This window comes from Battus philenor, unplaced genomic scaffold (genome assembly GCF_028537555.1).
Source record: "Battus philenor isolate CCGP_79_NKW_IND1 unplaced genomic scaffold, ilBatPhil1.0.hap1 SCAF_6, whole genome shotgun sequence".
Taxonomy (NCBI): Eukaryota; Metazoa; Arthropoda; class Insecta; order Lepidoptera; family Papilionidae; genus Battus; species Battus philenor.
The window spans coordinates 16653265-16759359 of NW_027181726.1; the positions used below are offsets into that span (position 1 = coordinate 16653265).

Below are 106095 nucleotides of genomic sequence, written 5' to 3' on the forward strand. Positions count from 1 at the left end.
AATGCTAGTGCTGCCGGCGGTGTCGGGGAAGTTGAAAAAATGACTAGGCCATTGACCTGCCGGACAAGAGCGATGAGCGGGCGCAAAATCTGCAGAATGCAGGTTGCTGCAGGCGCCGCGTCCGCCCCGCGACCCGCGACCCCCGACCCCCGACCCGCGCAGACCCGTGCCGCCACGCGCCACTCGCGCCCCGACCGCCGCGCCGCTCGCACGCAGGGCATGGTCGCGCGCTGAACCCCGCCGACAGTCGACGTCTCCGCGGACCCTGCCCACGATGAGCCGGTAAGTGCTGCCCGTGAACACTGACCCTCATTAGTTTTACGACTAACCTCATTTAATAATTTTGGCGGGAATGTATCTGATAAACGAACTGCTTGCTCTGAATCACGCAATTTTTTGTTACTCGTGTTTTGATTCGGCGTAACATCGCCCGAGTATCCGGAAAATCGTTCGTTTCATATTTATTACTTTATGTTTATTATGTTGATTTCACAGATTGCACGTTTTTTATTACTCGTGTCATACGAACTGTCGGTTTATTTTCGCATGTTTTATGTAATTTGCGACATGGCGCGTTCGGTTACGGGTGTACAATGAAAACATAAATAAACGCTTCAGGTGTCATATTGACGTTTTTTTTTACTGGTTCGGCGTTTTGTTGACATTGCGTTGTTTGGTGCGGAGGGCGCGGAGGGCGCGGCGGTGAGGATGTATCCTAATTGCTTGGCTCTCGTGATCCCGACGAGGCGTCGCCGGCGAAGGCTGTACCGCGCCGCGAATACTAAGCGCTGACGCAATGACCTCCGTCGCGCTTTTTGCATTACAACTAAAAACGACTTCGGCAAATTGTATAATCGGCTGACGCGCTAATGGTCGCGGGGTCGTCCGCGCCGATCGCGCCGGCTGCATCACGTGTGCGGCGGGCGCAGAACCGCGTCACGTGCTGCGTCCGCAGGCGTTGCTGCGTCCAGTTATGCAATTAATATGGTATCATTTAGCGCTGGCGCCGCCGCTCGGGGAATACTAAGCGCGGAGAGCGCCGGCAGCAGCTTGCGCAACCTAATTGTTAGGGCGTGGAGAGAATCGCTGTACCGTCGAACCGCGAGCCGTCCGTTTCGTCGTACAGATGTGCGTCTCTCGTGTTCTATTACTGCGCATCAATCGCATAATGTCGCGAAGGACTCGTGGCGTCGTGCCGCGATGCATCTGTCGCGTCGTCTCGCAGCGCGTCCCGCGTGTCGTACCGCAGGGCATCCGTCGCGTCGTACCGCGGCTCGTCTAATATTTAATACTGTGGCAATAATGCCATACTTGTGTATATGGTTATTAATGAACTTCCTCCAGGGTTATCCAAATATACCAGAATAATAGATGGTATCATCAGTTGGAGTCCTAATAGTGTAATGTAACGACGACCTTTTCCAACTTGCACGCAATGATTCACTGAGAAAGCGAAATGAGCTTTTTATTGAATTGAGAATTTGATAGACTTTGATTTACGTAATAATTCAAAGCAGTAATGTAAGATTTAGTCCCAGCGTCGAACAGTACATTTAGTTGTTTTCTTAATTTTGTATGTCACAAAAAGTTAAAAGCACACGCGATCAGCTGATCCAATAAAATTTTTAAAACTTAAGAGCGCCAACCCTAATGGCGTTGGAGCCTCGTTCTCGGCGGGCGCTGTATGCAAATGGCGCGTACAATGTCCCTCTCGGCTGACGCATCCTAGCTCGCCGCGCATTCTGTTACATACCTTAACACAATGCAATAAATGTCAAATTGTATCGCAACTAGCTGTTGCACTATACAAGAAGCGGAAACGACCACTTTCAATGGACGATACAAGTCATTAAGTGCATAGATCTTGTGTACGTCCGTGTTTGTGTGCTTTGCTGTTTAATTAACCAGATTTCCGGACTCGTTCGCACCTCTGCCGGCGGCTGCAGTCGCCGTCTGCCTTTGTCTACTTTAAAAAAAAAACTGATAAACATAGCTTTAATAGCGTAACACTACAACAGTAATTATATTTATGTAAATAAGAATGGCTAATTTAGATATTTTTTATTATTTTAAAGTGAAAAAACGAGGTTCTTATATAGTGAAAAGTTAAAAATTTAACTAAGAAAAAAGTCAAACTAACGACTTGACATCCCCATACAAACCACAGAGTAAATTAAAACATCTGTCACTGTCAAACATTTGACGTCAATCGTAACAAAAAATATCGTTGAACAGACGCGTACAATTTAAATTTTATTATTAAATATATATCTTACTGTGTACAAACTAGATTATAAGTAATATTAATAAAAAATAAATAAAACGATCGCTTTTAAATACGGCTCATTGTCGGCCTTTTGATCATACGAAGAAAGTTAAAAAAATTAAGAAATCAAAATATCTTCATTAAATAGGCAATATATGCGCTTTTGAATCGTCAATTATTTAAACATTATAAGTAGTTATATACCACCGGCTTTCAATACTGATCTGCTGAGAAGAGTCAGCCAGAAACTCAACAGTAAGAAAAGTACTAATATTTAGCAACTTCCGCACATGCAGTGGCAGTCAGAGTGTCTATGTTTGGCACTAATAGGTATAACATAACTTCTGAAGATGCCCCGTGGAGGGGTGAAACCCGTGTTGAGTGGTTTAACGGTGGCAGTTGTGTAATTCGCATTGTTTGCAGCATACGCATTTATCAGCGGGCTGGCGGGCGGTGCACTTTGTTGCACGACAGCCACTGCATGTGCGGAAGTGGCTAAATATTGGTACTTTTCTTACTTAGGATGGACTTCCGCAAAATAACGCCTGATTCCATTAAATAGAAACTCAACAGTTGCTCTTTAAAATATAACTATTTTTCATGTGTTATGTATTAGAGCAATTAGTTTAATATTAAAAAATAAAAAATTGCATATTTGTTGTTATGTGTATGCTGAAGGTCTATGTATAGCAGTGTACGTTCTGCGGCTGGAATGATGATGACATATGTATATATACACTGATTTTTTTACTTTATAATTGTTAGTATAGACTATGTTAACAGCTAGGTCTATATCCTGTATAGGTAATAGTGGAGTAGGTCTATACAGGATGGAGCCGTAGCACACTTTCCATAGACCATTTGAATATCGAAACTGACCGCGGCGCATGCGCAGGCACGCGCCTACATGCGCGCGCGCACACGCTCGTCGCCGCCATTGTGCTGCAGTCTAGCTTATCTATTGCCATACATTTATTTAACTAATTACTTAAGTGTCTCTAAAGAAAGAGATACATATAGTAAGTACAATAAAGTAATACGATACGTGTTCTTTGATTATTAAAGACGCATGCAAATTTATACGAATATTTCTGATTAATATTTGAAACTAAATTAGTTTTTATTTCAATTATGGATTTAAAAACAGTTTTAGTTAGTAAAAAGAGTGTAATGGACTTAATTTTGCAAGTAATTTGTATGTCAATAAAGATAATACAATACAATAGCATCTTGTATGATAGATAACAAGTAGTGGTGAATATGGGTTATGTGTATAACTATAATTATCAGTTATTATGAGTAAACAGTTAATTACAGGACTTGTAGATTGTCTATGTCAAGTTATTATGCGACGTTCTCAATGTCTGTAATATTTATCTTTTATATTCTTTTTATTTTCTTCTTTTTTCAAACGTTCTCTGTTATATATTTTGTTACTCTTTCATATCTCTATTTTTTCCTGACTGTGGATCCAGTTTATGCCCCGCACCTTCGTGATTTCATCACTCAATCTTATTTATTGCCATTACAACGTGAGCACCATGACATGTGTGTGACATTATGGTAGTTCTCCACTTGTGGGTAATTCATACATTCATAAATAAAAAAGTGTCTTATAAATTACTATTGTTATATATTAAAATTAATTATCTGTATTTGGAAACTATGTAATGTCAGAAATTATGGGCCTGTAGCATTGCTGTAGAATAAATAAATTACCGTATCATGTTTTAGGATGATCGCTTTATACGGAGTGTACACTTATAAAGATTTTACACTTATAACCAAACACCCTGAGTAAAATATGCACATGATGATCATTGAATCAAATCTACGATTGCAATTCAATGTTTAAGACTACCACTGTTTATCACTAAACATCAATTAAAACACTTTCGTTAATTTGTAAAAGCAAATCAATTCAATTGTTTCCTCTGTTCCACAACACGCAATTTAAGGAAACATTTGATTCACTCGGAGGCATTGAACGTTGAGGCAGACCGCTCGGCGCCGTGTCCTCATTTCTACCTCAAAGGACTTTGCCTTATGTTTTATCACCGCTGTGTACTACATAATTAAGATAAAATCTTTATACAGGATGATTGAAAATAGGTGTAATAACATTAAATGGATGAAAGTATGGCAGACGATATCCAAATATCATTGTTGCCAGAAATAATAAACAACGTAATGATAATATAGTTAGAAAAGGCTATTTTAAAATACGTATTAATACATATTAAAATTAGCAAGGCAGTGGTAGCACAGCGGTAGAGGACTGAGACCTGCAGCCTCAGGTTGCGGATTCGATTCCCAGGATATCATTTTACATAATTCACACTTTGTGCATAGGATTGCCGCTGCTCACAAACAAGTTTCCAGGGGATGAGGAGCAGCGTCTTCTGCGTACCATATAACTACACTGCGATCGCCAACCTGCTTGCTAAGCGTGGCGATTATGGTTTATCCTCCCATAGATATCTTTGGAGGAGACAGAGACCAATGCCTTAAAGTGGGCACCTTTGGGCTGAAAAGACGACGACGACCATGCCAGTAGAGTATAAATAATCACTTTATACAGGATGTCAAGAAATAGGTGGTAAATAAAATAGGCGGTACAAAAAGAAACGTGTATTGACCTACATAACTATAGCTATTTTAATATAGGCGAGTATATAAAAATAGGACATAATAACCCATTGAACTATAACGGTGTAAATACTAAAATTACATTTAAGATTCACATGGAAAAAAAATAATATTTGCTATTATTTTTTTATAACAAACAACGCTCAATTGACAGTGCGCTTTGAACTTCGCGCATTTGACAGTTCGCTTTGAACTTCGCGCATTTGACAGTTCGCTTTGAACTTCGCGCATTTGACAGTTCGCTTTGAACTTCGCGCATTTGACAGTTCGCTTTGAACTTCGCGCATTTGACAGTTCGCTTTGAACTTCGTGCATTTGACAGTTCGCTTTGAACTTCGCGCATTTGACAGTTCGCTTTGAACTTCGCGCGTTTGATATTTCGCGTGCAGTAAAATAACGCTTAGTCGTCTAAAAGTTGCATCGGGCAGATTTCATCGATTACAATCATTTATTTATTTCACATTTAATGAATCAATTAATTTATTTATTCTCTTGAGATGCGACAGGATCCTCTGGTACAGTCCGTCGGGATACCTAGTTCTGAAATGAAAATCTATGATCCCTAAACTCTCACAAGGTCGCCCGTCCACTTTGTGGGTAGACGCTCTACTTCTGTGCTAACCGGTCCCTAATATCCAAAACTTTAAGGCTCCGTCGGTCCACTATGTGGTCTGCCCACTGCCACTTAGATATGTCAATCCGCAGGCCTATCGGTTACTTTGGTTCGTCGACGGATCTCTTGTATTTTGCTCGATTTCGTTAAGAAATCTCGAGTACAGTCGTTTTTAATAATAAAGACTATATATGTGTGCCGAGGAAGGTCAAAGGTCGAGCGGCGGCTTGTCTACGTGGAAAGTCAACAGAACACGTTACGGTGAGTCACGCGGCTGAGTCACAGCGCCGGGCCGATTGAACTAATATCCTATTTTTTTTAGTCACCCTAAACTTGTTTATAGCAGAAAATTAGCCAAAGTTATTTCACAAAGCCACTAATTATCACCAAAATACAAGTGGCTAGTTAAAAACCTTGAAGGCGAGAACCTATCTATTAATCCGACTAATTTTTATACCATATTTTCGTTAAGGCATGGTATGATTTGGTAAGATGGCTTTTGAATTTAAAAATAGAATTCTAGACATTTTAATTTAAAAAAAATATTGATTGACGTGACAAGCGGTTGTGACCAGCGCGTCAAGAAGACTACACATAAATCTCTTATTGAAGTTTAAAAAAACGGATTCCGTTATTAAGATATGCCTAAATGAAAATTTATTTCCAAATGTTGATAAGTGTAACTAGAGAACTGTTTGAGCACTTCGGATAATTTTTATTTTATATTTTCGTTAAAATGCGCCACAAGCAATTCACACAACACAATCCACAGAGTATAAAAACAACTGTCATTTCGCCTACCATAGAGTACAATGAAAATATAAAAAGAGTTACGTTTGTAAGCCGCTATTGTCTGTTATTGTTAATAAATCATTAAACGAAGTGTTTACTCTGATACATTTTTCTGTTGGGCTGGCTAATAACTTTCCACAAAGACTGTAGGATCAGCTAATCATTAAAAAAAGCAATCTTAATTTCAAAATTAACCCTACAATATTGCGTGTATGCTCTAATGGAATATCAAATTATTTTAAAAGTATGTGGCGTTTTTTTCTTAGGTCTTGTTCGCTCTGAAGCTTGTCAAGGTTTTTTTTTATCTTTTTATGGCAGTAGGTGCAAACAATGTGGCCAGTGGTCAGCATATGACATTGCCGGACTAATCACTGCGTTAGGAACGAGGCCGCCGCGAGCTAGCGGTACCCGGCCGAGTTCCGTAACGATATACTTTTTATTCGCAATTGTTCCAAACTCGTTCATTCACCGCGCGTTGCCGCGTGGAGATGGCAGACATACTTTCGCTTGGTTTTGCTCTCGGCCGCCAAAACGCTGGCACCGAGCCGCGGAACGAAATGTCTGAATTGTCGTGAAATTACAATTGTCGATTGTTCGGCCATGGCGTTGCATGTGACGCTTGCAGCGGTGCAGCGCTTTGTAGCGTTGCAATGCGGCAAGCGGCGGCGGAGTGCAGCGCTGCAGCGCTGTGAGAAGTTACATAAAGACGTCATGTTAGAGCGTCAAAAGCGCGGGAAACGCTGATAGGATTACGTCAATAGTTATTCAGGCCTCGTCTGCAAGTCCAAACAAGGCAGCACTTTGTAACTTTTCCTTTAATTAGATCTATACTTAGCAATTTGTACTTGCCTAGTTTTTTTAAGAGATTTATTCAGGTATTGTTGCATTGACCTTTTAATGCATCCAATGGAGGGAAAAATGGACACGGATCATCAAATATGCAAGCCAAATTACAATTGTTTGCTGGAATATGAAAGTTTCTTGTTTTACGTGGAGGAAGCGATTTTGAATACCAGCTCTTGCAGGCGCTTCTTGCGCCTAAAGAATGTTGGATTTTGACTGACTACAACCCTCACGCTATACATCCATCTTCGCTTTGAGGTACGGGCCAGATAACGCTTTCACATATTTACAATCTTGCCTATTCTATCTAATGTACTGGATCTAATGTACCTTATTTCTCAGCTTTACGAGTAATATACTCTTTTAAGTATATCACCCAAGCGACAAGGGTATCATGAGAATGAGTATTCACACGTATCTTGTCAGTGGTCCTGCTCAGCCCCTGGTAGCGGATTTAGACCTTGGCTTCATCGTCAACTATAATTCGGCCGTGAATGATGATTATCTTTATCCACCGTAACCGCATCCGTGGCGCGACCGTAGAAAGTGAAGCGCATCATAATATATACATTCCTCCTCATTCCGCTTCCACTTCGCCTCTCCTGTGATACCAGAATCAGTCAACCTATCTTTGGTTCCCAGTTTATCTTAGAAGTGTTCTCATTGAGCCTATGTTGCTATGCTTGACATGACTAAGTAATTTCGAGGTGGTCTAAGCAAACCGGTGGAAACACGATTTCCGAAGTATTATCACAGCGTATGCTAGTAACCCTCCACATGTCCCCACATGCCTCCGCGTGTATTCGCTTACCTTGGTCAGTGTTTACTTCGTAAGAAAAGGACCAATATTTAGCCACTTCCGCACATGCATTGGTAGTCGTGTGATAAAGTGCACCGCCCGCCAGCCCGCTGATAAATGCGCATGCGGAAAACAATGCGAATCACACAACCGCCACCGCCAAATTACTCAACACGTGTTTCACGGGGCATCTTCAGGAGTTATGTTACACCGATTAGTTCCAAACATAGAGACTCTGACTGCCACTGCAAGTGCGGAAGTGGCTAAATATTGGTCCTTATCTTACTTAGGATGGACTTCCGCGAGGTAACGCCTAATTCCATTAAGTGTTTACTACAGTAGAAAACTTTTGTAGTCAGCTGTCTGAACTTCACGACATCTTAACCTATTAGTGCTAATGATAAAAGTGTGCTTTACGGATTAAAGATCATCAGACCTCGTCACGAAAATGGAGCACCGTGACTTTAGGATACGCGTTCGATCGCGGCGACCGCAGTGCACGAGCGCTGGTATTTAAAAATCCTTGACGTCGCCGCATTGTTTGTTGCAGACGCCGCGTGCGCGCGCGTCACTCACTTTCCGCCGATTGTCCTGTACATGAAAATGTAAATAATAATAACTTCATAAATCGAATCTTGATAAACGAACTATAGTTATTATGTGAAAACTTACACGGTATAGTTTTTTATTTGTTATAGTTCTCACTGCATTTTCATTTTTTTATTTTATTACACTTTCTCTTTTCTTTCCTCTCGAATTCTTTCTCTCTTATCTCACATCTTTCACAAAATATTTAATTCTTCACGTTTTGCTTTCTGTTTTTCCTCGTCCACATTCCTAATTATATTGGTTCTTATTTCGCAGCGTTTATTTATGTGTTTTCTATATTTACAATGTCTGTATGTTTGTATACATGCATGCATTCTGTACACGTTAACTACTCGTTTTAATTCTCTCTACTCTCTACCGTTTCCATGATAGTATGAACATGAGAGACCATAATTATATGACAAACATAGGGTTGTCTGGAAGAAATCGCGGCGTGTGATAAGACCGCCCATCGTACATTTTTGTTTACTATTATGAAACTATGTATATATTTTCTAGCGTGTGCAATAAGGAATATTAAATTTAATAATAATTTTTGCTTACAGCTTTTATTTATTTATTCAATGACAAGCATAATTGACCTAACTCTTTTTATTTTTACACATGAGCTTTCACTAGAGTGTATAAGATCGTGTCGATGACTATATATTTGATGAGACCATCTCTTCTATTTATATAATCACTCAAGTGACGAATATCGGAGAAGTTTGATCTGATAATGGCGCTCTTCAGTTTCAAGCTACCAAATGTCCTGCGCATCCTAATCTTAGAAGAGCCAGTAACAAATCAGTCAAGTTTTTGTCTGATCAATTTCATAAATAACCTTAACACAATAATTAAATCAGTTCAATCCCAAGCCCCAATATCTTTTAATACTTTTCAATCTAGTAGGTTCTGTTGGATGAACTTTCAAAGTTAATTGGATAATATAATACTGAGTACAATGGAAGTTAAGGCTTTCAAAGTTGCATATAATGTTTTCTATAAATATTTTCTAATACGAACAACACCGACACAGTCATTTCGTGTTAAAACCTTGTATAGCATCAAAATACCAAAAGTAGTAAGCTTCGATAAATTTTATTACCGTGTATATCTAACAAAAATTGTTGTCGTCAAGGCCACGGGTGTTGCAGACCCGTGCGGGTCGCAGCTGTGACCCCGCGACCCAGTCGCCGCTTTCCGTCTAATCCGTCACGGCCTGTGCCAGCAGACAAACGCTGTTTTGAGTAAAACAATATTAAGAGATACGCTAATTACCTTTTTGCGGCCATAAAGTCCGTTTGCTTAAAGAATGCAGTGATTCATCACTGTCCGCTGGCCAATACGTTTAAAATTGTTCCTTCGACAGGTCATTGTGAATTTGACTTTCTAATTAGAAAGATATGATTAGTGCCTGCATATATATCTAGAACGGATTGTAGTTGTAGTCACAGTTTTATCAGAAATCCCTCTGCCTTGATTAGTCTGACGTTGAGCCCGTTTCAAGAGGGCACGGTTGGCAAGACATTCAAGGCATATTTGAGAACAGATGGCTTGGTGTTTGTCTACCTCATTCATCCTACCAAACATATGACATACTACTTTGGTTATAGTATATAAGTAAGTTGAAATTGCCATTCAAAACTCCCGGGCATTACGAAGGCAGGTATTTTTTTTCTAGGTTCGTAGTACTGTCTATAACATTTGCCAAGCGTCTGTCTGTCAAAAATTGGAACATCAACCGAACTAAAGTTCAGCCCAAAACATTTTGAACATCCTTTAAGTTAGTTAGTGTCTCATACAAGTCTAGATTGATGCCGAAATTGCTCAATTATGTAGAAACTAAACTACTTTGTTTTGGATTCTTCTAAGCTCAGGAAACTTTTAGAAACATTGTAGATATATTTTAAGAAGAAACATGTTGTAATAGTAGAGCTCGATTTGATTCTTTTTTCATCTGTAATTTACTTTTTTTTTTAGTAATTCTTGTGACGTATGTGATCATAAATCAATTATAATGACAGTAAATAAACACATTGACACAAGTGTAGCGTAACACAAAGTCATACAATATCACTTTGTGTTATAATTATACACAAACTATTTAAAGGAGTAAGTACACAACCTTCGTTTCTATTTACGCCTTTATTATTGGATCGCTGCAATAAATTATGTAAATATAACAGATAATTTGAACCGGTCGAATGAAGGTAGAAAAACGTAAATTTCGAAACGAGGAAATTGTACAGCCTACGTAAAGCTGCCGGATCGGGGCGAGCCTCTCTACGTAATGAGGGCGCGAGGGCGTGAGGGCGTGAGGGCGCGAGGGCGAGAGGGCTTCGGTGACAATCTACACGTCCCTCTCGCCCAGCCTCTCCACTCTGCCACCACTTGTTTCATATAATTTCAGCTAGTTGGCTTAGTTATGTCGTATTTCAAGCTTTGGTATAAAAATAATGTCTTTATATTATTTTCTTTTATTTATATGAATGTTATTTGAAAGAATATATTTTTCAATAACATTGAAACGTAATTTCAATAGAATTCATTGTTTCCTGTAGCGTTCACGATCCGTATTACTGGCAACTACGGGCACAATAATTTTATGTCAAATCATTCTATGTTTAAATTCAAATATCGAACGCCGATTTGTATTCGGTCACCATCAGTGATGTGGTCGCTGCCGTTGCGTTAGGTCGTGTAAATTGTAAATACTATTTACATATGTGAGTACACATTCATCGATTACTCTCGGCTATCATCTTCCCTGGTAATTGCGTATACTCCTAAAGACATGCTACTCAACCAAGGTGAACAAATATCACCGCCTAGTTATGGAAAAACTAAAAATAAATTTATAGTAACTTTATATGGTGGCCCAGCGGTAGAGGACTTAGACTTACGATCGCGGGTCGCGAGTTCAATTCTCGGAGCACCACCTTAAATAATCTTGCGTTAATTATAAAGGACTGCTACTGCTTACAAACAAGTTTTAAGAGGATGGGCAGCTGTGGTCCCTATGTACCATAATACTACACTGCGATCGCCAACTCTCCTACCAAGCGTAACGATTGTGGTATATCTCTACATAGATATCTTTGAAGGAGGTCTTTGACTTGCAGTGGGTTGAAACGACAACGACGTCGGCTTTCTATATAGTAGAGAAAGAACGTAGGCAAGAGGTACGACAGTAGAAATATCTCTATAATCTATTGAAGGATTTAGGCCTCGGAGTTTTAAGAGAATAATCGATAGGATAATTAAAAATAAGTTTGGTAGAGAGAAGAGTTTAATTGGTGACGATGAACGTGTATGCATTGTGAGAAGGACTCGTTCGGGGGACTCCGGTTCGACTTCGAGTGCCGGTCTGGTGTGAAAATCAGGGAGGAATCAATAGCCTCCCTGATTAGAAAAAACCAAAGAAGAGTTTCTTCTACTCTGTAGAAAAATAATAAGTATAGTAATAGATAGATATAAAAGCGTGTAAAAATGTAAACAACAAAAAAAACAAATGTAAAACCAAGTGATATTGTAATAATCGTATATAGAAATAAAATAATAAAAATGTAAAAGAGTAATGTATGAAAGGCGTTACAGAGCGAAAGGGAAAGACAGAAGAATTGTGGCAAGAATGAAAAGAACGAAAGATCACACGATGTATGAAAGATGATAATGAAAAAAAACATATGTGAAAAAATTAAATAATGTTGAATAGTCCCTGTCCCACGCAAGATAGGGGGTACGAGAGGCTCCCAATAGCGGGGACCATAATAAAAAAGAGGAGGACTCCTTGAACTCACTGAGCGCCGTGCCTCACGCGTCTATATAACGCGATGGACCCTACACCCGCTTGGAATTCTAAGTAACGTTCCTACAAGGTATCAATTTGTTACACTTAAAACGTATAGGCCTCCAAATGAATATTTTAATTTTTTAAAATCCTTTGATAAGGGTTGTATTTACAAGAGAAGAGCGCTTGTTTGACTTCTGTATATATTCAGATGCTCATAAAATCGACCGGATATACTTTGCGAAAGAACAAAAGGGTCTAAATTGACGAGGAACGTTGTCGCCGCTGGTGTTGAAGATCGTGTGATTATTTTTTGTGAGATATATTGAATTTAATCAAATTTTTAATGGAATCAGGCGTTACCTCGCGGAAGTCCATCCTAAGCAAGAAAAGGACCAATATTTAGTCACTTCCGCACATGCAGTGGTAGTCACTCAACACGTGTTTCACCTCTCCACGGGGCATCTTCAGGAGTTATGTTACACCGATTAGTGCCAAACACAGAGTCACGTGAAACACGTGTTGAGTAATTTGGCGGTGGCGGTTGTGTGATTCGCATTGTTTGCCGCATACGCATTTATCAGCGGGCTGGCGGGCAATGCATTTTATTGCATGACTACCACTACATGTGCGGAAGTGGCTAAATATTGGTCCTTTTCTTGCTTAATCAAATTTGTCCTTATGTACTTCGCTATATTTATTGCAATTGTTATAAAGTTATTCAAGTTTTTTGTATTTGGACTGCGTTGTCGTGGGGCGCAGTGCGGGCGTGAGGTCGCGCACGTGGCGCAGCCCGCGGCCCGTTAGCGCTGGTCGCCGGGATTAGGTCACCGTTAGCCGTCTGCCGGCCGGTCTGCGGCCGACGGTCACCGCCCGCCGGTGAAAGTCACCGCGCGCGCGCCCGGATCGTGCTTTGTACTTCCACAATCGACCTTGTCATTTGATTCGAAGACTTGAACTGAACTGTCGTGTGGTCAGTTGACCATTGCTGTAGGGATTTGGACTATAGGTGAAAGATCGCAAGACGATAAGCTAATTGAATAAATAATGCCTTATTTAGCTTGTGGATTCTTTACAGATCGTCCTAATCCGATAGATATAACATACATAATCTATATATAAACGTTGACTATGTGTGAAAAATCAAAAACTTGAAAAAAATCCTTCTGTAGTGGAGGTAAATTTTTTTTAAAGTGGTAATACTATTTGAAAATAAATTCAGCACCTCTCGTTCTCCATGTTTGGGGCAGGGACGTTACATATCCGGTAAATTAATTTTTCAGGTTTTTTAATTTTGATTTCCTTCTATCACAATATTCTTTCTTTTCTCGTTTAGCAAATCTTCTTCCAAAATCGCCTTCTTCCCTCCTCTACATTCACTTACCGTTATACATTACTTTAGAGCTTTCAGAAACAAAATCCTATTTCAAATCGTCTTGATAATGAATATGAAAATCAAAATCTCTTGTTGAATATTCTAGATGTCTAGTATTGCATATAGAATTTGTTTGTTCTCGTTTGCGGCCGCACGCGCTGGTGCCCATTAAGTTATTACCGGTAATGGATTGCGTTGTCCCGTTAGTGAAGCTGCGAAATATTTTCCAATGAACTCCGCGAGCGGCCCCGATACGCCGCGAGCGGGTCGGTGAGACGCCGCCCGCGTATTGTCCGCGGGTCTCGACGCGGGCTCGATGCGGATTGTGAGCTTTTTAATTAAGGTCACATGTGTTAATACGACGACACGTGCGGGTCCGTTGATGCGCATTGTGTCCCCCCGGGCTGCGCGGGTGCAGCGAGCGACAGAGGCCAAGGGTTTCGTATGTGATTCTACTGTAATGGTTCTTTTTGTTGAGATCATCTTTTATTTGTTTAAAAAAAGTTACATATTCTCAATGTTTAACGAGTTTTTTTTACATACAATAATATTTATTAAACACAATGAATAATTTTCATCTCAAATATGCACAATACATTTTTTTTGGCCCACGCTATTGGAAGCCTCTCGTACCCCTAATTAGTTGGGATCAGGGTCTTTGTTTACATATAAGTTTTTCAGATTTTTAATTTATATTCTTCACTCACTGTCATACTTCTTAATTTCTTTTATTCTTACCTTTTTCCATCACAATATCTTCATTTCTTCTTGCTTTCATCACCTTCCTTCCATCATCTTATTACTCTTAGGTGGCTAGGTACATTTTTTTTATTTCTTATTTTATTATTTACATATTTTATTTTTTATCACAGTTTTCTTTAGGTTGTGCTTTCTAACATTACTACACTTTTCTTATTCTATTTTTCCTATTATTAATTGACTAGTTATTTTATGTGCAGTTTATTAGATACCTACTTATCTATATTGTTTTGTTTCTATTAACAGTGTCACTCACCACCCTACGAGCAAATGTACATAATACATTAGACATAACACATTCCTTTTGCTAATTGCACATTAATGTTTAGCATGACCAGTAACACTTCCAACCCGTAACCACTACGGGTAACCGGAGGTTGTATAACACAAATTAAAACAATCGATCTCGTTTCCATTTAATTTACGAGAAAAGAAGTCACATATTATTAATAAATAGATGCACTAGTTTTTTCAAATTTTTAAAAACATATTATTTATGATCTATAATTTAAAATTATATATGAAAAATAGAGACATACACATCATAAATAAAAGAAATGAAAATAAGCTTTCAAAAAGTTAGTGAATCCTTCATGAGTGTACGTATTTATAATAAAATTTCACAATAAATCTTCGACTTACCGTTTCTTAGTTTTAAATATAAAATTAAAAATATACTATTAAATAAATCTTATTTCATGGGACAAGGTATACGTATGTACAATAAATTTCCACAATCGATTTCAGATCTGCTATTGGAGAGATTAAAAACCAACTGAAAAAGTATATTTTTCTATCCAAGGACACTATACTGATGTTAATGCGTGGAATTAAATGTTGATGCTCACTCAGGAAGCTAATTATTGTCGCGCGCTCTTTATAAATCTATATTTGTAAAGAGCAACTGTTGAGTTTCTCGCCGGCTCTCAGCAGAACTGCCTTCCGAGCCGGCGGTAGCTTCCTGTAGGGACAACAATGCCGACATTTTATGTTGATTGACGATTCGAAAGCGCCTGTAACTGTCTATTTTTTGAACAGCAAGCAACTGCCTATATTTTGATTGTTTTTATTTTGATAAAACCATTCTGTCAACTTTTCCCTGTAACCAGAGCGGTTTGTCGAAGTTATGTGTCTGCAGGCACTGTGGCCGTATTAAATTAGCTTGGTAGCACATTGCGGAGAGAACAAAGATAACTTGACGCAAAAGAAGTTCAAAGAAAAGTCTATCTTTGTGGGTTCCTCTAAAGTCCATATTTAAGTAAATCGTACCGTACGCAAGCGTTTACAAATTTCAGCAATTCTATTTACAGTAAGTATTTGATGTGATATTGTTACGTGAGAGTAGTCACATTGAAGCAAATAAATAATTGTTACCATTAGCATTGTTTAGAAGCGTACAAGGGTGTCTTGTAACAACCTTCTTGGGTCACATGCAGGGGTCACGTCTGCCGGGGTCATAGCTAAGCGAGTCATCATCGATTACATCGAGGACGCGTGTCCGTTTGACAGATCAATGTGCTAACAATATTAATACGTTGTTGCAGCGTCGATAAGATGCAGCGAATGACATGTTTTATGTAAGGAATGTTGTTATACTGCTGGTTTTGACTCGGAATGAAACACCGCTGTTTCACACGGAGTCCTTTATTCACAAATCAAATGGCCACCCTACTTTAACACAAAGTATACTTTCGCCTAGTCCAAACTTTGCTTCCAAATCCAAATAACTTACCAAATAGTAATACACTTTGTATCACTGATCGTAGATCTTAATCTTATAACTCAAAAAACAACACTGAATTGTCGAAATGGTGAGTACACCTTTTTATACTACGGAGAAGGTTCTAGTAAGTTCGAGATAGTACTCGGTTAGAATATCAGAGACCCGTACACAAAAATCTATAAATAACTTCAAGGTCACGCGTGTTTACGACACTTCTTGATCTTAAGGGTTCCGTGTTTATTGTTTAGAGGGTTCGGTAACTCGTGCTTTGTATCAATATTATTAGTGAGTTTTAATATTGTCCCTTGCATCGCTTTGTATTTTATATTTTTGTTGTAGAGAGACCTTAAGGGTAGAGAGGTTCTCTATCTTAATTGCTAATAAAATGCTGTTATAGGAAAGAGACAGCACGACTGTTCAATACGGAACGCCGTTTCGGAACATTTGTATTTATCAAAGGTACATGGCTATTTTTACATGTGGGTATAATTAAATGGAAAGTTTTCAAAGTGATCCGGCGCAAAAGTTACGGTTCTGGTGCAGAAGTCCGTCAACACAGGACACTTATATTTGCACCGATTGGGACTCGCGGTCTTGCAAGCGGCTAATAAAATATGAAGGTTTAAGTGGCAGCTACAACATTACTATGCATAGTATGGTGGATATCGAGCAGGCCTTTGAATTTAGTTCCAGGAGACGAGATTTAGGCTAAGCTATTCTAACGCCCTGTCGCATGCAATCCGTGGAAAATATTGTTGATAGCAAACTGATTTTTGCCCAAAAAATAAATGAAGTGTTTAATGGAATCAGGCGTTACCTCGCGAAAGTCCATCTTAAGTAAGAAAAGGACCAAGTCATTGACTCTGTGTTTGACACTAATCGGTGTAACATTCCTCCTGAGGATGCCCCGTGGAGGGATGAAACACGTGTTGAGTAATTTGGCGGTGGCGGTTGGATGATTCGCATTGTTTGCCGCATACGCATTTATCAGCGGGCTGGCGGGCGGTGCATTTTATTGCACGACTACCACTGCATGTGCGGAAGTGGCTAAATATTGGTCCTTTTTTCACTAATGAAATGTTTGTTTATTGCCAGGTAGGAATCGCAGTTGTATTGTTAACTGAGATCGTATTATTTAGATCAAAACGCGTTAGTACCCTCGTAGGTTTAACTAGAAGGATATATATATTATAAGGAATATTAATTATCACTGTTTTTGAAAGTAAATTGTGCTCTGCTGTAATTTTTCTCATTACGTATGAAAAATCATATTAAATGGTAAAACTTCAAAGATTACTAACTTATTATGATGTCACTGTATTAAAATGCATTAAATTTAAAAGTCTATTTAACGAAAACTCTTGAACAAATATTTATTAAATAAGTAACGTTGTTAATAAATTTATTTCCAATAACAGAAAATGCAAATAAATTCGTGAATTGAAATACATACATTAACGTTACCGCGGGCAAATAAATAGTAACCAACTGTGTTCATTGTGAGAATTAACAAAATAATGATCACTCGGATTGCTACACCGTCAATTTAGCAGGATGTCCACAGCTGGGCAAGGGCCTCTCCCAAGAGCCGGTCGGCAGCCCGCTTGCACCGTCTTCAAACGACCGTATTACTAAATGGATTAATAAATATATTTTGCTTGGAAACATTCGATACGTTGCGGTCCCTCCATTTATAGAATAACTCATTGTAGTTTTTTCGATTGATTCTAGATTTTTTTATTTTCCAGCGGCTCTGTGTTTTTAAACGGTTTTATTTAGTTCGACCCGTACGGAATTCGTTTATTTGGGTCAATATTAGAAATTGAAATTTAAGCACCTTCCCGTTGTCAGATTGATCTGAAATCTGGTACACACATTTAATTTAGATGACAATTCGATATAATAAAATCAATAACATTATAAATCTAAGATGGCCGCCGATACAAAATGGCGGATTACGTATTTTTCCTTAACCCCCTCAATATGGGTATCAAATGAAAGGACTACACTAGTAAAACACGATGATTATGTCAAAATTTAAAATTCAAGATGGACGCCGTTCCAATATGGCGGACTAGGTACATATTTTTCCACAACCACCACAATATGGGTATCAAATAAAACGGTTTAAAAAACCGTTTAACTTAGAAGTTTTTTCACCGATTTTATTCCTACGCACGGTTCAGTCTGTGTGATAAACGTTGAATATTCAATAATGGTTTGTTTTAGAGTATTTTAGTGTGAAGATGCCGTAAGGTCGGATGACTGTAAATGGTATGCCGTAGTCTGTTTATATGGAAACGCAATAAAACCCAAATGACAGAGCGTCGGACGAATGTGGCCCGTATGTCAACACGGCTGCGGCGACAATGGCTTCCGTGTTGTGCAGCGTTGGGAAAACCCGATTCCGTATTTTCGGACGATTTTAAATTCCTCGCTCGTGCGCTGAAGGTCGTCGCTCGTGCCTGACAGGTGCCTGTGACGGCTGCCATAGAAATCTATGTACAGTTTAACTTGAAAATAGCTGTCAGCATATTATTTTGTGATATTACATTATGTTTTAAGTAAGTCATACTGATCACCCGATGAAAAACACAATCAAATGACTTTCATTGTATCAACATCTTTCAACGCGCTGATACATGAAGAATTTACGACAAATTAAGTCTGATTTTAGTTTAAAGTAAACGAATCCGTTATGTATCCCGGACACTGTACGCATATACAATAAAGTTCCACAAGATATCTTAGACCTCGCGTTTCATACTTTTCTATCTAATATTAAATGTATATTACTTAGTAATTTTTTTATAGCATTAAATAGTTTATAGTTGATATATATGTTTGGAACTTGGTTTGTCGGCTCATGTACATGGTTGCACAAACATATTAAAATTTACGCATGAAACAAAATGTAAAATTTCATTTAAAAGAGTAACTGTTGAGATTCTGCTCAGCTCTTCTCAACAGATCAGCGTTAGCCGGCGGTTGCTTATTGCTTGTAATGTTAAAATAATAGAAGATTCAAAAGCGCATGTAAATGCCTACTTAAATAAACTTCTCTTGTAATAATATTGCTATATAAAAAAGCCGCCAGATGTGAAAGTTCCCGCGGACGTCGTCACAACGCTCAACCTTTTGTTTGTCTCGCCCACTCGTCTCGCTCACTCGCACGGCGTGCACGGTACGCGCTCTTGCTTGCTCTTGGCAGGTAGCCAAGACGCGCAGCACGTGCGCCTGCGGCCGTTGGAGTTCAGAGAGTCGGATTTGAGCCATGGTTCGATGCGCAACCGCGCGTAGGCGAATTATTCATTTTCCGCGCACAAATTGTTTTAATAATTAAATAAACGTGTTTCCACATCACACTGGCTCCCAACCCGTGGCCTACACGCTAATTATCGACGAAATCGCGTATTCAACCGTTCGCCATCTTAGCGTCGTAGAAGAATCCCATCGAAAATTTAACAATTGTGCGTTATCGGAGTGAATTTCGTCAGTGGTTTGCATCTGTTGTTTGCGATGCCGCGTCGCAAGGCTCCAGGCGTCCGTAACAACGTCGAGGATGAGGACTCGGACAGGTTCATGACCGAAGGGCAGCTATCGTCGTTCATGGCGGCGTTCGCCAAGGCTCAAGCGGAGTCAAACCGCCAGCTAATCGAGAGTCTTTTGCTGCGATCGCCGGCCTTCACCACAGGAGCGCCCTCGCCATCACCATCGCCATCGTCGTCTTCGGCTCATCCGTCTCCATCGGGAAACTTCGCCGGTTGCACGGCTCGTTTCAAATTAACACGAGAAAGTGTACAAAGCAATCAGCGAGCAGGGAGTGCGGGCTCGTGCGCGCGTGCGACGTGCAAGGCACGCGCCGCCGCCGCCGCCGCCGCCGCCGTCGTCGCTGTACCAGCTGTGGTAAGCGCAGCAAATGCGCCGAATCGAGGTAAACGGTTTTGTGTTTATTGCAAGAAGAGTGGACATAATCGCGATGAGTGCTCAAGGCTTAGATCTAAAAGTGATCCGCATACAGTTTCGTGTTACGGTTGTGGTATGAATGGTGTTATTCGTGCTAATTGTGTTAACTGTAATACAAAAAATACGGACACTAAGGATTCGTTCTTTGCATGCGACTTTATGTCAACAAATAGGCATTTATATTCCGAAACCGAGGCATCGAATTGTCAAGCCCATGTTTCTTTTGATTGTAATACTGTTTTTTTAAATTCTGTTTGTAATGTATATGATGTGCCTGATGCGCGGTCAGTGGATAACTCGCGTACCGAGCGCTTGCGTCCGGATGTTTGTACCAAAGGCCGTCCAATTTTGGACATAGAGATTTTTGGCTATCGCGGTACCGGTCTATTAGACACGGCGGCTAAACGTAGCGTTGCCGGATCCACGCTGTACTCCTTGTTGCTTAAGTTAGGGCAGCCGATGCGTAGTAGCGTCATGACTGTAAAACTTGCTGACGGTGTAGTGCGTGACGTGACAGTCAGACTGGTGGACGTTGTGGTGATGCTCGCGGGCGCATCAATACCTATCACATTTATTATTTTTCCAGATGCAGTTAACAATGAAACATTGCTAGGCATTGATTTTATACGTAAAGCTGGTTTGGTTATTGATATTTTTAATGAAACGTGGTTCACAGCTAATCAACCTCAGGTCATTCACCCCTTGCGTTGTGAGAAATCACGTAACTTCATCGGGTGCGCCTCTGCCGACATGTTGCGTTCGGACGAGGGTATGATGCTGTCACCACCTGAAAGAGCAAGCCTCGCGCAGACATTGCAGGAGTACGAGGACATTTTCCGAGAAGGGGGAGGACCGACGTCGTTCGCTGAACACCGCATTGACACCGGCACCCACCCGCCGATCGCCGTCCCGCCGTACCGCCTGACGCCTACGAAAAAAGAAGTTATGGAGGCTGAAATTAATAAGATGCTGACGGAGGGTGTCATCGAAGAGTGTGAGTCTCCGTGGGCAGCACCAGCGCTGTTGGTACCTAAAAAGGATGGGTCCTACAGATTTTGTGTGGATTATCGCAAATTGAATTCCATCACGAAGGTCGACTCCTATCCGCTTCCGGTGATCGACGATCTACTGCAGTATACTGGCAAAAGTTGTTTCATGAGCACCATCGACCTCAAGGCAGGTTACTGGCAGGTCGCTGTCAAGGAAGAGGATCGCGACAAGACCGCCTTCGTGTCACCATTTGGCGTTTTCAGATTCAAGCGTATGCCTTTTGGCTTGCGCAACGCTCCAGCGACGTTCCAGCGTCTGATTGACAGGTTTCGTTCAGGGTCTGCTTTAAAAGGCGTGACTATTTTAGGTTACATAGACGACCTCATCGTGATCTCTGAAAACTCTGCTCAGCATCTACAGGATCTTCGAGCTGTTTTCGATCGCCTTCGTGTCTTCAGCCTGTGCGCCAATCGAGCTAAATGCGTGTTTGCTAGAGAAAGTGTTAAGTATCTAGGTCACGTGATTTCGTCTCAAGGGCTATCGCCGGACCCTGACAAAATCAGCGCCATCGTCGATATGAACGAGCCAACGAATGTGAAGCACTTGAAATCCTTCTTACAGACGTGCTCGTGGTTCCGTAAGTTCGTGCCGAACTTCGCAAAGGTTGCGCAACCGTTGACTATGCTGACGAAGAAAGATCAGTCTTGGTTGTGGGGCGAAGCTCAAGTCGCTGCGTTCTTGGAACTTAAGAAATCACTTACCTCTCCTCCAATCCTCATCCAGCCAGATTATAGTCTTCCTTTTGTGCTTAGGACTGACTCGAGCAGCTATGCTTTAGGTGCAGCTCTCTTGCAGGGGGAGTCGCCGCGCGAGGAGCGTCCGATCGCGTACGCCAGCCGCCTTCTGACTTCGGCGGAACGAAACTACTCAACCACCGAGCGTGAAGCTCTTGCAGTTGTGTGGGCAGTCGAGAAGTTTCGCGGCTACATCGATGGTCATCCCGTGCGCGTCGCCAGCGACCACCAGCCCCTGAAGTGGTTACTAACCTTGAAGTCTCCTGCAGGTAGATTGGTCCGTTGGGCTATGAAGTTGCAGTCTTTCGATCTCCAAGTGGACTACACCCCAGGAAAGGCAAACGTCATCGCAGATTCGCTCAGTCGACCGCCATGCGTTGAGGAGGCTCGAGATGCTTGTGGCGTCTGTACGGTGGTGGTTGAAACGCCACGATGGGAGGCAACCGCTCTTCGTAAAGATCAGCTCGCAGATCCTGAAATCGCGAAGATTATCCTGGGCCTGGAGGGAAAGGAAGAAGTGGAGATTTGTAGGTGGACAGATAGAGGTTATCATATGTCAAAGGGGATACTTTACCGATATACGGAAGCAGAAACGGAAGAACCGCAGCTTGTTGTACCAGTCAACCGTCGGAAGCAAGTTATGGTTGAATGTCACGACGCTGCAACAGCTGGTCACGATGGTGTTGATAGGACTTTGCATCGTATTTCCCAGCGGTTCTATTTTCCTGGAATGCGTCGTTTTGTAGCGGAGTATCTCAAGTCTTGTACTGAATGTCAGCGTTACAAGCCTTCGAATGAGAAGCCTTCAGGCTTGTTGCAGACTCCAGTACCCGCACAGCGCTTCGAAGTTGTAGCAGTAGATTTGTTCGGTCCACTTCCTAAGGGCCCCAAGGGTGAACGTTGGGTCCTTATTGTCGAAGACACCGCCAGTAAGTGGGTAGAGCTGTTTGCGCTTACTGAAGCTACTGCTGAAGCTTGTGCTAAGATCTTGATAGAGGAGGTTTTCCTTCGTTTTGGTGTTCCTAGGCGATTAATTTCTGACAATGGTGTCCAATTCGTCGCCGATGTTATGCAGAAAGCTATGTTTGTTTTGGGTGTTAAGCAGAATCTGGTGCCCCTGTATCATCCAGAAGCGAATCCTGTGGAGAGGAAGAACAGGGACCTTAAGGTGCAAATGGCTATCCTCGTGGAAAATCACCATCAAAAATGGCCTGAAGCTCTGCCATTTATTCGTTTCGCTTTAAACACATCGTTGACAAAAGCAACCCAACAGACTCCTGCATACCTGACTTTTGCTCGCGAACTTCGCTCACCAATTGCAGCTCAGACGGACTTGCGTGCAGTTGTCGAAGCGGAGAACTACGTGCCGCAAATCACACCTTATCTGCTAAGACTCGCAGATACTCTCCAGTCCAGCAAAGAAAGTATTGAACACCAACAAGACCTCCGCAAAGCTGTTAAAGATAAAATTCGTAAAAGTGACAGTCTCGACGTCGGCGACCTCGTATTGATGAAAACGCACGTTCTCAGCAACTCTGCAAAAGGAGTCAGCGCTAAGTTCGTACCTAAACGAGACGGGCCTTACGTCGTTCAGAAGAAAGTTAGCCCAACTACGTACCTGTTAGCGTTTCCTGATAAGTCCGATATTACCATTGGGAAGTATCATGTCTCTGACTTAAGACGCTATCATTCGCGAGAGGGTGAATGCACTGAGATTCCTGAGCCTGTGGCTCCAAAACGTCCTCGCGGCCGACCGCGAAAGCTTGTGTCGGTTTGACCAGTTGTGAGGTCACTGGTCCTGGTCAAAAGGGGGAGTATGTAATAATATTGCTATATAAAAAAGCCGCCAGATGTGAAAGTTCCCGCGGACGTCGTCACAACGCTCAACCTTTTGTTTGTCTCGCCCACTCGTCTCGCTCACTCGCACGGCGTGCACGATACGCGCTCTTGCTTGCTCTTGGCAGGTAGCCAAGACGCGCAGCACGTGCGCCTGCGGCCGTTGGAGTTCAGAGAGTCGGATTTGAGCCATGGTTCGATGCGCAACCGCGCGTAGGCGAATTATTCATTTTCCGCGCACAAATTGTTTTAATAATTAAATAAACGTGTTTCCACATCACACTCTTCAATTTGAATGGGGATAAATAGTAAACATTTATAAAAATAACGAAATGCTGGCTTTAAATAATACATATTCCGTAAACGACAATCGAATTATTTTCAACCGCCTTTCGTTTTCTATGGTGTGTTCCGCAGTAGTTATCGGTTTTATCTATTTTTTGATGATGCGACGTTAAACTATTATCAAGAAACATTTTTATAGAGTATCATTTTTAATTTTTCTATCTATGCTCTGACATTTGACATGTTTTTTTTTTAATTTATTGAAAATGGCACAGTAGACATATGTAGTTGCGCAAATGATGCTAGTTAAGGTAAAAGGGATTATATATAAATTTGAACCGTAATATTAATAATATTAATATAATTACATATACGACAAAGCTAGCCCAGCGGTTGAGAACAGAGACTTATTCGCGGGTTCAATTCCTGGGATACAATCTTAAATAATCCCAGCCCATTTTGTTTATGGTCATCCAGAGCGTTATTGAAAGAAGTGATTTGCACAAATGTGGCGTCGATTCTCAAAGATGCAGTCTTATATATAATTAACACTTAGTGAATTAATTAAATAGGGTTACACTGTTCACAAGAAACTTTCCAGAGGATTTGCAGCAACGTTCTCTGCGTACCATAATACTACACTGGCATTTCCAATCCATCTGCCAAGCGTAGCCATTATGGTATATACCCCTAAAGATATCTTTGAAGGAGTAGCCGTCTATGGTCTGAAACGACGACAAAATCTTAAAAGTAAACATTTTATTTACAATATTCTTTGTGATTTTCACGAAAAACCCACCGCACCGAGGACGGTGCACTGACTTGTGCGATGTTTATATCATATAATCATGAAGGCACGACGGCGGTTGCTTTGTTTTCCGTTGTGTAATAACAAGCAGGCCGCGTTTGCGTTCTGAATCATTGCCGCCCGGACACCCAGGCTACGCTTCCCATTAAACATTTAGTCTGCACAGAAGCCACAAGCTTCACGTCAAATTAATTGATTTTATAAAAGTACACACTTGCCTAATTCTGTTAATAGATGTCGCTATAATTAATTATGTAATTATCGATATATAACTTCATATTATCTGTATTCGTACGTACTTTATTAATTTTTTTATTGTTAAGTTTAGATAAGCTCAATTGTTTTTAGTATAAGTAAATAAAATAACTATTCTTAAATTATGTAATTTTGGATAACATAGCACTTTTTAAGAATTTAAAAAACAAACTGTCAAACCTAATGTCAGTCAAATAGACAAGAAGTGATTGTATCTGTCAACAAATTATTCTTTGTCAGCACTAAGTCAACAAAATCTTATGACATGTTGTATTATATATTAGTTTGTAATATAAATATGTGAGTCTAAAGGTAAACAATTAAAGATGTTTACCTTTTTCTGCGAATAAAGATGGCGGGTGAACGCTTGTTCGGCAATTCTACAAAATAGGGCGTTTCTTATATCGTTACGGCGATGTTTACCATTACTGGTTCATGGCACAGATAGGTACCGCTCATGTATAATGGTGCCACGTGTTTATAGAGCATTCAATTATTACTTCTCTGTTTTGGTTCTGACATTTGATAGGTACTAAAAAATAATATTAGTTTAAATTTCGAAAAAGGTAAGAACACGAACAGTTTCGCACTGGACAATTTTTGAAATTTAAACGTCATTATTTTCCGTTTAAAATTTAGTTATTAGTAAAAAAAGATATTTCTAATTAATATTGAACTTTATTTTATACTAAAACACTCAAATTTACTTACGAGCGTAGTATATTTGTGTTACCTTAAATTAAATATTTCGTAGTAAAATTATTCATAATAATATTAAAACTAAATATTATTTGTTTGTCAATGTTAAAATGAAATTATAGAAAAAGAAACAAAAAGTTCGCTGAGGACAGGATTCGAACCTGCGCGGGTAGAACCCATTGGATTTCAAGTCCAACTCCTTAACCACTCGGACACCTCAGCTATGCGATGTTTGCCGAAATTGTGTGAGACAAGGTCGCGGGCCGCGGGCCGCTCAGTGTGCTCCGGCAGCGCTAGTGAGTGGTCGTGTGTTGTGTTCCGCTTAGTTTCTGCGTCGCCGCAGCGGCAAACGTCGAATCGCCTTCGGCACGTTCGGTTTGTGTCTCGCGTGTGACTCCGTGATCGCTTCAGAACGCCCTCTATCTACTGTCTTATTCCACCCTGCTGTCACATGTAAGTTTAAATTTTGCACTGCAACCGAGATTCAATAATTCATTTATGTTAATTACCTTTTTTTTGCGTTCATTTATGCGGTAAACTTTGACAGCTGAACCTCGAAAAAGTGACCTCATTACATTGAGTTATTGTTTACATTTTTTCTTTCTTATTTGTCAAATATTTTTTTTGACATTTTACGGCGTTTTTTGTTTAAATTATCGAAGACACAAAAGAAAAAAACAGATTTGTATTTTCCTTTTATCTGCTGCCACAAATGTCATTGGACTGTTAAAATAAATAAATTCAAATATTTTTATTTGAAATGATCACATACATTTTTAAAAATATATGTAAGTTATGTTATAATGGTATGCGATTAGGTGTCACTTTTTAACAATAATTTTGACTTCTATAGCTGGGATTTTTTTTATATAAAATTAGAGATTGACATACGATTCCGTAAGTGTCTTTGCCGGTAATAATTCTTCTCCATACGTACAAATAATTCAGTGGCTCATTTTGATACTATAGGTCCTGCAATCCCACGGAGTGCACTGCTGGGTTTATAGCACTAAATAACATAGTTTACAGTTACACACGTGTATAATAATTATTGTTCAGTTCAACACGAGTGAGCGCAAGTTTCGACAGTCATTGCTATGATGTGCAGTGCAATGGTGATACGTCATCTTTGCCAGGGGTCCAGAACAAATCTGTGTAATATTCTACTTACAAAGTTGTCTTTTCTGTGCATTCTGTGTATTTAATATACCCCTATAGAGTGATATATGGATATGCTTCTAAAATACAAAATTAATGCATACAAATATTAAATATATCCGGTTAAGATCCTTCGACATATTGTTCGTCGCCAATATGTCGCTTCGGCGATGTGTCTGTCCATTGAAATGTCGGCCAAATGTCTTTCGTTATTATTTCCAGACATTCGAAAGAACTGATCAGGATAGTTAATTCAAGTATATGAACAACATCGCACTGGTATAGGAAGTATCATTCATGATTTGAGTATGAGATACATTTCACCTATATAGGTATTAAAAATATGCTAGTAGAGTACTCAGAGGCAAGGCATACTGCGTGAACGGTGACAGACCAGCTCTGGTGGTGCAGTGGCAACGGAATACGGTTTAGAGTCTAAGGAATATTATTTGAGGAAATTTTTATCTCTATTCGTACAATTTTTCATTTCCTTTTATAAATAAAGGAAGATTTAAAATATGTTATCTCGCTGGATCCAAGACATGGTACTGTTGTTAAGGAAATAAATTGTCCTGAAGCAAACGATATAAGCAAATGATGACTTGCATATATTCTGGCCGCCTTTTCTCCACCATTATTAATTATATTTGATTAATGTTCTTTCCTATTTCTTGTTAATTGAATGAAGTACCTTCTTAAACTATAAATACAGACGTAGATATGATTTTGAACAGTTTACTACGTTCGAAGCACCAATAACACCATATATTTATGTATGGGCCTTATGTATTATTATACATTTAATAATGTACCTTATACCTTTAATAATGTACCTTCGCCTACATAGTTTTTTTTTCATAAGTTCATACACAACTTTAAATCATTTATAGCAATGATAGACGTACACATTAAAATGCAAGTAGAACACAATCTGATAGAAATTAGTATCAAGTAAGGTTCCCTTGTAATGACATCTAACGCTGGATACAAGTCGTTTTCAATTTATGTCCAACGGTGAACGTCTTACGGCTTCGACCATAAACTACTAGAATATTGGTATTCTCAGGCAAAACTAAATTGATCTGATAAGAGCCCACAATAGACGTTTTTTTTTTCTGTGATCAATATATCAAAGCTACAAAAATCATCCTGTATTTTGAAGCACTTAGCAGCAACGAAAGCTCTATAACATTACTGTAACTTTAGATCAATGGTCGTTTCGTATTAAACTGATATCACAAGCCAATTTCGTAGAAGTTTGAAGTGAAGACAACAACAGTTTGAAACTATACAAAGTTAACTGCAAAACGAATTGCGTGTAGTTGCATGGCTGTCAGTTTGTTTAAAGTAGTTTCGGCTTTGAACTGTAAATTTCAGTTTTTCATAAAGTACTGATGGTAAATATGAATGTAAAGAGGGTGAAGGTGAGACAACATCAGAGCATGTATTCGTTTGATGATAGCTGATGGCAAGGAAAATAGTATTGACTATTTACAAATTCGACTACAATGCAATAGCAGCAGCCGCATCTGTGATGATGTCCAAATTCAAATCTGCGTTGGAAATTGAATTGTGCGCAAGAATGATCCAACACAAAAGTCTCTTGGCCGAAGTAGTCAGCAACACGGAGCGCGCTCGCTGCAGATGTATGATTTACTGCGATCGACTCAGTCGAAATTACAGTCCGTCCGACTGATACTCCTTTGACTAATACAATTGTCTACTTTGGATAAATATGCGAAGAATTTTATAAGTTATATAAAGGAGTTAAATAGAAGCTACTTTAATAAGGAGATACAGAATTACTTTTTTTTATTAATTCTAATATCTATCGCTAGTGGTTTTTTTTACAATATTTATTTTTCGCTTAAACTAAACGCAGACAGTTGGGAGAGGGTTGCCGCTATTTGATACGGATCTTTCTTCTCCCAGCTGCGAGGCACGACAGCGTTTTATAATTTTTTACAATTTTTTACACAATACATACAGAACAATACGTTGAGAATTACTACTTAATAGTAAATCCTAATTTGGTATTGTGCTGGAACATTTCCCGCACACTTAGTATAAATAAACTTAGTTCTACAAGTAACTTAGTCAAGTTATCACCGAACAACAAATATATAATGATTTATTGATAGTCATGTAAACTTTTTGTATTTTATATATTATTTATTGACGGTAAGGAAAAGCATTACACTGGGGACAGCCTGTCTCGTAAAAAGAATTACATTGACGCACGTTAGGGAAAGTTTAGTTAGAACTTAAGAAATATATTAAAGGAAAATTAATAATAATAAGGTCGGTAGCGCTAGGGTTGTGCGCCTGACTGTACCTGCGGCCAGCGATGACGTCACGGATGACTCCTCCGGGTCGCGTAATGAATAATGCACGAGCGATGCGATGCGTGGCGACGGCGCATTAGCTTAAACATAAGTCGGCCAATTCGGAGATTTGTCTATATATAGACACACGCGGAAGTGTTGAACTGTTCTGGTAGGTTCTATGGAACTTTCCACTGAAGCGACGGACGAGGATCCTTGCTGCATTATTAATAGTTGGTAACATGTCCAGCTTTGTGATGGATGGATCCAAAGAAGGTCCTCACGAAATCTATGCGTGCGAATTGTCTCGGAGAGGTAAAGATGAAAACTGACAAGGGAGCGCCATGACCACCACTATCACGATACACATGCCAAGAGTGTGTGACTCAGAAGGGTATATCAGATTATCTAAAATGTAACTGTTTTGCAACATTGGTACTGTCGGCTATGTATCAATTTAGTTTATGTTATCTAATTATCAAAAAGTAATCTATTTCTATAATACGTGTGTTATATTATAACTTCAATCTTTGATAATTTCTTCATAAAATCAATTATATTTCGGTCAATACGTTTTCCTGATTCTGTAGCTCGTAGATAGATATTTCTATAGAATACCGTCGTTAGGTCTTCGGTTTCCGGTCTACGGTACCTAGACTATGTTTTTAAAACTCTGATCATAATTCTTTGGTTCCAGACATTTGTTCTAAATTTGGTTTCAGTTCTTTTAACTTCGTTTGCTACACGATTGTAATAATTTATAAATTTCAAGATGAAGGTAATGCATGTTGTATTGAAGTTAAAAACATTACGGCACTATCTTTCGGTACAAGGATTTAGACAGTGATGATGCGGGGACTATACTATATAAACAGTTACGGTGTAAATAGCACGGTCGCACGAACCTAAAAACTATATTTCAGTGTACGCGAAAATTATATTTTATATTTATGAATGTAATACTTTATCTATTACATTAAAAACAGTTATTGGAAAATTGACCACAGCGTGGCATGAAGCATAGTTCGGATTTGATCAGACCAGACCACGGGGCTACGGCCTCATGATCACTATCCACTTTTCAGGAGATCACAAGTTATTGTCTGTCATCATCTTTTGCGGGGAATTCCCAACCTCAATCAATGACCAGCACTGCTGCTCGAGCTGCAGTAGTCCCCAGAGCTGTGTGGCTGGCAGAACAGAGGGGCTATCGACTTCTGGCTAGTAATGTTTTACAGAATGTATTGCGGTATATTCTTTTCAGTATATTTCGAACAGATGACTTTGTTTAGACGTTGACAGTTCGTTACAAATAAGATATATGTTGTTTGGTTTTTACATTAAGGTAAATATTAATTAGTACAATAAATTTGTTGTCTGTATAACCATTTATACATATATATATATACACACACAAAAGGGAGTCCGTTCTTCATTTGTCATTTTTAAAAGTTTGCTAATGTTTTAGAGAAGATTCTTTTTTAAAATTCTATTAAATAATTTTTACATATATCTGTTGCAATTTCCATTATCAAAATGCTTATTACAAAAGCGTATATATCTGTAATAAAAAATCTACTCTCTTGATAGAGAAGGTAATAGTGTTTTTTTTAAACGTAGCGGTGTAGAAGGCGATGCCTCAGTACGTACGCGCTCGCGAAAAAACGACAAAAAGTGATGCGCTGATATGTGGCGTGAGAGGCTTGCGCGGGCGGGGGCGGCGGGGGGGGGGCGATAGGGCGTGAGAGGGAGGGATGAGACAGGCTCTATTAGCTCGCGGCTAGGCGAGGCGCTGCGTGTATTTTTAGACTGGAAGTTGACGCGCCACATCTACGGACGCTCATCTCCGCGGCGCAAGCGCAGAAATAACAAACGAGTATCTTAATTAACATTTACATTAAAAAAATTGTTCTCAAATAGCTCCTTTTTGGGCACAAATACTTTGTAGGCGGAGGACAGGATTATGTGGGATTTCAACTTACTAAAACCATAGTCGTACTCTTTAATGTTTAATGGAATCAGGCGTTACCTCGCGGAAGTCCATACTAAGCAAGAAAAGGACCAATATTTAGCTACTTCCGCATATGCAGTGGTAGTCATGCAATAAAGTGCACCGCCCGCCAGCCCGCTGATAAATGCGTATGCGGCAAACAATGCGAATCACCGCCACCGCCAAATTACTCAACACGTGTTTCACCCCTCCACGGGGCATCTTCAGGAGTTATGTTACATCGATTAGTGCCACTCTGTGTTTGGCACTTTGTTGCACGACTACCACTGCATGTGCGGAAGTGGCTAGATATTGGTACTTTTCTTACTTAGGATAGACTTCCGCAAAGTAACGTCTGATTCCATTAAATATTAAAGAGTAAAAGATTTGTAATGTAATAATGAAGTTTGGAAGCTTGCTTTAAATACTGCATTATGATTATTTGTTAAAGTTTCTTGTAGATTTTTCTAATACCAGGGCTCGTTAGGAACACTCCTAGCTAGATATTTTAGATTGAAGAATGAAATTATTATTTTCTCGGATCCTTTTCCTGTCGTACACAAGTGATCAATAAAATTGATTCAAAGTGAGCAATAATAATAATAAATAAATAAATCAATCAACAATGCAGTTTATTTTTAATTTAAAACATGATAATAATTTTTTAATACATACATTCCGTATATTTTTCGATTCGTTTGTTTCTATAGGAATTCTTAAAACCAGATTTTGATGTAATCAACTGACATGGATTACTTGCATTACGAAAGCAGAGCGATCTGTTGATTTATTACTTTTGTACTTTACTTAACCTAAATTTAAATTATTTTTTATTCATCAACCTGTAGGTTTTGTAAGACATGGTTCATTCTGATCAGGTCATGTAACCCATGCAGTATTGTGAATTATTAATAAACAACTGTTTTATTTAAATCCGATAGGAAATAGTAGTATTCTATGACAGTCCGCCGTCTACGTGGAGATAGTGCTTATTTTTCTTGAACAGGCACGGCTTCGTTGCAGTTGATTGTTTAAACACAAGTTTGCAAACAAAGGAGAGGCTATTCAGGGCCCCGTTGACACGAGGCAGTGTAATTCGCTCAGGCGTGAGGACTTCAAACGTAATAATTAAGTCATAATACATGGACTCTAGAAATTGTCGGCAGCAATGGATCAAATATTTGATGTGCGCATATACATCTATCTTGAAATCATTGTATAAAATTGTGTACGCATAATGGGCACAACACGTTTTTTTAATCTGGATCTTGGAGTAAAAACTCTCAAAATGCCAGATTTGAAATACTCTCTTTCCATCTAATGTTTTTATCACAGCACTTGTTCACTTTTTGTCACAAAGTGTATTACCTAAGTAAAGGCTTTCTGTATATCGCGAGTATTAAATTATCATCGAGCGTCTGCGCTTTGCTGCCGGAGCTGTCTCCGCTTGTTTATAAACACGGCGCAGACTACAACGGCGCGGAATACGAGCGCGAAGTTGTATATTCAAAACAACGGTCGCGTAGCGGCCGATACGTTTCAAACAAACAAACCGACTAACATTTCCGATACGTAACGACATTCGCGAAGTTGTGTACATATAAATAATTATCTACACAGCAACAGGCTGCCGTCTTGTGTTGCTGTAATACTAAGGGTCAAATTTTCACGGGGCACGAGGGACCTCCTCGAGTACCTACATAGGTTTGAACTCAAGGAAAATCCCTCGTGCACCTGTGACCCAGCAGTGGACCATATCGTGGTGCACGCTATAACGACTTGTCTCATAGTCGCGGAAGAAAGATGGGAATGCGAAATAAAGCACAAAGATAGGATGGAAAGTGACAGTGTCGCCCCCTGAACGCTATCCATATTTTCCTAAGACATTGGCACAAAGTTGTAAACGATTTAATCAATAAAAATAAAACGTAATTATATAGTCAGGTAAAGCGAAAAGATATACAATTTAAATAAGAAATAAAGATAAAACTAAAAAGAAATGAGTTTAGAAACAAAATTGTAAAAAAACAACTGTGATATCAAGGAATGTGACGGAGAAAGAGACGCGATGTGTGCCAGCATTGTGAATGAACGGAAAGAGAATGCGAGATAATGTAAAGACTGAAAGATGATACAGTAGTATATGGATTGTAAATGACGAGAGAAGAGAGTGCGAATAAAGAAGTGTGATACGAAAGTCATCAATATAAAAGTCATAAGGCTTTTACTACTGTATTGAAGATATTGTGAAGGTTCCAAGTTAGTAGTAGTTAGTAGTAGTAGCAAATACTAGAGAGAGTAGAAAAACTTGTGGAGGATGACAGAAGAGAACGCTGTAAAAATATACTGCAAAACTATTTGAAACAAAAGTCCCTGTCATAGCTTTAAGACAGGGGAACTAAAGACCTCCAAAAAATTTTATAAATGGGCACCTGATCTATAGAACATCCTATGTTATTAGCGTTTCTTCTAAGATCTGTGATCTGCAATGAAGGTATGCCTGCCTATTTTTCCTTTGTTCACCAGAGTATGATACTGATGACAGCCATGGTTGTTTTTAAAAACCAAATATTGACATTTCAAGATCACTGCAATAACTATAGTAGCTATAAATAATTTTCTTTAATTAACTCTGTAATTGTTTTTATTTTTATACTTAATTGTTTACTCTTTTTATAACTTTAATTTAATGACTAATAACCAGCCAATCTAAGAGCAGGAGTAGCGGTAAAGGGCTTGAAGGGGCTTGTTCAACTTGCAGGGCGCGGGCACAATTCCCGTTATACAATCTAATATAATTCACACTTATTGACCCTTGAAAATCCGTATATAACCTTGTAACATTATTTTGAGATACAAATTGTGTTTATAGGCAACTCAATTTGATTGTATTTAAAATTAATGAATGAATTTTTCTGATATGCGTGTATATCATGAGTAAAGAGATATTGAATACGTAGTAAGTTGGCACGTATCCATTGTTGGTTGGCAACGGACGTCACGTCACGTCACAGTGAGTCAACACGGCGGCCGAGTCAATGTTTGCGGCCGTCTGTTAGTCGGCGTCAATATTTGAGGCCCAACCGGGCGGTGACGTGCACAGGTTGCTGCATGTCTCGAAAAACTCGGTCCGGACTATGAATACAGGACATTCTAGGTGCAGTGATATCTCTTGCACAGGCTCATGATTAACAGTTCTTTTGTATAGCCCACCACTGACAGCGGTTCGGTGTCGTCGATTTAACCCATAGACCCCGCCCCCCCAAAGACATCTATGGGGGATATACCGTAATCGCCACGCATGACAGGTGGTTTAGCGATCGCAGTGTGGTATTATGGTACGGAGAGAATGCTGCTGCCCGTCATATTTAACTAATGCATAAATTATCAATTATATACAGTCTCTTATACTGGGAATCGAGCCAGTGTTTCCAAAAAACATAATTTCTTTCATCAACGCTAATGACGACAATACTTTTATTCAGGGTCATCTATGACTGGTATCCCACGTACCTTGTGCCACCCTTAATGAGGCAGATTGTCTTGTTAACATCACTCCCGATCAAAAAAGGAACGGTTAGGAAAGCTTTTTTTTCGTAAATAAAAATTTGTGTAACTTGTATTTAATTAAATATGATAATACGGGCATTACACAGTTTATAAAACGCTTGGAAACATCGTATCTTTATTTAAAGTTGAAAGATGTCATTGAACCATCATTCACAATTTGATACTACTTTCTACCAAATTGAGCTTTTTGGTTAAATAAAGGTACATACGTGATATAAAATAGACTAAAATATAAATAAATGAGTTTCGCAATGAAGAATGTACTATTTCCAAACCATAAAAACTATAAGTGTCTTTGTTACAATACATTCGGCCACCGATCAGAATCTATTTGTGGATCATATTATCCTTTTCGAGACATCTGCCTGTAACGCTACAGCGCCCGCTGGAGGCGCAAAAACGCCGCCGCACCGTAAACTAATCAGAGTTCGGTTATTGGAAAATTGTAAAAAACCTTCTGCGATCGGACGCGGCGGCGCCGGCACCGCTACCTTTATTCGTGAGCCGGGTCAACGAACCCCGCACGGATCCAAATATTCAGCCCACCCTCCGCGCAAATTATTAAGTGAATTTTTATCTAATCTCTGTAAGAATTTTTACCTTCATTAAGCGAATCTTGACGGGTCGGCAACAGGTAGCTAAAGCTTGGGAAGTATCTAAGTAAGGCTTGGTGCATTACATTGATAATCACCGGGTGTTTTCAGTTTAATCAAAAAGTACTAGGATCCAATAAGTCAGAGGAGTGGAAATCTATAAATCTTAGATAAAATTTATACACATAACGTTAGCATCCTTAGCAAAACACATGTGACTTACAAAGCACCATGCCCACTATTTTTTGACCACCAAATCGCCTATTAGAAAGTCTCGATGTGCTCGAAGATGAAGCACGATTCAGTAAGCACTTGTTCACTCTGACCTAGAAGAGATCCGGGATATATTTCCCAGTGAATAAGGAAGCCGGCAGATTGTTCTATACTCGGGTTGGAACGCAGATTCGGAAGGCTCAGTATGTTTACAAGGAAACTCCATCGCGTAAGGGTGGTAGTGGTGTAATTTTCCTAGCAAAAGAAACAAAGATAAGCTAGCTTGTTATACCTATCTCTGGCTCCATAAAATTAGTGACTTTTAAATGCGCAACTACTGCTCTGTAATTTCTCTTTAAAAATCTTAATTTAATAAAAATCCTATTGTGGTATAAAGAATTTTCTTAGTGATAAAAGCTTGGATAATATCTTGGAAGTGAACTGCGCTTCCGAAGTGGCAGCGGCCAGGGCCCATCTCGAAGACCTCGAGCTGGACGACATAGTTGAGGTTATAGGAAGGGATGTGCGGTGGGAATTCATCAGCTGAAAAGAACAGAAGTAGTAGAATTCCTCTGCCCACTAAGGACAAATTTGAAAATTACCAACAAAAATCCGTTTGAATTTGTTGTGATTTCATATAAGGGCGCGTTTAGAACCCATCTAGTCGACTCCACGTATGGTTTATGATACAAGGTGTGCTATTTGATTCTTGTTTCTATAAAATTAGGCTCTTCTGCTATTATTTTATGATTTACAAGAGCGAGTAATAATATAAGTAGACAAAAGCAGGGTAATTGCGTTCCAAATCGAAATTCCTTTTATCAGAAATTCTGTTTGATGTTTACGTATATTTTTGACCATCACCAACTTCGATTTATACTTTTTATTTTATTTTTCAGTACAATTAGAGCCTTAATAACGTTACAATTAGTGCGTCACATCCTTTAGCATTGGTGCCATAAGAAACATGATTTACGTCCGTCTAGACCGCGTGTGAGATTGAATGCACGTTCTATTTGGCCGCCGTAGTAAACAATGTCGGCCGATAACATTCAGCCGCGGCCTGACCACTTCCCACCATTCAACTGCCATTCCGTGCGAATTACAAATAAGTCTAGAAATAAAAAGAACCCGCGTGATATACTACTTTTAACGGTTCAGCGGTAAATTCATACCTACATACATTTACACATTAAAACATTAATATTATAATTTGGTTTTACCCAAAAATGGATGTTCAAAAATAATATTCCTTTATAATTAAGCAAATAATTATTTGACCTACAATTACAATTGAAATGAAAATAATAAATAATATTCAATCTATGATATTTAATATTACATTTGTTGTTTTATAGGAAAGGTAATCATTTCATTGCGATGTAATTTTCTTGTATATAATTATAATGAATGCTTTATTATTATTATTACATTCAAATGTACATTAATTTTTACATAAATATGCATAGAAAATCGTGTATAATGCATAACAATACTATATTAATATTGAACAGTGGAAAAAAATAATGAAAACTACAAAGTATGGATTTGCAATATAATAAATGCTGGCTGTGATATTAGAAATGTAAATTAAGTGCGGTATAGATGGTAAGATAATAAATAGGAATTAAAGATAAGTAAATTGTTAAACAAATGATAAAGATAATAAATGTCAAAATTGTGCAACTCTGGACGGAAGGCGAAGGTGTGAAAGGAATGAAAGATATTCAGAAAGAGTTCAAAATTATTTGAAAAATTATAAAGTGGATAAAGACCCTGTCCATCTATGATAGGAGTGTGTGTGATAGTGCGAGAGGCACCAAAAACGATGCAATAAAATCAAAGAAGGGACTCAAAGTTGCAGATTATACGTATACTACTATTAATACAGAATACGAAATGAAAGATAGCAGAATAATGTGTGGTATATTAAAAAAATATTATATTACAAATGCACCAGATTTAAACGAATTTCGCCAAAAGAAATACAAATTTATAATAATTTACATAAGTGTGTTGAAATCCGTATTATTGAGCGCGAGATCATAAGACACGAATTTTCAAAATGGCGGACGCGGTGACGTCAAGCGACGTTCTAATCATACCTTAAAAAATTGCAATGTTATTGTTTTGTACATTTCGTTATATATAAACTCTCTTACATTTATGGTTCAGAGACCCTTTATTGCAATTACCTTCCAATGTTTGAACTTCATTTCTGTCAATTTTGTTAAGTTTCCAATGTGAAACAGACACCTTTTCCACGTTGTCATATATTTCTGACATTGCGTTTTTGTTTGTTTAGTCCAAAAATCACAGTATTGTAATGGCGTTAAGGTTTTTCAAATTTCTGATCATGCGATAAATGGCCACATACATGTCTTGTGTCCACTGCTGGAACACACTATTTTGCGTGATATCATTGAGATATGCTGGCTTAATGCGTCCAGCTGCCCCGGTAGACTTCAAATTGTCAAATATTATTGTCGTCTTAGAGTCCTACAGAAAATAAATTAAATAAAACATCTTAGAAGAATGTTTTAATAATAAACGACAATCATTTACAAAAATAAATTTATTGTTTCGTACACTGCAAGATGTAAATAATATTTTAATTATGTATTACATGATGATATGTTTTGTTTGATTACATCTTAACATGCTTCTATTGACTTTGATCGCCGTCAAATATTTGACAGCTTGGAACAAGTGCTTTAAATTATTCTATGGTTTGCATATTTGAAAAAGAAAAATTTGGTTCTAATATTTTTGTTTTTCCTCTTCGCACGTACCTTAATGAAAATATGAAAATATAATTATTGAAATTGTTCTGAGCATTTAAACAGGGTGATTGGATATAGATATAAAATATTTAAATTGGTGAATGTAATAGTGATATGTCAGCAAAAAGCTTTAAAGACTTTAAATCTATATTCAATCACCCTGTACATAGTGACCATCCAATCTGAAATATAAAATATTTCTATTGTAATGCGACAAGCCAATAACTAGTACAAAATCTGCAGAGAGAGATGGTTGATATGTAGTAATACGAATTTTTAAAATGATTTTTATTACTACATTATTATTATGTTATTTATCATATCTGTTACTGAGATTTTTGTATAGGGTGCACCATAAAATAATTGATAGCAGATGAGATATATATTAATCCCTTTATAGCTTTAACACTCATGAATCACCCTGTAGGTAAGTTTGAGATCTACAAATTGTGGATTAGAAATGCGTATCAGGTAGAGGAAATAGATTGCTGCGAGATACTGCCCGAGTTAAAGGCAATAATCTTGTATTCAATTGTGTACGTGAAGCTTCAGTGATGGACAATTTAGTCCGACCCTCGTTACTGAAGGCTGTTCACCACTCGAACGGTAAATGAAGCGAGCGCACAAAAACCCCGGGTCCCGTTCGTTTCATTGATTTTTTCACGAATTCAAAGCACGCGAGAGCGCCGCCTCACACAAAACATTCTTTTATCCAATGAATCTTACAAGTAATGGATTAAGAAAAAAAAGCTTTTTATTTGTTACATAAATGCTCCTTCGCGAGCAGGTCGTTCACCCGCCGTATCTACCTAAAGATTATACAGCGCTCTTTCAACTTTATTTTTGTAATCAAGTGAAAGGGACAGATGATTGTAATTGGCGCCAATAAACGTAAAACTTTAAGATGCGTTTACACATACCTACTCTTTAGCAATTTAATTTATTTGCCGTTATCAGAAAAAGTCTAGATGAGTCCAATTTATAAAAAAAAAACTGAAATAAAATTGAACACCCTACCCTACGATGGCGTCTTAACTTTAAATTTATGGATACGAGCGTTCCAATCGCATCTTGGTTAGAGAAAAACAGATAGGACGTAGCTGTTTTTCTTGAGTTAATTATATGATTTTTTAATAATATCCATAATTTATATCTTGTTTTAATATAATAGTTACATTGCATTAGTTTAAGGTTCTATGAATACATGTTTCAATCAAAAATTAAATGTGAATCATTCCAAAAAATACTTCTTTGTATCCTAAACTTTACAATGCATTGATGTTTATAATTCTTATTTACTAACTGGTTTAATTTATTCGTTTAGTTTTTAACTATAACTGGAGGTTTTGATTTTTTATTCAATGGAATCAGGCGTTACCTCGCGGAAGTCCATCCTAAGTAAGAAAAGGACCAATATTTAGCCTCTTCCGCACATGCAGTGGTAGTCATGCAATAAAATGCACCGCCCGCCAGCCCGCTGATAAATGCGTATGCGGCAAACAATGCGATTCACACAACTGCCACCGTCAAATTACTCAACACGTGTTTCACTTCTCCACGGGGCATCTTCAGGAGTTATCTTACACCGATTAGTGCTAAACACAGAGTATAGCTGGAGATTTATTGATTGATCAGCGGTAGATGACTGAGGATTGTGATCATATGTATCGGGTTTGGTTCCCGGGATACTATCGGCTTTAGTTTCCAGAGGACGGGCAGCAGCGTCCTTTGTGTACCATTATACTACTGCGATCGCCAACTAGCCTGCCAAGCGTAGCGATTATGATATATCCTCCCATAGCTTATGCCTTACAGTGGCGTGGACTAAAAATTAAATTTTAAAACTTTTGTGGTTTGTGTGCATACGAGCACAAAAACAAAAATAGATTGTGTAACAAGGAACAAGTCGACGGTTGGAAAGACGGTGTTGATTTTGTAACGGTTTAATTAAGTTAATTGTGGTGCGGTTTCGCGAGTGATGCGGCGGAAGCGGGCGCAGCTTCTCGTGAGTTTTACAAGTTACGTGCGGGTTATATTTAGAAAGCGGTACATCGATGATTGAGGAAACAGCGCTCTGCGAGGTCTCCTTCGACGAAACGCTAAGGCCATTTGTCACTTGACTCGATACTTACATCGCGATATGAATCATACACTCGAACATTCTCTTGGTTATAAGTCGAGGGATATTTAATCAATGAACAGTAAGTGTGAACTGCGTTGTAACCAACTGTGTGGACTTTGCTAACGCTATCAAAAGTTATTATCCTGTTGCATTATATCGTCATCATAGCCATTTCAGCTGTCAACTGCTAACCATAGACCTCCTTCATAGATTTCCAAGAGGACCGGTTGAAAGCGGCCTGAATACATCATCTTCTCACCTTAACAAAATCGTCTGTTCTTAAGTCATATGGACCTTGTGGGTGGAAGTTCTATGCTGCGTTTGCCTGTTTGCAATTCCAAACCATAGCCTTGTCTTGCCTGGTCTCAGCGGCGTACCCATTGCATTTTTAAGTTGCTGCTAAGTTATATCTGTAACCTTATTTCGTTTACGGATCTCCTCATTCCTGATTCTTTCTCCACTGCACGACGTGTCGCTGTGACCTTCTTAACGAGGCACAGAGTGAGAGTCCGCGTTTCAATTTCATATGTCATTACTCGCAACACTTTTTTGTCTTCAGGCACTGACTAATATGTAAGAAAAGGACTAATATAGCTACTTCCGCTATGTAGCAGTAGTCTTGCAATAAAGTGCACCGCCCGCCAGCACGCTGATAAATGCGTATGCGGCAAACAATGCGAATCACACAACTGCCACCGTTAAACCACTCAACACGTGTTTCACCCCTCCACGGGGCATCCTCAGCAGTATTGTTATGCCGATAATATTGTACGCAAATTTTTCGTAGTCGGCCTCTTTCTCGAAGTTGTGCATAGTTATCACTTTAATTATTTTAACATCTCAATAATAATCTATTGTCTCAAAATTAATATAATAATGTCGGATATTGAAAACATATTTGTTTAGCAAAAAAGAGCCATTCGAGCTATTTACGGCTTGAGGCCGCGAATCTTTGTGAAATCGGTTCAAAGAGGTCAATATTCTTACAGTGGCTACATAATATATTTATGATAATATTTTTACATTTACAGTTATTATAAAAAATCAAAAAAGGAGATGTTCATAGTGTATTCACAAGGCACCATGAAAAACTGTTTGTACCAAAGTTTCGACTGTAAAAAGTCTCAAATTAATTTGTTATAAACGGAATCAGATTTTTTAGATAAAGTGCCGCAAAATATTGGGCTAACATTTACAAAATTTAAAACGCATATTAAAAGTAAATTAACGGAAAAAGCTTATTAATCAATTAACGAATATTTAAATGACGAGAATCCTTGGCAGTGATGTCGCTTGATTTTTTTGATTTCATTTAAGCTGTATCTGATAAAGTGTATATTTGTACAAAGCTGTGTTAAGTTTTATTAAAGGATATATAGTTGTTCAGTTACTTCCTGCTTCTTTTCAAAAACTATAGCACATTGCGAAGCAGAGTAGGGACAAAAATAAAATAACTGAAGAACATAAATAGATAATAGGTTGACGATCAATAAGAGTTCTGTTAAATCTTCTTAGTTTTTAAACATATTTTATCTGTAATCTTTAAAAAAATAATAAAAAACGTTTGCTATCTTCTAGTGTATCCCAGGTGTATAAAAAAATTTGCTATAACATCTCCAGTCTTATTAATTCATTCATACATATCTTACAGAAATTACAAATTGAATGAATTATACGACTCTTTATAAGCAGCTGCTACTGGTTCATTTTCTATATAAACGATGGTTTAAATATTCACAAAGAGCGCATTGTCTCCTCGCAGTATCTAGTTACTAACGGGAGTCTCGTATCGGACAATTAACAAGGTTATTTGAACTGAATGGTTTTTCTCATGAACTACGCAGTACGGCGAAGTGTCACTATGGGATTACTCCCTTTCTCTTTGTACTTCAACTGTACCTTTTATTGTAAAATTTCTAATCCATCCAAAGGAAGTAATGCCGTCAACTGTACTCCTATGTTATTATTATATTCTATCTATTATGTTTTTAATGTATTGCTTATAGTCTAAGCGTTAGATGTACAATAAAGTACGTATTTGTTATTACATAGGTCGAGTCTTGGGAAAACATAATATCTTGATATGTCGGAGATGTGACTTTATACTGTACAGATGAAGTCAAAAATGAATACTCCGTTGCGATATCAGAAATTTAAAACAAGTAGAATATATTGAATCAACTCATTAGGGGGATAAATAAAGGAAGTGCTAGTTGCAAAAAAAATTGCGTGTAATTTTCAGGAGTCGGGGGAAGTGACGCAGATTCGATATAGGCAGAACTTCTAGATTAAGAAGGGACTTAAGGACAAAAAAAAATGTATCAGGAACTCTAGGATTGGTACTTTCTCAATTTTGGACTTATTCTTACTAGTTTCAAACGTTTCATAGATTGCGACTGTTATCTACATATATGACGACTGATACAGCGGTGTCCAGTGGGGTAAGGTTTTGATTCGATCATAGCATCGAACTCCCTCCGTGTGCTCTTTTGCCCTCTACATTGATCAAGAGTTTCTCCATGTAGTCGGTCGTTCCTCTACCAACGTGTCTAAAATATATTCATTTGTTTGAAGTAGAAAATTACAAGGATCTCTGATTTTGGGTTGATGGATAATTATTCAGTTAATCTAGTACATAATATAAACCTATGGTATATAACCTTTACAAAAGGACAATGAGCACATCTTGGTGGCGATGTCACGGGCCACCTAAAAATAAAGGGTAAAAATTCAGAATTATGTTATAAAGCTTAAACTAAACCCAGTATTGGGATAAAATTCTCCTCCTTCAGTAAGGTCTTTGAATTACCAGCCGTGTGCAGAGCAGTTCAGTATTCCTGACGTGGTTCGATTTTAGTTCTTAAGATATGCCAGTTTCCTTTAGTAAAGAATACAGTGTACGGTTCGTTGAGTGATAATATAGCTTTGCTCTAACTATTGTATCAATAATGTTTGTGGAAGTGATCACCAAAAAAACTCGCTGAGTTTGTGATCATCTTTTCGGAGCAGGTCATGTATAGGACCCCGCAGTTTTACTTTAGAACGATATAACTATAGACGGACAAATTTTTGACACATGATCACTATATGTGAATGGTAGGAAGTAATAATATATATATATATATAAATAGTTGACTGATTGATAAATACATCCTGTATTTTTCTCTAGTGACCGATCGTTCAGAAAGAGACTTTGGGAAATTTCCGTGTGAAGGGTACACATCGAAATTGAGCCTATGTGAATCATTAGGATCTTGAGTTAGAACCTATAGGTTCGAGTTCAGATAGATATTTTTGATTAACAGCAGACAGCCATTACAGGACTTGCGTTGCCGATGTACCCAAGCTCGACTGCGAGCGCGAGCACGCGGCGTCGAGTGAGACTTGTCCCAGGAGACAGGCGACACTTTCACACGGAAGGCTCCACCGAGCCGGCCGAGGACGATCATCCAATTGAGTCCGCTATTGATAAATGACTGCCGGCCACCGTCCGCGCCAGCTGACCGGCTCCCCTCGCGGATATGGGGCGCGCGGGCAGGGGGCGCCCGGCCGGGGGGCGTCGCCTCCTGTCCGATCGCCAACTGATGGAACGGGGCTACGCGCCTAACTGTCAATTATCGGATATTGGAGCATCTGTACTTTCTAAAGCGTCAAGACCCGGGGCGCCGGTTGTTGACCTGCCCCAGATATCCCGAGCTCTCGTGTCCGCCTCATATTTTCGTTTATTGGGATTTCCTGTTCTTGTTTGTGTTTATTGTTTTTGTTATCGGAGATTGTTTGATGAGGTGCGCTTGTTGAGGTTCGTTTTGATCTCTGCTTCTGGGACTTATATGTCTTTTTCTCCGTTTATTCATTCACAATATCATCATTCACTTTAGATCATTCATGGTGATCACATGAGAATGTCATGAGAAGAATACCAGTCAAATTGAGTTTCTGTATTATGACATCCTTCAATTTAAAGCTACGAGGGTTCCAAGCACGGCCTGAATTAAAAAGTGCCTACAACAAACACGTATGATTTTTTTACTTTAACAAATATCTTTAATGCAGTACTTCAACGAATTTATTCTCAAATTTAATTATCACTTAAATTACCCTTTACTGATAAAAATTTAATTCGATGTGACATATTTCAGAGAGATCACTTTGTACAGGGTGATTGGAAATCGGTGTAAAAGCTTTAAAACTTTTTGTTAAAATGAGCTGTATATTCACCCCGTTAAAGTCATTATACCTATAGTTTATCATCCTGTATAATGCAATAGGCCAATGACTCTTACAGTACGAAATCTTTTACAGCAGTTAGTTTTTAGTAGCATGCTCATTGCTTATTCGTACAATATAATATAACAATTGTTTCCTATAATTAGTCTATGGTGCAGCAGTAGAATTTTATTCTTTACGATAGGTTTTGTTACGCACGTTCGTAAAGACAAAAATTTGGTATAATGTACAATTAAATGTATATTGTTACATATAATTGGTTCCAATTTTTCCAAAATACTACTGCCAGGTTCAAAAAGCCTGATATTTTCGAAAAAAAAAAACCTAGCAATACACTTAATAGTCATTCTTTTATCTTCTATTTCTCACGTGGAAATCAGCATGATATTAATCCCAGGCATGTTTACCTCCTAAACAATCTTTATGTTAAAGATTATGTCAAGGTGTCTTGTCACGTTGCATACGTACAGGTTATCGGCTTGCGCAGGCGACGCAGCCATACTACGATTTTATTCTCTTATTATAGTGTTCTCTGTAACTTTATGCAAGTAACATTTAATTCGATTAAAAAAAAGATAGAGTTGACTAACAGGCAAGCGGACGAATGGCGACTGAAAAAAAAAGGAGATAGAGTGAATATTGCGTCAGGTCGGGGCTGGACGGGGTTCTCCCAGATCAGGTCTCAGGATCCGTCCAGGGTCAGCGACCGCGGCCTATGCGCCTGCGCATTCCGTCCTCTTTTTTTTTTGCCATCAATGTACCTCTGCGGCAAAATGCGAGTGACACGTCAGAGATAAACATAGGTTCTGAGGATTTTAGAACAATGTTTACCGATCTTTTTTAGCTCCTGTTTTCACAATCAAACCTTATATACAAGTTGACTGGAAATATATGTAAATGCATTTGTTGACAAATGAGTAATATATTCAACAGTTTGATTCTTTTATTACCTATATCCTATAATGAGTACTGCTGCGCCAATAGCTCCGTATCTCTTAAACATGCGTCTCGTTTCTATCATCTACTATCTATTGTCAATATTAACTTTGAATGCACCTTTAGTTATCAATAATTTAATTTTAAGCCGCGTACTATTAAGAATACATTACGGTAATGTTTATAAACGAAGTTTCTTTTTTATGACTCCGTTTTTAAGGTCCCCTTGTTCTTCTCCTGTCATGGTTCACAGGGACTTTTTAGAATTTTTCATATAAAATTTTTATTTTTACTGTCATCTTGTATCCGTTTCAATGTCACACATTCTTTCTTCTTTTATCCGTTACAATGTCACACAATCTTTCTTCTTTTTTCCGTTTCAATGCCACACATTCTTTCTTCTTTTATCCGTTTCAATGCCACACTTTCTTTCTTCTTTTATCCGTTACAATGTCACACATTCATTCTTCTTTTATCCGTTACACTGTCACACATTCTTTCTTCTTTTATCCGTTACAATGTCACACATTCTTTCTTTTTTTATCCCTTACAATGTCACACATTCTTTATTCTTTTATCCATCACAAACTCTTTCGTTCTTTTTCATATTTTATCTCTTTCCAAATATCGCCTCGATTTCCTCGCTTTCTCTAAGAAATTCTTCATGACAATTTTATTATTATTTTTTATTTCTAATCTATTCTTCACTTTGAATTTTGTTTGGCTTTAAACAACAAAACTACGTACTTTTAATTTTACGCGTACCAAGGGTTGAAAACCGCCGTTTTGAAACCTTTTCTACTAAGAGTAAATTAAAATACGCGTCCTTACTTGTACCATATAGCATTACAATGAAGGTATAATCAAGTTATGTACTTAATCACTGTAATCAAATTCTTGCAGTGTGAAAATCTATTAAGAAATTAAATCTGTTATTAAATTTTTGTTCTTAAATACGTTTTATTTATTTATGTCTTCCGATAACTGCGACAGGCTAAGATTTGATAATACGAACTAGAAGCAGCCGGTGCGTGTAGAATTAACACTTTTAACACAACTGGTTACTATTTAAATATTATAATTTAATGACATTTGCTTGGGTGCGCGAGAAACAATCGCGGATGGACATGCTTAATTGAGATGTAGGCATTAACATTTGAAAACACTATGCAGATGTTATTCAGTCGTCACTAGATTTTATCTGTTTATGTTAAACGAGATGTCCTATTGCAGGTGCAGCGGCGACATGGCGTCGCCTAGGAGGTACCTGCTGCTGGTTGCAGTGCTATGCGTCACTTCTCTTTGTAACGCAGGTGAGTAACAGAACCATTCTATCCCAACAATATCCGCCTATTTGGTCAAGGTTGGATCCTTTTAGGTGCCTTCTAATTCTTATGTTAGACGCGTAGAGTAACAATCCGGTAAAAAACATGTAACAGCCTCTCCCCAGGCTCTTAAAAAAGTCCTCAAGTCTTAAAACGAGGTGTAATTTCCGTGCCTTCAGCAGTCCTCTGCAACCTTCGATCAAGGCAAATAACAGGAATCTTACGGACTAATAATAAATATTTTAATTTAAATGTACTACAAATAGGCTGGTAACAAAGTTTCTACATATTTTAAATAATATGATCCCCAAAAATAATAGATATTTAGAATATAAGGTGTAAGTAAGTCAAAGGATTGACAAACAGATAATGGAAAGATAAAAACATAAACGGACAGAGTACAGTTCTAGTTAAACACGTTGTAGTTGCTTGTCCAACGTCAATCAAAAAGTAATTTACACAACTTAAACAACTGAAATATTAGCGCGGAATAAATCAGGGTCACATGAATCCTCATTATCCTCATTATCTCTTCGCTAATAAAATAAAAGTCTTTCCGCTGGCTCCTGTGACTTAATTTTAAAGTAAGAAGTAATATAACAGAAGACCGCAGTTTTTACTTATCTTTTCACCTCTGTTATGTAGTAAATATAAACAATTTTAATGTTTGATAAGCGAATTTTATTTGCTTGAAATCTATTTAATTCGGTGTATAAGTGTCAACAAAGAATTTTATTACATATTGAACTTTCATAGACTTAGTTTTTTTTTTTTTTCGGAGAAATTCTATTCCTCTTTACCAGCGGAACGAGTCATAATATCTTTGTATTATATCAAATGAATATTTAAAAAGAAATTTCGAAAATAATTTTCACTAAAAATATTTCTTTCGCCGAGTAGACGTCTGTTAAGAAGTGATTTTATGAAATTCCATCCTCAAGGAGATTGAAGAGTTCGTTAAGTTCGTGACGTGGGCGAATTGATAGCTAATTTGTTGATATATAATATCATCCCATTTATGTAACTTTTTATTAGTAATTAGATAATAAGTACACAATAGTACTATTTTCTTATTATCTGCCTCAATATTTACACACCCACCTACAGGTGGTCTCTATTCCACTCTAGGTTAAATGATAGAGAATGAATCTGGTAGACAATAAGTCCGTCACTGCACATTGTGTGTAAAGAGTGTAAATATATAAATAGAAGAATAATTAATGAAGGAAAGATACTTAAAGTAAACGACGCAAGTCTAACTTTTATGTATCGCCGTTCAACTTTACAAGGAAAACAATTTGAACTCTATGTGCAAAGGTCCTTTGGAACTCCCATCACCTTCCATGTGGTGAGGATAATGGTCCAGTTCCCTCTATAATTTTAGATCTATCAGTCTATATATAATTAAAGGCTTTTTTTAAATGTATAAAGCTTTAAATTACGTAACAGATGTGTGTATACTTAATTGAGACATCTCCTTGTATCTATCTCCATGACTTCCGCGATACTCCTGCCGTCTGACATTCTAACACGTGTAGATTAAAAAATAAATGTTATCACCGAATTCCAATATTGGAGACATTTGTATAATTTAGTGGGCTTTAGATGTGTTGCCGTAGACACGTCGGATCTATGCGCTATGCATTATGCATGCGGGATCTGCGAAATATTTCGTTACACGAATTCTTTTCGGTGGATACGCAACATTTTACCGTTTGTTATGTAATATACTTTGAGCTGTATTCGTTTATTTAAAAAGTTTATTTACGAACGAAATAATACGAAAGTAAAACTACTAGAACACTATCGTGCAAAGGATTTTTAATAATAAGTTTTCATTGAATACATTTATGTTATAAAAAAAAAAAAACAAATTGTGTTTGTCGCGGGCACAAGTCAGGACACATTTGGAAAGATCGTCGCTAAGTACTTGTGATCACAGCGAGTCGAGCTTCATCACTACACTACTTTTTTATATCACAAACTATTTCACAATAAATAAGTTCGAAAAAAGAATCATACAAAAAATGAAGATTCCAAATTCAAAAATTATATTTTGATTATTTTTAATTTCAAATTTTTTTACTACTGATATATAATACATATGTCCAGTGATATAACCGTAGTGGACTGAGACTTGCGATCGTGGGTCGTGTGTTTGATTCCCTGGATACAATCTTATATAAATCACACTTTCCAGAGGATACGTAGTACGTCTTCTGCGTCCCATACGCTGGAATCGCCAACCCACCAGCCAAGCGTGGCGATTATGATGTATGTTCTCATAGATATCTTAAGACCAGGCCTATGTCCTGCAGTGGGTGTCTATGGTGGTCTACGATATCAAGTGTAAGGCTTTTTTACTGACACGGGGAATTTGTTCTGCAACCGTGCAAGCTGAACAGTAAGTAATGTGTCCTGTTTTATGCCGCAAACGATTAGACCCTGGTGTTGTGCCTTTGATGCGAGAGACTGCATATTGCGCAACACAACCCCGCTGTGTGGAAATATTTGAAATAGCGACGCCACGAGGCGCTTGGATGGTTTTCGCGTAGGTACGGGCTAGCGGTCACAGTGTATGCAATCGCAGTAGGAAACATTTTTAAAATTTTTATATTAATTTATTTATATTCTTCTATACTTTTGATCATTTACTAGATATTGCAAACCTTGATTTGTATTTATACATTACTATATAATAAAGCATTATTACCACTTGCATTATTAAAGTAATAAATGTGAACCGTAACGTACAACTATAATTCTCTAAATTACATATGAACATCACTCACAAACAAAATCTAAAAGGCAAGCGGTCTAACAATTCGTACATTATTAATTTATTCATAGCGTTGTTATTTCTGATTGATAATTTATTATGATCATCCATTCATGTCAAGGGAATCATGTAATAAGATTTAATTCTGGTAGAAAAAATAAAATAAAAGTTTATTCCCATAAAGACAACCTTCGATTTAAACCTACAAAAGTTTCAAACGAGTCATCATTTCCACAAAAGTAATATTTATCTTCTCCAACGCCTAATATACCTATAGGATATTTATTGCTTTAAGTTGGAAGATTTAAATAAAGCTGGTATTCTTACAGTTGCGTCGCATTATATCTATAATAATATTTAGTATGTACGCAAAAACATACAAAATTATTTAAAAAGAAGCTAGATATTGTTGTATTATTCTTCTAATTTTCGTCTACAAAATTAAATAAATCGTTTATGGCACAAGGTATATGTGCAATGAAATTCTACAATCAGTTTCGTGTCTGCCACTGAAGTAATTTGAAACCTATATTTAAAATAATACTATTGAAAAAAGAATATTATTCTACCTAAAAATACTATACAGATGTTAACGTATGGAATTAAATATTGTCGATGTTCACTCAAGAAGCTAATTATTAGCACTCTTTTTTAATTATATTTTTAAAGAGCAACTTTTGAGTTTCTCAGCAGAACTGCCTTTCGAGCCTCTGGTATCTTCTTGCGGGGACAACAATGTCGACATATTATGTTGATTGACGATTCAAAATTGCTTGTAATAAGTCTATTCCAACAAAGAAAATTTTGAATTTAATTTAAATTCCGTGACGTTGGATGTCTAAATGAGACGCCTAGTTATGGATAGGAGTGCGGTCAACGTCTTATATACTTACTTTAACAATGTATTTCTCATTAATGTAACACAAAGCTGCAATTCTTATGTAATAATTGTCGCAAACTGTAATAATTTACCAAAATATCGCACATCGCAAAACTGACACGTCTTTTTACGGAATGATTGACTGTACACATTGCTTTACTAATATTTTGTGTTTATTTTCATTGTAATTCTCTCAATAGTATACTATATTTTTAGTTTGATTACATCTTTTCATATCTCATGACTTTTCACCGTATTAATCATTTGACAGATAGGAGCAGGTATTTTAATTTACTCTGTGGCTTGTATGGGAAATAATATTGTAGTTTTTTATTTGTAATAAGTTATTTTCTTTTACTTTTATTAAGTTCATTTTATGTTACGAATGAAAGTATAGTGAAACTTTACATTTGCGAATTGGTGCTCTGCGTGTAACTGCTCTGTGGCGCGGCAATTAGCGGCGACTTCCGCGAAGAAGCGGCGAGCCCCACATATTTGTTGTGAGGTCAAGGCCCCGGCGGCCGCGCCCTCCGCCGGATTTTCCGTCGAACAAGACATCGCGTGCGCTCTGACTCACTCGGTGCACTTCGGGGCCAGCTTATGTAGCTTAGCTCATGTTTTTTTCAGCTTCTTCGAACTCGGTTATATCGCTTTAACTATGCAAGCTGTAGTCTGATCTATATGTCCGTATGTTCAGTTCGGAGTTATGTTTAGTTCGGAGGTTCTTTGTAAGTAAAAAATTGTGACAATGTATGTACGAAAACCTTATACATTTGTATGATATATACATACAAAAATGGCGACGTACATGATATACCGCTATCAAGGCTCCACAAATTTACTAACTCCTTTGTAGGCAAATGTGTATGATTTTACAATGAACTCCCTTGTATGCTTCTAAATTAATACAAACATCAAATAATGACTTGTAAAGATTCTACTGTAGTGTAAAGTATTCTCTTCATTCTTGACGTGAAAAAGCTGTGGTCACCGGGTACATCTCCCAAAGGCGGACTATGCTATCTACATGACAATGATAGACGTCGAATCCTTGCTGTCAAAACGGCGTAATGGTTTCGTTATTACAAAATATTGTCTTCATAAAGACAAAACTGTTTAGAGCTAAATATATTATTTTATATTATATATACATTAATAATGTTCGGTACGCTACATTGATGAGAATCGTAGATATTTTTTTTATAATCTATAACTTAAGTTTATGATTTTATCCTCGTTTGTACATATTAATCAACCTGAAAATCATTAGCCGCGTCTGACTTAGGTTCAGACAAAATAGATAACCATACGTGAAATACTGCTATATTTGAATATGAAAATCATTAGTGTCTTGTCGGTGATGATACATGGATCGTAGAAGTGGTGACTTACGAAGGACCTCATAAGAAGGCTCAAGGAGCTCAGAGAGCAATGGAGAGAGCTATACTCGGAGTTTCGCTGCGGGTTCGAGTCAGAAATGATGCTCGTACAATTGATGATAGCTGGGACAAAAGGTTCTCGAGTGGCGACCACTAGCCGGTAGACGAGGTGCGGGCAGGGCCCACATAAGGTAGGCCAACGATGTGGTTAAGGTAGCTAGGGGCGCAGGACCAGTCACCGAGGCTATTTTTGGCCTGTACCTATGCCTTTAAGTGGACGTCCATAGGCTGAAAAGAAGAAGACATAATAAATGAATTTTTTGGAAATTCGTAAAACTGGCCATAGGATGCTCGCATGGTAGAACTATATGAAATATCTGTACGTACCTATCTGAATGAGCTGTATGACCATGCAAATATGATTACATTGAGCATAATGTAAGATTGTATTAAAGAATAGGTAGATGTAGGTCTACAACTTTTAATCCTTAGCGGGTTCATTAAAGAATGATAAAATGAATTAGACGTGCCTTTTATAGCTCATTTATCAGAAAAAAAGCTTTACATTAATTATCAATAGTCCTGTATAAAAGAAGTTAAGTAAATGAATATTAATGATTTTAAGTAACAGTAACTGAGTTATAAAAATAACGTGTCTTTGATAAAAAAAAGATCGAGCAGCTTGCGGGCGCGCAGGCTATGAACAGATAGTCGCGGGCCGCGCCGGCGGCGCTGTGGTATGTAGCCGTCCGCGACGGGTCGCTTACAGATTTATTTTATATAACAAACATTGTGAATGATTATAAAATTGCAGTATTGACGTAAAGAAGCGTGTTAAATATTACATTCAAAGGTTAATGTAATTACGCTGGATATTTTAACAATAACAGATGAATTAATGAAAATATAAATAGATGAAAGCAAGAATGTAATGTAACCTTCAAAATAATCTATTATTGTCTTGTCTCAACGGGCTGGCACAACCAAGCGATTATTTCATTGCACTCATTTTGCGCCAAGGAAGTAGTAAATAAAATACACAGAAATAGTAAATATGACAAGGATCCTTTATTGTATATTTATGATGAAGTTTAACTTGAGATAAAAACATGTGGAAGACTCTAACGTAAGTCTGTATCGACGCACGGCCAAAAAACCTTTTTCTTTAACAAATTATATCTGTATTTTTTAGTTTAATTATTGGTATTATATTGTTACTTGGCTAGTTAAATCAGGCTTTTTATTCAAAATAAGATCTTTTTATTGTTTACAAGAAACTGAAAGGTTCTTCATTTATAAAAATTAGTTATACTTTCTGAAGCCTGACAATGTTGTAAAATCTGATAGGACGGCCACTGGCTGTAACGTCCAATATCAAACGAATATAATTTTGATTGAATAACAGTAAATACTATATCATTTCACAGATAGGTAGTTTTGCTAAATTCATTCGGTAATAGATCGGTGTGAACGTTGCTCATCTGTCGCCCAACTGTAATAGAAAACAAATGTAGTAATTATTGGTTAAAAGAAATTAACCAAATCATTTCTGTGTGCGTGAGAAGTCCCTCAGTGAGAGAGATAGATGTAGAGGGACGATAAAAAGGCCGTGCTATCCCTTCATTGCGTTTTCCTTAACTTATTAAGTTTAGGTAAAAATAAACATGTTTTGAAGAGGCAGCTACTTACGTCACGGCGTCCGCTGAGTCAGGCGCGGAATGCCGCCGGGCAGGCCGCCGCCCGCCCCCGCCCGCCCCCGCCGCAGCCCCGACATCTCATCTCATCGCGCGTCTCGTAATTGCCGACAGGATCACTGACGCAACGCCGCGCCGGACGGACCTCGCGGCGAATTGTTTTAGCTGAGACAACTTAATTCGCAACCTACTCTATACCTGCAATGTATGTGATAGTTTAGTGGAGATGGGAGCCGCTTTGAACTTACATTATTCTACACAAATAATTTAAAAGAGAAAAGTCGCTGGTATAAAATAATGGCAAAGGTTAAATTACATATAAATTTGAAGGCGTCAAATCATTTCAAATTATGAAACTATTTTACAAAAATTTAAACATAATTATATAGAGATGTTGAGTTTTCGTTATTACGATGATGTATTTTAACCATATCGTTGGTCTACCTGGTGGGAATCTACCCACGCTGCGTCTACCATCTCGTGGCCACTTCGGCTTCAACAGCCATCAATCACGCGTGCGATGCGCCTGCACTTCGGTGACCTTAGTTCATTTGCGGATCTTCTCAATTCTGATTCGCACGCTACATAAAACAGGTCAAAACAATTCTCTATTGGGGATGGCTATACTTTCGTAAATCTTAATATATATAAATCTCGTCTTTAATAAAAATTAATCCAAAATGAGCTCTAAGCCCATGAACGGTTCTACTTTTTTGTTTAATTTTTTTAGGAAACGTCTCATACAGAGAAGTAAATGAAAAATTACGCGGAAAATAGTAAAAACTACACTTTTCTTTAACCGTAGAAACTATAGAATACTATAAAATACCTGTTCCTGGCTGACAAATATTTGACGTCATTTAAAAACAAAAAAGTGAGGTGGAATGTAAAGAAATAAATATTACGTACGAATTACAAAGTAATAACGCATTACGTTGTTTTTGTAAATAATTGTTTTACAATCAATAAATTACGTAAAGTAATGACTCCGTTACATTGCACTGCAACTGGCCAATAACGTTGGACAGTACAAATTCATTCGAGACGGCTAATGGTTAGTATCTGTGGGGGACGCAGTTGTCCAACAGTGGACATTGATGTGTAGTTAATAATTTGTGATGATGTGTATAATGGAACCATGCATTATTCCTGTTCCGGTGCTCCACGTAAAGTGTGTTCATATGAGTTACTACCCGAGCACGTATCTGCTCCTTCTTCGATTAGCTGGTGGAGGTGAGTTACCTCACACGCACGAATACATTCCTCAAAGGCGAGGACTTCAATGAAGGTGTATATACGTATGACATCATTGACGGTGTCCGAATTCAAATCGCTGTTCGATATTTGAATTTGAACGCGCAAGAATAGTTTGATATGTGTGAATGTAACACACGTAACACGAGCCGCGTTGAGCTTGCCATTTAGCACGTCGGCTAGAGGGCGAGATAAGCCGCCGCGCCGGGATCACGTCCGTGCCATTACGGGCCGCGTGACACAGTTCGAGATCCCCTTCCCGTGCCCTCCTCCCTCTTGGCCCGGAACGAAATCGCTCCTACATCGAGGAAACGTCGCTCCACGAGATTGTTCTCAAGTTTCCGACCGCTCTAAATAGAGCACAGAAACATTACAGCTCCGTGAATGACCGGAGGTTAGAACGAAATTACCTCTCCGTCACATAAACCACCCAACGTTACATTGTTTTTTTTGTCAGGAGCCATTGGTGTTTCCGCTGTTAGGAAAAAACCAGAACTATCTATTTTCGAAAAAAAAATGAAATCAAATTGAGCTTCTGTATAAATGGATCTTTCGACTTAAACCTACGAGGGATCCAAACGCGACCTGATTTGAAATGAACCCAAAAAACTCATTTTTTTTATTTATTATCATTAAAAATCTTATATTGTTATAATTTTTTCGTGTTTTTCTTTTAACATATAGACCCTAGATAAAAAAAGTATTTATTAATTTTGCTAAATCGGTTTTCGGTATCGCATAGGCGACATTGAGTATATATATATATATTATATATATATATACATGTATAGGACATAGGGAAAATCTAGACTAGAAACGAGTTAGCGCTATGACTCGAACATGTTTAAGAGGGAAGAACTTTAGCTCAATCTATTGCTATTTATCTGACTATTGGTTAAACTTTTAAAGTGAACATTGACACAACTATTAGCGTTAGCTGGAGAAGAACTGAAGAAGGGTACGTGCGGACGCAGCGAGTGCGCAATGAGCGACGCAAGTGTTCATCATAAACCATACAAACCTGATAATATAATGTGTGAATTAATGAGTGATAATATTATGAGCGTTTATTCTCCTTGTCTGTGAGCGATCAAGGAAATTGTTAATGATTTTCCTCGATCACAAGGAAAATCTATTTAATTTTCCCTCCAAGAATTTTGTCACTGGTGATTAAATTTTTATTAGCTGTCATTGCGGTACTGTCGTTCCAATGAATTTAATTTATTGCCGTGACTGAATACTGATTTGAATTGAAACGAAAACTGTGAACGAATGATGATGTTTCCAGTTGTTGTTGACATAAGAATCTATGCAAATTGTAAATGCCCATGTCCGGCTCACAAAATTAAAATGAAAAGGAAAAAAAAAATAAACAATTTTTTTATTAAATTCCACGCGGACGAAGTCGCGGGGCTCAGCTAGTTCATATATATGCAATATTGTCTGACTAGACACATAGTTCTGCCAAAAGTTAATGGCATAACGATTTCTAATATAAATAATAAATAAACGAGCATATTTTTATTCTATTTAGTCTTAAATTAACAAATAATTACAAAAACCAACCTGCAAATGTTTAATAATGATTTGACTGTCACATTATGTGTCACGTACTCCGAAGTGAACACTTTATCTGTCGATTTAATATGAATAAAATAAATTTACTTTACGATCGTACTACTGATCGAAGCAGTTGTATTTCGAAGTTCGAAGCGAACTGTCAAATGCACGAAGCTTAAAGCGACAAGAGAGTAAATTTTCAATAAATTTTCTGAAATTATTCAAGTTTCTTTGCTTTTTTCATTTTTTTTTCATTAAAAACTTCGGTAAAGGAATTCTCTAGCTATGTGGCCAATGGAGATAGAGATTCATTTATACACGGGTAACATTTGCTGTCAATGTATGGTAGACAGTGCCCAAAAATGGTCACATACATAACAGATAACGTAATTATCATATAGTAAGAAAAAGCGTGATCAAAAATCTGATTTATATATATTAAAATTAAGTATTGTTTACTATCTGTCTACTTTGTACAGCTAGAAGTTACCGGTCTTCCATACTCTAATAGAAAATTAAAATTAAAATATCATATTTCACAGCGAACAATTGATACATGAATTTTTGAAATAGGTAATAAAACTTAAGGCTTTTTTGCTGACAAATGCGCTATACATTCACTTTTTAAAGCTTTTACAACTGTTACCAATCAACCTGTATATATGTATAAAAATGTTGGCGAGCGTGTGGACTACTAACAGATTAAATAAATGAAAAAGATGGTGGTGATTTATCTACAATTATACAAAACTAGGCAACACTGGAATAATACGTAACAATAGACTAACACAACAAAAGAAAAAGCCAAACTGCATCACGACAAAAAATGTCAATATAAAAAGTTTGAAATGAACATTAAAATATAAAGAGGTAAATCAGAGTTCCCCAACCTTTTTTGTGTCGTAGACCCCTTGCCATGTTTTCCCGTATTGGGTAGACCCCCTACTTACCTGATATTGGTTTCCTGTAAATTTCTAACTGTAGTGAAGTTTAGTGCATGTTCAAAATGTATTGCGACCACAAAGCGAATACCAACATCCTACAACTTACATAGTTTTATAAACATATGTAATAAATTTTTAACTTCATAGGTACTTTTATAAATAATGTAAATGTTTTTATATTATAAGATAGGATGATGTAAGTATATAGGTACTATCAGTGTATGTGTTGAGATCCACTATCGTGGGCCCCCATTTTCATTTCATGAACCCCCAATTTTTTTTCGCTGACGTAGACCCCTTGGAGGTTGTCATAGACCTCTAGGGGTCGATATAGACCACTTTGGGAATGAGTGTTCTAAATGCCAGTCAGTTGCCAACATTCCAGGCTCCTAGTGGAACACTAAACCCTGGCAGCAACTGGGGTTCGACTACCAGCGGAGCTTACGGACCACGCCATCAGGTCCCCAAAAGGTTGATTATTTTCATTAGATTCCTGGAGAGAAGCGAGGTTACTTTGCAATGATTACGGTTTGTTGGTAGACTGTGACGCAACGTTGCAGCATTACATTCTCTATCGTTATTACCAATTGTGTACGAAGTGTAAACGCGAAGTAGATTTTTCTCTTTTATATTTCACACGTTATGCTATTATGTAGCGGCGGTGGTATTCATTTGCGAATGTAATTATCGATCACATGTCGCTTCGATTCTCTAAAGTTCGATTCTCGATCGACCACAAGGATTATGCGTCTTATGACATGACCTAATATGGGAATAGCTCGCACAGAATAACAAGTATCAAGATTACTCCGTGTATAGATGATCACGGCTCCCAGCGGTGAAGACTACCATGGGTGGAGGATTGAAATCACAACTACTGGTAGATCATCAAGTGGAACACCGTGCACTGATAGAAGCTAGTCCTCCTATGACTATGTCGTCTGTCTACCTAATGGGGGGTACATATAGTTTACTACAAATGATTAAATTGAAATTACTTGGCGATACAGATAAATTAACACGTGGTAAATATAACCACGCCGCACATTCGGCGTGGGCAGCGAGGAACTGTTACGTGCGAATTAGCTTTCTGGTTTCTGCGGCAACGCACTGTCTGCTTGCGTAATGGAGCCGCGATACGCCGACGTGCCTTATCGCGGTGCATCGCGTCGAGCGCGGCCGGGCGCTGCGGCTAGTCGAGATAAATGTAGTTTAGATAAACAAGCGCAACTCTTATTATAGTTTCTCTTCAACAACACGTTTAGAAAAAAGAGCTTAATATTTCATTTATTCATATTATTATTTATTAACGACACAGACAAATAATTCATTATTATTTATGTAGATATATAAATACGTAATTTAAAATGTTTATAAAAGTCGAATAAAACGGCTTACCATTATTATATTAATTTTAATATCAAATTTCAGAGCCGTATTAAATTCCTTCACTGTTACTATACTGTGGTTATTTAAAATGCATTTCATTTGCTATAAAATACTATTACAAATGAATGTCTGCAAGCGCGTCCGCGTGGCCACCAAAAACCCGACTTTGCTATCACTACGACGGGAAAATCGATCGACCCGCATCCAGAACCTTCGCGATCGTTCACAGCCATGTTGACGCCCAAATACATCGACGCTTCTGTTACCCGAACTGTGGCACGCGGTGAAGGTCGCACGGCGATGTGCAAGGTTACGATCAAGGCGCTCAATTTCGAATACTGCGACACGGTTTATGGTACGGGAAGTTTACAATGGCGTTCGTTCTGTCTTGTTTTGAGTGAATTTACGCGGAATTCTCCCCCTTGTTTGTCGTAAACGAGGCTCTGCAAATAACGTCGCAGATTTTCTGGAAATTTGCTTGCTTTGCGACTTCTTTAACTAGAATATCTAATGCGTTCTTTTGTTGCAATACATGGATATACTGTAGTATATTTGTGTTAATTTAACTTGTCATTGACATCCACCTTAGCAACGCCCTTGACCAAATATGTCATGGTAAATTTTAGATTATACACGCTCTTTAAAAAAATATCTTATATATTTTTACAAAGCAATAGAGGAGCTTGAACATAGCTTTTTGAAATCATTCACGGTATGAAAATAGTGACCAATTATCATTCGGCGTAGCTATGGCCATCCACCAAATGAATAAGAAAGCCGTGTTTAGGTTAACCACTTAAAATAAGTCCTTCAGAAAGTACGGACGTGTTATTTATCTAGTGAGCATTTGTTGTAAATGGAACAAAACACTTTAGAGAAAAACACTATTCATAATCAACTTCTCTTCACTTTTGATTTTTCTACAGATGCTCTGGTCATATGTTTTTCACAAAAATGTCGTGTGCACCATACAACCCTCAATTAATCACTTTGAAATGTGTTACAAAATTATGTTAAAAATTCCCTTAATTTCTGGCAGTACAAATCTGTCGGGACAGCTTAGTAAATATGAAAGTATATTATGTTTGGTGTATTACATCAGTAGTTCTTCTTCCTTTGTCCGTTGCATTTATTGTCGCAAAATATCATCGAAAATTCTTTATCGTGTAAAGAGCGTGGGAAGCAATAATACCACCCGCGCGGTGAAGTTCCGCCGAGGTCCATCAATTGACCTTTCATACTTCCACTGCGTGCCTTCAATACGCCGTAATGTTTTATTTGCGCATGTGCGAGCGCAGGTGCGCGACAGGCGACCGCGTGACGCAACGCCTGCATCTTGAATCATCTTCACTGTGAGCGAAAGGTCCGTCGTCTTGATTGTGTGCGTGCGCGCGCTTGTGTGCGTAACAGGAAAACATTCGACCGCGACGTCAAAACATTCGTTACTCTTTTAAAATCAGTTAATTCGATAAAGCGACTTCACACGGGGACAAAAAAGAAGAAAATGTCTAGAAATTTGTAATTACTTTGTAGACTACTATGTACGCTTTTAAAATAAATTACCTTGTAATGCTTCATCTAAGAAAAAACTAGTAAAAATCAAGCTAAAGTGTGAAAGATTGTTAAACAACAGCATAGCTTGGGATGAAGTGCTCTACAGTATTGAGGACTTTTTGAAGCGGCTAAATCTTAACTGAGTGTGCTTCTCTCTTACTAGAAAGCGCTTAAAATCCTTATAGCTTTACTTTAAATTTAAGAATACAATTCTAGGGGAACTCGATCAGATTTTATGTTTGTATCATATTGGGTTCAACTGGCAATGTCGTGATGTACATAGGTCATGTTCAAAATTGGTCCAAAGTGCGAAATTGTATTATGATCTTGGTATAGAGGTAAGGTGGGGCCGCCACGGGCTGGACCGACGACATAGTTAAGGGCGCGGGAAGTAGGTGGGTGCGAGCAGCGCGGCGATTCTTAGGCCTTCGCTGTTTTCCTTATTAAAGCACTTTACATTAATATATTTCGAACTAATGTGATTTTTTTAATCAATATTCTACAGAAATTAGCGTCCATGCCTTTGTTTTTACAATTATATTTGATTTATTTCCGAATTGTTTTTGCTTGCGTTTGTGCATGTCATTGTTTAAGTCTCTTCATGTATTTCTTAACTAAAATATTTGGTTCTTAAATCATTAAACCGCTCTGAGTCACCAACACTGGCCTCCGCCCCCTGAAGGGACTGCCAATGCCGAAGGTTGATGCCTGATTTTTGCGTTTTACGCAGTACCTAAGGTTCTAATACGCGATGTAATGTGGTTTTTCATTTCATCAGCTCGACTTGTTATCCAGGGTAGATTCACTCTACTTTTGTCATAAATTGTCATCATAGCGTTGACTTATTTTCACATAACGTGGCCCAAGTATTGTACTGCTTTTGTTTAATACAAAGTTTTGGAAAACACTGTACAGCACCACACATGTAATCCTCTAGCTCAGAAATTTAATTAACCATGGTGCCATTTAAGCTGAAATTCAGTCATATTATTTATTAGGCACATCTGTGTGTGTGCCGAATAAAATGACTTAGATTTTGTTCAGCACACACAGATGTCAACGCTTTACCCGCTGAGATTACCGTCGATAAAGCAACTTTGATCTCTTCCAAATGAACTATTCACAGCAGCCGGCACTAGAGGCGTTCGGGGGTGGGCATTAGTCACAATTAGCTTACATTGCGCTCGCACGTGAACAGGCACGTGCGTACAAACAATGATTCACTAGCGCACGCGCCCGGCGCTGGCTGCCTCCTGAGTGTTTCATTATTTTCACTTCACGACTTCCTTGCATCCGCAGGTTGTGCAAGAAACAGCGCTGAACAGGAAACATAATTTGTGTGATCATTAATTTATTTATGTTCTCATGTGGCTTAATTATAGTGCTCATCACACTAAGGGAAGATAGCCAGAAGAATCTGATTTAATATTAATAGCATCCCTCAACATAAAATAAAGTTTCACACTATTTGATATGAGAAATAAAGAAAGTGTTATGTCTTTTCTTTTCTCTTTCTAAGCTCATAAGTCCTTGAGAGGGGATGGAAGATGCCGCAACACATTCTAACAATACTTCGAAAAAGTCATAAAGAAATGCATAATTGTGAACAATACCTTAGATTAGGTAATAGTCATAAATAGCTGTGATGTAGTAGTAAGAAATCAAATTTTTACAGTTGAGGCAATCAAATGTAATAATAAAATAAAAAATGAAAATGTAAATAATTATTAAATAAAAGATTAGATAATATAAATGTAATATTGTGAGAAAAATGAGGTATGAACAGAATGTAAATAAAAGTTAATAAAGGAAGAATGCGAGTTTATGGAAAAAAATTAAGAATAAAATAATGAAAAAAAATATTTCGTGAGCCAAGTCCCTGTCGTGTATTAAGATAGAGCATGGAGGCGTCCCTCAAAAACAGAGAGGTTTGTGAATAAAAGCTCCATAAGATTAGTATTATAATTCCCTTTATAGGAATTATCAATAAATGCAATAAATTTAAAAAAGTTTTTTTAATAAAATTCTAATAACAGTATAACTGTACTAAAGATATTGTGAACGCATTACAAGTTCCTGACTGCGTTTGTTATGAGTACCACAAATATCAGGGAGAGTGAAACAACATACAGTAGGAAAACTTGGGAATATGTATGACGGAAGGGAATGCTATAAAAAATTACTGAAAAATTATTTGAAACTAAAGTCCCTGTCATTGATTTATGTTAGGAGGACCGTAAGGTCCCCAAAAAGAGGGCCCAAGTTATGACTGTATGTTAAATGGATGTTAATGTGGATGAATGAAGAACCCACAAAAAACTCATGTCGGCTCAACTATGAGTTGATCTCTAGCTAATATATACTTTTTACTTATCTGTCTTATTCAACTATAGTAAAGCAGGAATCGCTAGATTTTATACAACGAAGTAATAGCCACCTTTTTTCATTACAAAAAAGAGTTGTTCAGAACTGTGACAAATATTAAAACTATTGACGTCCGTCACATAATATCGGCTTCTTGTTTCGTTCGGGTTTTCCATAGATGCCGTAGCCATAAATATAAATCAATAATCTTGAACGTGATCTATCTGCTGACGAGAGCGGGTACTTATCACAGTCCAGGATATAAATCCAGTCCAAGGTTAATTGGAACATTGCGGTCAATTAACGCATCAGGTGTGTGCACTGCAATAACGTCAGCACTGATGCATGTCCAAGCACTCGAAGTATTTGAGGTCACAAGGTCTAGAGGTGCCCCAGTAACCGTGGCCTGGGGTCAGTCAGGGTCGTGCAGGCTCGGGTTCCCGGCGATGCCGCGCTCCACTGGCCTAGGCACTCCTTGATGTGTTAATCACTGATATTGTTTAATCTAAAATGTCATTCACGTAATGCATTATAATTGGAATACTAAATTAATTAAATAAAAACTACAAAACATCTTACTAAAAAAATCTGTCTCGTCGAGATTATTGACGTATAAAATGAACTCTATCTTCACAACTTTCTTCACATTTTCCTCTGTAAGATTCACATATTTTAATAAGTTTGGTCAAGAGTACAACATCTAGAAACCATTGATCAAATTAGATGTACACGAAAAAAGGACGCTTTCACTATTATATATTACATGTAAACAATTGAAATGCGCGTGCTTTGTCAGATTGAGCTGGACTCGGTCCTGGTCGAGGCGTTTACGGGGCGCGGGAGATTCTCTGCGTAGCTTCATAGGATTAGGCTCAAGCAGAGTCCTTTGACCCAGGAGTGGGCCAGATCGTCGTGCACCTAATCATCGGCTGTCTTGTTTAGGTTGCAAGAGAGGATCGAGGAGGTAATAATCGCTTCACTAGTGATCAGCAAGGAAAGTCACCTGACCTTCTTAGACTTCGATAGGAAGATCATAAGACTCGCGATAGGAGTCAATAGATAAAGAGTATAAGAGATATGAATTAAATAAAACAAAAAGAGAAAGAAAATTGAAATAAAATGATCATTTTAAAATCAAATGAAAATAAACTGTGATATTGATAATAAGGAAACAAAACAATATTAATTTTAAACTATGAGAAATAAATGTACAAAACAAATATATACAAGCAAAAATAAAAGAAAATGTAAATGTATAATCCTGCAGAGAAGTCAATGAAATAAGGCGATATACGAAAGAAAGATAAGAAAAGGAATGCAAAATATTGTAAAGGGAAGAAAAGAGAAGTGAATGGAAGATATTGAGAAGGTTGACAAAGGAGCATGACAATATGCTATACCGATCGAAATATATCTTTCAGTCGGAAAATATTTATTTTTTGTTTTTTTATACACTACTAGCTGTTCTGACAAGTTATTGGCTCGTTGCATTCCAAGATAGAAATAATTGATGCGGCATATTACAAAGTGAACACGTAATTTATTGATTATTTTTCAAATAAATATTGTAATGGTTGAAGTGAATTCAATCATATTGTATAAGGTGGCTGAAATGTCCAATATATATATCGTTATATATTTGCCTTATATATTGGCCCGACAAACGCTCCTGCGTTTTCTCTTGAACCCTTTACTCGCGATATATTCCTCTACATCAGGGATGAACAAGACGCGGTCTGTTAAACATTTTTATGCGGACTGCCGAGCATTTCTAAAATTGAATTAATGTTGTCGACTTTCTATAATTAATATATTGCAATAAAAATAAATAATAATAAAATGGCAATCAATCGAACAAATCGATCAAAAATGATTGACGCACGGTTTGAAAACTGCGTAGGTATTATGTATATATACGTTTGTAGTGAAAAACGTTGACCAATTTCCCATTAAAATATTCGTTATTCCGTTCTTATCTTGTTTATATTTATTTTGCCTTAAAATTTTTTATTAAACGGTTTTATATTTCTCGACCCGTACGGAATTTATTTGTTTATTTATTTGGGTCAAAGTTAGAAATTGAAATTTAAGCACCTTCCCGTTGTCAGATTGATCTGAATTTTGGTACACACATTTAATTTAGATGACAATACAATATAATAAAATCAATAACATTATAAATCTAAGATGGCCGCCGATACAAAATGGCGGATTACATATTTTTCCTTAACCCCCTCAATATTGGTATCAAATGAAAAGGCTACACTAGTAAAACACGATGATTATGTCAAAATTTAAAATTCAAGATGGACGCCGTTCCAATATGGCAGACTAGGTACATATTTTTCCACAGCCACCACAATATGGGTATCAAAAGACCGTTTAACTTAAGTGTTTTAAATGTATTTATTTTTTTATTTTAATGTTTAATAAAAATAAAGTTTTGTAAATGATTAATAACACCGGGCGCACATAATGTTACACATTACGTGCAGCTCGACCAAAAAATGTTAAAATTAATTTGGCTCGTCGATTAAATATGTTGCTCGGGAATCGAAGCCGGCGACTTCCTAGCAGCCATCCCTAACTACTAGACTATAGTAGTTGGAGTCGGTTCATGAGTGTACATAATGTTGGTAAGGAACGTAACTGTGCGTAAGGGAGGTTGCATCACTCCCCGCGCCGCTGACTGCACGTAACCGCCGGCCTCTTGTCACGGCACATAACTCTACCGCCGCGCCGCCGCGCCGCCGCCAGCTGCGTGATCGACGGCTCCTTTTCATTTACTCGCAATATTTTCACTTATTATCCGTAGACGAACGAAAGTTATCATTATAGTCCAGCGTAACCACATAGTGCGTAGTACAAATATCTACTTTAACATTTTGGAATAGAGACATATGACGTCAACGCACAAGGACAGACGAACTTGTTGAGTTTGCCTGAAAATCCTAGATGGAGACCACATCCTTTTGGTTTAATTAGAAAGTAACACGCAATGAAAGTTTATGCCAGACATTGTACTCTCCTAAGTTCATTAGAAAAAAAACATATTCAAATTAAAATTATTGTCTAGTTTTTTATGTCTAATTGGACTAAATTCGACGACTCATTATTATATCCTGGTGCGTCGTCGATCGTGTAGAAATGGTTTCAAATATGTTCGGTGAGTGTTTTGAAACTTCGGTGTCATCCAGGTTGTTAAATATACAAGAAATAATGTACAGCGTTAATAAATAATATTATAAACTTAGTATATTTATATGTAAGTTGTATAGTAAGGTAGAGAGCGCAGTGAGAAATGGCTCGTAAATCGTAGTTCAAGACTATGAATCTCGTCCGCGCTTCGAGCCGGCGGCGCGGCGTAAATCAAAGCCTTTTTGGGGGTGCGACCTTAGGGAGCGCTGGGGTGGGTTCTCAGCCCCCCTCTACTTTCCGCAGCAAGTGGGGGGCGGGAGTCATCGCTCAGGCCTCTGGCAGACGATTGACGATTATTGCCACCATTTTTCGTGAAAGCGCTCCGGGCATAGTCTTGTATTTTTTCATGAAGTTATTTTTGACGGGAGATGATCTGATTTGATTTTTGATTATTTATTTAAATATATATTGTTATCATGTATCCATTATGTAGTTTTAAAGAATACCAGAGGGGCCTAGTTTGATAGATGTCAGTATCAAATGAAGCTTCTGAATAATAATATGACTCAACCTAAAATAATAATAATTTCAAACGCATCCTGGTCTACTTAAAGTCTGTAACAAACAGTAATATTCCCGCATTTATCTTATTCATGTCAAACAGCATGATAGAATTGTCTTAGTGATCATTTGTGCACGTGAAAAAAAGAATGCCAGAACGGTCTAATTTAGTAGAGACTATTATTAATTTGAGCTTATCATTTATCCACATACTTCAAATTAAAATAAATCCACAAGCATTATGGAGGAACATAAGACGTTTTACGACTTGAGAGTAACGATTTGCATATGCAGTTTGGACTCAGTAGTTCGACTGTTCCATGGTAGAGAATAGAGAAGGACAACATTGCCTCTTTGGTAAGCAATGAGAACCATCGCTAGAATTTTCTGGATTTCTGTAAAGAGGTTATAAGGACAATAATAAAAGGTTGTAATGTAATAAGGACAAATAAAAGTGATAAAATTTTAAAATCGTAATCACTTCATCTGTGATATAGCCAATGATCAATAGAATAAGGAATAAGAATTTAAAAAATGTAGAAAAAAAAGATAACTATAAAAGTCATACATAAAGCAATAAAATTAATAAATATAGATGAATGATCCAAGGGAGAAGGCGATGAAAGTGAGGCAACGTATGTATAGAAAAGAATGAAAGGGAATGAAAGATAATGTGAAGAGAACGAATGAAAATGAAAAACGAACATTAAGATGAGAATGAAAATGAAACGTTGCTTGAAAAAATTATTATTGTAGGAAAAATCCCTGCTCACTTATTTTAATACAAAAACATTATAAGTAATCAGTTATTTCACTAGTTTTACATTCGTTTTTCTAACTTTAAACGGTAATAAAAAAACATGATGTATATAAACAAGCATTGGGAAAGAAAATGTCTTTATGAGAAGAAACTAGCACAGTTTACAAGCGCAAGCGGACGCACGAGCGAGGCGACGCGGTCAGCTTCTACGCTCGCACTAGCACTCCTTTACGTTTTGGCATTCGAGAGGGGGGCGCTGAGAGGCAGCCGAGAGGGAGGGCAATTATATGTGCCGGGTCAAAGCCATTGTTCGCAGAGGGTTTCAGCTTCTCAAAGACCGACAAAATTAGCCGAGCAAATGGATTTTTCTTTCAGAACCTCTGAGTACTAAAAACCCTATTTCTTATAAAAGATAATGAATAACCTTCATTTGCGACGGAGTGACTCAATGTTTTTGCGCGTTACATCATATATAACTTTGTAAATCTCAAATAAATTCGCGGATCAAATTCAAAATGTCGGACAGATATTATTAAAAAGCACAAAGTAAAAGAATGATTAAAAATGTATTAATTTTTTTTTTCATTATTGATAGACCTGTTGATATACCTATTTAAAAGACGCGAGATTAAGGATCTCTTTATTTAAAAAAAAAAAGATCTTCATATGTTTTTCAGAAGCAATTACATTTAAAAAATGTTTGGAACCCATGATACTTTAAGACGTATATTTCCTTACACCAAAAACTTCTATGACTCGACAACATATTAAAATTAAGTCATCTAACAAATATGCCAAAAATTTCACTTAGTGCCATTTATAAATCGGTAAAAACAGTCGATATTTTTAAAGTTATAAATGGAGAAGTTCGTTGCGTTGATCTCCTATCCAAAATAAGTTTCAATATACTTAGCTAGGTCCTTCGCCGTAAACAACCTTTTACACAGTGCCTTTAATTAGCACGGCGTTCCTTTTTCAATCACCGTTCCTTCGTCGAGGAGATATTTATGCCTGAAATTTGCTTCTATTAACTGACAATAGGATTTCTTTACTTTTTTTTTAACTTCAACAATTTTAGATAGGATTTTTAGTTTCGGTCCTTTGTGATTTGGAAGCTAATACTATAAATAAATTGAGCAATGGTACCCCAGCGGTAGAGGGCTGCGACTTCCGATTTTTGTTATTAATTTTTCACTCTATTTTATTATTTACTTTCTCATCTTCCATTCCTCACAATACTCGTATCTATCTTACTACTCTTTCATTCCACGATTTGTTCTCTTTTCTCTTCCACTCTAATTATCTTTTATCCATCCTCAATCACTACAGTTAGGTCTATTTACAATTTGCAATAGCACAGATGATTTATTTAATTTTTCTCTTATATGTATGTATTACAGTTTGTGAATTAGATTCCCGGTAAACAATTTGATATAATTTACATTTCGTGCATTAACTATATTAGGATTGTCACTGCTTGGGAACAAGTTTCCAAAGTATGGGCAGCAGCGTCTTCTACGCACTATAATATCACATTGCAATCGCCAAACCACCTGGAAAGCGTGGCGATTAAGATATATCCTCCATAAACATCTTTGGCGAGGCCGTCTTGCAATGGGCGACTTCGGCTTATGTCTTCTATATAAATAAATAAAGAACTTTATCTTGGTTGTTTCAGGACCTCTAGGACCACTGCCGAATGTAACAAGTATGGACCTCGGTTTAAAAGAAGGTAATATAAATACATTATTTGCAATGGAACATTCAGTCTATACTTTTTTTATAGTTAGCACTAGATGTTCCGCCTTTTGCATAAGGATAAAAAACTAAAAACTAAAACGGACTGTCAAACCAAATTATAAGTTTAAAAATTTAAATGAAAATATCTATTTCACCTTAGTCACTTCGAGGTTGAAACGCAAGCTACTAAGCTTGTAGATTAATTGCAGAATGATGAAAAGAAAGACAACAAAAACATTAACAAAATTAATAGAGCAAGATTTCGTTTAGAATTTCACGGATATTAGTTAGGTTCAAATTTTTCAATCAAGACAAAATCTTTTACGATCTAAGCAGGAGCTGTTTTATTTATTACATTTTATGACGCTCAATAATTCCAGCAAATGAAATCGACACTGTAAGTGATACAGCAACTACGTTAAGTTCTGAGCAAAGAGTGCAAGTGTTGCGTTTGCAGGTGGATGCGCGCTGGGCGACGTGGTGTACATGCCGGGCGACGAGTTCCCGGGCGAGAGCGCGTGCGAGCGCTGCACGTGCGCGCGCGGCGGCGTGCAGTGCGCGCGCCAGCGCTGCGAGCCGCGCCCCGGCTGCAAGGCGCTGCACCGCCCCGACCACTGCTGCCCCACCTACCAGTGTGGTAAGCAAGTCTTGCTTACAGATGAAACTCTACCACCGCGTTCGGAAAACAGATATGGGTGAAAAAGAGACTAGAAATTGTGAACATGGATTTTAATTATAAGATGTATTTCATCTGGTGATTCATCATGAACTTAGTAAACTTCTTTACTAAAACTCAATGATGAAACGCTTATATCGGCAGAACATTTTGGCTTTGACAAAGGCTCAACTTGACCTTAAAAGTTTAACAAAGTTAACAGAGTTTAGTTCAGACAGAGAGGATATATTGTTTATAGTTTTCTTTTATGTATCTGGTGTATACGATCATTGATCGCGGCAACTGTTTTCTTGAATATATTGTAAATCATGATCATGATGGTAAGGTAATAAGAGGACACTAGGAGAGACGTTTACAGTCAACAGTGTATGTGTATGTAGTCAAATTTCTGCTATGAGATATGTCGAATCTTGCAGAGAGTAAATAAACGAAATCACAGCTTTCTGAACATTTTTACTAACGGTTCCGGGCGTTTGATTGCAGAGTGCGAGCAGGAGGGGCGCGTGTACGGCAACGGCGAGAAGCTGGTGGACCCGGCGGACCCGTGCCGCGTGTGCTACTGCCAGGGCGGCGAGGTGGTGTGCCGCCGCATCGCCTGCTTCGTGCGCGACGACTGCACGCCGCGCCGCGTGCCCGGCCGCTGCTGCCCCGAGTATGACAACTGCCCGCTCCGAGGTACGCGCGAGACCACTGCAAGCCCCTTGTTGAACACCTTAGCTTCGTTCAGAGCGACGCCCTATAGATGTACAAGCTTCAAAGGAGTAAATGTTTGGCTTATTCAGCATTTATTGTCACCAAGTAATAAAAACATTTATGGGTAGTGCAGCACGAATCGGAGGATGGTTTACCCAACTACACCAGTCATATTCATTTAAACGTATACATATAATTGTTTTTTTTTTCAGGAGTAACTACAATTCCCGGCATAGCGACTGCGATGCCGAACATCCCCACGTTTGAAGACATCAGCGCTAGCGTCCTACCATCGGCGGTGAAAGAACCGATCAAACAAGAAATAACCATAAAGGAAATCACCCCGGTTTCTGAAATCCCGGTTATCACGGATGTCAAGATAAAGGAGATCCTGCCTTCGCCGAGCATCGACGTCGCAGAGTACTCGTCTTCCAAGTCTCCGCTGATTCCGCGCGAGGTTACCTCTGAAAAGTCGCAGGTCGAGCATTCCGACGACAAGTTCGAGGCACCAGAAGTACCCAGCGCTAATATTCAAGCAACTTCTGACACCTCTTCACCCCCGGTGGTATCCAAACTAAATGAAAAAGATCAGGAATCGAAGAGTACCAACGACGCTCCGCCTTCAAGGATCAGTCTTTCTACACAAGACTCAATAAACAGTAACATCTACAGCCCGAGTGTTCCCAGCGTGGTGGCCGCAGCCGACACCCCTGTCGTGACACCGGAAGTAGTGTCCGTGTCGTCGAGCAAAGTTCCGTCAATCGACGAAGAAGATACCTCATTGTTCGACCATAATCCGGCCTTCCCGCCGCTTCCCGACGACCTTTCCGTCCCGGGAAATCACGAAGAAGAAATCCTCCCCGAACAGACCGCGGAAAGCGAGCACGCGCCCAATGGACACGAAGTCATAGTTGCCAGTGTCCCGGCCACCTCTACGGAGGCGGCCACTGCAAGGGAAGCAGGTACCACGCCGCCAACTTTGACGTCCGAAACAAGCTCGGGGACATCGGATATTTCGCGGGAAATGTCTTTAGACGGCAGTACGACTAAATCAGACGATGGTGTGATTGTAGTCACCACAAAATCAAGGGAAAGCTCCATGCCTAATTTGCGGTCCGTAATGGCCACGGAGACGCTCGCTGCACTGCCCCCCCAGGCGGGCACATCGGTGGAGCTAGGCGATGGCACTGCAGCACCGGACTCTGCTGCTGCTTACACGACAGGATCACCTACTCAAAGTAACGACGACGACAGTGACAGCTCTGACTTACATTTTGTTGACAGCGTCTCTAGCACCGACGATCCCGACTCCGAAGCAGAAAGTACCAGCAAGGTCACGGAGGCCGCTAGCGATCAACCCATCGCCCGAGAACAGACTACTAGTTCCATACTGAAATCCGACGCGGGCACCGACGTGACCGCGCGCACCGAGCTGAGCTCCCTGCCCGTTGAGACGAGCGATCAGAACCCGCACGACTCGTCCGAAAACATCACCAAAGACAAAGCGGCAGTGTCCACCGCGGACCCGCTGCTCCCCGACGACGGCGACACCAAGCTATGGCCGACGAGCTCCGAAGTGCTCGCCGCGTCTAAGAACGTTCCCGCGGAGGACGATAATCGATCGTTAGAAATTGCGGACACTACTGAATTTGCCCCGTCGCCTTTTAGTTCTCAAGAAAGCTCAACCGGAGGGGTCGAGTTGATCAAAAATTCTCCAGACTCCGGAAAGAGTTCGGCCATCGTCGACCCGTCCAGCGGCAGGAATAACAATGTCCTGACGGACTTAATTAATCTGGTGGGCGACGTCGCTTCCATCGGAGACCACAACGATGGCTCCGACGGCGAACGTCACACCCTCAGCCCTACCACGATCTCCGACTCGGAGGAACTAATCCCGGTGAATACCGGCTACAAGAGCAAGAACAAGAACAGAAACCCCAACTCAATCACGGAGGTGCCGTCAAAGTCGAAAGCCGGCGGCAAGCAGAAGGGCGTCGAAATAGAGGACGACGACGACGACGCGCTGACCGACGCGCCGCCGCCGCACGACAACGTGGAGCCCACCACGCGCCGCGCGCTCATCGACAGCGTGTCGGACGCCGCGCCCGCCAACGGCACCGACCGGAAGGACATCGAGATCATAACGCAGGCCTACGTGCCGTCGATCAGCAGGCGTCCGACGAAGGTCGTCATGGACGGCGCGGACGAGAAGGCCGAGGAGGCCCCCGCCGACGCGCAGTGAGCGCGGCGCGGCCGGCCGCGGCTCAGCATTTCGTAGCGAATAAGTTTCGTTCTCGAAACTATTAGTTAGCGTAGAGACGATTAGGTATATAGAGTTAAAGCACCCTGCCGGACCGGGGCGCCGCCGCCGCGCCGGGCGGGCGCCGGCCGGACGAATTATTTATAGTCGCTTAGAGTTAGGAGCGCGGGGGCGAAGGCTCTCTCATTACATAAGTTATTTATTTTAGTGAGAAACTCGAGAACGATAAGTAAGCAACCAAGCTAGTCAACGGGGAGGCGGCGGGCGCGCGGGTGCCCTCTCCGACGGACGCAACATTATTTGGTACAAACGAATTTGATATGATCAATTATGAACCTTATCGGTGCAGGTGTGTGGACAGGCCGGACGCGACCCGCCAGGTGCTCCTTCTTGCTCCGGAAGACCGTTCGTTTCTTTTCCCGGGCAATAAGCGCACGTTGCTCATCGTATTGTTTACTGATATCAATTGTTTTTTTTTTACAAATAAAAGACATTAGACTGATCGAGACCTGTTATTGCTAGACCTCCTTGCTATATTATCCTTAGTGTTGTTGTGTATACGGGAAAAATAGACTAACGACAAGCCATCTGTTCTCAAATAACTCATGTGAGTCTTGTGAAATGTTTTTGATACATTTATATTCAGCTAATAATACCCTAATATCCTTTGTGGGTCTGTACCTACGTATATATAATAAAGTTCCACGAGATGTCATAGACCTTACTTTTCTTAGTTTTAAACCTAAAATTAAAAGTGTATTATTAAATAAACATATTATATAGCATTTAATAATTTTTAGTTGATCGAAATGTGTGGAATTTTGTTTGCTGACTCATTTAAATGGTTGATATTACAATACATACATCAAAATTTGACAAATTTCATATAAAAGCAGAACTACTGAGTTTCCGGCTCTTGTCAGCAGATTCACATAGCGTGCCGGTGGGTAATGTCACGGGAAACCTCAACTCAGGCCTTGCTATCTGAGTTAATTTTGGAAGAACACATTAATATGTAATATCTGCGGAATTTTTTAATGTGTATTCTTTAGTAAAAACATCAGAAAATGTCATGTCACTATTGTTTTCCGTCCAGTGAACCTGGAATACATAGCGAAAATACTGAGTCGACATTATAATACTTGCTATAAGATGTCCACTGCTGGTTATTGGCCACCCCCATAGAAGGCAAAATGTAAATAAATTACAGATTATATGAACAAAACAAACTGGCGTCACAGATAAAATATTCATAAAACACATTTTTAAAGTGCACAAAACCAATATTAAAGAAATATATAAAAAAGTATATCTTATTCTATCCAAGAATACGATACTGACTTTAATGCTAGTTTCAAGAAGCTAATTATTGTGAAGTACTTTTTATAAAACTATACTTGTGGTTCCGGCACGGAATGGTAGATGGCGCCACGGTTAACAATTCAAAATTCTGTCGCGGTGTACGGCATCGCCGCGCGTATTTTAAGACTCAGCTAAGGTTTTAGTTCAAGCAAGCAAATTAAAAAAATATAACAAGTAAAATAACAGGTAACATAAGAAGCAAGTCAGCTAATAACAAGGAAGCTGGAACCAAGCAAGTTATAAAGAAGCGGAAATAATATAAAATAAGCAAATAGGTCCACCCCTACATCCCTTGCGCCAAGTGCAGAATGTACAATCACAAAAATACAACCAGACTGAATTTGTTGAAGGCTCTTCTCAGATCGGGGCGCATTACGAACCCTCGCGAAAGTTTTATTTTATATCAAAGTTAATCTCATTACGGGGATGCTCTATTTGATTCTAGTTTCTATGAACCTTTGGTTCATTTGGCATTCATCTCACCAGCGATCATCATAATTGATTCAAAATTAAAATTAAATGCGAATAAAAAAGGTAGTTATTACCAATCTTCGGGCTGACGCTAATCTTCGATGAGCAGTTTTAATGAATTATAAATGCTTATTTGTGCAAATATGTACAACGGGCGACATATACATAAGTAATTACGTGGTTATTCAAAGGCAAAGCGTAGTACCTAAACATAATTATCATAATTTTTAATGATATTTCTGAACGATATGTTTGTCGTTTACGGTCATGTGCGACTTCAGTTTTGGCGCGTTTGCAATAAGATGGCGGCGGTTTTTTTATTGCATTTCGATAATATTGCGCTAACTGATAATATTTAAAGAAATCAGATGATAGGTAGCGGTTAAGCCTAGATAAGTAATTAAAAGATCTTTTTACGTGTTTTTACAATTTTATGCGACGTTATTCACTTTCATGTATTGTGAGAAACTTTTTTATAAACGATAGTACAATCCCAAGCTCCCCTGATACAAACGATTTTCTTATTAAACGGTTTTATTTAGTTCGACCCGTACGGAATTTGTTTACTTGGGTCAAAATTATAAATTGAAATTTAAGCACCTTCCCGTTGTCAGAATGATCTCAAATTTGGTACACACATTTAATTTAGATGACAATACAATATAATAAAATCAATAACATTATAAATCTAAGATGGCCGCCGATACAAAATGGCGGATTACGTATTTTTCCTTAACCCCCTCAAAATGGGTATCAAATGAAAGGGCTACACTAAACACACACGATGATTATGTCAAAATTTAAAATTCAAGATGGACGCTGTTCCAATATGGCTGACTAGGTACATATTTTTACACAACCACCACAATATGGGCATCAAAAAACCGTTTAACTTAAAAGTTTTTTAAATATATTTTTTACATTACCAAATTATGTGATATTGAATTCTTGTTGTATTGACTGTTGAAGTTTCATCGACACTGGCTTTGTTATGCCTTGATTTGAAGCTAGAGCTCCCCGATATTTACATTATAACGCCTTTGCTATATAAATTGCTAATAAGTTGTAAAGAGTCGGAAGTTATATTTTAAACAAGAAGAAGCCAGCCTAAGGAATATATGCTTAATACTAGGAAGACCGGAAAGTAATGTCGTTTCTGTCGACATATTTCACAGAAAAACCGATTGATTTGTTACCGCTCCGGCATTGTAAATTTGTATACCAGATACTAAAAGGTTGTTGATAACGAAGGTGAATATATTGTCGATTAGAAATAAAAACTTGTTAAAAATGTAATCGTGTGAATTTAACTTAAGAAAGCGACTTTACTTTCCGGTTCTCATAATACATAGGTATATTAATTGCTAAATAAAATTCTGGTATAATTATGATATTTAAAAAGGTTGTTAAAGAGAAACAAGATGCTATATAGTGACTTTTTCGGGATGTTGTAAACTAGAGGTCCCCCGGTTTAACGATGTGTGAAAGAGATGGCTAGAAACAGTAAGATACTGCCATGAGTACCCTGACATGGGAATAACACGTCAACGAACGGTACGCCTTGTAAAACTTACGAAACTAGAGTTCTTAACTAACAGGCAGTCAAGTTGCTACTTAATGCAGCAGGCTTTTGAGGTCTTTATTGTTCGCGAATAAGGAAGCGTTAAGGTTAACAGCGGTTTGCAGTAAGTAACTAGTGACCGACCATAGCTGCGCTAAGCGACACTGCAATTACGTAACATCACCATGGAACTAAGCGATGGAGGTTTACCTGCATCTCTTATAGTCGTCATTTGTATGTACGGTGATGGAGAAATATTTTTATAATATTTTATGTCTACGTCAAGAAAAAATCGCTAGAAGACTGCAATTTGACAGAAATTAGAATCAAACTGATGATTTTGGAATTGATATCTTATAATTTAAGATGAAGCTACTAGGATATACAAACAACCTTTTTATGAGCTTTCACAAAGGACAAATTGATTCCAACTGTGTTATCATTTAAAATCCTTTAATAAGTTGAATTGTCACTAATTTTTGCTTGATAATTTTAATTTTATATGTTTTCAGTGAGATATTGACATTTTCGAACTAAAAATATAGCTAAGAGGTCACCGAGAGCGTTCTGATCTCAGAAGAATCTATAGCAAACACAACCGGGTTTTTTTCGTAATCAATTCGACAAAATTCAAACAGATTAATGCATAATTACGTGTAACATAGTAACATGAGCCGTACAATATTATTCCGTAGACGGGACCATATGACGTCACAATACATGTCGATAATCGAAGATTGCATGCGCAGGAGTTGGCCAACCGCGGCCGTGACGGCACTTGCGCCAGCCGACCCCGTCCCCCGCATCGCCGCGCTCCGCGAGCATCCGTCAAAAGTTTGAATACGCTCTGCATAACGTTATTGTCGATTGTAATTAACCTCTGTACATATTGTAATTACGTCACGGATTCTAAGTACGCGTCGCTTAATGACCAGCTCAAAGATAGACATAGAGAGCATCGCCGTTATGAGGGGCGACGACAACCTTCGCCCATCATTCTTATCTTTCGCTCGTGGGGTGGCGAGTGATACGGTTGAAAGAAATAAAACTGTATAGAATAAACTATGCACAAAATAAATTGTCAACTAATAATAAGAAATAGAAAAAGAAATGTGTAATAAAGAATTAAGAAAGTAAAATAAATGTGTAAATAAAGATAAATAAAATGTACCTAGCCACCTTAGAGTAAGATGATGAGAGGCGAGAAAAGAAAGAAGGTATAAAAGAGCAAAACGAAAGAAATTGTAAGGGACAAAAGTAAAGAATGAAAGATATTGTAACGCGGGAAAGAGAGTGATAAAAAAAGAAAAGACTGAAAAAAAATTACTGAACAATAAAGTCCCTGATCCCAAAAAGTTAGGGGTACGAGAGGCCCCCAAATTGAGGGGGCCATAAAAAAAATGACCAGCTTAGTAGCTGTTATAGTATCTGTGGACTGAAGAGTTTTAAACCAAGAAGTACGGCGTGGTGGTCGGCTGTAGCCTTGTGTACTGGTCCGATCAGGTGCGATATGACAGTAGCCGAAGGACGGCACAGATAGCGTAGTGCAACACAAACTTTCCCAAAAGGGCATGGTCGGCGACGGTAAGAGATACAATGCGGTGAGTGACGGAAGTGGTTTCTCCTATTCCCCGCACTGTTATTCTCATATCTAAGGGTCGTAATCTCTTGGAAACAGATTAACCTTCGTCTTTATTATGTCGTGCCATCTATTCCTATCTTAGAAACAGATGACGCTCCAAAGAGCGCAGTATGAAGTTTAGTATTAAGAGACAAGCGGGTACGGTACATCTGATAAAACTATGATCTCTATCAGTTGTTCTTATTTAGGAACGTTCTTTCTGACTACGTGATCAAAAATTCCAGTATTCGCGCAGGCAGATGGTATAAAACCTAGTTTTGGTTTTGAGGGCGCATACAATGTTCACATTGAGACGGAATGCAGTTTACTTAATTTGCAGCGGTGCGTCTCAAATATTCTTCAAGGTCCATATTGCTGACCCGTAGTATGAATACGAAGTGACAAGTTACATTGAATTAAAAAATGTTTATGTTATCGCTGGAGAGAGAAGATTCCTCTACGCTTTACCGCGTCAGTCTATGAATCTACTATTCAAAACGAAGTTAGAAAAAATATCGAAGAGAACCGTATACCTATCATTTTCTACGAGAAGTTAAGGTCACCTGTAAAAGCTACATCGCCATGACCACAGTTGGGCGTGGTCACAGATGTTTTTAAAAGCGTTCCAGAGCTCTCCAATAACTAACGAAGGCAACTTATCATACTTCGTCCTTGCTGGGCAAAGAAATTTATTAACACTTAAAAATTAAACCAAATCGAAAGCCTTATTTTAAGTTTGTACCATAATACCAATATTCTGATGTATTTGTCTGCCATAATCGAGACTTAAATACAGACTCAACCGCAAGATGACGGACTTATTTAAGTACGAGTGAAGCAACGTCATACATTATTTGATTGTACATGATTTTTGTATTAGAAACTGAAAACTCTTTATAAAACAAAGCAAAGAAACAGTCAAGCTAATCTGATGGTAGGTAAAATTAACACAGCATTACGTAAGATTTTTAAATACAAAACCCTCAAACGATAAAGATAAAATTAATTTATTCAACATTGGAACTTTTTACAGAACTTATTGATCGACATCTAATTTAATTTAATCTATTTTATTTTTGACTATACTCTGATTCGCATGGTGTTATAGCTGTGGAGAAGAAAGCAAGAAGAAATTGAAAAAAACCGTCCCTTTAAAATTATAGATAATAGATGTTTTAACGTCATAAATATTTTGGAATTGTGTATACTGGAAGTGTGGAAGGGTATCTTTGTTTAAGGTTTGACTAGTTATCTAGTAAGGCAACATTGAAATCCCAATACAGTTTTTAAATATTATTTTGGGTGCTGTTTGGCGAAAAGCATCCACCTTATGCCAAAAACACACGTCTAGTAGCCTATGAGAGCCTAATATGTAAAGGAATTGGTAAATCCTTTTTTTTTATTTATATATATTTATTGGTTTATCTTAAATTTAAATATATATATATATATATATATATATATATATATAGGCTATTTGGTTAAATATATATAAGATTTAAAGGTGGGGATGTATAGTTCATCAACTAATATATGTAACATCATATACAAAAATCAATGGTTTTGTAAATAATAAACATGGTAATGATAGTAGAGTAAGAAGCAACGTTTTCAAAATTAAGGTTACTACATATTAAAACTAATTATTGTTTAGTATCTGTCCCGATATGTATTTTTCGTACTTTTTCCTCTTTTTAGTCGATAGACCGACAGACGGGTGTCGTCTGCAAGGCGTAGGTTTCCCCAAAAGTTTCTACAATGGCCGGTGTAGCGCGGTCCGCGTGCAGCGACTTTAACTTTATCGTAGGTCCACCTAGCGGCCACCAGCCTACACACGCTGCGTCTACTCTTTGTACTGCCAGAAGTCTTTTACGTTTGCATATAAAAAATATAACAATTGAGGTATGTATTCATCTCTTAAAGCTTTTATATCTATTTCTAATCATCTTGTAGACATTTGTAAGACATTTTGACGTATATACAATTGTAATATTACAATATCTTTAGAACTATAAGGCTCAGAGACTTGAACTTTACAGGAATATTCCTTTTGCCCAGTCGAAGTTAGCTATGATTGTATTTTCAAACGCAAAGGGGGTTGCTGGTGTTAATTAAGTTCGCAAAGAATCAGGGGGACGACGGCTCACGAATATATTATCAAAATTTCGCGAGTGTCAGAGTGACTCCATCTTATAACATTATAGTCTTAGTGCACTATCTATACGTACACAGTGCATGTACAACACGTACGCGTGGGAGGGTCGCGGACCGCGACGGGGTCCCTCCGCCGGCTGTCTCGTAAGGAAACTGGTTCAAATCGTAACGAGATCAACACTCGAGTTCACTTTTGCGGCGCAGCGTTACGTAACAATGTTATAATGCGGTTTTATTTAACTGTACTCAGCTGCTTCCTGACACACGCATACGTGTACGTGAAACACATCTAGAGATGTTGATGGCTGCTCGTTGGGAGAAGGTAATGTGCTCGTGAACCCTAATATTATAGATTCAAAAATATCTTAATCTCTAACTATAATTTCCAATAAAATTTTCGTTACAAACATTTGTTTAAATCAGAGTTCCCCAAACTTTTTTGTGTCGGAGTCCCCTTGGATTTTTCTTCCATGTTGGGTAGACCCCCTACTTACCTGATATTGATTTCCGGTAAATTTCTAACTGTAGTGAAGTTTAGTGTTAAAAACTTAAAGTAAAAACACATGTTATTTATACATTTATTAATTGAATATAAATTAAAACTAGTCAAAATAAAATTTTGTATCTGTTATGTATAATATACGTAACAAACCACAAAGCGAATACCAACATCCGTCAACTTACACAATTTTATAAACATATATAATAATTTTTTTACTTCATAGGTACTTTTATAAATAATGTAAATGTTTTGATACTATAAGATAGTATGATGTAAGTAAATAGGTACTACCAGTGTATGTGTTGAGATCCACTATCGTGGACCCCCATTTTCATTTCATGAATTTTTTTCGCTGAAATAGACCCCTTGCAGGTTGTCATAGACCCCTAGGGGTCGATATAGACCACTTTGGGAATCACTGGTTTAAATTGTGATAAACTTGTGGACTGAGTCATACGATTGTATGTCGCGGATTCGATTTCCGGGATACAATCCTATATAATTAACACTTTGTGCATTAGTTAGTAAGATTGCCACTGCTCACAAACAAGTTTCTAGAAGATCGGAAGCAGCGTTCTCTGCGTATAATACCGCACTGCAATCGCCAACCCGCCTGCCAAGAGTGGCGATTATGGTATGTCCTCCCACAGATATCTTTGGGGAAGGCCTGTATATAAAATGACGTGTTAAACTTAAACGAAACCTATTTATTTTGATACTTACGAGATTACGACAACAATGTTTATTTATTATTTATTATTATCTGAAAATTATATTTTTTACTATTACATGTATCACATGTAATAAGCCCCATGTTACTGGCCATTATAGCTACAATACTTTTTAAAATTCAATTATTATTGCGAGTTAGAATTTAAATTCGAATACCGGTTTGAATTCGGCATTAAAACATTACTACTGTTATGCCATGTAAGAGAATATGTATTAGAAGTGTTTTGCAATCATTAAAATTATGTTCATAAAGTCAACAAAACTGAAGGAATTTTTAAATTATTTAACATTAACAAGACAATAATTTTTTTAGTATATGTGCATGGGAAAAGGTGGTTGAGTAAACAAAACCAACTGTAGTTTAGTAGATGGTTCAATTACAACACTCAATGGTTTAACCGATCCGTACAATAATATTGCCGCAGCTGCCCGGACTGTGTGTTGTAAATTTAAACACTAACAGGAAGTGTATTATAGTGAACCAGAGCGATCTTTTTAGAGCAAACAGTGTAATAAAGGTAAACAATAAGCATAGTAAGCAATTGAGTGAATTTAAATCATCATGTCGAGAGAGATTTGTTTCATAGACTTGCACCATAGATTTCTAATAGGACGGGTTGGAAGCAGACTGTATCCAGTGTCTTGCGATGACCTTGATCTGGTAGTATGTCCAACTATACTACTCCACAGTGTTAAGGTCTCGGCGGTGATTAATGTTGTGTGGTGTAAGTGGCAGTGGGCAGCTACTGTTACTTCAACTTGCCAATCTGCTGAGTTATGGAAGTTACTTTCGTACCTTTGTGTGTCATTCTGTATTAATTTCTTGAACGCCAATATTATTAATAGAGTCGTTAAGCTTCCTCTGTCTTTCACTAAAGGAGCTCGTGTACAGTCAAAATACAAAGAAGTACGTGAAGGCGGTGTTCCGACCAGTTCCACAGCAGTATCTACGATGCTAGATAGCCTTTAAGAAGATTGTGCGCCGGAGAATAAATTTTCAAATTAAGAGCTGTTTTCGTGTCTAAGGCCGTAAGCCAGATGTTTCCTCTTACGTGCGATCACTTTTCTCTACAATATTTTTTCAATCAGTTTATTTTGATGTGTTCTGCAATTACAGAGTACTTTATACAAATAAAGTAAATTTTTAATGTTACGTCACCTGTAAAGGAACTGATAAGGGAACAGGGACAGGGTCATTTTAATTCACAGTCGAGATCGATAGTGAGAAGTGACCAGGAGTGTAGAAATTTAAGAGAACCCGGAAAAGGCTGTGAGATCAATGAAGTAAATCCCGCGGGTGTCCAGTTGTCTAACGCGGGCATAGTGGTAGACTAGTTACTTAAGTGTTATTATATTACTTAGTTAGTGCTCTGTCTGTTCTGTTTCTTCCTATTTACAACATAACTTCCCTGAAGTTCATAAATTGTTTATTTTAAAAGACCGTAGTTCACAGACAGATTGGTGATACAGCGATGCGCTAGAATTTGTGACCCGAAATCTTCGTGTTAATTGGACGATGTTCCTATCTCGCGATGTTACAGCGCGCCTGCTATAGTAATTGAGTGGGTCTCGTCAGTGGGTCTACGTGAGTGCGTGACATCAAAATCCTTCCTCGATTACGCATAATGTTATATAACGCGAAAACTGAATACAATAGAAAGTCCCCTTCACCCCAAAACTGGGTCTTTCCGTTCGAACCCGCGCGCGCTCGGGAGCCCGCGTCCCTTCTAATTTAAGCAGCGACCCGAGTCGTTGCGACCGCTTCGCTCGCGGACGTTTTCGGATGCGGCACTAAAAGGTCCATCGTAAATATGCATTACGCAACTAATTACGTCTAAACACCGACGTTCACCTGACGGAAAGATACAATTACCACAACATTTGTGATACAACTTCACACGGCGTTTTGCTTTGGTCGTTATAAACACGAGTTGTCTTATTAACCCTGATATCAGTAGTTCAGGCAACATTAAATAGGAGTCCAGTTCTTCTTTTTAAGAGCATTACAAAACCATTCAATAATAAAGAGACGCAGCGCATAGACAATAAGTAAAAAGGTGATATAAAGTAACTCAAATGTGCTATAAAGTGTGATAAAAATGTAAATGAAAGAAAAAAGATAAAATGTAACAAGTGATGAGGGAGGAATGAAAGGACACAGAGCAAAAGTGAAAGAAAGCAGAATTGTGGCATAAAAGAATAGAATGAAAGATTATGTGAAGAATGAAAGTAGAGAAAATAAAAAATTATGTGAAAAAAAATTAAATTACCAATAAAGACCCTGTCCCATCTAAGATAGGGGTACGAGAGGCCCCCAATAGCGGGGGCCATATAAAAAAAAAGAGACGCAGCGCAGACAAACGCAGCGATGAGTTGTACGTACTTGTTAAGCAACAAAGACTCGTCTTGTAAAATTTATAGTGTTTCCAATGTAGCTATACAACGCATAAACATAGATGGCAAAATATAGGAAGTGCGTTGATCTATTGAAGCTGTGGTGCAGGAGGCAAACATGCTGTTACGGACTCAATAATCACAAGATTAAGAAAGCCCGAAGTTTTTTGACATTAAGTACTTTGATAATGTTATGTGAAGGACAGTGCCGTGGAATGTCTTCTTATCCAGGATAAACTAAATGATTCAGAGGTTTCTATTTGGGATTGACGGATCAAGTTGGGTCTATCACGGAGGACAGTTGGCTAGAGACTGTAAAAAAAACAACACCCCATTTAATCGCAGCTGTTTTACAATAGTCTATGTGTAAGAATTAAGATCCCGGTAATTAAGAAAAGGACCAATATTTAGCCACTTCCGCACATGCAGTGGAAGTCGTCAAAAGTTTGGCGGTGGCGGTTGTGTGATTCGCATTGTTTGCCGCATACGCATTTATCAGAGGGCTGGCGGGCGATGCATTTTATTGCATGACCACCACTGCATGTGCGGAAGTGGTTAAATATTGGTCCTTTTCTTACTTAGGATGGACTTCCGTGAGGTAACGCCTGATTCCATTAAATATCCCGGTAATTATTTTGCATATTTACTGTAAGTATAATTATGTATCATACCATTATGTAAACTGTATTAACTGCACGTATTTTTGCAAGAGTTAGCTACTAAGTTTTAATATTTTTTCTTCAACCAAAGGCTCCCAAGTTTTGTCTAAATACAATAACATTTTCATAAAATTCTAAGTTAATTTGAATTAAATTTTTCCCCAATGATCATTAGTAGAGTGTTTTATCGAAATTTACAAAAACAAACTATAAAATAAAGTTAAACTAATGATTTAAAAATATAAAAAAAAATTAAAGTGATAGCCGAGATCTTAGCGACTCGTCGATCTTTCTCATGTGGCCCATTATCATCACAATCTCTGTTGTTATTTGGAGCCAGATACTAAATTATTGGACACAAAAATTCTACAGGTTCCCAAAGGCGAATGTCGTTTTTAAGAAAAGAAAAAAAACTCAACAGTCAGAAAACTCCATAACATTTTAGTAAATATCTACATCTTTGGCAGCAATGTAGTCCGACGACACGACGTATCTGCAAATTCAATTTCGGTATTTATACCCAGGGTCAGGTGACCGAGATCGATCCTATTACTTCTGCCATGTACGGAATAGTTGACACATCCGTCGCCAATTAGCGCCTGTGGAAATGCGCCGCGAGTGCGTCTCCGGTGAGAGGCCACGTTGCCCAATGCGATGTTTTCCTTTGTAAAATAATATTGACGTCGTTTGCGCAAGCGACGTCTGCTTGCGCTCCTCCGCGATTATTTCGCTTGTTCTAACTATTCACTGGCACCACTTAAGAGCGGTCAGAGCAGTTAGATTCACAACGTACGAGCGTGATAGACAGGCGGCTTATGCTTGTAATAAGGAGTGTGACCAGAGAATGTAGGTTACATTCAAAAAGTTCAATGGATAAAACATTCGACAATCTGATCACATATCAGTCTCTGGCAATCAATCTACGGCACCTTCCAACATATGTACCAGCTCCGATCAAGCAGTGGTAGCGATATCACTGTAACCGAAAAGATACTGGTGTACAGTCTGAGAATGCAATATACAGAAAGGTGAGGTCGCACGAAACGCAATATCAAAAATTGTATATTGTTGTGGCGTTGTTAAAATAGTTTAAGATATGTATTTTTTCTACTTAAAAACTGTAACATGCAAAATGTGAGCAAAAAACGATAATTCGGGAAAGTACAACGTAAACGTAAAAACAAAGTCACGGACGCTAATGTCTGTGGAACGTGGATACTAATAACAAGCTTCTAACATCTTTATAGGTATGACGATTATTGTTCTAACATTTTTATTTACTTTCAATTATGTCTATTCGACGGGACACGGTGTAAATATCCTGCCAGCCCTCCCTCATAAAAATTACCAGCTACCTTCCAGTACAAACTACATGTGAAGACCTCACCTTGTGGTAGGATTGAGGCCACTAAGCTTTTATATATATATATATCTTTTATAACTGACGGTCTAATGATATCTTACCAAGAATGTAGTACAATACGATCTAGGAAGACATTGGACTTTCACCAATAGAAGGCTCTTGCATTACATTTTATTGGGCATTACGTTATCACAAACAGAAGCAGGTAGAAGAAATCCTTTCGAGATTGGTATTTAACCAGGATCACGACATTACTATTCATAGCCAACTGAAATCTATTAACCTACGTTTGTGAGTAACATCATTAACAATGTTGCCTTTCTAATTAAGGCAGCGTCATTTGGCAATTCACGCGATGCCCCGTGACCCGCGACCCGCGACCCGCACCTCTCTAGCTTCGACGGGCCGCTAGCATCGTTTCCGCGTACTCGCTGTAAATTCGACTGTTGCAAGCAACTAAAGTTTGTTCAAGCGAGTTTATCGACATTCGATATATTGTCAATATTCTTATATTTCCTAACAGACGTAACTTATTAGTAAAAGAAATAAATAACATCAAAAACATCGAACATAAATATACTTACAAAGTGATTTGAGTAAACATATTTAATTACTTAGTCATTCTGAACTAATCATTGTCAAAGATAGCACTGTCTACCCATTACTATGTTTGATGTAAAGCTTGAACTACGAGGAACATAACATAATGAATAAAATAAATTGCATAGTAATAATTAAATTCATTTTATCGATAGTTTAGCAACACACAACGTGGACATCACTAATCTCTATATAATGATGCTCAAAATTTACTTTCAACAGTGGCATGATGCAGCGGCCGCTGTGCGTTATGTTCGACAATTACTTTCATTAAAAACATTCGACCCGATGAGGAAAACGTTAGCGCTAGCTAGATTAGCGAATCGCTGGGAAGTCACGACCGTCACTCTGACGTCACTCTCGACTCCCAGCTGTGGGAACGAGTTAATAACACATTAGATTGACAGTAACAAACTATACCGAGACCGAAGTAAATATACAAAACTTCACAGGCCCGTGGAGTTGTGTCTTAAACCGTCAGTTATTGAAGAATTTTCGTTTTGTAATTTTTACAAAATGGATCCACGTCTTGCTCGCACTCATGTTATCTTATCAGGGTGGTAATGATCATGTGAGTTGTTGCGCGGCTCTTCTAACAGTTCCTCTCCACCCCTTCCGCATCGAGGCGCGAGGCGAGAATTTTCATCGCAAAGCTGGTTAACCTTTGGATCCCGAGTCATTCACTCTACCCCATTCAAGACATTTCACGGCGTCGCCTTTCTTTATCCCTAAAAAATAATTGCTAAGGTCAATCAAGAGAATAATTCGTACTATGGTTGTTATATTCCCATTGTTATGAGTGACTGCTATTTGCTGAAAATCCGACTTTTCATCTCTAGTCATTAATATTTCAGTCAAAGGACATCCAATGCTCAGCCACTGCAAGTAAACACGGTTCAAAAAGGACTTCGTCTAGCGTTTTCCATATTTGTTAATTATTTACACTCTGACGGCGACATTATGTGAGAGAAATGAAAGAGGTTTATTGTTATTTTGTAACATTATCAAATACTGTCTTGGCTTATTCTATATATATACACGTTTAGTGTTTCAATTTATTAGTGCCTTACAGGACTGAAGTTCGAATAAATAAGTTGCTGTCGAACTACCATTATTGCTACTTCAGAAAGCGTAGAAAGAAGTGGCGGAATCTGCTCAGAAGACGACGATAAGTTATTTAAGCTTGTAGTATCGTCCCTGACCTGTGGTGCAGTATTGTTTGGTTCAGATGTGATATGACTGGAGTTTGCTTCGAGTCAAGGTCGTTGCGAAGTAAGTTTAGAACTTGTCATGGTTTGTAGGCGGTTAAACCAACAGTTAGTGTAAGCATACTTTAGGACACAAGGTCAAGAGCAATACCATCACTCTATACCACTCGCGACCAGGCAACCATCGCACTTGTTTCGTCATTTCATGGTTTGTTTAAATAACCGCAGATACACCGCGAGGTCGACGTCGTAGACGATTGCGGGCTTTGATTGTCACGTCGCACAGAGCCACGGACCGGTTCCAAACAGATCTTAAACCGCAAATATTCGTGTGATTCTAAAACAAATAAAAACCGGTCGCCTTGTGTGCTCGTCTCTCTGGCCGCGTCAATTTCAAATTAATTATTTTTTGGCAAACTATTAAAAAAAAAACTATGTTCGACAGATAACACAAGAATATAAAGATGAAGTCTTTTTAATATTGGAAGGTAGCTTTTTTGTATTCAAAAATTTTTGCTGACTATATATAACCCTGTCCTCTGGGCCCAGTGAAAAAAGGTCAGATTTTCCATCACTTGGATACTCTCGTTTGGTGATCTACATGTATCTCAAAGACCAGAGCAAATAGATCAGCAAGTCGGCGCTTCCTTTGAGTACAAATATTTGTGCAACTCAAACATTTGATTTAGTTCCGGTGTGTGTGTGTGTATCGTATATTCTTGATACTTGTTACATATTATATCTTTAAAAAAACGAAGTATTAAAATCCTTATATTGCGGTAAGGTGCTTTTAAAATCGTAGGGTTTTTGTATCGTTATTTCTGTATATATATTTTTAAGTATGATGAATGTATATAAAAATTATAGTTGTTTGTGTTATCAATGTATTTTATTTAATTGTGCACATGAAACAATTTTTAATCTTTATTTTATTCTAATCCTTTCGAATTTTTAAATAGGTATATTGGGTGTAAACTCTAACAGTTAAGTTTAGCCTTTGTGCAGTATTCTCTTTTGTCGTTTGTTTTGATATACATATATACGAGGTACAATAAAAAATTAAGTTATTATTAATTGAAGCTTTATTACCACAAACTTCATTGATCCTTGACCAATGTTAGGTGGCTGCTAGTGGTGCCCCTGAGAAAAAGGAGTATCTAGACAATTGACATGCCACTAATCATCTTTTTAATAGTCATTTAAAAAAAATCAATTTACCTCAAGTATCAAATATGTTTGGTTACATTATTCATAAACTATTCTTCTTTTGCACCGATACCTTTTATCTGGTATCTACCGATGTGTGGCTAAAGGATCTATGCAGAAAAAGATAAACTGTGATATGAAATTTAAATCTGGGAGAATTATTTTAACACCAAAAGACCAGACAGTTTCTCACCAAAAGACGCAGTATGGTCATAACTTATTTTATCTTGTACTTGTGACGATATCTTCTGTATAAATTAGGAATTGGCAGAGGCGTTACTAATCTGCTATCAGGGAGGTAATAGTAGCACTTTCCACCTGCTCCTTCAGCTCCACTTCACACTCAAGTCTTTCTTTTGCGAATACGGGGTAAGCTAATATTACCTTAGGTTTGTATTTCAAAATATTTGCGTTGTAATGACATAAAGATTTTAATAAAGTGAACGTCAAGCTTATCTCGTAACTATATAGCAAGTAATAAATAAAGTAAGCTATACCGCAGAACAAGTTTTTAAAGCTATTTTGAAAGTGAAGTATTTAAATCTGGAGCAGTGCAGTTTGTTCAAAATAAAAACAACATATCAATACTTTAAAAATATTTACGTCGATTTCGACTGTAAACAGACTTGCATGATGTAAGCACCAAAATGCAAGTGACAAGCCCGCTGTAAGCTGCAGGCTGCAAGTAGGGTAGTCGAGCGACGCGTGAATGTTTTTCAAAATCACACAAACGGGCACAGCGGGCAAGTATCATGTGTTTATTTAGAAATACAATTGCATTTTGGCACGATGTTCCTTTGTGTTGCGTCCAATTTGTCCATTTCATCGCGGGGCCACTAAAGAAGCGATTTTAATAACAATTTTTTTTAAAAGGTTTTCTATAATGCTACCAGCGATTCCTTTCCCGCTTTGCTGGCATAACTCGAAGACATGTAACTTAGACAAACTTCATTAAGCACAAATGTCACAAGAACTTTAGGCCAGTCACCTATTTGGAAGTCTGTAACTATCAAAGAGACTAATAAATTGCTTAGTCATGCTCTACGAAAGCTCAACTGTTCACTAAGACTTATGTAAGAAGTTAAGATCGTCCGTAGTAAAGATGTAACAAGGAAGTAGATCTTCACTTCTCGACGAACAGTGTAATCTTTTACTGTTTATACCGTAAGAGGTTGAATTAGGATCAAAATTCGACGGCGAACCAAAACTGTCTTAATGCGCAAGCTTTATTGGCATGAGAAGGGTCATATCCGTCATGGAATTGGCAGTAGATGAAAGAATAGTCCTGGAGGTAAGCACGTGCGTGGAAACAGGTAGTAAAGGGCGTCCTCTACATAAATAGAGCGATAGACCGGAGAAGAACTGTTGGAAGCGGGTGAATCATTCAGAGAAAAACGCATGAAAGACATTGGAAAAGTCCAACAGTAGATTAATGAACGATTATAATGACGATTTTATTGTATTCGTCGTTTCTTTTTAAAGATTCGGATTATGAACTGAATTGGTTTCTTTTATATAAGGTTCTTTCAGACTCGCAGACGCAGCGTAATACGTCCATCCACAAGGTTGCAGCCTGCTTTTTACCGGCCTTATTGGACATCTATGAAAGAGGCCTATGTGCAGTATTAGATGTCCTGCAGCTAAAACTAAATTGATCAGTGAGCATCCATCGGGTAAAAAGAGGATATCCCGGGGATCGACCCCGCGACTTACGATCGCAAATGTCAGTCCTCTGCCGCTGGGCTACCTCTGTTCACACAGATATCATGTGGGTGTATATACTGCTAAATTAATAATGACCGCTCGATCTACAAATCTAGGAACTGTTTTTTGTCCTTGACATTTCGTCCAACAAAACTTTCTAATTGCAAATTTCGATCCACACTTTAAACAACTAATACATATTAGATCTCGATTTCTTTTTCAAGTATTTTCTACGTATTTTTGTGTGGTTATACACTCTCTATGTCCAAGGAAGATAGCACAGCGTAATAAAAGTCGTTAGCTTATACATGTTTTAAAGAAACCATAGAAATTTGTATTACATAACGTGTAAACAATGCAACAATCTGTTTGCTAATTTAATAGAAATTAAATTCAATATGAATATACCAAATGATTGAATTCATGTTACGTTATTAATTAAATTAGAACAAAGATGTTACGCTAAAGCAATAAAATAATCAAACAACTAAATATACATGCATGTATAGCGATATCTGTCCATGAATATATCGATTTCATATATAAACAAGTTGGCAAATTCCTTGTGATTGTTGTGAAGACATTAAGTTGTTACCAAAGAGAACATAAATTGATTAACATATCCGTGAGCGAGATGAGCGGCTTTCGTAGCCCGCGCGAGCCGATGGGGACGGTTGCGCAGGCGCAGTGCGGTGAAAGTGCCGCAGGAGGAGATTGGAGGGGCATCTTTTATAAGACGGGAGGGGAGGAGGCTATATCAGGCGGCAGGGGACGCGCGCGCCGCACTCCGCAACCCAGCAGGTGAGCTCCCACCACACCCACCACACCCAACTCCGCTCATCATCCGCGAGTTAGGAAAGTGTATCTAAGTGTAAGGCTTTTCGAGAAAAGGCGCTAACTAAATCGTTCAAAGTGTAAATCGATGTGAGTAAATGTGCACTTTCGCCCATGTGCGTGCGGTGCCTGCTGATGCGGACCCGTTCGTGTAACATTTTTTATTGGTGACACTGAACCTGCAGGACGAACTTGGTATCTGTTAGGGCCCTATTCGAATTTGATGCCGAAAGCTAAGAGACAATCCGAGCTGCAAGCGACCCATGTTTGATTTGCATAAATCAATATAACACATACGTGATAGGTAAAGTGTGAAATTAATTAGCAAATGTTTATTTCAGAGACGTTTGTTGAATACAAATAAGAAACATGAAGGTCGCCGTGTGCTTGTTGGTACTCGTGGCAGCGGTGGCAGCCGCCCCGCAGCGGGAGGGCGCCGCCTTCACTAAGGAGGCCATCAAGCAGGCTCAGAACACATTCCTCATTCCGAAAGACGCCGAGATCCAGAAGGTACATGAACAGTAAATGTTAATAGTACTCATCATTCAAAATTTGTATTAGTAAATATTTGGACCAATCAAAGTTCGTTGCACACTTGAAATTAGCACTAGGCTACTTTTCTACATAATCTAAACTTTAGGTAGCTTTTGTACATGATGTGTTTCATTAGTAATCGATATCTTTGCAGAGTGACTCCGTCAACAGATGTTGTAAGGATTTTATATATTAAAACAATAATAAATTCGTAAACAAAAAATTATATATTTAAAGATTCCTTCAATATATAATTGAAGAGAATTTCCAGATTTACCGATACAATAATATACTCCTGTTTAAATAATATAAATATATTAAATTCTCTATAGTCTTTAATACGAATAAGTTATAAATATAAAAGTAATTAAAAGTCATCGAACTTATATTTGTCTTATCAAGTTACATTTATCACATGAGTAAGTCAAAGGTGTAATACTAAGAGAACACAATTTGTTAGAAATTGTCATTTTGTTTGGGTCAATTGGTTTTTCCGTCCTCTAGGGTCTTTAACATCTACGAATATTTAAATTTTTTTAATTAATAACGTGTTTTTTTAATTTATATTCACATTAACAAAGGTCCTTAACACAGTATTAGCAATTTATTCGCAAGTTGTATTATTACTTTAAAAATTTTCGAAACCGGTCGCGTCCTGAAAAGAGAATTAACATTTGCTCCAGGTCCAAGAGGGAATTGAGTTGGCGGCCTACGAGTCGATCCCCGGAAACCAGAAGATCGACCTGAGACTCATTCTCGGTGATCAAGTGCCCGAGGAGGTGATCAACAACCTGCAGAGCCAGGTGGACCAAGTCGGCCGTCACTAGAATTACTTCTTGAACACCGCGGTCTCCGGCGGCGGGTAACACGTCTACCAAACATTGTGGGAGTTGTTACTCTGTGACATTCCTACACTAAAAGTTAAAGAAGTAGATGTTATCTTCTAGAAAGTGCTCGTGGTGTCGGGGGCTGCGGTTCACGTTGGCTAATTTTTAATTTATTGGTGAGGCGCCCGCCCATCTCCGTCGTGTTTGTAAATATATTTTTTTATTTTATAGTAATAAAGCAGTCGGTTTTTGTGTAAACGTTTTTTTTTCTTCTTGAATATTAATTTATTAATAATATTGTTTACTTTACGTACACGGTAACCACCATAATGGTGACCACCTTTGGATGCCACGAGAAGAGAGAAGAAACTGGATTCAAATTGATACTCTCTGTACCGGCATCTTTCTGAACAGAGTTAAAGCGACAGATGTTCCAAACGAATCCTGGTCTGAGAAGAGCCTACAATAAATTCAAAGGCTTTTGTTTGTGATAATTTTCACTATATCTACAATCCAGCAGTTAGTGTATTCAAAGCTTTAGGATGTTTTTATTAACATTTTAAATTTCATCATCGTTATCTCAAGCATACGATGTCTAGTATTCGACATAAGCCTCCCCCACGGAAGTAGGATTGATCAAAAGCCTCTGGCGTCCTACAACGACCTTAACAAGGTTGTCTGTCCGCCCTTTCAATTCATACATTACTCAGGAGTGTATTTAATGCTGAAATCTGATTGCCCGTGTACTAACCTAATTGTTTTGGTACATTTTTCATTAAACACTTTTAACACCATTAAACACGCTTATATCGCGGTTGATAAGGAATGCTAGGAAGAAAGAAGAGCCGGAGGAAGTCGCTGATTACATCAAGACGTAAGAATCCCCAGAGTTTGACAGTGAAACTAAATATTTTCCAAAGTATACGTTAAAAAACACGAAAAATTAACGCGTATTAGAATCTGTATGAATAACTTTTATGATATACACAGAGCAACAATTTTATTTTATTTTATAACGAATAGTTTAAGTTTTGAACTTTGCAAAGAATTTTACATTGTATAATGTATGTAAAATTTTATATATTTTCACGTTGCGTCCGAAAATAGTAATTATCATTTTAATGCTTATAAAGTCGCTATAGGCATACAAATAAAATGAAAGCACGAATCTTGACCCCGGTGAAACCTAGCGTTATATAAAAAGTTTCGATAATTTCGCTATTAACATACAAATGAATCAAGTTATAAACCAAAACGAGTTGCCCGCTCGCTGCTCGCTGTGAGCTGGGCGCCGCGCGGCCGCCGCCGACGCTAATGCGACGAGTTAGGCAGACGCCGCGTTCGAAGAAATGATAAATATACTATTAAAATGCTGGTTGATCTAAGAATTATAATTGTTTGGGTATAATAATGCACAGATCAATTTATATTTGTTCAAGTTGTTATCTATTTAGGATCATTTATAGAGATTACTTGCATGGTTAAGAGTTAAATTTCATAGAAACTATAATCAATCCAAGGTAACGAAATCTTTCCATTAAAAATAAAGTTGTGCTCGTTTCAAAAGCTCCCTGGTGTGAGAAGGGCACACGCTATATTAATCATTCACAACGTGACAATTTTTTTTATGAAAGGTGTGAAATAGATGAAAATGAAGAAGGGAGCATGATTTTACATTGACAATCGTCTAACAAGATATATTGGAAATATATATAAGACTAGAGAGGCTTATAACTAACGATGACTTGACCGACAAACCGTTTAGTTATTAATTGTAGTACAGACACAGACAATACTAATAGTATTTGTTTAGAAGGTGTTGGCAATATATCATGTTATTAATTTGACAGTATAAAATCTCTTGATTTAATTAAAGAAATACAACAACAGGACGTTAGATTATACGATACGTGGACATTTTGAGAAACTTTTTAAGTTTACGCGCAAATGAGATGTTTGATGATCGTCGACAGGCCGAGTGCGTTGTTATTTGTCGTTGTTATCTGTTGCAGTATTTTCCTTGGACACGATCACGCAGGGTGATCATTTTGCATACTTTTCCTATTTTTAATACGAAAAGTTTTCAATAATAAATAATAGCAACCTCTTCACAAGCTCAAATATCATTCTAATATAACATAAGTAATATTTTGCTTTTAGGTTTTCGTTAGTGTATATTTATAAGGTGCTTTCTCACATGAATGTTACAGATGTTGGCGCTAGGCTGTGTCGTGATGAATGTTAACGACTTCGTTTGCTTCGTCTCTCTTCCTACAACTTTCGTCGCATTTAAATGCAACCACGGGCACTACACGTGCGCTGAAACATCAGCGAGTACCCGTATTTGATGGATCTATTTGTTTTTCTGTTCACAAAGTAATATCAACAAATTTTAGCTTAACATATTCTACACAGAATTTCTGAGTTTGAGGTGTCAGTACTCTGAAGCCAATTAGCCTATAGCCCGTCTGCGTTAAGAATACAGTGTCCGCTGACCTAGTCAACCTCGTAATCGATACGTGAAGAAATTGTCCGTTGTGTTCGACTAAGACCAAGTGAAGGCATAATTTGCTAATTTCTGGCGGACAATGATAGTTCATTGTGATCTTAACGCATACGGACCATACGTCGAGTTCGTAGCTTCAAAAATAATGGCAGACTATTTAGGAATGAAATATAACATACTGGACCATGACTCCTGATGGACGCCACACTTTAAACTAGTGATTCCCAAAGTGGTCTATATCGACCTCCAGGGGTCTATGACAACCTGCAAGGGGTCTACGTCAGCGAAAAAAAATTGGGGGTCTATGAAATGAAAATGGGGGTCCACGATAGTGGATCTCAACACATACACTGATAGTACCTATTTACTTACATTATACTATCTTATAATATCAAAACATTTACATTATTTATAAAAGTACCTATGAAGTAAAAAAATATTATATATGTTTATAAAATTGTGTAAGTTGTAGGATGTTGGTATTCGCTTTGTGGTCGCAATACATCATGAATTTGTAAAAACTTGAGAGTCGCAGTCTCAGAGCTTCGCTACCTTGCACTGACTTGTTCAAGTCGCCACTCTATAAATACGAATATTGGACAAATATGTTTATTCGTTTCGTTCATAAATTTACAGGAAATCAATATCAGGTAAGTAGGGGGTCTACCCACCACGGAAAAACAAGGCAAGGGGTCTACGACACAAAAAAGTTTGGGGAACTCTGCTTTAAACAGAGAAACATATATCTATGTATATGACATACTTCTAGAAGCACCTAAATTGTGTCGTGTTGATGAACGTCACCAAAACGACCAATCATACGCCGCTCCAATGAGAGAACACTTTATGCTGTCAATACCGTAAGTATATAGATAGCCATGTAACTTTGTCAAAGCTCTCCGTATGGAAGCGTCATGATTTTTACTAGAAATAGTGTTTTATTTCACACAGGATACGAGTAAAGACTCTCTCCCTACTCCGGAGTTTCTCCTTTCCTAAACAGGCATGCATAGTCTTTAACATGGCAAAGAAACCATACCGGCCTCTTTGTCTCGTGCGCTTTTTTCATCCTCAAAATGTTATAAATATAGTTCTAAGGCTTCAGTATAATTATATAAGTGATAAATAAATTATTCTTGGCATCTAGCTAGCTCTTGACGGACTGCAAGCACAAGAGCTTAGTTTATTTATATATAATTTGTTCGTTTACATCTGTTTAAAGTGGGAAAGAACTTTATTTTATATAATAATAACATATGTCACTTGTGGTAAATATTTTCAGATCATGTTTTAATTAAAATACATTAAACATAATACATTTAATAAATTATTCAAATGACTTTAAAATAAGAGACATCTATTAATATTACTTATTACATAAATTAAGAAGAAGATTGAATGTTGTTACAATTTTATGAACTAGGTGGCGCTATTTTATATAAACGTATTTTTATTTTGCATATGTCATAAACGTATAATAAATATTTAAGAACTTTATATTATTCATTTCTTTCTTTATCGGCCTTCCTCAACTATAAATTTGGTGTAGGCTTCGTTTATTTTTTCTCACTTTTCCCTGATTCGAGAAATGCAGGTCCAGTTACTGTCCGCCGCCTTCATGATTTCATACGTCCTTTGCGACCTTCCCGAAGGTTTTTCGGGTTCGGGTTCCTTCGTTATAGCAGGAATTTTGTTTTTTGGTAATGCGACCAGCTCATTACAATTTTTAATTTACCACTCAAACTTCGGGCTGTGACGTTGCTGTCGTTTCTGTGCTACGTGTTTATCTGTCAACCCCTTAAAGATGGAACTTTTTTCTATTGCTCTTTGAGCTGCCTTCAGTTTATTTCAGACTTCTTCGGTGGCAACTCAAGTTAATGCCGTACTTGATTGGATTAAAACAACGAATTTTTTAAATTTTTGTCCTCTCTAAGGGGCTGTAAGATTTATCTTGAAGATGAAGTTCAGCGTTTGGGAACGCTGCCCGGTCTGGACATTTGCAGCTGATTTCATTATACTAGTTAGCTCTCCTAATTTAATTCACGGCTCAGTTATTCATATTTTTCAACTTCTTTTTATTTCTAACGCTCCGACCTCATTTGTCTTTATATTGCTGTCATTAGTTTTCACTTTTGTTTTATCTAGATTCAATCCGTGACCCGTTCTTACAGATGCAATATGAAATCCAGCTATCAAAGATTGCAGCGTGTGAGAACACAACTCTGTATTCAGTGTAATTAGAAGTTTGACAGCTGTACATCTGAAATCGGGATTAATTTTTTCATCTGGTAGAGTCCTTTATTGTAGCCCCGCGGTAAAGAACTGAGACTTGCGATCTTATATAATTCCTACTCTGTTCATTATTTATAGATGATTACCACTTCTCACAAATAGAGGACGGTCAGCAGCGTCCTCTACGTAATACCACATTGCGATCGCCAACCCGCCTGGGAAGCGCAGCGATTATGGTATATCCCTTCATCGATATCTTTGAGAGAAAGCTGTCTTGCAAGAAGCGTCTATGGGCTGAAAGGAGTAGAGTTCTTTGAAAACGTCTTTCGCATTCTTATGTTCTTAGATAAATGCCAATCGCGACTCCGTTATGACGTCTTAATGTATCGACGGATATGTATTCGGTTTGTTTTTTGGTTCGGCTTTTGTGTGACTATGTGAATTTTCGTTACAGCATGAATATGGTTTAAAATCCGCCGCGGTTCTCGGCCAAGCTTCAAACAAGTGAAAGCTGTCTTTTAAATAAAGCATTCAAGAATTGAAACCTTTTCATAGCTTTTCTACAAAGAAGACCGAGTTTTGTTATCGCGTCAATTTTCTCAGCACATGGACGCCTCCTGCAAGGCGTGGGCCTCCGTCAAGGATCGCCACCGTGACTGGTCTCGCACTGCCCGTCCGCTGACTTCCCTAGTGGGCTGCGAGCATGTCGCGTGTGGCTCTTGGTCACCATTCGAGAAACTTCCGAACCCAACAAATTTTTTTTGGCTGCAACTGACCAGCAGAATCGAACGGGGAAGCTAGTTATGGAATAATGGCGGTCATTGGTTGCACGCGGGAGGTGACCTGCGCACTACCACTCCAGATAAACCACTTATTGATGGGCAGTTGGTAAGGTAAATTTAATTTTAGTTTTTAAGAAATTGTGTTCTTTTCGCACTATTCTTCTTAAAATATGTTTTACTTTTTCTTCTTCTATTCCGGTATGAAAGAAAGATTATTAAATATAGTAAATTATTGAAGATATGTTACTGTGTTGTGTATTTGCAAAGCATCATCAAGTCAGTCAGCAATACGAATGTTTAATAATTGTGGATTTTCAAAGCGAAAGGCGCAGCGTTCCTCTCGTCTTGACCCGTAGTTCTTCTTGCTATAAAAGATCTCAATATAGATTTCCACGGAGCTGAAACATGATATGTTGAACTTTTTAATTTGTGGATGAAAGCGAGGCTCGAGATTGTCTCCCTGTTATGACATTAGTTTAAATAGAGGCTTTCAAACTGTTTATCTAAAGTAAGCGGGAGCCTTACATCGCTGGCATTCGATTGCGTAGTAATAAGGCCTTTACGTGGACCAAAAAACATAGTTTATTACCGTCAGCGGTGCTGGATGCGTCGAAACCATTAGCGGGATCAGTGCGGCGCGCGGCGCGTCGCGTATGCGCCGGCGACGGATCAAGCGCCGCCCGCCGGCAAATTGCTTGTTAACTGCGCAATAAAATGTTAACTGGTCTTTTTGTAGCTTAATTATATAATAAAGGGAAGGGGCCGCGGGGTGCAAAAAGTCTTTATCGGGACGAGCTCGTGATTATCCCGGTTCGCGGAATCGAGGCCGATCGGGACGGCGCGCGCTGCCGGTATGTGCTCTTCGTATTACATAATTGAATGTATTTTTTCGCATATGCGTATAATTTAATGTAATAAAGTAAAGCCCGACGCGCGAACAATGCGCGTGCGCATGCACCGTCGCGATTTACTGCACCTTTTGTGACAGAGACATCTAGTTGTGGATGTTGACATTCTGTTTTGTTGTTCCGTACTCGTTTGATATTCGTTATATTACCAAACAGCTTATTTCATCGGTTTCATTTATGCGCAGATCTCTGACTCGTTGGGTTGTTATTGCTGTTAAATATATTAATTCCACCTTCATAGCTTGCAATAATAGATATAGGCGAGCGAGATGCTCAGAGCTCTGTTCTGTCTGTTCGTGTAAATTACGACTTCTTAGAGTGAGAGTATTGGCAACTATTTCTCCAACTTTCTCTGTTATTAAGTCAAGCAAGCAGTTGCTTGAAACCCATTTTCGTTGGTAACTTATGGAAACCGAATACTATGCTTGCATACGCAGACAATTGCAACGGATTTAATCGCATGCCTCCTTAACCTCTGCGCTGAACTGTAGTCTTTTCTCCGCGCGTCAGTTGATTTTTTTTTATATTTCACACAGTACACCTGTATGGTAGTACTGTCTCTGACCTTCACAGAGGTGCCCTTTCGCAGGACTTTCCGTCCAGTTATTTAGCGACGTCACAGCCGTGTGTATAATGCAAAAGCCCAAACGGAGATTTCTTAAAAGGGCCTCCAGTTTATATTATGTATAGAGATTTATTCCAACCGTCTTCAGCGCTCTGCCGCCTCATATGAATATATTGATACTGATAAGTAAACAGAACTTGTCAAAGACAAAACAAAAGTACATATATTAACTTTTGCCTTGTATCCGGCACGCCGTTCCGATTTCGTTGCGGTATCGCAGCGTTATCGCCCGCATTTGCAGATAACGTGAGCAAAGCATAACTTTCATCGATGTGAGACAACTACTTGTTAACTACTTTTCCAACAGGTGGTTTCGAACTGTCTTCCTTGTCGAACTTGTCTCCTGCTCCAAATTCCGCCGCTGTCAATTCCGATCATGATATATCTAAATCGTATAACCAATAAATCAATTGCAATGAAGAGTTTGGTGTAAATTAATTATAGCGAAATGTTTTCTTGAGCACTGTAAGCCTCTTTTTAAAACTCATAATATTTTGACACTAAAATCCTTATTTATTTATTATCAATAAGAATGTATCAAGGTAAAACCAAGTATCTACAACCAGAACAATCTCGTAAACGTCAAATACAGCGTGGGAAGCGAATACAGCCTTCGTCCAATTATGATTACCCTTAATTAGTTTTAAAATACATAACAAAATGCCGCTTAAAATGAGAAATTACGGGAACTTCAGAGAATTCTCAAAGTCGTTAAGGCGTTTTTTGGAAGAAAATTCGTTATAGGGAGTTGCAGCAATTTTACGAGTTGTAAAAGGCCGCGAATTGAAATAATGATAATAATGGAATATAAATAGTTTCACTTGTTTATTGATTTAAGACAATTATGTTATATTGTAATTTACATACAATTATTACTCGGTGTTATTGCAGTAAATAAACTTTATCTGTCTTTCTACTCTTAAACCCGAAACACTTACTTACCTTTCTTCTACTTCTGTAACTTAAACACCAAAGTAATTAATTTAATTAACTTGTACAGCTATCTAGTAGTTAAATAGTGAGAAAGGCAAAACTTCGATCATACGTCTTAGTTTTATTTCTTAACAGGCAAGGTTTTTTTTTTGGAATTACAGCCTTACTATCTTAATCGATGACAATTTTGTGTAAACAGTGTTAAATTAATATTAAATAATTTCAATTCGGACAACACAGATCCAAATAGTAGTACTTATAGCCTAAAAATAGTTTTAGGTATAAAAGTCCTGAAGACAATTAGAGATGTTACTGAACCGCTAGTTTTAACTTATGGCTCAGGCACTCTCTGCTTGTTCAGTCCCATGGGCCGAACAAGTGAGATCTAGTTGATAGACTCTCACTGCAAAACACGCGCCTCCTCCAAATATATCTATGGGGGATTTACCATAATCGCAGCGCTTGGTTGGCGAAATCAGTATCGTATTATTGAACGCAAAGGAAGCTGGAGGATGGGCTGCAATGTCCATGTTAAATTGTGAGCAGTAGTGATCCTTTATGCACAAATTGAGAACTATATCAAAATAAAAGTTACACATAACGATAAAATTAATTTATCCAACCTCTAACAGAACTCTTATTGAGCGTCAACTTATCTTTTTATTCCATTTTATTTTGACTCTATTCTGTTTGCCAGCACTTGTGGTGAAAAACATAAAGAAACTCCACAACAACACATCTTTTAATAAAGCTTAACGACATAGATATATACATATGCACTTTATCACATATAGTCTAAATGAAATCAAAACAAGCAAGCAACATCAACCCCAAGGATTTTTGTTATTTTAATGTTCTTTCATTTACTATTACTGGATTGGAAATTGAACCCAAAACCCACTATCGCAAGTCGCTGTCCAACCCTGCCGCGCTACCATTGCTCAAAGTTAAAAAGTTTGAGTGCTCTGTATTTTTATTAAAGTACGCCTTGTTTTTAACATATCACTTGACAACCGCTCCCTTTATTTTTGTTTAGTAAATACGTTCATTTGGATGAAAAAAGTTATCTTGAAGAATATACGCGATTTTTTCTTCTTATTTCAAATTATTGTTTTATAGTGTCTTGATATACAGTGAGAAGTTAAATGAACAAACAGATGCCACGGTAACTAAAATTTGACAGAGTAACGAAATTGGTATACTCCACGAGGAAACGGAACCAATTGGAGAGCAAACATTTTAAAAGCTATTTATATGAGTGGTTTGTGTGTTGTGAAAATGTGCCATTCACTCTGCCCCGGATAGTAACAAATGTCTTCATATTGCCGGTCCTGATTGCCCGATCTTCTAAAACGAATCGCAGTTAACAGTGTACGATTCAAGTTTTTTTTTTGTTTTTGATGACCCCCGCTATTGGGGGCCTCTATTTACCCCTATTTATGGTGGGACAGGGACTTTATTTGCAATTTAATTTTTCACATGATTTTTTATTTTCTCTCTCTTCTTTCATATATTACTTTCTCTTTCGGTCTATTATCTATCTTTCATGCTACATTTCTACTTTCTTACCCTTTTGCTCTGTTCATCTATCATTCTTTCCTCTTTTCTTATTACATTTTTAAATTTTTTCATTTTACATTTTTACTTATTTTCTATAATACATTATATATCACATTTAAGTTTTATTTTATCATATTTTTTTTGTATAACGTTTTTAACTATTTTCTTGCAACAAGCAAGGAATTCTTTCCTAGTTTCTTTTTCGCCTATCACGGAGGCTATTGTCTCCTCCCTGATTTCAACGCCAGAGTACCATTCAAGTTACATATTTAGAGATTAATAAAGGTAAGTGTACTCAAAAAAGTTTTCGCATGAAGTGTTCAGTGCGGGAGCGCGAGCTGATGGGGGCCGTGGGGCGGTGTGGGGGGAGGAGGCAGGGGGGCTGGTGCGGCCGTCACGTTCGCAGGATGCGCGAGCGCAGCCTGGGAGCGCGCACTTTTTGCGCGGCAGGCGGCCGCCGCTGCGCGCCGCGCTGCTGCCGCCCTGTAGTCTTTTCCTATGCGACCGGAACTATCCAGAATATATACAATTTAAACTAGAAGCTCCCTTACCGCCTACTGCGCTACATTTGTCAACGTACTAAGTGGAGTTATTAAGTTTAGCGAACAAAAACTACAAAGCTTATGAAATAAAATTTATATTTATATCTCAAATCTATACCGCAAATTCGTGAATGTCGTGCTCAGGCATTTATATTATACTTATGTTACTTTATTGTGTGCCGCGGATCACTCGTGTACCCTTCTTTACGTACGGAAGATGAGTACCATAAGAGCCTGATTTGATAGAAAGTAAAATTAGACCAGAGAAGCCACCGTATTGTTTTGTGATCACTTTACGTAACGGCAATACATTTGCAAGTTTTATTATAATTTAATAAAATTAACTAGTTTTTGTATAACGAACTCTCCAAATTTATTCTATTGTAATTGAGGTACACCACAGGGGAGTTTATTGTAAAAGCGTAATCGGTGACCTACAAAGGAGTTAGCGATTTTATGATTATACCAAACCTTTCTCTTAGAGGCTCCAGAGCTCTGATATAATAGACCGCATGAATAGCACTCTTCTGCTAAGAGCAAATCGTATTGATAGCAGTAACATTACTCTATAACTCGAGACATTCGGTGCCGCTGGCTACATCTTCTGCTCGACAGAGCTTTCATTAATTAAAAATTTTGCACACGTTTTCATACAATAAGGGGGCAAGTAATCAAGACCTATAGTCTGCGATCCGGACCACGCCCCGGTCCGCGTACGGTCGGGACATCCTTACGGTTCGCGCCGCCGCGAGCGCTCACGTCTGTTCCCGGGAAGCGAGTTAATTACCAACACATATTTAATTACCCGGCCACTTCCACGGCGTCGCCCCCTCCGCTGTCCTTCTGCCCCTCACACGCCCCCCGCCGGCCGATTATCCGCCGCTGCTTCAATAACGACTCAATTGGTCGCTCCCCACGTTTCGCTTTGTTACAGACGCCCCGAGCAGCCCTCGGTCATTCGGCCGACAAGCGCTAGCACTCTAACAGCATGTCAGCATGAGTGTGACGCATAAGTAACGAAATAAAACATAAAGGCGACACAAAATTTTATGAACATCTTTAATGGAATCAGACGTTACCTCGCGGAAGTCCATTCTTAGTAAGAAAAAAGACTCAACGCGTGTTTCACCCCTCCACGGGGCATCAATTGAATCAGGCATTATGTTACACCGATTAGTGCCAAACACAGAGTCTGACACAGAGTTTGACGAGGTAACGCCTGATTCAATTAAATATTAAAAGGTTTTCAATCCTAAGCTAGTCCCCGTTGGAAGCGGCTTGCATCCGGCATCTTCCTACGACCTGGCCGGCCTGCGGTCTCTTCTCCTGAACCTTAAAGCTAGAGGCCATCGCTTTGTAGTCTGACCCTGCCACTTCAGCTGGGCTACGTTGATTAATTTCAAGTTGAAATTAATCGACGTAAGTAGAAGAATGTAAGTATGAATGAAGATTCATTCATACTTACATTCTTCTCAATATGTGTATTGAGCCTTGTAATAATTTCTGGTTAACAGAGGCGCTGCTGCGAGCTACGAGTAATTATATATGCTGTACCAATGAAACGTAACATCGAATAAACAGAAAAAATATTTAAGTATATACTTATAGAATATGGACAGCAGGGTTGTCAAAACATTTACAAAGTAAACTAAAAAAAATATGACGTAAAATTAAGAATTTATAAAATAAAGTGTAAAAATGGTCGAGGGACGTCACAGAAAGGTGTTCTAGACAGTAAACTTTTAATCACAAGATCGAGAAGGAGAAAGCTGGGAGATGGATGGAGAGGATGATGTCAGGAGAATAGCGAAATCATGCAGACAATGTTCATGTACAGGATGTTTAAACAAAACTTTTATGTAGGTGACATTATGTTTTATGTGAGAATATAAAATAAATGACAATATTTTTATTATTAAATCATGGTAAACGTCATATAGGCAAAATCGTTCGTCAGTCAAAATATTTTAAGTAAACCGAGAACTTCTAGAGAGGTTGTTTAGCAGATCCGTGTTTCGTGTGTTCTATTAGTCGTAAATCGTAGTCTTCAGTTGAAGTGGCTGAAGATACTGTGAAGTGGATTGTCAACTCGACGTGTGCGCAGCAACAAATGGATACCACGCTGAAATATACTAACACTGAATAACACTGAAAAGAAATATTTATCATAATTAATTATTCATTAATTTACATTTAAAGATATACTTCAAAGTGAAAAGTTCTACTTCAGACACTCGTTATTAATTAACAAATCCTCTCTGCTTCTCAAATGGAAATAGATTCCGGGCTGTCAGCGGCAACAGGCAGAAGGCACCTAGCATAAGACACCTTAAGGTAGCAAAGCTCAAAGGCCGCTACTTGTGATTATTTCAGTAGATTGTATAGCCGCCGAGCTCTTAGATCACTTCGGCTGATGTTCCGTGGCGTGACTACGCACGACGGTCCGCGCGGGAGGCCTCGACTTTTTTTTTTTTTTTGGGGGCTGCTATTGGGGGCCTCTCGTACCCCCTATCTTTTTTGGGACAGAAACTTTACGGGCAAATTTAATTATTCACATAATTTTTTATTATTTACTTTCTCTTCTTTCATACTTCACATTGTCTTTCGGTCTATTCTTTTATGCCACAATTCTGCTGTCTTTCCCTTTTGCTCTGTATCACCTTTCATTCATTCCTCTTTTCTTTTACCTCTTGACTTTTACGACTTGGGCCGTCACTTGCCGACAACGCCCGCTCAGCGCTCCAACACAAAGGCTCCAGAGGGCCGAAACTCAACTCGATCGATTGTTATTGCTCGACTACAATTTTAAATTATGATTGATTTCAAATATTTGGCAACTAGCGACGAGTGTTTTAACTAACTCCGTGTTTTGTGTTACAGAAGAAGAGTAATGTTTATGATATTTTTCTTGATTTTTTTTTAAATTTTCCATGTGATAATTACAAAAAAAAACAGTTCAATTACAATTTCGTAGAACCGTTCTCATATTTTATAGTAATATGCTTAGGAATTAATTTTTATTTATGTTATATAACATATAGATATGACAATAGACAATCATTGATATTTGTCCAGGAAGGAAAAAACATAATTCAGACCGCTTCCAACCGGTCTTATTTAAAATGTATGGGGATGTGTATGTCCATCAGTTGACTTCCGATCTGTGCCTGAAATAATGATGATGATCCACGGAGACTGCGGTCCGCGTGCTTTTGATTAAACAATCAAATCTTCAAATCTTTAAAAAAATAAGTTTAGTTTGTAAAGCGGAAAAATACAAAACCCTGAAAGACTTATATATTGTAGCGATAAAGATTCACACGAGACAAGGAATCGCGGAAGTAGGGAACCGGAGAAGAAAACCGCACAACGCGGCCCGCTTGTCTTGTGTGTGTGTCTGTGATTTATATTATATTCTTTGTCTTCGCAATGCTACACAGCGCCATCTGTTGATTTTTACATATATTTATTTATTTAGTGCCATGATTTCATTCCAGGACACTGTAACTCTGTTTAATTATTTTTATAAAATATATCAAAAGCCAAATGTTTTTTTTTCAGTGGAAAATCGGAAAT

General features: G+C 38.1%; 2 protein-coding genes and 1 non-coding gene across 5 annotated transcripts; 2 read left to right on the forward strand and 1 right to left on the reverse strand.

Moving 5' to 3' along the window:
* The first annotated feature begins 201 nt into the window (after positions 1-201).
* LOC137930156 (uncharacterized) lies at positions 202-73201 on the forward strand. 2 transcript variants are annotated; one of them, XM_068773297.1, is made up of 6 exons: positions 202-282; positions 46983-47062; positions 69009-69062; positions 69528-69707; positions 70230-70421; positions 70652-73201. In XM_068773297.1, the coding sequence occupies exons 1-6, from the start codon at positions 275-277 to the stop codon at positions 72679-72681; spliced, it is 2544 nt and encodes an 847-aa protein (XP_068629398.1). In that variant the 5' UTR covers positions 202-274; the 3' UTR covers positions 72682-73201. The 2 variants fall into 2 exon arrangements, with proteins under 2 accessions (XP_068629398.1, XP_068629399.1); XM_068773298.1 differs by lacking the exon at positions 202-282 and adding an exon at positions 25977-26286.
* Positions 25974-26055, reverse strand: TRNAS-UGA (transfer RNA serine (anticodon UGA)). Its single transcript has one exon. It is a non-coding gene; the product is annotated as a tRNA-Ser (tRNA).
* A 17781-nt stretch (positions 73202-90982) lies between the features above and the next one.
* Positions 90983-92683, forward strand: LOC137930563 (uncharacterized). 2 transcript variants are annotated; one of them, XM_068773855.1, is made up of 3 exons: positions 90983-91037; positions 91412-91580; positions 92288-92683. In XM_068773855.1, the coding sequence occupies exons 2-3, from the start codon at positions 91440-91442 to the stop codon at positions 92429-92431; spliced, it is 285 nt and encodes a 94-aa protein (XP_068629956.1). In that variant the 5' UTR covers positions 90983-91037; positions 91412-91439; the 3' UTR covers positions 92432-92683. The 2 variants fall into 2 exon arrangements, with proteins under 2 accessions (XP_068629956.1, XP_068629954.1); XM_068773853.1 differs by lacking the exon at positions 90983-91037 and adding an exon at positions 91044-91160.
* Positions 92684-106095: the final 13412 nt, after the last annotated feature.

What these genes read in the sequence shown, in the direction of transcription:
- LOC137930156 (XM_068773297.1), top strand. An exon ending in CACTTCTCTTTGTAACGCAG is followed by an intron (nt 47,063 to 69,008) that starts GTGAGTAACAGA and finishes TGGTTGTTTCAG; the next exon opens with GACCTCTAGGACCACTGCCG. An exon ending in CTGCCCCACCTACCAGTGTG is followed by an intron (nt 69,708 to 70,229) that starts GTAAGCAAGTCT and finishes GTTTGATTGCAG; the next exon opens with AGTGCGAGCAGGAGGGGCGC.
- LOC137930563 (XM_068773855.1), top strand. Translation starts at nt 91,440, where the DNA reads ATGAAGGTCGCCGTGTGCTTGTTGGTACTCGTGGCAGCGGTGGCAGCC. An exon ending in AAGACGCCGAGATCCAGAAG is followed by an intron (nt 91,581 to 92,287) that starts GTACATGAACAG and finishes CATTTGCTCCAG; the next exon opens with GTCCAAGAGGGAATTGAGTT.